Below are 144,179 nucleotides of genomic sequence, written 5' to 3' on the forward strand. Positions count from 1 at the left end.
TCTTCCTACAGACACCTATCTGATAGAGCCAGTTTACCAGTGATTTTAGAAGCTAATTGGAGGGTCAGAAACCTTTCATATGAATGATATGAAATGTGAAATGATAACACAGAGGGTATTTTGGAGTGATGCATATCGATGTTCCTTTTATCTCACAAGTGGCTGTCTTGTTTTTTTTCTATTTTTGTGTAACTCAGTTGCTCAGTGAATAAACAGCTCTTCCTTGGAGGTTTATTTTTTCCTTAATGGCATTCTGCTGCCTAGAGATTTTTAGCCACTCATTTTTGCTGTCCTAGAGAATGCATTTTTATCCTCATGTTTCATTCAGGTTTTAGTCACTTAAAACTTATAAGGATTTTGGGGTAGCCTAAATGTATTCATTTTAAATCTTGTTACCTCTCTCCAATTTTTACCATTCTGAACTCCAGCTGCAGAGTTTTTGTAGGATTGCTGTATTCTCACAGAGCTGATATTGTGAGATTCTGAGGAGCTCCAGAAAAGCTAAAGACATTGCTTTTAATAATACCCTTCTTTCTAATGAATAAAATTCTAAGCTGGCTTGATATATGTGACTCTATGTCCACTAATGAAATATGAATGTATGTACATATTAATTTTATGGGTTTTTCTTGAAAAGAGACCAGTCTTCTGCTGACTCATAGCAGATTTTCATTCAAGCATTACAAATAAGGTCAAAGACAATCTCTTCTTAATTAAAGGGAGCACATAATATTGATTTAATAAAAATTTAACATTACCTAATGACAGCTAGATATTATGTTTGGAGCAGAAAGACTGACATTTTATTGTAATCAATATGTATTTTATTAAAATCAATGCGCTACACACACTATTCTACAGAGCCTTAATAATATCTAGTCTGCCACTGCAGAAAAGAAGAGTTTGTCATCTGGAGGTAAGATTGCTTGACAGAGGAATTCCTACGTGTACAATACACAAGTTTCGATTTTTCTTGGAGGCCAGTGATCATTATCATTATAAGTGGTAGGTGTTTAACCCCAGCGAATTTCAGTAGCCAAGAGGAATGAGGAGCTGGAGAGAGCCAAAGTAATGCCATGGCCCAACAACTTTAAATTCAGCCCTGCCCAAATCTGTGTGTGACAGGAGAGAGTTTTCCATCCAGGACAGTCCTCAGCCCTTGTATAGGTCCACTCTGGCACACTGCCCCAAAACATGACAAAGAGCTGCATCCTTTGCAGGACTCATCTTCCACTGATCACATTCTAGACCATTCTAATATTGATGCTTTCCTTACTCGTCTCCTAAATTACCTCAGGGCTTTGGTAAAGAGAGATGCTATTCTCCTTCACTTCTTTATTGCTTTCTTCAACCTATCTCATAATTACTTTAAAGAGCATTTCTTATCCTAAAAGCTAATGGGAAAATGACCCAAATATGTTTTGTTGATTAATTTTATTTATTTTTGTTCAGTTATATTCAGAGAAGAAAAGGAGTGAAAGCTGGCAGTCTTGTTAACCAGTGCTAGAACCGTCTCCTTTCACCCTTCTCATTCAGTTCTCTTCTTCATCCTGTACACAGTATAAAGAGAGAAGCAAAATGCTCCAACTTTGAGACATCTCTTATTTCATACACATTGTGAATATTGGAACACCAATCTCTTCCATCCGGTTCTACAGAGTAAGACAAAGATTGCTTCAACTTCTTCCCTTGTATTTCAGCACAGTATTGACAGAATTGGTGACATGAGACAGTGGCCATCACCCACTCTTCGTTGCCTACCATATCTGCAGATAAGCTTTTAAGGAGAGGCAGATAGAGTTGAGATGTTGCAGGGGGAAATCACACAGCCACACAGGTTTGGGGATGGTTGTAAACAAGGCTTGAGTGAACAAAGAATAATTTCGACACGCATTGTCCAGAGTCACAAAATTCAATGTGTGAATGCCTGGCTGAGGATTTCATTCTGTTCCTTTCAAATGGGTTTTGTTTGATCATTTCGGTGTGCACAAAGGAGAGGGTGGATGAAACCTGCTCTCATCAGGAGAGTTCTGCAGAAAAGCTCTTTTTACAGCTCTGGTTGAATCTATGGACACAACACCCCTTGGTTTACAGGCTCTACTCACAGTTTTAGCAGTTTATTTTCATCAGCTCATGATTCACCTTGAAGGCTTACTTCTAATTACTCAACAGAAAAATAAACACCATTTGTGCCTGCCATGATCACAAAACTCAGTGAGAATTGATTTGAGTCTGCTTATCTCCACCGAAGAGAATTGAATAGTACAGAATATTCTGAACAGGGCTGCACAAAATGCTGAGGTGAAAGCATCAGTACAAATTAAGGAACAGCTGAAAGGTGTTTCCAATTTCAACTAATATTTATGACCCAAAAAAAGTCAAGATAAAATAACACCAGCAGTAAATTATAGCTAGAATTGCATCCCAGATCACCTATCCAAAAACTCCAAGATTACTCTGGGTCTGAAGCCTGCTCATCCATACACAGTTTATGCCTAGTTAACACATAAGCCTTCAAATTTTGAAAAGAGCAGGAAAAATCAGGATTGAACCTGGGACATAAGATTACATCCATTTAAGATTTCCACTTCTATACACTGTGATGTGTGGTTCCTCTGTGCTTAAAATATCCACTAGCATACATGTCTTGTAAAGAAGGTATTCAGTCTTTTAGAATAATCACTTTCTGATTCTGACCTTTTTACTGAAATGTTATTGTACATATCTAGATTTCTAAACAAGTATTTTTCATGCACTCTAAAGCAAAGGGAGGGGAAACAAGTTTAGGCACAACAAAAACAGATCACAGTAAAAAAATATAATCAGTACAAATTTGCTTTCTAGAAGAAATGTCAGAAGACATAGCCAGAAGTCTATTATGCAAGACTTTGAAAATGAGTAGCATGGGAAAGCCTTTAACCTAATTATGGTTTTCTTATTATTTTATTGGCACTATCAGATTTTCATGGCTGAGCCAGCACAACTGCTGTAGCCTTGCCTGCAGTCATTACTCAGTGTTATCTTTTATTTATACCGAATTATAAATGTGTTTGTGGCACTCTGCAAACAAAACAAGGGATGCAGCCTGTGCTTCTTGGCTAAATTTTATCAGTGCTATATTGTATACACAGATTAGATGGCACTTCCTTCAAGGTCTGCTGAGGTCTCCTCAGGCCCACAGAACCAGTCATAAATTTGTGCTCCTGAGACACAATAAATTGCTCTTCTTCTATTGCTGAACCTTATCTGGTAGCACATCTAATCACTGAGGAGCTGCTCAGCTTGTCAGCATTTCAGCTTTGTGAGAGAGTGAGGCAGCTCTTTGTGCTTTTCATACTGAGACTGAAGCTGCATCTGGCCTGCTGATCCACATTTTCCTAGGCTGGAGTAGCTGGTCAGCAGCTGGGAGCTCTCTCCAACCCAAGAACTCTCTCCAGCCCAAGAGCCTGATCACCCTCAGGCCAAAGCAGTTTCTCTCTTCCAGGCCAGTGGGTAGAGAATTCCTCCACATAAACTCAAACAGCTTCAACTGGAGTGATTAAAAGTACCTCCATGAGCCCTCTGATTTAAGGAACTTATTCTAGGAGAAGTCATGTCATCGATACCTGACCTCAGCTTGTGCATCCAGCCTCATCCAGGATTTCAGACTGGGCTAAAGCAGGGATGGTAAGGGATGGTAAAAGACATTGTATGTGATGGGATATGATTTATTGAACTCAGCATTTATGGTTGCTTTGCTTAGCAACACACCCCTGGAGGGCTCCATATATTACTTTTTATAAAAATACTAGGTTTACTGCACACCCAGAAACCAAGGATTTATTGCAGACTATGTGAAATGAGAGAAATAAAAAGTAAAGCATATTTTTAATGTGGTTTTGGGGAACAAAAGGGGGAAATTTAGTATAACATGAACATAACACATTGTACATCACGGGCAACATGTGTTTCTGAAAAAAAAAAAAAAAAAAAAAAGCAAATCAACTTGGGTTAAAGTTACTTAGTAAGTTTAGGTGACACACAGGTGTCCCACCTTTACTGGCCTTTTAACATTTCTCTGTAATCATTGAAGAAGGAAAGATTGCTCCATGCCTGTGTGATTTTTCTCTCTTTAGGGTGGAATTGCTTTCTAGATGTTGATGATAGAGAAGAACTGGACAATTGACTAAAACTGGATTTCTAATTTCCCATAGCTGGATCATATATAATGTGGTTTTTGGAGACTGAGGCTCTGCATAATAAATGATGCATAAAAGGAAAATGTCTCATAAAATTGAGACATGCCTTTAAAAAATTGGAAAAAAGTATGCATAGCAAGCATAAATGAATGGAATAAATATGGATAAGCCATCCATTAACTAATCAAAATCTCTGAAACTCCTCTTAATCATATTATAAAGTCCAGTCGTTTCAACAAAGAACTTTTGGAGTCCTATTTTTGAGGCTTTTAATTGAATATCATTCCAGTGGAAGACAGGTATCTAAGCAGTATTTTTCAGGTTTAACACCAAGTCCGCTGCGATCTTTAAGAAGGAAGAAATTATTGCTTTAAGATCCAGGACCTGACTAATGAAAGGAGTTAAGCATATCCTTACATTTCAGGTCAGTATGATCAGGCACATTGAACTGCTCCTTTAGAAAGGAATTTTTTTATGTGTAATTGTCCCAAAATTTGGCCCTGTTACTTTTTACTCCAGTTCTTCATATGAGAGAAAAAGAAATAAAAGAAACTAAAGCTTAACCTAAAATTTAGCATTTCTAGTATGGTATACAATTTATTTGGGAGAGGTAGGGGAGTTAATTTCAGCATATTTACTTGTGAGTAATCTTAATTTCAAATTATAGTTAGGTCAAATCACCACTTCCCTTGTTGCACATCTATAGCTTGGCAAGCCCAGATGAAAAGCTGAAGTGAGTGCTTTGACTGAGAAAATGTCTTGCATTAAAAAATATTTCATCTATTTTTTTACATGAATGCTGAATAAACAACTTCTGATAATATAAGGTAATGAATTGCAAACTTGCCAAACTGCAATTATTAATCTGATATTCAGATATTTATTTCAGTCCTTGTAAGAATCCTGCAGTATCAGCTAAGAATAATTGCACTTTCTGGGAGGCTTCCATGCTAGCCCCCATTTAAAAGCTCATTCTTTACTACAGTGTGCTGCTGCAATGCCATGAGGATACAAGCACATCTCATACACATTCAATAACTGTCAGATGAATGAAAGCAAAAAAGCATTGAGTTATATTTAATGAATGTGATACTAGCAAAGGCATCCTATTTTCAATATTCAGGTATGTTGTGCAGTCTATTTAGTTTAATAAAACAAGAAATTATTAGAATTAAAAAATAGAAATTTGGTACAATCATATTAAACTCCATTTCTCATAATTAGGAAGCAACTTTTGTTGTAGCAACACCGTGGCAATATGCTGTGGTTTCACAATTACTTTTATCTCCTAGAAATCAGCAGTGTTGCTCAGCATTGCTCATAATGTTTATAATGCACTTACTCCTTTCTCTGACAACTGTTTTCTCCACAACCTCACTCCCACATGGGTAACTTTGGTTCACAAAATACCACTGCAGCAATCATATAAAAATGGGGTTAAAATTATTAATTTTCCCATTTGTTGCCCTGTGTGTCATCATCAGTGAAAAGAAAAGGAGAAAGGTAAGATGCCCATCCTGTTTTTAGGATATGTTATCCCACATAGCTGGGGAAGCATGACACGTATTAAAGCACAAGGGAGAGCTTCTGTGGTGAAACCACTTGCTTAGAAAGCACTGTACTTCCCAAAGGCTGTAGACGTTTTTTAGTGTACGGCAACTGAATATTTCACTAACTTTCCCATATTTCTACTTTTAAAGTATTTGAAATCTGACATGTAAGGAAAGCTTTACCACCCAAATATTTAGCAGATGTTCAGATAGTACGAAATGATCATATTTGATTAATACATGGGACACAAAGCATGGGGAACAGCAAGGCAACATTTGCTCATTAAGATCAAACCCCATCTCCAACAGATATTTTGTCATATTTCTCTTTTTCACATTTTTCCTTGTTCTGTTCTGTGAATGAGCTAAAAATCTACACTGCTTTTCTCTCATGGCTCCACTGGTGAATGAAGGACTGCAAATGTGGTGCTCAGTGAGAAGACAGAGCCTTTTCCTCCTTCCTGAGTGTGGAGTGGGCTGAATGGCACGGGCTAATGTGGGGTAATGATAAGTGTGTCCTCTGTCACTGCCACCACACTTGAGAAAAGCTGGCACAGTGTTGGTGATGAGCCTGCTGTGACAGCGTGTCACGTCACTGCTGCACTCACTGTCTCTGCTCTCTTGCACCCTCTCTTCTGGAAATCCCACCTAGAATATAACAGAAAAACAGGGGATTTCTCTCCAGAGTTTATCAAAATCCAGGAATCTGAAAAACCAGGCATTTTAAGGGAAGGACTAGGACAAATATAAGCGAGAACAGTAGAATAAAATAGCAAGCTTTCCACTGCTTAAAATGCATGAGCCATTCACCTGTGTCACTGCAGGGGCTTTTGAGATGCAAACAGAAAGTTCTGATTTTCTCCTGCAGCAGACAATAGTCCACCTGCATAATAGATGCTACTTAAAGTCATTCCACAACCTGGGGTGTGCAGTAAATAAGTAATAAAAAAATCTTGCACTGCTTTTTGCCATATAACTGCCTGCAATATAATTTATCCCTCAAGCAAAATGAAACAATCACCTACAAATCTACTCAGCTACTATGAATAATTGAAATGACCACAAAGTCTGTAGTTCAGACCCATCCTAACATTTTCAGAGAGGAAAGTAAAAAGTTTTAAGTGCCTGCATCATATAAAATCAATGAAATTTGCTGCTCCACTTGTATACATAGGTAATTTAGGAACTAATTTCCAACTGGCTTGCATTATGGGAAGGAGTTTTTTTTTGACCAGGTGTTACTCCACAATCTCTATACTATTGTAAAGGCAGTCTCTAAAAGGCTGAGAACAGGAGCAGCAAAATTAGTAAATCCAGGTCAAAGAATAATCCTTGCTCTCCAGGTTCATACAATAGATATTACTTGATGACCTCGTCTTTGATTAGCAGGACTATTTATCAAAACATTTCTCCTCTTAGGAATCAAAAGAAACTCCTTCACAGAGCTGTTTGGGTGTACTTCAAACAAAATCACTCTTGAGAGATGCTTCCAACAAGTGGAGACTTATTCCATGCTACAAAAGGTAATTAACATAATTTTTATGCTGTATTTGTTTTGATTTGAAGGGAAATCCACTTCATGTTGTAAACTTTGTCATATTTTACAGTACCTATTTTCTTACATAATCTGTTCCTCTATTAGCTAGGTATTATGAGCATTATAACAAGCACATTATATTAATCATAGTTAATACAGTCTATCTCCTCCCTACTGTCATATCATCAATTTTTGCTCTGGTACAGCAAAGGGTGAAAATATGAGGGACATAAAAGCTGTGTCCCAGTTATCTAGGTGTGAATAACATGTAAATGTTGGCTGGCCAGCTCTGAGGTCTGTCCTTGGCTTAAAGAAGGCTGTTCTGCCCAGCTGTGGACAGGTGTGGTCACTGTGCCAATACCAGGGCCGGCCAGGTGATCTAACATCCAGATCTGGAAAGTGTGTCAACCAGCAGACCAGCTGTGACCAGCATTGCAGGCTCTGCTTGTAACAGAGGTGAATTCTCCAAAGCAAGGACCTGCTGAGTTCTAATGCTTCAGGACCTTTATCTTCCCTAGTTTCTCTGAGGTATGTGTTAGATGTCCAGACAATATACAAATGGGACTTGCAGAGTCAGAATGGTTGGTCAGCCCAGTTAGTCTACTATGCTTAGCACCTACTTTACTGTTTTTGTTTTGTGAGGATGGAGAAGATAGCCAGGGATATGAAGCTGGCACATTTTCAATGTCTGGAAGCAGTTTTCTGCTGGAAGAATTATTTTCTAACTATTTGAGACTAGCTTCTTATCTCTTCTGCTGTTTGAGTGGTGCAAAAGGCTGTATGCCAATCAGCAATGCAGCCATATGGTTTGCTTTACCATGGAAATGTCAGCCAGGAAGACTTTGAGGACACTCATGCCTACTGCCTAAGCACCCATTGTGTCTGTGGTGATAGGAAAGGACAAATGTCACTGTCTGCATGCTTGTCCCCAGGCATGACCAACTGGCCATTTGGAACTGCAGTATCCTGTCTGACTTTGAGCTGGAAGTATTCTTGACACACCCATAAAGCTGCTCTGAACTGCTTTTGGCTGATGCAAAGGATAAAAAATTATAAAAGCCTTAGTCAAGAAATAAGTAGACCTTCCTTATAGGCCTGAGATATCCTGAATTTTGGGATTCCATTGTGATAACAGGAAATGCAGAGCTTAGTTTCTGCACTCTTTGGTGAAGAGTGTGTCTTCTCATTGCATGAGCACCCAGGGCAACAGGAGCCTGTCCAGGATCATAACAAGAGCACACAATTTCCTTATTCTGCACCTTCCCAGGAGCATCCCACACCCAGAGTGTGAAGAAGCAGACTTCTTCACAGTCAAGTGAGTTTTCTATTATAATGAAAGTAAAAAACATTTCCAGCTCTTTCAACCACATGTCCTGACTCCTGACCCTTTTGTAATTCCACCAATTCCCATCTGATGTTCTCACTGTGGTTGGGATCCAGCAAGGCAGAGCCCATTCAAGAAGATAATGTGGGTGCCTAAGTGTAGTTACTTCAATGGCTAGAAACACTTTCTGCATACCAAAGAGACCCTAAAACAGGAAAGCTTTCATTGCCAGAAGTTAAAGTGCCTTTAATATTTATTATACTGTTAATATGCCTCTTCAGAAAATCCTTTGAGGGAAATAACAAAGATCAATAGAGGCCTGATGAATCCTAAATGGAGAAACTAAAAGAAGCATTTATATTTCTGTCTATGTATCTCCTAGAGATGACAGCAAATCTGCAGGCATATTATAGCAACGGCCAAGGGTATTCTGTGGAATTAAGGAAAGGGGAAGACACTTTCAAAGGCAAGAACAAAGACTGTGCCCTACTAAAATGTTAATTAACATGCAAAGCATCAAACCACACATCTGCCCTTCCAGAAACAATGTGCTCATGGAAATAAAGAATAAAATACTAGTTTATCAAGATACTGCACATAAAATTCACCAAGAATGTGACATCTGTAAGAAAATATCAACAATCTACTGCAGGAAAATGAATAACCCATCTCTCTTTCACTGTGTTAACACTAAGCTGAGTTCATTTCTTGGGAGTACATTTAATTATGAAAAAGAATGAGAAAACCCTTAGGAAATGATCAAATTGTTAATAAAATTTTTGGATGCGCTGTGTAATTACAACCCCTTGAAGAGTCAAAAGCTCAGCTTCTTTATTTACATTTAGAAAAAGGCCCAGTGCATGGCAGCCATTTGTCAAAGATTCCATTGAAATTACACTTGGTGCAAAATTCCAATTATATCAATATCATACAGTAAGGAAGAAGTGAAGAAAAATAAGATGATGTTTGGCAGAGAATCATAATTGTTGGTGTCCCAAATGGACCCTACAATGCTGATGCATCCAGCTCACTGATAGGAACTTTTTAGCAACCCTGGATAATGAAACTTGTCACCAGCATTATGCAAACTCCACTTAGCATTTAGAATTAGAATTCTCGAATGGGTTTTGTCTTCACAGGGGGTTTTGGTACAATATTATTAAGCTATCCTTGTGCCACTGTGAATGTGCAAGGCAAATAGAATACATCATCCATGTTAATGGAGGTTTTCCCTCATGGTTAGCTTTTTCCATGCAATGAAGCCCTTCAAAAACTGGCATTTAGTTTCTCAACAAATTTACCCAAAGATATTGATATAGCTGTAAGGCTCTTTCAGCTTCCCCTGGCTTACATCATTTCCAAAATAACCTTTCTAGACATTTTAAACACTATTTAGGCTTCAGAGGGATCAGATGTGGTTTGGTATCTTCAGCTGACAGCTTGAATCAGAATATGTATATGCCACCAGACTGCTTGCCCCCTCTCTGTGCTTGACTGGAAACAGAAGGGTCTGCAACTTGATAGAAAATCTTTTTTGCTAAGTTTATTATTGACTAGAGTGGTTCCACTCGGCTTCCATCTGGATCCTGAATGCTTCCCAACACCACCCACTTCCATCTTAAAATTTGAAGTTAAATGTTAGATGAAATAAGCTGGAGCCTGGTAGAGAAATACCATCTCATTCCTCGAGACTATTCAACAGAGTTTATGTCCCTAAATTTGAATAAATACAATATGAACAAAATTTCTCATCAACACTTCATGACTTTGGTGTCTAACAGACTGAGATATACTTAATTGGAAAATTGGATCACACATCTAAAAGTTTCAGGGAACTTTCTCCTGAACCCTATCATAACCGTAGGGGATAATATCAATATTTCAGCACAAGTGTTGGCCAAATTTTTTAATGTGCCCATTTCTGGAGAAGACAGATGCTGGTATATTTCTTATAATATAAATGCTTTGTTGTGACTATGTCTTGATAGAATAGTCAATTAACTGAAGGCAGTATCTCCAAAAGAGCTGTTAAATTGGCCAGCCACCAAAACAACAAGAAAGGCATATTTGTTTATTGTTACCTACATAAATGTCTAAAAAGATCAACAACTTGTTAAAATAATTTTAAAAATTCACTGCAGATATGAAATGAAACTGAAAGGATTTGTTTATAGAGGATATTTGGCACCAAAGTGAAAGTTAATTTTTCAGAACTCTGTACTTAAATGGCCTTTTGAAAACCTATCCTTCAGTCGCTGATTCAGATTTTCAATTTTTGCCATTTTGTAAAAACTTCATGGACTTTGCCACCTACCTTTCATATTCTACCTTTTATTTAGAGCACCCTGTTTAGATTAGGAAGAATCAACAGATGATTATCTGCCCATTAAATCAAATCTCGGTGTAGAGTAATTCTAGCTTTTGGCAGCAGGTTATTTATACAGAAAAAAAAGTTGGCAATAAAGAATAGGCAAACATTACAGTTTTAGCATTTGAAATACCTGTAATAACTCTCAAAAGATTGGATGTTAGCTTTATTTATTAAAATACCCCCTTGCTGAGGAAATAGTTTTAAAAATTACTGTTTAACAGAGTGCATTAATTAAATCTTACCCAAAACCCTGTATCCTAGATTTCATGATTTATTTATTTTGGTTGTATGATTTATGTAGCAAAAAACAGTTGGATGCCTTTCCTTCTCATTTCATCCCAACAGTGTTTTTACTGTATTCTTCTTTCACTGCGTAAGCCTATAAAGTAATCCCTGTTGATTTAAAGACAATGGCAAACCCATGGTTGTTCATCTAACAAAATTACTTCTTTAGCAAAAACAAAAATGATAAATGGCTTTGTTTAGAGTATTTGTTCTATGAATATAAAAATTTTTAAAGCAAAAGTAAAGTTAATAGCCTTCTACTAGGTTTCAAAACGCTTTGGAGACTCACAGAGGCAGTAGCAAACCAGAGATGATCATGTTGTGTTGGCTTGCCTTGCAGTCATCTCCTCTCATTAACAAGACACCTGGCTGCTGCTTAAGGCACAAAACAAATAGTAGGCATCTCAAATAACTAGAAGTGATGCAAACTGCTTTGTCATCAAGCAGCACTGTAATGAAAGGCAGAGAGAAGGAAGAAAGCTCTGGCTGTACAATATTTACAGCAGTATGGCAGTGAAACTGTACATCATTGCTAGTTCTCATCAACAAAAACATGTTTTAATTGAAGCATAAATTGAAGAACAGAAATAATTTACAGCATATAATATGTGATCTCATAGAATATTTTAGATGCATTTCAAGACATAAAAATTCCTATTTTTCATAGTGTGAAAAACCCAACATTTTTTATTATACCTATTTTTTCCATTTTACATTACTATATCTGGTGTTTAGCAACCTTTCTGAGAGACTCCACAGAATCATCAAGTATTGCTGATTATTAAACAGTTGCTTGTATATTGCTTATTATTGCATTATTAAAATTGTATTACAATTATAATTATAGTATTATTAAGATTATATTCTGCAATTTTGTATTGCTTATACAATACAAAATTGTATAAGATGGAATGTATGAGATAGAATTACATGGAGGTAAGTGTAAAGAATTTGTATCTAGTTCACTTTCTAATAAGGAAGAGAGACATTAGATCGTATTGATCCAATTAGTAGATTTTTTTCTCTAATCTTTTTTGATTGTTTATATATTGCAGTAATTGTCATTTGCTAAACTGCCTTCTATAGAAAGGCAGATTTCACTGTTTATTTGTCTGAAAGAGAAAAAAACATTTATACCATTGTTGTGTCCCTTTGAGCACTGATCACCTCTTTTTGATCAGAAAAGTGACAGAAACATTTTAGGGAATCCCTCTTTATCCTAATAGCTAGCAGAGGACTGAAGACTCAAACAACCCAAGAAAACTATCTTTGCTAGAGCAGAGCCAAACAAGAACTACTTTGAGAAAATGTCATTATAAATTTTCAAAGCTGACTTTAAAGTGCTCTAAAGTTTTGAATGCCAAACATTGAAATATTTTCAGGAACAATGCTTTTCTGATGACGTCTCATCAACATTTCGCAAAAGCAGGGACTACAGAAAATGTCCCTTAGACTCCTGTATAAAGTAGTACACCAAATCATTATGATCTTTGTGAAATTCTCTCACTTCTTCGAAAATATTTTGAATCGTAAAAGGTTGTAGAGCCAAGACACCTTGAGACCTTAGTTACTTAATGCACTGCCAGAGATTTCAATATAACATTGGAAATATTTACTCAGGAGAAATGGACATACAGATACTTTACAGTTAGTCACAAAGAGAAAGCAGATCCTCTGTAGTTAATTAATGGTAAACTGCAAGATGCTTAGGAGACAAAATTTCGACTAGTATGACTTGGTAGATTGTGATGGAAATGTAATAGATCTGGAATCGTTAAAAAAACATTATGTTGCCCATGTCACTTCACAATGAAGCATATGTACTTCTGTTAGCTGTGCTTTCACAATTTACCTCTATTTAAATTATAGTCGGGGTGTTAAACACCACCTAGAGGTCAGGATTTGCAGCAGACCTCAGGGTTAATGGCTGCAGTGACTCGGGATGTTTCTCCGCAGATTTAATTCAAAGGATGTAGAATAAAACCGGGAAAACTAAAGCCTTTCCAGCTGGTTCCTGCTGCACAGCGTATATTCAAGTACTTGTGATAAAGTAAAAAATTTAAACATAAACTGTAAGTAATTTTGAAAACTTTTCTATTCTGCTCTGTTGTGTTTGAAAGGCATACAGACAAAAAAACAGTTTTGTGGCAAAGGCAATGTTTAATAAAGTACATTATTGGAGACCTGAAAGTTAATCAAAGAATTGGAACAGCAGGAGCTGAGGGTTTCTCTTCAGTGATGATTCATCAGTTTAAATCTGTACCAAGGTATGCCACAGGCTCCTGAAATCAAAGTTCATTTTGGTACAGAGTTTTTCAGATTTTCTATTGTTAAAACGAATATTTTGTCTAACACGTATCTCTTTCTAAAAATTGCAAACACGTACAAAAATGCCACAAACAAACACCCAAAAAAAAAAATCAGAAGTACTAATTATAATGAGATTTGATGTAGGATACAGTCAAGTTCAGGCTTAAGAGGAAAACAGCTTTGAGATCTAAAACCTATTTTAATTTCAAGCTTCTTGAATTAACTATAATTCTAATCAAAAAATAAAGGGGAAAAAGCAACATAGGAAAGTAATAGGTGGGTTTTGCCCCTACATTCACAGGTGCTTGTTAACAGGGTTTGGAGGCTGAGATTGCAACTAATCTTAAGAAAGAACAGTGTCTATCCAGAACAAAATCCATTTATCTGAAGAGAAAGACATCAAGCAGGGTATAATTAGATGTTAAACTGACAGAGGTCATGTCAGGAGCAGCACAAATAGTTTGCTTAGACCTGCAGTGAGATTGGTGTCATGATGGGTATCAGGTTAATTGCATATATTACTGAGGAGGTAGAACACCAACATACTTCACGCCAAATATGAGCCTGTTGTCATGAGCTCAAGTGTATAACATAACTTGTATGGTTGCCATAAGAAACCATCAGTCTTTCAAAAATAGAAGATGACATATAATGAAATTATGGATTACTGGATACAAATAAGCAAAAATGTTCTTGAACAAAAAACTTTTTTTTTTTTTTTTTTTTTTTTTTATATCTAGTTGTCCAGATGAAAACGTGGATTTCAGTTGAGTCATTGGAGCATACAAGGTCAAAAATAAAAACAAAATAAGTCCAAATGAGAAAACTAGGAAGGGATAGACAGCAGAAATCAACACATGCGTTCTCTGCTGAGATGGGATAAAGACTCATCAGCTACATCAGTGATCAATTTGAGACACTGGAATGGAAAAACAACAGGGACATACCTAGAGATATTCAAGTGAGAGAAGTTTCTGAATATTTGGAAGGAAGAATTATTAAAAGGAAGGAAGCACTGTTAAAAGAAGCACTGTTAAAAGAATATTCTAACAGCATATAAAAGATATTCTAATCTAATTGCAAAGATGAATAAGGCTCTAAAATGACTCAAATGTCTTTTGTATAAAGAAGGATAATTAACAATCAAATTGAAAGCTACTATCTTGACAGATGATGTATATTAGGACAATGAAAATGCAGTCCATAATTTGAATGCTGAAGAAAATTTCAGATTGTTGTAAGTGTAGTATTCTTTTTCATGGAACTTCAACTCATTTTAAATTAAAATTCATTTGAGAAAGTTTTCATAAAGGTCTAGAACTTGCCTTAAATGTCTCTTTTTCTCTTCAGTTCAGCTCAGCTTTTATCTGAATTTAAAGAATGAATTTTCAGAAGTGACTCTGCCTAAGTTTGGCTTCCTGAAACCAAGACAGCCACAATCACACATGTACTTCCTTGCTTAAAGATAGAAAATATGAGCTTTCTGCAAGAGGGTGCAGAAAGCAGTTTTCAAATCCAGAAGTTATTGCTCTCACTGATATAACAGGAATCGGAAGTTGTCATGTCTACCATATATCAAAGAGTACAAGCAATTTAATGCTAGAGCAACATTTTCATAGAGAGAAATGGTATTCAAGCCCCTGCAGACAGGTGGTGCATTTTGGGGTGGAGTGTCAAACCAGGTTTTCCGTTGTGTCATGGAATGCATATTCTCACTGTGAGTATCTCACTCAAACAGCTCCAAAGCATCCTTGGTTTGGACTTCCTGTCTCCACTGGGTTTGGAGCCCATTTGGTGATGTCTGACAAAAAAAGTCTTGGTCTAGTTTTAAGGAGATCCAGGACTAGTTTCTTTTTAAGGGAATTGAGTTTACATTCGCCAAAACCATTCTGCAACCAGAAGCAGTAGTGACATTCAAGAAATTAACTTCCAAAAGATGCCATTGTTTCATTAAAAAATGTAAATATAGCAATATCTCTGCAGCAGACAAGAATTAGAACTATAGAATCATTGAATCTTTTAGTTTCAAAAAGACCTATAAGGCCATCAAGTCCAACCACTGACCTCACTCTATCAAGCCCACCACTAAACCCTGTCCCTGAGTGCCACATCTACACATCTGCAAAATATCTTTAATGCTGGTCACTCCACCACTTCCCTAGGCAGCCTGCTCCAATGCTTGGCAGCCCTTACAAAGAAATTTTCCCAACATCCAATCTAAACCTCCACGGGTACTACTTGAGGCCACTTTCTGTTGCCCTGTCACTTGTTACTTGGGAGATGAGACCGACCTCCATCTCACTGCAATCTGCTTTAGGGTTCCCCTGAACCTCCTTTACTCCAGGATAAACCACCCCAGCTCCCTCACTCATTCCTCATTTACTGGACAAGTGAGAAGGCTGAGACACCTAAAATTACCAATGGCAGTAACAGTCCAGGAGGATGTCAGCCTCGAATGTGCAGGTTCTGGCTGAGCATAACAAGAGTGTGCAGAGCTAAAGAACTGTACAATAAGGGAACTGCCTTCAAAATGAGGAAAAAATATAAATTACAACTAGGCAGCTATCACAGTACCCAAACTAAATTCCTCAAAATAAACTGCTTTAAAAGAGGCAACATTATGATCAGGATGTGATGTCCCTCAAACAGGCCAACAAGACAAATGTCCAGATAAAAGGATGATTGAGCTTCATAATATTTTTAATAAGTCTTGCTGATTTGTCTCTGACAGTAGGCAATGGAGAAAAAAGGTGGCAAAAGTTTCTCACTTATAATTAACCCTAAAAGTCCCATTCATTTGTCCTGCAAGCAAAGTATCACTATGGGTCAAAGGAAGAGAACAGTCCTGGATGGTGAAATGGCGCCAGAAAACACCAAGTTAAGCAATATAGGATGGACTCTTTCAGCTGAAAGCCAGTTGTGGAATTGACAGAGGACCCAAACCAGAGACATTAGATACACTGTATCGACTACATGAAAGCTTTTGACTTGGCAGGTCAGCTGAGATCATTCAACCCATGGAGCAATAAATAGTTCCTTCTAAAAGCTGGAAAAAAGCTGAAATCAATGCCTATTAAGGACTTTTAGGACAAAAAAAAAAGTATCTAGAAGAGGAAAATTTATTTTCTCTCACAGATCTTTATAATTATAAGGTACTGAAAGAGCAACACAGCTCCAGGGCTCAGTAGGAACTTTCAGGTAAGTACAGCCAACAAAACTCTCTGTTACCAGCAGCAAACTTTGGAGTGTTGCTGGATGAGTTGTTCACTGTTCTAGGGTAAAAATTACCTACTGAATGGTTGCAGGAAAAAACTAGCAAGCACACTACCCTGGAGACAGAATAAAATGTGCATGTATGCATTAGAAGCAGCATAAAAAGCAAGTTTTCTGGTGTTGCACAGACTATCTGTCATGGAAATCACTAGGGCTCTGGTGCAAAGCTGACAGCTGCAATGTAAGAAGCAAATGGAATAGAGCAGAGTAGATAATAATTTTTTTAGAGATGGCCTTGTTGGCCACAGACGTGTTCTGTATTGTTAGTTGTGTCACTTGTCTATATCCCATTTGCAACCATCCTGTTGCTGTGCTGCTACTGCACTTCCCTGTGGCTCACAGAGACTTCTAAGGCAGTGAAATCTCTGAGATTTCTCTGCCTGGCTTGAAGAGGCAGGCTAATCGGCTTAAGCACAGATCACTTAGGAGAGAAGAGCAGAGACACGTGCAAAGACTACAAGCAGAAGCTCCCATATTCCTGGACCTACAGATCCAAAGCACCTCCCAGTTTTTTGCTGTTTTGTGACACTGCTGCTGACAGTGACACTAGAAGGGATAAATGCAAACCCCTTCTGCGTTTTGATGCTGTGAGTTTAAAACCTAATCGCTAAACACTCTTTGCACAACATAATAACTCAGGAACTATTGTGTCCTCAAAAGCATCAATAAGTTCTGTGGTTCTGGTAGGTTTTCATTCTTCTGAGGACATGTTAAATAGAAATAGAGTTGGTTCCCATATTTTTTTAATGTCTATTTCTTATTAGATTTCTTTTCTTCATATCTGATTTTCTTTATTTGTTTTACTTATGTATGATCCAATATTGAAATTCTGCTTTGTCTCCTGCCCATGTACACCGGGAATAGCTCTGAAAATTAGATTGATACTGACCCATCAGAGAGGAAAATTTGACCATTTCTACATAATTTAACTGTGTTTAATTGATCCACAGCTGTAGCACAAACACACTAGGAATGAATTCTCAATACTGTTTTCCTATTTAAACATATGGGTGTAATTTACAGATTTCTTCTCAAGATGTAAACAGAATTTAAGCAACTAATTTTACTAGGTAGGGAACAACCTATTCCTTAGGCATTTGTAAACCATTGGAAGTTCTTTGCCAGGGTTTTGACCATCAAATACTGAAACTCTGCCACTCTCATCCTATATTCTTGCTATGTAAGCAGAAGAGAAGGATGTTGCAGGGCTCAGGCTGTGTGCTGGATTTTTTCCCATTCAACAAAAAGCACTCTGCACAGGGATGTGTTTCTGACTGGAACAGACAACAGACCTTAGCTCTTCCTTGCTAGAGAAGCAATGCACCCCCCGAGGAGTCTTTACAGCAATGCCATCTACTGTCCCTCACTGCTACAGATGGAGCTCCATTCTCCATAACCATGGGCATGCATGGGCAGGCCAGCAGCACCAGACAAAATCCTCAAGCCTGAAATTCTCCAGTAACCTTTGTGACATGAATTTTATTATCAGGAAGTGAAAGTGGACTTATGTTCCATCTATTGCGCTGGGTTTATGGCCTCTCACATAGCAGAGGGACTGCTGAGGCTGGGTGGTGGGGCTGCTGCTCATGGGGGGTGCATCACCACAGAGCAGGACCTCCTCACATCTTGCTTCTGCAGACAGGTCTCTATGTGACCTTCAAAGCCTTAAAATGCTGAGTGGTTATAGAAGGTTCTTAAACAGTCCTTCCTCTTGCCCACGTATTCACAAAGCTTTTATTTCATTGCTGTGATAGGATTACAGTTTTATCTGCCTTAGCTTTATTCAGAAGCAGAAGTGACTTTTAAAGAGTTATAACTAGGCTGTGTTTCCCCTGTAATCCTCTACCACAAAAGAAGGGATATAAATGAGGTACATTATTATTATATATTACCACAAGAACCAACGTTATAATTAGGTACTGTATCCACTTTGTAATCACTATGGCTTTAATTTCCAATCAAAAGCATCAAAGTCTGAAGACAGTGACCCTGCTATTGAACAATTCCTTTTCATTTTCTTTGACAATGAATTTTCAAAGGTAAAAGGGGAGCAAGGAGAAACAGTATTTTATTCTAGAGCTCCTACATAATTATAGCAATTATAGAAACCTTTCATGTGCTTGGTCAGCTTTTACTGCATACGTTTAGCTGTTGGTTAGAAGTGTCTCTGAAAGTTATAATGCGTTTGGGGCACCAGAGTCTGTCCCACCATTATAAATACTGGCTAGGCAGACTAATAATTGCAGAGCATAGTGGAAAAGGTTAGTCATAAATATGGAGGATGTTAGTGCAGGTAACATAAAAGGAATTTAGAAATCTACTTCAGCAAATTGCTGTGTGCTATTTTGCCTGTTTCTTTTTCTCTGTTGTTATGAGCTGTATTAAAACAGCCCCTAAATGCCACGGTAAAGACTCAGACTTTGTTGTGCTAGATTTCCAGCAAGTGCAAAAGGTATCCTTGCCCAAGATTTGCTGCCATACTGTACCCCAAAGGTCTGGAGCACAGAAACTATTCAAGTACAAAAGGCTCTTCTTTTGTAAACTACTCCTTTGAATAGATTGAATTATACCCAAACTTCGTTATTTTTTCACTAGTATAACTGTGTGTCCTCCCCTACAGGACTTTTCCCCATGCAGGTATAAAAGCTAAAAGGTCAGATATCCGAGTGGCAGAGACATGCCCAAATTTCCCTACAAATACATTGGGCAGCCAGTGTAGGCAGAGGACAGTGAGAAGCAGAGGAGCTCAGATCTGCTACGGACCACAGAGCAGAGGCTTCCCAGCCCTGAGACCAACAGAAATGCAAAGACTCGCTGAAATCCTTCAGAGGGATTTTTTTTCTCAAATGAAAACTCCAATATATTTTCTCAAGGATGGAAAGCAAAGCAGAAAGAGAAATTTCAGCCTGCTCTCCCCTTCAGAGATGAGAGGACCTGAATGGAAAATATTATGTGACTACAAAAACTGCAGCCAAAGAAACATCAGTTGGGGGCTGTGAATGAGTCCAAATTGTTCAATAAGTGGAGTTCACTGATCAGTTTAAATGGCTGAGTAAGTTCTGGAGCTACTTGATTGACTGAGCTCAGTGTTTTCAAATCACAGTTTTTCATTATCATTATCAACATCATTTTGTTCTGAAATTTGCCTACAAAATAATATAAAGTTAAATGTCAAAATGCTACATAGTGACATTATCAAAATATTTCCATCCTTTTGAGTTTGGTCCTTCAACCCATCTGTTTATTGATATTTTTAATATCCTGATGTTTCCATCGCTTTTGTGGGGAAATCTTTTTACTCTACATGTTCTCTCAAAAAAGAAAATTATTGTTGCTTTGTTCTACTCTAAGCTTTTCTTTGCTTAAAGACAACCTATTTCAGACAAAATTAAAAGACCATTATATCATATCTTATCTGGGAAATTTACTCATACTGAATATTGTTTAATTCCTACAAAAGTCTGGGATTAACATGAAATAAAGAAGTAAAGTTTTGAGACAAGAGATACAGTTGAGTGTTTGATATACTAGATTGTTCTGTCCTACAAATTTTACTTCTTAATATTCTTATTATTGCCTACTGATATTGTCAGCCATATATCTAGTCTTCAAGGTGGGAGCTGAGAGACGTGTGCCATGTGTGCCTACCTGTCATATGCACTCTGCCTTATTTATATTAAATCCATCCATCATAATCTTCACATCCACTTCTCTTTTTATCTCATTCATTTTCCTCCATCATATTATAACCTCCAACCGTCTTTTCCTTCATAAGTTTCATGGCACTCAGGCATGTTGGTCTGTTTCCTTGACCTTTCATAATATCTTCCCTCATACCAGTTTCCTTCACAATATTTTCTCTGTCACTGACACCCTCTCTTGGGCTTTGTTAATTTTCTTAGCCTTAAAAATGGTCCCAGAAGCCTCCGTGGGGGGGACAATGAAAAGGAGAAAAAAAAAAAAAAAAGAGAAAGTGTAAGGGAATGGCAAATAAAAGGAAAATGCATTGAAAAAGTAAAGAGGGAAAGGGGAAATAAGGAACAGAGATACCAGTTGCAAAACTCTCTTTATGTATATTCTCTGCTTTCTTTCTGAGTTCAAATCTCTCATTTATATAATTTAATTTCCACATGAATTTGTCATTGATAAGCCCCTCCCCTGGCTATTTACTTTTCTCCTTTTATTTTAAATAAATAGTCTTTTCAGAAGTGTCTCTCAAGTATAACAATCACTTCCACAACCTTGTTTTCCCAACATTTTTTTGTCCAGGCAGAAGTAATCTTCTGCACAAGGCAATGTATGCTGGTTTTGTGGGCCACTTGGTCTGTTTGGGGGTAGGGTTGCTTGTCTACAGGCAGGGCTGCTTTGGCCTTGTTTCTAAAACACATCATTCAACAGGGAGGGGTTTTATGGGTCTGTGAGTTCTGCACTGTCACTATAACCAGTGATATAATATTAGCGGTACACTGCTACGTGTACATATTTCCAAAGGCAGTATGTATATTGACTAACTTTGCTGTCCCATAGCACCTCAAATTGTGCTGAAATTGTGAAAAATTAGAGAGCAATTTAATGACGAAGGAAGCAAAATGTAAACAATAGCTAAAGATTGTTTCTCTCAAGAGGTTTTCCCAGAAAATGTTTGCAAACACTCCCTTACAATGAGGGGAAAGTCTACAGGCTTTCCCATTGTTGGGTGGCTCCCATACCATCCATACTTGTGAGCAGAGTGTGGGGCACTGGGGACATAGAGAGAGCAGTGGATTGTCCTGATACCACTCATACTCCCAGTCAGAATATGGTTTAGAAGAGACCCTTCTAAATCCATCCAGAGGGTCTCAGGATTTCCTTAACAAGTCTCAAAGGTAATAAATCGATTAAATCTTGGGTGAATTAACATTTTATTCTCCTTCCTTATTATACGAATATATGTGTTATTATCCATACTGTTTAAAGAGCTTTTTATCACTCTGTGACTTTTCTTCCCATAGGTAATGTTTTGGGCTTGATCCAGATGCCTCCACAGCTTGGCCTTTTTTCATGCAGAGAGAGATTTACTTCCCCAAACCCGGGTAATAAATCCTTAAATTATGATTTAAGTGGAAATTTACTATCATGTTAAATCGCTATTAGAAGCATCGTTCTCACTGAAAGTATCCAGGAAAGTACAACTTTAGAAATGAGCCATGCCATTGACTAGAATTATAGATCAGTTTTGTGCTGCTATTTATAGCTATGCAGGCTCTCCTGAAGTCAGGCAGTTCCTTTTCATTTAATGGCGCTTTCTAAGAATTTCAGAAGTACTCACCCCTCTGTGCAAACAGTTACCAGCACAAAAAATAAGATGCATGTGCAGGGGAAAGGGGGCTTTCCTGGGCTGTTTGATTACTGGATATCTTAGTGTTCATCACTTACTGGACATCTGCATCAGCACTACTGCTATGAAATCTAAGGCTTATAAAAGGGTGGATCATCAGGGCTGTTCTGCTGAACCTTTATAACGATGCTCTAGGGATTCACTGAGCCCATTATTTATCTTCTGATGTCTTAAAAGGTCGATTGGTAGCAGATTAGCAAGTGTAAATTACGTTGCAGAAGCAACAGAGGATTCATTCTACACTGAGACCCAGTGCAACACAGAGCATCAGGATCCTAAGGTACAGTGGTGACTCTGGCCTGGGTCTGAAAATCAAAATGCACTAACCCATAAATTTAATTTTCCCATATGGCACATATTTGTGGTGTGGGCACATACACCCATTACAGAAAATATTAAGCATATTTTGAGCCAAGACTCCCACACACACCCCCCAAATCATTAGCATTTCATTTACAATTCAAAGGCTGATTTCTTCAAACCTTCAAACTAGAAACAAACCACTCCTCCAAAGGAACAAAACTGTTAGTTAGATATTAGAACACAAAAATTTTTATATTCATCTGTTTTCTAAGTTTTAAACCTTTTTATTTGAAAGTTTCCAGCCACTTGCTCAGGGATTTATTTCTCCTTTTTTTTTTTTTTTTTTTTTTTTCAAAATTAATTCTTTCATACCCTATAAATGATCTGTTTAAAAACAAAACAAAAAAAAAGGTCCATCTGTCAGTATTCCTCACTTAATGTGAAAATGGTGTCACTCCAGCAAAAACATCTATAGTACTCCCAAGGAAAGGAAAGTAAATTTCATATTTACCTTTCACATAAGGTTTTTAGCTGCTGAACAGGAACTGGTAAGAAAAGAGCAATCATTTTATCCTCACACACATAGAAAAGACCACCTATTCTGATTGCAATTTAATAACCAAGACTGGGTTTTTTGCATAGACAAAAGGAGTTTACAGTGGAAAAATACTGTAATTTAATAATTGGCATATACTGTAGATCTTAAAATATTATAAACCTGTCTTGAGTACAGGGAAAAATCACTTATAACAGTACAAACTTGCCTGGTGCTGCTGATTCATGCTAGTTTGACAGCGAGACCAGTTGGGTCTTACCAACTTTTACCCAAGAAAGTACTTGAACTCAAATACCCTCCCTCAAAGGCAGCAGAAATCAGATCACAAAGTCCAAGACACTGAAAGAAAGCGCACAAAACCAAGCTGAGAGCCAAGTTGTGCAAGAACCAGTCATGGGGGTGGAGGCACATGGTGAAGCCTCCCAGCCTTTGCCCCAGGTGTCAGTCTGCTTCCATCTGGTTTTCCTCTCATAGATGAGGAAGATCAGGCTGAGGTTTATACCTGTCACGCAGCCCAATACCAGTGCCCCTGTCTCTTTTTTGTTGTTAATATGCAAGATCTACTCCTGTGTTTGTGAGTGATTTGCAGCAGAAATATGATGATGCAATTTGTCTTCTGTTTTAAAAGCTTCCCTTCCCCTCGCTTTTATTTGTGTTATAGCGCTTCTGTTTCTCCCGTGTTCAGCCAAACTTGTCTGGGATTAGACTTCTCTGGAATTACAAGGGCTGGTTGAGTAAGAGATTCAGTCCTGCAGTAAAGACAGACTGTACAGCTCCCTATCCAAAAAAAAAAAGTGTTTGCTAAGATCTAGACACATCCTCGTGGCCCAGATCTGTATGAACTACTGTGCCTGTGATTTGAGGGTGCGTTTTTGGTGAGGTATTCACTGCTGAATAGTGAAGGAAGTGTATTCTTTTCTGCTTTCCCCTTTGTACCTCCTTCTATCAAAGTATTTCATATTAATTCCCCAAATTTTCCCGTCAGGGTTGCAGAAATAGTGTATTTTCCATCTCAATCTCCAGTTCATTTTTATTATTCCTCTCATAATGAACAGAGGTAATGACCAATTTTTCCAGTATCCAGGTATGTCCCTTCCATTTTAAACATTGCAATTTAAGATTGGGGTTAGTGACATGGGCCACTGTAAATTCACAGTAAGGGAACGTCTATTTAGCTACGAACTCTTTCAGATGCAAATAAAGGAAGCATTTGCAGAAGGTCAACTGCAAAGGCAAGGTCACAATCAAAAAAAAAACAACAACAAAAAAAAAAATAGATTTAAAAACTCACTTCTGGGATCCCAAGATAAAATCATGATCAATTTTCAATAATTTAATGCTTTGTAAAAACCACTCTGAGGTAATTTTAGCAATCTCTTTGCACTGGTAGTCTTCAGAAGCCTGATTCTAATAAATCTCACAATTTTATTGCAAGTTATAAGTTTTTTATAAGTTCTTTTAGAAGCCCTTATCTTCTGAGAACAGTGATAATCTTTGACAATTTCAAGAGACATTTACAAAATAATAGTTTCTTGCTTCTGATGGAAATGAGATGTTCAAAAAGTTGGATTTTAAGGAACTCAGTGCTGAAATAGAAACAAGCATATATTTATTCCAAAAGTTCCCTTGCTCTAAGACAGGACAAGACAGAGCAGAATTCCTCTCTGCATGGTGTTACTGGGCCAAGAGTACCTCTGGGGAAGGTGTTAGCAGCATCCTTCATTCTCCACCCCTCTATAACTCTGTAACAGCGTCTTTTACTCTGTTATCTTTCTTTTCTTTCTCTCATATCTCCTGTTTGGAGTCCCATCTCTCTGTTCATTATTCACTATTCCTTTTGAAATGCTTTGAAACCCTGAATTTCCCAAACAAGACGTTGTTCCTTCTCCTGGCGTCTTGATCAGACGGCCAAAGGAAAGTAAAAGATAAACCGTGTTTTCAGACATGACCTGCTCTCCTTGACTTCAATAGGAGTTGTACATGCATTTGAAATGAAGCTGTCTTGTTTAAATAGCAAAAGTGTGCGCAGCTGTTTGTTTGCTAAGCAAAGAACCTGGAAGTGAGAAGCTGTCTGACTCCATGTCCTCTGCAAGTTTATTTTCAGAGCAGATTTAAAAACTCAGCACCAGGACCTGTCAAGTACCAGATATTTCACTCACTGAAGGAAAGTTATCCCCTTCACGCAAAAATGTTGTGTAGTTAAGAGAGTCCCAAAAAGCCATGTACCTTCGGCTGCAATCTTGAGCACTCCTCCTTCCTAAGATGAAGTAGCCTGTGCTTTACAGCAAGAGATAAATTACAGCCTCTCCCACTGCTTGTTATAATGAAAACCTACAAGTTTTTCAGAGTTTTCATCATCTACGTAGGCATGTTACATCATTGCACTTTCTGCGGAACATAGTACGGTTCAATGTCTTAAGAAGGAAGAAACAGGTATATGAGGCACATTTCAAATAAAATTTGAATTTGGATACACATACTTATTCAGAGCAACACAACCAACCTTCTTTAATTCATCCATGCAAATCTGATCCATTTTATCTTACAAAATTCTGCTCTGTCCACTTTACTAAAGTAATAACAAAAATAACTGGACTGTAATTGTTAACACCATCTCAGTGAGGACAGTGCTGCTTTTTAGTGCTGCTTTCAGTGTCTTCTAAATAATTCAATTCATCAAATGTAAATCTTACAGTAAGTAAATCTGCATTACAAAGGCATTGTTAACCACTCCTTATGAATGAAAGCTTGAGACTTTTACAAAGGCTCTAACTGCAGTTTCACAATGTTAATCCTAATTATCATTTTTCTCTTCATTTAATGCAAATAACTGGCACAATTGGTTTTACCGTTATACTATATGAGAAAAATATACACAGACATTGTAAAAAAAGGTTTTTTAATTATCCCCCTTTGAAAATGCCTCTTAATAATGAAATGATTCTGTGATTCCCTCCAGGTATCCAGTCCGTCAACAAATAAATACTATATAACTGCTCAAGGCCACTTCTCAGCTGCTACAATTAATAATTTTAAAAATCCATTATGTCTCTAACCAAACTCTTTTTTTGCAATAACATGTCTCAGATTCTGAAGAAAATGAAAGGCAGAATACTAATTTTTATTTTTTTTACCCAGGTTAAATACCTACAGCTCCCTCAATTGCTTGTCATAACATTTTTGCTCCAAACCCTTCACCAGCTTCATTGTCCTCCTCTGGTTTAGAGTAGTGAGCAGGCTGAAAGGCACACCAGGGCTCATCTCACCACCATACTTGGTGGAGTTGTTTTATCTTTTTAAAAATACTAATCAGTGGACCAGATAGCTCCTCAGATACTATCAATTCTGTAATTTTAATTTTTTAAGTTTTAAATTAATTTTAATTATTTTTTTAATTTTTTTAATAGTAAATCCAGATATTTCCAGTATTACTTGACAGCTCATTGGGATGTGCCTTAGACTACTATTTTTGGTTTAGACAACTCATCTACACCAGTATTACAACAGTTACTTAAGTGTTGTCCTTATATCTAGTTGCTATATTTGGGTGAATACACGTCTGATGAAGAAGTGAGTCAATGATGCCATTTCCACAGAAAATGCCCTACAACTCTGGTACCTTGATAGTCACTGATGAATAAAAGTCACCACCTGTAAGCCACTGTGAATGCCAATCGAACAGAATGAGAAGCATTTTGTACAGGAAAGATTTCTCAGTGTAAGTTTTCAGTGATCAATGTGGCATTTCCGTTTATTCTACCAACTTGTTCGAAAAAACAAGAAAAAGTTACATTGTCACATCCAATTTGACATCAGAACTAGAACTTTTTTAGTCAAGATTCTGAAAATGCTTGAAGCTAAAATAAATGTGCCCGTAAAGATTTAATAAGTGTTTCTATTAAATATATATTCATTCTCCAAGGGAAACTTTAAATGACAAAAGAAATAGTTAATTAAGGGCATAAATAAAAAAATGCCATATTTTCAAATAAAAAGTTTGGATGGAGCATTGTTTCTTTTCCATCAGGTTATTATACATTTATGAAATAACAGTAAAATGCAAGCCTCTTAATGTGAGATTTCAAAAGTTAAATACTATCAATTTAAACTACTCTTCCGCCTTTCTCTTTCTTGCTCCTCCTCTCCTAGACGGTGTAATTATGAATAGCCAAACCATGGACAAGAGCATGCTCTATAAATTCTCCACCTCAGCTAGCTATGTGTCAGACATGTGAGTAGATATCCCAATTAGACCATAAAATGTACAGCAAATTCAGCCATAATACTTCCAAGTGAATCTAGCAGTGAGGGTTAACTTCTGCATTTTTCCTCTCCCTTAAGACAGTTAGGACTAAGCTCAGGAAACTGAATCAGAGTCATTCTGTACCTACTCTCACTGAAAGTTGCTCTGGACATTGACACATTTTGAGCTGAGGTTAAAACCAAGCACAGATAGCAGTACTGCCTATGTACAGGTGGCAAAGCCCTTTTGACTTCTTTGGGCATTGAAACATCAGTATAGAGAAGGTGGCAAATCTTTTCTGGTCCAAAAGGACACTGCTCTATTGTGTATCTGTTCTGGTTTTGAATACCGATAAAATTAAATCATTTTGATTTTCCTTTTCCTCATTGCTACTGCTTCTAAATAACATGGATGTTTACTAAATATTCTATTATCTGACACCTCTTTGGTTTCTAATCTTTCTCCAAGGATAGACAGGCGTGCACTGAAATGTTGTCTGCTGTTTATTTATGTTTATACCATCATGTTACATTAACGTACTCTGTATTTTAAACACAGAATGGAAGATCAAAGACTGATACCTGCTAGAATACTAAAGGTTTTTCCTTATTCCCATTCTAGATCACCAACTCCCAAAAATGCATTCTCAAGGTGAGTGAGGCTCTCTTTTGGTAGCAGAAAATGGTGGAGTTTAGACTGAAATGAGCTTCTATTTCCCTCTTTTACCAGCATAGGGAAAAAATTCTCCAACTGATTTCTAAATATGCACAAACACATGTCCTCAAATCTCATCCATGGTAAGCTGCTGGAAATGTGAGCCCATCCTGTACACAATTCCACCTGACCAAAAACCTCAGGACCATCTCAATGCTAGAAAAGAAAATATCTTATGCAAAGAAGTGCAACCTATCAGCTCAGATTCAGAATGACATTGTCACAGTCTCTTACTTTTTGTCTGCCTGAGGTCTGGTCATGTCTGGTCTCTGGACTGGAGCACATGCTGCCTGGCTCCACAGTGAGCAGCCTCAGGAAGAGTGTCACACTTGGATAATAATTCTCAAGTTTATGAGCTTTTGATTACCTTCCCTACTCAAATTATTTTTCTGTTCCTTTATAGGTCTCCCGGTCTTGTGCAAAAGCCTGAAATTGTCAACCTGTTCAAAATAATAGAATCTTTATCGGCCCATTGTTTCCAACATGTGACTGGTAATGCAGGGCAATAACTATTAGGTAATAACGTCAGTTTCTGATTAGAAAAGCTAATATTGTACTAGCAATAAACTTTGCTCACACTGCAGAAAAGATACATCTGTCAAGAGCTTTGGAAAGGACTCTGCAGTACCCAAAATAAACAAGCCAAAGAAAACATTAGTATTAACACAAGTAGCATAAAAATAAAATGCAAACAAAACAGAAACCAAACAGAAAATATAATGTTTCCAAATTCTTCATAGCACATAATCAGCTTCTAGCACATTATCCTGTGCAGTGACCACCTTAGTGGGAATTAATGTAACTGTTTTGGGGAAAAGAGGATTTTAATCTGGAATAGGCATTCAAATTCAGTCTGTCTTAGACCTTCAGCATGAGTTCAGTGTTCCTTAATCTTGCTCTCCACTTCTGACTTCCTACATTGAAAATATTTTCAGGTGAAATGTGTCTGCAGAAGGAGCTTCAAGCCTGAAAGGTTTTCAAGATCCCTGAAATATCAAACTGTTGCCCCTGTCAAATGGGCTCCTGAGGAGTGAAGGCTTTTCATTTTTCATCCTAGATCTAGTAGGAATTATTCAATTTTATAACCAGGTTTCCTCTGGCTGCTACTGATGCTAGAAATAAAAGCAGTTTAAAATTCATGAGGGGCATCTGACTATTTTCCATTTCTAGCTGAGGACTGCATTTTGCTCTCCTCAGTCACGCTCACAACACCATTGTGCAAAGAAACACTGCTGAAATGAATCATTTACTCCAACTGTGGTCACAAATGAAAGCTAAACAACAGAAATTCATTGCACTGGCTCCACCAGCCTGGTGTCTCTGCAGGATCAGAGGACACAATGAGAAACACCAGGGAGCCATAACAGAGACAGGAGAACATTTGATGTTGGAAAGCTAAGAGTAACAAAATAAACTCACAGGCAAGATCCTTCTGCAGAGGACCAGGTGTCCTTGGAGGGGCCTCCTTGAACACAGCATGGTGTGGTGTTGAGAACATGAGGGTCCCCAGCCCTGCAAAGGCTGCCAAAGCTTTCTTTTGAAAGGGCTGCAGCTATTGTTCACATCCAATGGAAGTTTTCTTCACTAAAAGGTCTTCTGGATGGATTTATCCACTTGGCAGTGGTTTCTTTAGAATAAATGACTGCAGTTAAGCATTAATAAAAGTATTCTCAGAATGTAATCAGGCAAAACCCTTATCCTGCTAAATCAGATTATTAAAGCAAAGGTTTGTTCTGTCCAGCGGACCTGAGATTAACAACAGTGTTGCACAGTAGAGCTGAGCTACTCACATGTCCTACAGCATCCTCACATCTTTCCCTTTCCAGTATGTTTTTGAAAGCTCCCTCAACCTTTTCCCCTTCTGCTTCAGATTTTGAAGGGCTGTTTTTCCATCATGCATGTCTCTCATTTTTGTTGAGCACTTCCAAGTACCTTGCCCTAATTCTTGTGAGTGTCTAGTGTTAGTGAGGCTGACTTGAGATTGCTGGTTTCCATCTTATTTTGGGGTTACTAGCAGCTAAAAAGCACAGGAAGCTTCTGAAATCCTGTTTAGGAAGAAAAGTGGGTGAAGAGAGACTTTGGTCACCCTTAGGCTGCAGCTTTGAAAGTACTGATAGTACTCAAGCAAACACACGAAAAACACTCCAAAAAGTCAGACACTCAGATATTGCCGAGTACAATTTCTCAAACTTCAGAAGATATTTTAACTTAAAGAAATTTCTGGCAAGAAAAAGGCTGAGGAAAGAGCAAGAAACAAAACAAACAAACCAAAACCCTACAAAACAATAAACAAACAAAAATACAAAAGAAAAGAAAAAAAAAAAAAAAAGACCCAGCAGGAAACTAAATTAATTAAAGTAGATTCAGAAAAAATGGCTCTGTTGAATGCTTTTTCCCTGGAAAAAATGATAAAAATGCTCAAGCTCAAATATAGAATCTCTTGAAAATGCTCAGATAAGTGATTGATTTATAATATAATTTTAATGTGGAAAAGAGTTATAAAAAGAAAAACATATTTAAGGCCTGATCCCACACCTGCACCTTTCTGTAGAGTGAATGAGTCAGAGTAACTGTTTCAAATTCAAATGTTAGTTGAAAAGGTTTTGAAAGAGGTGGTAAAATAAATAGTAACAAATGTGTGGGACCAGATGCTACTCATGCAACAGCTCTAAGGGAAATAAAATGTAAAATATGTAGTATGTTGCCAATGTTTAAATCAGTCATACTACCAAAGGAGTAAAAGGCAGAAAATGGGACCTCAGTTTTAAAAGGAAGGATATGGGGATGCAAAGAGCTACATGTCAGTAAACTAGTCTGGAATACAGAGCAAATTACTTGACATCACATGAAGAACAGAGTTTATAGACATGTCAATAAATGTGGTAAAATGAGAATGAATCCAAATGACAGATGTAGTGCTTCAATAGCACTTACCAGTGTGCCAGTCCTGAACAAGGACATGGATCACTGTGGTCCAGAAGGTACAATGGAGTACAAGAATTTCCCAAATCTTTCAACATGCACAGCAAAGGCTCATCAGGAGAAGAAGCTACCATGGAATACAAGAACAGGTTCCACTGTGAATTAATAAATGTGCAAGAGGTTAGAAGCAAAGGGTGGGGATAAGTCCTCAATAGATTGCCAAGGGATTTGGGCTGTTTGAAATACACCTGGATAATCTGGAAAGGAAGTAAATAGCAAGGAGATAAAGTTTTCAAATGTAAAATGATTTCTTTGTCAGATGTTGCAGAAGGATCTCACAAGATTGTGTGACTGGCTACTAAAATAGGAGAAGAAATGTAAATATTAATATATGCAAATCAGTGCAGTCAAAAAAATAAACTTAAGAATACATAGAAATGGATAAAAGATAAATTAGCTCCAAAATGGACCTTGAATTCACAAAGAACTGTGCTATGAAAGTATATTATTATTTCTTAGGCCTTCACATCAAATCAGGTGAGTATTAGTGATCATGAGGAAATTATTAGAGAAATTAACAGACACATCATCATGATTATATTTCTGTTAAAGTTATAGGGTACCTAACTTGCAAGAACATTAAGAGGAATTCTGGTCATCCCATCTCAATAAAGATATAACAGAATTAAAAGCAATTTAGGGCAGAAAGATGGTGATTAGGAACATAGAGTAGTATCCATATGGAAGTTTCAAAACAAAATTAGGATCGACTGTCCTATATAAATGAGATTGTCAGAGAAATGCAATAAAGAGCTATAAAAGCATTAATGAAATAGAGTCTTGAGCAGGGAAATAGCTATTCTTTATTCCTCATAAACAGAAGTGAGAAGATATCTAGTGAAAAAATCAGACAGAATTAAAACAAATAATTAAAACAAATGAAATTTGGACATGAATTCAAAAAGCAAGTGCAATACAAAATTTAAAGAACATCTATTAAATATGATATATAGATGAAAGGTTTTGGTCAGAATGTCCCTAAATGTGCAAGATATTCAGAGATTTAGTCATACAAATGGAAGGATCTGTGTATGTACCTTCTGCATCCTTACAGTGGTTTTTTTAAGTCTGTCACTGAATACAAAAGAAAACTTCAGTTTGATACAGACATTATGTTCTTACCATGTCCTTCCAAGTGCTCTCATCTTCTTTCATCCATACACACATTACAGCTGAATCAGTGCACATCTGGGGGCTCTGGAGTGGGTAACAAGGTAACCTTTTCAAGGGACACACCGTCCTTAAACTATTCAGCTGTGCTGGGAAGTGAATTCCTCTGTAAACAACAATATTGGATTTACAGGGTTCACTCATTTGAAAGTAGGTTATACTCACATATTCACCATGTCCCTCACACACTGCTCCTGCCTGCTTTAACCTCACATGTGCCCATTCCCTTCTGCATTACTCTACAAGGATTTCTATGGCAACCTTTACTGGAACTCATCCACCTCAAAACAAAACAAAACAAAACAAAGAAAAAAAAAAAAAAAAACACCCACCTGTACTTTTTAAATAGTTTCTTTCCTAGTCTCCTCACTTCTTTGCCCTACAATGTCACAGTGGGAATTTGCAGGGAAGACAATGAGCAGTAGGGATTGAAGGGTGATGACTTATGTCAACACTGCTGCCAAATGTAATTGTCAACAGACAATCCTTGGTACATATCACAAAATTAGGGAGAGAATCTAGCCTAGAGCTTTTCACACTCATTCCACTGTGCACTCACAGTCTTTGGAAATGGACAAAACCTGTGCTTCTCTTGAGCGCTGTCCAAATCTCACAAGTGCTGCAGTGTCCCATAGCACAGCAACAGCTCCCATCAGACTGAGCTGACAAAGTTCCTGTGTTTTGTATCATCATCTGTTCCTTTATTAAAGACTCTGGTCTCCCTAAGCTTAGCTCAGCGGCTCTGCATTACACATGATTTCCTTAATCAGAGAACAAAAAAAAATAGGTTTAGGCAAATTCATAACTAAAGGGAGATTCACAGGCTACAGCCTTTGCTAACAAGACACAGCAGGTCACACCAGACATCTGAGACCATCCTGTACCAGACAGGCCCCTCTGAGGCAACAGCAAGAGTGCTCAGATCCTCACATCTGCTAAGCACCTTCAAGGAATGGAATATGGCCATGAATTTTATTACTTTCATTACCCAGCATCATTGACCTAACATAGTTTTAATTAATTTTATATGTGGTTTATACTACCTTGGTTTTATATTATTTAGGCCCTTTTCAGTAACAGCTAGATGAATCATTGAACACATAATATTAATATAGAAAATTGTATAAACCATGATAATATTCCTAATAAACCCAGCTGGCACACAAATACTCATGTAGCCTTTCCCTCTTGCAAATGCCTAAGGTACCACAAATGCCAGTGACAGGAACTCTTCAGGAGTGTCCTTGGTTATTGATGTTTTGCAGGACCCCTGAATCATAAATTCAAAGTGAGTTTCTGTGGTTAGTACTGAAATCTGGAACTGAATACTAGCACAAGTTTATCTCTTTTATTAAAACAAAAGAATAAATTCTATTGGTAGCAAACGTTTATTTCTATGAACACTTTTAAATTTTTAATGGAGAGTAAAAAATTAAATATAACTCTTCTTCCTAATGGAAGATACAGTTTGCTGCTTCACTCCCTGTGTTCTCCTTCACAGACTGTAAACTTCTACCAAACCATAGACCTCTCTGCCTGAGCAGTACTCTAGGAAATAGACAGGTTTTGTGAAAAATCTTCTCTAAGACCCAATTTTGTTTCCATCATGTTTAGGCATTGCAAGGAAACCCAAGAAAATGAAGTTTACTCATTCATGATCACTCCTGATGGACACAACTGGAAAGTTCACCTGCCATGATGTCTATACCTCCTCTGAGATTCTACAGATGTCACTTACTGACATGATAATAATAATTTACACATCTAAATGCACATTCTGGTTTTCCGTTCTTTATGATGACCAAATCCTGCAAACCTCTTGCTTTGTTATGATCCTTGTGGTCTGGATGTTCTCACCATGAGAGCCACAAAGGCTTTGAGTTTCTTCATGTCAGCAACATGTTTTAACCCTCAGTGACCTGAGAGCTGTTCATGTCAAAAAAAGGAACATTGGGGAAAAAGGCCTTAAACCCCCACACAGACTACACACTCCTCCTTGTAACCTAAATATCCTGTCTTTTGCAAACAGCTTCAGTAGGCTCATCTATATTTCCATGAAATGTGAGCATGCCGTATTTATTTTCAGTTATGTAGATATAATCATCGTCATGATTACCCTTTACAGACTTCAAATGTGTGCTGGAAGTTGGCTTATCCTGAGTCTTTTCATGAGCTTTTTTGCTTGGATTTAGCTGAGAATTCTGAAGGATTACATATTATGGTCCCACAAAGATTCTGTTGCTGATCTGTAGAAATAATATAGGCCTGCTGGCCAAAATTCAGAGAAGACTTATTTAGATAAGCAAAGCTGCTGCAAGTCCCAAAGACAAACTATTTTAAAGCATTGGGTTATGAGGAAGCATTAAAAGGCAGAATCAGCTTTAACAACTGAGAATCATTTTTATGATAGCCATAGCTTTCTGTGAAACCCATTCTACACACTCACTTAAATCAAGATGGTTTTTGTGGTAATTCTCAGTTATGCTAAGAATATCTATACAATGAAAAGATAAGAAATGGAAGTGATAAATAGACATACAGCAGACCTGCTTTAGACATTTTCTGTGAAAAAGATGTGAATAACTTACAATTTATATTCAAATTAAGATGTGTTGAGGAGATTTCTAAGATTAAGGTCAGCGAAAGGCAAATGACAGACATCTTCAGACAAGCATGATACTTTACAGCAGGATTTGTGCAGCAAGCACACCACCCCTTTGGCCATTACCCTTCTCAGATATGAAGAGGGAACTGGTTCATAAAGGGGCACAAAGGAAACCAAGAAATCTGGTTGCTCTTTCTAGGATTGACTAGGGACTGGTGAGAGGCATTTTAGGTGTGTGTAGTTATAAGTCTCAAACTCAGATGTTCAATATATCTGCTCATCTGCTACACAATCTCAGCAACAGCTGAAGGCTTAAATGTCTTTATGTGTGACACCACAACTCCCCCAGCACCCAGGGCTGTACTTATGGCATGGTCAAGAACATATACACTGCGAATACATAGCGCAACTTATGGATCCCTTATGTATTTGGGGCTCAAATTCTCTCTCTCTTGTCTCTCCAAACAGTTTTTGCAGATGAGCAGTTCCATCGAATTCAGAAATTATTCATCTGCTCATCCTTCCATCTGGACCGAGGCTTGCAGGTAGCTCTAATTTTATGAGTGTATTTATCTGATTTGATTTCATTCACAGAGAAATAATATTTGGTTGAAGGAGTGAAATGCCTGCTATTTTCTTTGCTGAAATGATGGCAGTGAAAACAAACAAAAAAAATTGGGGAGGAATAGGTTATTTTATAAAACCATTTTTAATAGAATGTTCAGTATAATGAAAATATTTTTAATTTATGATTTACACTGGAACAAAAATAAAGATTAAAATGAGCTTTCTGTTTTTCAATGAAAAAACAGGTGATCTGGCCCGCAAAGTTCAAACTGGAAGGCTACATATGATAAGTCTCATGATAGCAACCTTAACATGGCAAAATCATCCTTTCCTGTAAAAAGTTCAGTAGTGGCTGATATGATTTTTTCTGCTGACTAATACATAAGAACCTAGGAATCTGTGCAAGATTTGGTGGTATTTTATTTTCCTGAAAGAAAAATGCCTATGATCATGTGCTTTATTGTTAAGCATTTTCTCTCAAGGGCCAAAGCCAATTTTACGGTTTATCATTTTTTCCTCACAATACCACCTGCACAAACTTGTTGGTCAGATTGTTTCCATTTCTTTCACCTCCTCAGAGGTTTGTATTTCTCCACACTGGAGGTATAAGAACCTCCTATTTTCCACCTCCTGAAGCCCTGGTGCTCGCTGTAGTTTATCCTGTTTACGACTGATTTCACAGTGATAAATCCCACACGACCCAGGAGCTGCCAGGCGTGCTGCACTGTGGATGCCCGGTGAACCTCAGCTGCTCTGTCAGCCTCAAGAAGGCTGCAGACCAGAGAAGTCTTTTCCCAGACGAGTAAAAAAAAGAATAACAAAACCCAAACTTTCCCATTTCTCTTTTCTGAACTTGGTTAGATTCTTGGAGCTCTTTTTATTTTGCTCTCATATTAAAAAAAAAAAAATCACTCAAGAAGACCTTTCCAAGTGCAATTAATCCTGCTCACTTGGATTCAGAAGCTGACAAGACAAACATAGATTCAAACAGAACAGAGAAATTTAAGGTTATTATTGGAGGGATTAACAATTTCCCTCGTGGAAAAAGAGGCTCAAAACTTAACTCGGTTTTTGATCTTCCTGCTTTTTCTAGACAACTGGACCAGCTTATTTAATAATTTTATCCCTCAGTTCTCACTTGTGTTAGAGGGACAGCTGTACTCTCTTTTGCCCACTGCAAAGAAAATAAATGTCTCCTAGAGAAAATATATTATAAGAATTACAAGGGTTGCAGTGTTGTAAAACAGGATTTTATCTCTAGCTTTAACCAGGTTGTAAGAAAATATCAACCTTTTTTATAAGTATAACATTACAGAAGCAAGGAATTTTCCAAAAGTATCTCAATTTCACACAAAAAAAAATAAGCTTTCAAAATTAAAATTTAATATAGTATAAATTTTTATACAGGATTTTTTTATTAAATAGAGGTTTAAAGCCTCTTTATCATAAAAAAATACTTTAGTTTGAGAATTGTGTTTTCAGAAAGACAGTACCACACAGAAAAGTTCAGTCATCCAATAGAAATTATTAATCCTGTTAGTAAATTTGTAATTAGTAAGTTACAGAACGACTGAGAAGGGTGTTATTACTTAAATCTGAAAAATTAGTAGCAGAATAAACTCAGCCAATATTCAGTTGTTAATATGGAATGAAATTATGAAGACATAGAAAGTTAAGTACAAGCTTAACTGCTTTGCTAAACACTGATTTGAGTCCAACATCAAAATGACAGCAAATATTATTCTTCATACTTTGTGCATAGGATGAGAGAAACCTGAAGGTGTCTAGGAGGTAGATTAGTGTTTGAAATAACAGTCTATTAAAATGGAAATTAAATAAATGCTACTGCCTGGAAAATAAATTAGTTTTTAGTGACTGTCATCAGACCTGGATTCCACCTTCAGCCTCTCTGAGCCCTTGTCAGCTGGATTCCAGCCCAGATGAAGTGGGCAGGAGAGCACAGGAACCTAATGAGAATAATTAGGAATTAGTTTAGCACACTCATACAGCTGAATTATCCAAAGATCAGTCACTTGTTTGGAGTAGACGATGCAGGGATTTATTCAGCAGAGGAATGTGTAGGCAGAACTCCAGCATTTTAACCAAACAGGTATTTGCCATGGGTTTAATAGAAAATAATTTGAATTGCATTAGGATTCTCCTCAGAAAGTCTTCAAAGTCCAGCTTCTTCCTTGGAAATCTCTCAGATCCTAACCTATGTGAGAAAACAAGGGACCGGTCTCAATGTGTGAATCACAGCCTCTCTGTCCCTTTCATCTTTGCACTTGAATATCCTCTGCTCTTGCTCAGCAAAGCTTTGAGTGCAGCTCTGCAGAGACTGAAAAATGGCAATTCCTCAGTCCTGAAAGTTCAAAGTAAGGTGGGAGGTGTGTGCTGGGCACTGGGTTCTGGGCAGGTTTGGGAGGGGGGCTGCAGCTGGGTCTGGGGAAAGGAAGAGGCAGACAGAGGGCGGTCAAGTAATAGCACATTGGTCACACTGGAATTTAGAGGGCTCAGACCCCACTATATCAGCAGCACCAAGGAATCCCAGAAAGAATTGGCTCTCTGCTCTCTCCAGGAAGCTGCTGCACTGTCTGGACAGGCATTAGACAAAGTGACCTCTTACCAAGGACTGCAGGATGAGATGATGAGAAAACATCTGATATCTCTCAGTTCCCATCAGCCCAATCCATCCAAACATCACCCCAAATACAGTTGTATATGTGTGTTGTGTAATTCTTTAACCCCAGCCAGAAACTAAGTACCACACAGCTGCTCACTGCAACTCAATGAGACGGGAAAGAAAATTGGAAAAAAAGTTAAAAATCATGGTTTGAGATAAGAACACTTCAATAACAAATAAAATTAAATATAGCAATAATAATAGTAGTAGTAATGAAAAGCAGAGAGAGAGGGATAGTAATAAAACCCAGGACAGACAAGAGATACACAGTACAATCACCACATGTTGCTGACTGATGCCCAGCTCAACCCTGAGCAGCAAATTCACCCCTGTTTTTCCACACAGCATGACATTCTAAGGCATGGAATATTCTTTTGCCAGTTCAGGTCAGATGTCCTGGCAGTGCTCCCTCTCAGCTTCTTGTGCACCTGTTTACTGGCAGAGCAGGGGAAACTGAAAAGCCATGGACTTGGTGTAAACACTGCTGAGCAACAAGTATTGTCAAGAATAACAAGAATAACAATGTTATTCTCATCCAAAATCCAAAACACAGCACTGTATCAGCTACTAAGAAGAAAATTAACTGCATTAACATGCAGAAGAAAGCATGCTGAGCACACAGGTCACAGTCCTGGAAAACAAAGCACAGTGCACGTACCTGCTACTTCTTTATACAGATATTTTTGACTTGATGATTTATACATGCCCAAGATCTCATGCCATGAGCTCCTGTGTCTGATGAAAGAGTGGTTGATACAGTCCTTGGTTCAGGTGCAGTCCTTGCCTTAGATCAGTCCTTCACTGCCAAATGGGAGTGAAAATGAAGGGAACCATAGATTTCCCAAAGCCTTCAGGGGTATGTGTTTCCCTTAGACAAACGTGTCTCTAATAACTGTAAACAGTTTTGATAACTAACATAAACTGATTTTCTCTAGATAGTGTATCTTCCAGCATGATTAATATGTCTAAGTAGTAAAACAAAGGCTCTTCTAAGTTACTGAAATACAGCATAAGTACAGGACAAACCTCTTTGTATTACAAAATTGCAGTCCTTGGTGCTCATTAGGAAAAATAGTTTCCTGTTTGCTTTGAGCTCACCTAATGCAGTGGGGAAAGTGCATCAGAAAGCAGACCTCTGCCTGTGTAAAACTGGTGAGCTTTATCCTCAACAGTGTGGAAATGCCAGAAAGCTGAATAAGTATGAATTTTTTAAGAGAAAAAGCATTGAGTGCAATACACTATTATTCTTACTCTTCCTGAAAAACATCCCAGAAGATGAACTGTCCAGATGGTAAAGTGCAATCATGGGACTTGGGAGACAGGCATTATTTTTGCACAATACCACTAGCTTCTTGGGTGACCTTAGGAAAACCTTTCTATGAATAATGCTTTACAAATTATTTAAAAACTTGATAATTTCAACATTCTGCACTTCAGACAGCTAATTTCAGTATTTTAAAATTTCACTGTCAGCACCAGAGGTACCTGCCACTCTCCACTGATTTATACAAAAGTCTGGCTTTCAGCTTTTGAATGGCATCTGATGTGGATTGCTATGGTAACTCAAGATGCTGTAAAGATTCCCCTTAGGGGTAAATATTAATAAGAGGACTTGGGTTGCTAGGTCATCTGTTTCTAAAACTAAGTAATCATAATATACAGCCTACACAAAGGGGTGAAGATTCAGTAATGTAAGAAAATTACTTTGAAGATTTCATTTTAGAGAGGCATGGGTAGGAGACATTACATTTGCCACTGGTGCACAATTTCACAGGTAGGTTGTCCTCTACCTAAATTTTGGCTAGGTGATGGCAGTACATTCTTTTGAAGTCCTCCTCTGAAACTGAAATATTAAAATAATTAAAAAATATTACCTAGGATCAACACATGGTTAATCTAATTAAAATCAGACTGACATTAGTGAACTTTATCCAAAGTAGACCTAATCTTTAACAGAACATACAACTTTGGGTGAGTACCATGTAATAGAAATAGATCCCCAGTTCAGAAGAAGAATGAGGATGGGGCCAAAGGAAAGGAATAAGCCATTCTTTCACTCCTGTGTGTAAATGTGGTATTAATTTCTTAATCTTTTTCAAAGTGGTCACGTTGCTTATCATATAAATTGATCAGATAGCATCACAGGGTTGCCCCTAAGAGGTCCTTCCTGAAATTTATCCTGTGGTTGGGATAAAGGAAATCTTCAGCTAATACTGATGGTTCTTTTGTCTTTGCCTCATATCAGCTGTGGGGAGGAAAAAAAAAAAAAAAAAAAAAAAGAGAAAAATCTTTGATTCCAATATCTAATTATCTAATCACTGATAATCACTACCTTAATAGATATATTACTGTAATCATAGCCAGAAAACCAATGTTACTCATGAGGAGAATCATAGAAAGTTGAAGAAAGCTTTGCTATTTCATAACTACTGCCAATAATCATCTAATGAAAATAGTGGGTTTAAAGTGTCAGCTGTATTTTCTTTCACCTTGAATCCAATAAAAAGTTAAACCATTCTCTGTGGCACAGACTTCTCTTTGTTCTTTGCCTTTGGATACATTCACACAACAGAGCTATGAACCATGACTCAGATTTCTAAGCACAATACACAAAGAGCTGTTATCTGATTAGAAAGTAAAGACTAAGCTCGTGTCCTTAACATGGATCTGATTTTGTTCAGTTTTCACAATACATCCACAACGTGGAGGAAAGAGAAAAGCATACCTGGCAGAAAAGACATGATGACCCCTTTACCTTGAAAATATCATTTGAATTCTAAGAGCACAAAGGAAGTGGAATTAGGCCTGGTTTTTATCTTTACCTGAGCTTGATTAGGTCATAGAAAGTTCAGGTAATACTTATGCCTCACAGCTACAATCATCACAGCAGTAGAGAAGCTGACAGAACAGAAAGAAATGAATAGAAATTAAAACTTTTTAACCAATATTCCAGCTGCCTGATTGCAAAGAAAAGGTTCAAAATAAAAACTCTGTAGAAGTAAATTGACTCATTCTGTTCTGATTAGCATCCAAATTAGTAAATCAGCAGCACAAACAGTAAAAACTTTACCTGGGATCACTCCCCTCACTGAGATATTTTGAGAGGAAAGCTTTAATTTAAAAACCATGATGACCATGCGTTTAAGTATTTTGTTATCATCGTGCATGAAACTTCATAAACAGATCCAAAACTAAGCAGCACAAAAAATTTTTGCATTTCCCTTATACCTTCAAGTATGTACTCAGGTTTTCCAGATTTCCCAGTAGTCTGTTGAGCTGAAAGGCATATCATTAGAGCATTTCATGCCCTGTGCAGAAATTGTTAATCTACACAAGCCACTAGGACTATTACATTTTTGGGGAGGCCACAATTGCCCACTGCTTGTCTTAGATCAACCAGTTGAAAATTCAGCATAAACAAAGCACAAAAGAGAAAACTACTGCCAGTTCTAGTAAGCTGTCAGCTGCAGGAAAGAGGCAATGTACTCTTGGCTTAGAAAATCACAGAAAGAGGGACATCACTGGTTTAGATAGCAAGACAAGTTTTCCCAATAGCCCTCTAAAACAGCTTTACATTTACATCTGGTTTTGATGTCTCTGAATCTGATGTCTTTCCTGACTATAAATACACTTGCACTATAAATACACATCATTTCTTGTAAAATGTTTTGAAATCTTCTGATGAAAAGCACTAAATATGCAGCCTTCTATTTATGGAGAAGCTTAAGGTGAGATAATGTTCTCTGCACTGAGATTTCATGGTTCTGCAGAGAGGGTTGGTCTCTCATCAAAGAGCTATTTACACATTAGAAGAGATCTGTCAATCCCACCACTGCTGATCAAGGAAAACCAGTAAGTGAGCTAGTAGCAGTAGCATTTGGGAAAAGAAAATACAGCAACAAAACTGCAACAAAGCAATGACACTGATACCAAGCCGGAGCGTGAGTCCTTATCTCCTGAGAAATTCAACATGCCAAATTGTCTTCTCACTGTTCTTGATTTAACTAACCCAAATGTAGACAGAAGTGACACCAGATGAGTCAGGCACACCGTCTGGACTCAAACTCTGAATTTGGAAGTGACAAACTCACAAAAGTTTGCTTGGCTGTTTCATTTCAACAGTCAAAGCAAAAGCCAGATTTCCTTTTTAGCTTTCAGACAACTTGCAGTTGAACATATCCAAAGGTTAAAGGGTTTGCTAAAGAAGTGTGCTGCTGAGATTAAGTAAAAATTATCTAAGAACCCAAATTTTAACCCACATTAAGGCAGTGAAAAGGGTTGGCAGAATTATGTGGGAAGGTCTGTTGTAGAAATTGTGTGCAGTGGCTGCTTACTTCCATCCACTGAAATACATATGCTTAGTTTTGGCCAAGTAACTACATTCATTGCTAGCCACTGAAATCTTGCAGAGCTGTTACTCTCAAAATGTTGTTGCTCAGAAGGTGTCAACAAGCAAGACAGGCCTCATTTGTTGCAATTCTTTTACCCCATAAATACCTCTCTCTATGTTTATGAAAGAAAAGAATATCTATGTAAATGTAAACTACAAATCCTCAGTTCCATTAAGAGTTGCAGTCATGATTGCACACTAATTATTTATGAATAAGTGGGTGCAGAAGAGATTTATCTAATTGGAATGTACCATTGGTTGTTACCTGATCTTCACACTCTATATAATGTATTATTCCAATAACATAATTTTTCGCATCAAATCAGAAAATTCCTATCCAGGGAGTGGGTGGGAGGATGATAAATATGATCATGATCAAGGTAAAGTGAAGTGATTAATGATCTGAGACCTCAAAAATGAAACTGTAGCCAAAAGTAATGTGCTGTACCATACAATAAATAAAATATTGCTGTTTAAGTATCTGAATAATTACTGTGCTTGGAAGAATGCACAATGTTTGATAATCCTTTCTGAATACTTGCAGGGTTTCTTCCAGAATTTGTGCCTGGGAATTGACTAGTCTGAAGGTTGCTATGGAAAACACTCAGCTTACACAGCACATGGAGTACAGGGCAGATACTAACTAAAGTGGAGACTGGTGTTTATAAAACATGGAGTTTTTTAATATATATTAATTGTTGAAGCTATTAAGGCAAGAAGAGAAAAAGAGACAGCATAACTAAGCCATATCTGCCTACTGATTTCAGAAGAATTGCAAAATCAGAATTTGATATGAGGACATTTACATGAGGTTTTAATAATGATTAAGTTAATAAATATGCTTTTCTCCCACTTGGTGTGCCTGCCCTCTCCTTGGGTAACTGATATTCTGTCAAGATTTTCTTTTTTACTGACAGAGAAGCAATCAGAGAGATGTCAAAACAGTCCTTCTCTCATCTTTATTATTGTTTATCAGATATGACAGGTAGATCCTTAGACACAAGCTTTTCTGATGTTAGACATTATAGACAAATGCAACAAAAACCTTTAAGTTAGCAGAGGGGTGGAGACAAAGTTCAAGGAAATGTTGGGGTACTCTCAGCTCAGTTGGGCACAATGATGAGCAGGACACAGTTGTGTCTGTCACATAAGCTGCCTGTAAGAGCTTCAGACGTCACAAGATAACATTTACTAACATTTACGGAGGATTTCAAAGAAAGTAACAATATTCTGACCATGACCTGGAGAGAGCTGTCCTGACTGACACTGCAGTGAGTAACAAGCAAGCCTGCTATGATTCCTATAGACAAAGTCTCTTCACATAGCCTGGCTTGGATTTATGAATAAAGTTTTTCCAGTATTTGATTGCTTTTGTCAGGTAGTTTTTGACAATCTAGAAAGGAGTTGTGCATTTTCTGGACAAGCTCTTCTCTGTAATTTTTTAAGCTGCCACCATTGACTTTAATCATGTCTAGTGTGTGTTTGGTTCCCGCTGCAGAATCTTATAAAAATATGATAGCTTCACTGACACTGTGGACAGAACAGATCCACAGTACTCTCTACACTGATTCTACTTGTCTAATCTACCTGATTTAATACATTTTAAAAATGCCTTTTGTAGGCCTCCTCATGGAATGAACAATAGCTAAGGAAAGTGCCTAAAAATTATTCAAGTTTCCTGCAATTACAATAGTCATTTCCAGTGCCTTCTTGCTCAGACAAATGGATGCAACATCACAAATCATAGGAGGACAAAAAATAAAAGATATTAGAGATACCTCCTAAAAATGGCAGCAGAAGGTGATCTATAACACAACTTTTAATGAGATACTGGAAATGCAAGAAAAAATACTGTTTTAATGACATGTAAGTGCCCAAAGCAAGTCATAAAGATAAAAAACTGCAAAAGGAAAGGAACACTCCACGATCAGTGGAGCTGTCAGAAGGAGATTTCCCTGATGTCCTGTGTCACTGCCTACCCCAACCACCTGCTCCTGTTGAGTCCTCAGCACTTCCAAAGTCATCTCCTGAGCCACCTCACTCAGCTGTCTTCACAACTTCTCCTGAACACCTCTATTTCTGTGCACACTCACATACCCATTCAATAAGGTATTTATGTGGTGACCATATCTTTTGTGGGTGTGGAGCTCCACATGTTAAGACTACTTCAGAGTTATTGGTTCATACAGGTGAGTTTACAGGCAGACATGGCATGGTGAACTTGCTCGGTGACCATTCCCTCAGCTGGAGCAAGGATGCAAAGCTCTCTCTATCCACAATCAGTTTTCACCAGTTGCACAATGTTCAACATCTGCATAACAATACTATGATAACATGATGTAAGCTGTTAGTATATGTGCCTAAAACATATGCATCCATTCTTATGTTTTCACATCACCCTGTCTCCCACAAAAGGACAGAAGCTCAGAAAATTTGAATCCATACAGGGAACAAGAACCTCTTCTTTTCAGAGGTGTCAGTAGCATACATTGGAATTGAATCTCCACTGGCTTTCCACAGACTTAGGCATACGTCATGGTTTAACCAAGCCAGCAACACAGACCCAAACAGCCTTCACTCACTGCATGTTCTACCCTTCTTGCATCCTACCCTGGGGGTAAAAATGAGAAAATATGAGAAAATCCATGGGTTGAGATAAAGACAGTTTAATAAGTAAAGGACATGCCTCGTGCACAAGCAAAGACAAACAAGGAATTCATTTGCCACTTCCCATGGGCAGGCAGGGGTTCAGCCACTCCCAGGACACCCAGGCTCCATCATGCCTGTGGTGACTTGGGAAATCAAATGCCATCACTCCCAATGTCCTGCCCTTCCTTCTTCTTCCCCCAGCTCTGTGTGCTGAGCATGATGCCATATGGGATGGGATATCCCTGTGGTCAGCTGGGATCAGCCATCCTGTCTGTGTCCCCACCCAACTTCTTGTGCACCCCCAGCCTCCTCATTCATGGGGTGAGGTGAGGAGCAGAAAAGGCCTTGACTCTCTGCAAGTGCTGCTCAGCAATAAAGGAAACGTCCCTAAATTCTCAACACTGCTCAACAAGACAAATCTAAAATGCAGTTCTATAGTAGCTACTATAAAGAAAATTAGCTCTGGCCCAGCCAAAAGCAGCACAGCATGCCAGACAATTCTGTTATAGTCTATTAGTAATTTACAGAGAACACAGACTTTTTAGATACTTCACTGTGTTATCTGATCCTGTCTGCAAAGACTAGTAAGTAGACTCCTCTTTTTTTTCTTTTTCAAGAAAGTATAATTTTTAATTAATTTTATAAACAAAATCCTTTTTGAATATAAATATTTCACCTATCTATTTCCTCCTTACTCCTTGTCCCTAAGAAAGCTGTACTGCTGATTTTACATTAAAGGCCTGTCAAGATGAGAAGTCATCACAGAAACATTTCTGACAATTGGTTTATTCATTATCTAATTGTGCTGGCAGGCAAGAAACTCCAAAAGTCACTCAATGTGCCATGACAGTTTTACATGGATCTTGAAAATACTTGCCAAGCAACTTTCACAGCCTTGAAGTTTCTGTCAAGAGAATAGAGAAAGGAATGAGAAAAATGGGGACTTCAACCACATGAAATACAACTCAACGATTTTTCTTCCTCTGTGCTGAAATGCTGGCATAAAATTGTTGTGTGAAAAGCACACAGGGAGACACATTTGCTCTTCTAAGAATTTTGTCTTTTAAGAGCTTAACTTAAGGTCATCCTGGATTAAAGGTGTACAGTGAAGTGAAGATTTTTTAAATTATTATTCCCATCACAGGTAAAAAAAGAGATTTATCCTGCATTAGAGGAAAGGTCCACCAGTGTATTTTTCCCAGTAGCACCTACTAATGGAGGTATAAAGAAGAGGAGGAGGAGGAAGATACATGCAGAGCGAGGAGAGGTACAGAGGTTTAACATTTTCATCGGGAGACGTTTCAAAACACATTTCAGTCTCCACCACCTATATGTGTCTGAACAAGCAGAATTAACTTTTCTCTGGAAGTGAAGGGTTACCTCTCCACTCTCTCCACTCTCTCCACTCTCTCCACTCTCTCCACTCTCAGCTACACAGGGAGTGAACAGAAAGCCTAGGCTAAATGCTGGAATTGGGGGAAACGGCTCCATCAAGATGTCTTTTTCTATGCAAACCCTCTTTCTGCTACTGCAAATGGTAACTTCTCACAGTCTTACTAACAGATGCCCATGCCTTCCTTCCAGGAACACTTCCTTTGCTGGTATTTATGCTGCAAAAGGAAGCAGTGGAGTGGATCAGGAGAAGGCTTTGGAAGTGAAGAGGAGCAGGAGGATGTTATCGAATATGTCTCACAAATTACTTGTGGTTTAAATGATTTAAGGATACAGGGTTGTTATTTCATTGCATGGACAGATTTGGTCAAATGCCTTAACAGCACTCACAAACATTAATATCAGTTCCAAGTGGCTATTCAATTCCATGCTCATAGTCCTTGTTATTCAAGTTGCTGTGCGACTGTCAGAAGAAAACAGATTGCTGTTCATTTTAATCAGTCAGATCACAGTTTCATTGGACGTGCCTGTTTGATGTGATTGCATCTTGCACAACTGAGCGAAATGAGACAAAAAGAGCAATTTTACATTACGTAGATAATAACAGATGCGCCCCTCAGAATTCATTATAGAAATCTGTTTTGCAGCCGTATGTTCCTCTTCATCTGAAATCCTTTTGTTCTCATCAGCCTTTTCCTGTGTGAAACAACCACTCTGCATTTTGCAAGCATCCACTAATGGAATCTGATATTACCTTGTCCATATCCTTGTATCTTGTGCTAAATATTGAAAACTAAGAGGTCTAGTTTTCCATAACCTACTAAAATAGCCTCCATACAGTCACCTGATTGCAAGCACCAGGCATATTTACTCTCTTTATTACTATTTACCCTTCAAATATTGCTCTCTAATAACTGAAAATAGAGAGCTTTAGCAGTAAACAGTTTTAAAATTTGTTTCCTTGGTTTTTCCTTCTGCCTCAGTCTAAGCCTTCAGAGTAAGCACAGTTCTATGAAATCTCAGCACAGCCTTGGTGTCATTTTAGGTTAAATTATGTTCAAATCTGTAGCCATCCAAATTCCTTTAGGACTTATATGCATGTGTTTGAATCAAAATTGCAGGTATCACATGCTGCTTCTTTTCTTCACAACCTTTCTTAAACATCTACATGACTATGATGAGAAATCTGCATTTTATTGGCTTGATTCTTAACTGATGTATATTCAAGTGGCTCCACAGATTTTAGTGGACTTATGCCAAATTACATTACTGAAATGGTTTGGCTGAAATCCTATCACCTTTAACATTACTGGCAAAATTCCCACTGTCTTCAGCAGAGAAATTACTTCAATGTGTTGCTTGGCATATAGAGACCCTCCTCAGTGCAAAGTCATGCAGTGAGGCACAATGATGTCTCAGTTAGAGACATCACTTTCATCCTGTGAAGTCTGCTAGAGGTCAACATTAAAGCATTATTTTTATGACTAGACAACAGAAGGAATAAAAGAAAGGTTGGTGAAGCACGAATTAACTTTTGCAAAATCATTCAAAGATATTTCAATGTAAATACAACAGTGACTCAGAGCATCTCATTACCTTTCTTTGTATTTCCTATAAAGTCCCTGGCATCCTTAAATACCTCTCTTTCTCTAATTAGAAATTATCATTTTCTCTGGGTCAAGCCTTCAGGTACATACACATCATAAAATTAGTGGATCAAGCACTGGCACCCAGACATATCTCTGCACCCACTCCTCACAGCCCACACATAGGGTACCTTCTCATGCTTAAGGGTACTTGAAAGGTCACCCTTCCTTCCTTCATGTACTCTGGGACACTCCACCTGTTCTTCCAGGCCCTGTTTTTTTCCCCACATCCATATGTCTACAGCACCCACTGTATCAGAACCCCACTGTGTTATATTTCTTATCTCTCTGTCTCCCTCTATGACTCCTGAGTGAGGTTTCCATTGGTGAAGGCAACTAGATAATTAAATCTTCTTCAGTTCTTTTTTCAGCCCTACTAAATATCTAATGTATAACCTTGGACCTTCAAAGTCTGCCACATCTGTTTACACCTATTTGGACTAAATTTATTATGGTGATGTTGTAGCATAGGTTTAAATATCCTCTTGCACAATCAGATCCTAATCTGCAAATAATTTTAAAAGCAAAGAACCATTTTCATTCAATTAAGAAAAAAAAAGCTCTAGAGTTCTTTTTATTTTCTTGTTTCCCTTTGACTTGGCATTTTATTGTTGTTAGGGTTTTTTTACTGTTTCATAGAAACACTCAAATCATCTCTCCCTTTGTTTGAAATTTCCTTTCTTCAGTTTGAACAGCAAATCAAACAGCCAGTCAATCATACAAGACTAGCTAGCTCTTTTAAAATCAGTTGAAATACCAACAATAATAATAATTGATTTCCAGTCCTATTTCAGCAGACGACATCACACACTTAAGCTATTTCCTTGTTGGACTAGAGGTATGCTAAATGATAAAGGAACTGTCTCTCTCATGTCTGTTTGAAGAGAGCAAGGGGATTTCTATTTCTTGTCAACCTGGAGGAGCCTGATAACAAGATGTTTTTTTAATCTGAAAGCTAGGCTTTCATCAAGAGCAACTTTTGTGTCTTCAGAGACAGATGTTGAGGTTCTGAAGCATCAAAAATCCTTCCAGTGAAAAACAGGCGTAAATTATACTTCTGTTAACAGTAAAGGGACAGATGCAGAATCCATATCAAAATATTATGAATGATATTGAAGGCCTAATGTTGCTTTGTGTGTGAGATTAATGCCATTGAAAACACATTGACATAAAAGCCTAATATAAACATTACCAGCTAAGCCTGAAATAAAGGCAGGAAGGTTATCATTGACAGCATGGATATAAACATATCAGTCTTATAATAGTATTATAAATAAAAAGGTTGTTAATTTAACAATGGCCATATATATATGTTTAAGTAATGTCAGCACTCACACATTGCCAGCCTTTGTTTCAGCATTTTTGTGGGACCACATAAAGCAGCCAAACACTTTCTGTAAACTTTTAGAAAATGATAGCACAAACATGACCATAAACACGATTCTGCTGCATAAATCACATCTGTACATGTATAAATTGCATTGGTAATTTATGAATATAAATACAAACAGAAATAGCCAGGCCATATATCAAAAGCACCAACACAATGAAAAGCAGGCTCGGGAAATCACACACGGATTCTGCAGGTATGCAGTGTTAGCCAAGGAATTATTTGTAAATTATGCTTTTCATGCTCAGGCCTCAAAGTTCTCAGGGAGAGTTATATTAAGGGCAGAAATTTATACATTGTGACCTTTCCAGGTATCCCCTCACCCTGTTACTTCCTTATGAAAGCCTGGTACTACCAGAGCAAATTGGAATTGGAACTTTTGACAAGAGATTTGTTATTTCTGTGGTGCCAAGCAACCCTTCTACACACTTCTGTGAGTAAGTGGCTTTTAAACAAGGCCACTTACCAGGGATCTTAGGACTGTGGGAGCATCCAGCGTTTGAGGAATTGAGAGACTGAGTCCAAAGAGACTCAGATACATAATCATCATGGCATGTGCAAGAAAGTTCACAATTGCTTTCAAAACTATGCCAAAAGCTTACAACTCCCTTCAGCTGTCCTTCCAATGCTGTTTCACATAATGACCTTTTAAATGGGATGGAGAAACTTCATAGGGAGCAAAGAATGTTACTTTATTATTTGTACTTGAAAATAACTGTGCAGGGCATCAGAGCTCCTCACCACAAACAATCCCACTGGCAGACAATTTGACTCCCAGGCATTTTTCTGGAACCAAGAGAGAGATTTCTCTTCATTAGAACTACCAATCTGATTTTTCATACCAACAGCACAGAAGTCAAAAATGCTTGTAGCTCTGCCTGAATAGTATAGCTGACTCCAGTTTTGCAAAAAGCTTCACTTTCCCACCACATAACAGCATTTTACGGCTCTGTACAGAGAATTAAATAATTGAACAATTATGCCACTCCCATAAGCGCTGTATTAATGTTGCTTTAAGGAATGTAATGTTTCCTGCCAAGAAACCATCTGTTGAATGAGATATGTGAGACTAAAACGAGGCTAAAAGGAAGACTGCAGATATGATAGCTCCAGATTGGAAGCTTCTTGGTACCATGGGAATGCTAATCAGTGTTGATCCTGACAGCTGTAGGTGTTCAGCCCCCAACAAGTAACACACTTTCATACCTTTTTATTTTATTCTATCATTTCACTTTTTTCAAGGGTGAAGAGCAATCTAGAGCTACTTGCTCAGCATATTTTAAGAGTAAATTAAGGACGTATAACATTATCTCAGAGTATTTTAAATGAGACAATGATGGGTACTGGGAGAACTTGTAGCAGCTTTGACTGATCATCCATGAGAACAAGTTTTCAAAAAATGTTACAGACTTTTTATGCTGATTTGGTCCTTTAGTTCTACTATTACACTTCCTGGTTTTGTCAAGAGTAAGTATGAGACAGGTAAGGAAGAGATGTCCAAATGGACATCTGCAGAAGCTCCTAAAATCTTATTTCCACTTCAGTCTCCCATATTCCCTTCTTTGAAAAAAGATCTCTGGGTCTGTTACAACACGTTTGCAAAAGCACATGTGGACAATGAGGACCCACAACTTCAGGCACCAAAGTGTCTCACTAGAAGTCAGTCTCAACTGACTTCTGATTGATCCTACAGACAAAGCATTCCCAGAAACCTCAAACAGAAACAGAATTGTAGCCATTTTCCTTTCCCCTTCTTTTACCTTGGGCTAATGGCATTGCAGCAAGAATGCAAAATTTAGATTCCAAGATGGTCAACTGTTTTGAGCATCCCACCATAATTAAATCAAGATGATTTATTCTGGGTTTGTAAGATGACTTCTGGCTCTGCTCTTTATGATCTTTCTTCACTGTTGGGGAAGATGAATCAGGGAAACCTTATAAATATGATTGCTTAGCAAAAGATTCTGAAAATATGAAACCTATAATCGAAATAGGAATGAAACCTTACTTTGAGTTGTAGCATACTGAGTCTTAGTTACTATATAACCTGAAAACAGTAGCCTAGCTAGCTGAAGGAGAATCCTTTTTTAATTGAGCAATACCTTTCTGCTGGCTAAGGGATCCAAAGGTCAATGTATCAAAAGAGAAGCTTAAAGAGTAGTTTTTAGAGTTTAAAATATAACACAGTGTGGTAATATAGTAGTTCTTATAGGCTGTATGTAGATTCTATAGGATTTTGTGTCTTGTGTTAGTTGGTCACTGTAAATTAGAATATTCATCACAAAAGGAGATACAATGTATTGTAACAAAGACCTCTTGCTCTTACCTCTTAGCTCTTAACTCTTACTCTTACTTCTCCCCTTAACTCTTACCCTTCCTCTTCCCCCTACTCTCGCTCTCTCCTGCTCTCTTCCCCCTGCCCTTTGCTCTCTCGCTCCCTTCTCTCTCAGCTCTCACCCAGCTGTTCTTTCTCCCTCTCGCTTTGGGACTTCCCTTCAACCAAAGCTGGTGGCTGAAGGCAAGGCCTTTTTACCCACGACCCTTGCAATAAAGCCACGTGTTCTAGAATATACAGGTTGGCAGAATTCCTTGTCCCAGCCATCCGCAGATTCGCCTACACTTCACTTTTCTTTTAATATTACTAAAATACAGGTACCAATATTGAACTTCTGAGTTCTGAAATTCTTAGATGAAGTGTGCTACAAAAGAATGTTTTATTGCTGTTGAAACTCTAAGAAGACATTCAGCAACTTATGCTAGGCTGAATCCTCACATATGACTCCTCCATTTACTTGAGTCACCTAGTAATGGTTACAAATTAAAAACAGAAGTCCCTTTCAGATTCCTCTTCTAACAGAGGTGTGTCAGGTGGTGTAATAAAAAGTATAAAGACAAACTAATTTAAAAATCCTGTCTTGTATGGAAAGTTGAAACAGTGATTTTTTTGTCTCCAGTGACAAGAAGCAAGCTGCTTCTTTTGTATCAGCTCACCCCAGTGTCAGAACAATCAGATGGTGCTACTAAGATATGTTTTCACAGCTGTTTTGACTGACTGACTGTACATGTTGAAGCTTCTTAATGCAGAGTTCTTTCCACCAGCTTCAATACAGCTACCATCATAATATCTGCAATCCTGAGTGCTCATGAGCATGCAATTAATAGTTTTATATCTGGCAGCCAATCCCATGACTTATACCAAAGCTGGAGCATATGGACACTATACATATAAACTGTAGGTTCTGGCAATGTGTTTGAGATGAAGAGACTGCATAAAGATGCAGTGTCAACACATCTCTGTAAAGGATTGCTCTTGTTTTCCTCAGACATGAGATCTGTTTCCACAGGGAAATTCTCCTAGACAAAGAGAAAGGATCACTGGTTATGGTTATGTCCCTCTTCCAGAATACATTCAAAGCTGTTACATTTCAGATTTGGTCAACTGAGATCTGATCAGCCAAACCATAAAAGTACAGAAATTTACTCATCTTGTTTGTGTATGTGTTGAGAGATCATGGAGAAGATCTCATAGATCTTCAGTTTCTAGCAGTTCTATAAGCCTTCTGGTCAAACAGCTGGATATCTTCAGGGAACCTGTGGGAAGCCACCCAAAAACCTTTAGGTGCTTTAGGATTTTTTATATTAGTATAGGTTACCAGTTAAGCTGAAATCAGCATTTAAACACCTGCCTGTAGACTCTTAATTAAAGCAGGTGAATTCAAACAAGAGATCTGTGCTGCATGAAAGTTTAGTAAGGGTCAATTTTAGAGTCAAGACTAAACCTTCACTAAAGACCTATCTAATGAGTTCCTCTCCTCCAGGCCTAAATGAGTCCCATGAGAGACGTGCATGAATAATAGGCTCTGATGATCTCTGAGGCAGCTCCAGTCCATCCAGGGTGGAAGCTCAGTAAATGTGGCTTTTTCCTGCCTGAATTTCTTCCCTATCTTGGTCACATGTAAAGAAAAGGCAGAAAGATACTAACATTGTTAAGATACTGTGAAAAACCAGAGAAAAACCCAAAATAAGTAGTTCCTCGTGGAAGCAAAGCTATTAAGGAAGGCAGTGAGCAGCTCCAGAGAGTAAATAAAATACTAGGACTATAATACACAGCACAAGTTTTATAGTCTGACCATTTTTTCATCTAAATCAGTGAAAATCATCTAAAACAGTGTGGAATGTGGAAGATATGTGAGGGTGGAAGGTATTTAACACCTTTATATAACTGCACTATTAAACCACTGATAACCGAGAATCATACCTTTGTAATTTTTTTCCCATTTGCTCAGATGGAAACTAAGATGTCAGTGAATGAAACCTTTAAGTGTTTGGTCAAGTTAGGGTAGTATATGAAATTGATTGCAGGATGAAGGTAGAAGAGCAGAAAGGGAAGAGCACAGCTAAATTGCAGTTCCCAAGTCAGGATGGGTAATCAAGGCATGACTAGACTTAGCCCTGTGCGAACACATAGGCATGTACAAAGATTTCCCTTTCCCAATCCAGCACCCAGCACTATTTCACAGAACAGAAACAGAAGATACCTTCTTGATAAAGCAACCAAATCATCTATGCACAGCCCGAATGGACAGAGTAGCTGGTTCTTAAACCATTCCAGCACAATCAACCTGATAGTGAGAGACCCTTGAGATGGGAATGGAAGAAATTCCCAATTTACACCGGTGAAATGGAGAGGTTTTGAAATCTTACCCTGTCCCTCCCTCGGTAAGCAAAACAGTTTCAAGACAAGGCTAAGGTCAGTACTCATCTCAGCAGTTTACCTCATCCAAGTCTTCAGCCAGTATAAGTTTAGATGGGTATAAATCAGGAAAGCCCTGCCTGGTCACATCCCTGTTGTCAAATTCATATATATTATATTTCAATGCACCCATTCTCCTTAAATTAATAGAAAATTCACAACCTATATTACTTCTACTCAAATGCAATTCAGTAGGTGCAGGGGTGGTTGGGTTAGGCTTTTTCTTTGAACTGATAAATGACAGTGGTATGAAATATCTGGAAATGTATTTACTGTGAACATACTTGAGTGATCTCCTTGGCTTATACAACACAATGATTTGCAGTCATTTGGGGTCAGACATGAGAACAAATTATTGCATGTCAGGAGGCTCCATAGCTCCTCAACTGCACATTTTCAGCCTGTTCTTCACTTGTCTTGGCCCCTTTTATCTTAAAAAGTGTTGTATATTTGAATATTTGATCTGAATATTTACTTCTTTTCTGAAAGTCAGAATTTGGAGGGAAATGAAAAACACAGTCACATTGGCTCACCATAAGACTGTTTTGAATAATCACAAACCCAGCAAGTCTTTTGTTATGTGACTATTTACCTGTGTTTTGCGACTTTGTTAACTGAATACTGCAAAGAGCTTAGCAATCCCTAGATGGAAAGAGTTTATACCACACTAAGCTAAAACATAAATAAGAATAAAGGACAGATATATGCCGTATCTGGAGAATGGTCTTCAAAGCAGGGAAATAAGGGGACTGATTTTTATGTTTATAAAAGTCAGTGGGGAGTTCTACTCTAAAATCAGTGTCATGTGCAATGAGCTCATGCAGATGGATGGGGAAGTTAATGTGCAGATGGATGTGGATTTACAGTCCTCAAGGTATTCTGCAATAACCTGCCATGAGGGGTTTCTTAGCCTGCACTGAGAATGCCTTTGTGTGCAATAGTCTAACAAACTATTTTGCACTTGCTCCCTATTAGATAGGTTTTTTACACCAGCTGACACACCAATTTCTACACATTACCTTTTCTGGAACAATAAATCCTGTAACAATGTCTGAATAAGCCACACTTAAGACTCTTTATATTCACCAAATACGTAGTCAGGCTGGCGGTGCAAGTCTATGAAACCAATTCCCCTCTATAAGCCAGAATGCTTCTCTAAAAGCCAAGGCAAGTCCAGAGACTCAGACCTGCAGCAAATTTGGCCTGGTTTCCATGCTGTGGTCACCACAGCACTGCACAGTCTCTCAGCATCCTGCAGTTTTCTAGGCAAAATATCTACACAGTGTGCAAATTTAGGAACCCACAGCCGCAGCCTTTTTACATATTGAATGTAGGCACAACTGCAGCCAGGAGGAAAGGCAAAGCAGCCACAAGACATAATGCTTTGCCCTAAGGTAAATCTGCCCCAGGAAATTTCACACAGGTTCTCTTCCAGGAGGAGCTTTCCTGAGGGTAGAAGAGTTCGTGCTAAGTTATGCTAAGTCAGCTGCTGCCAGACATCTGCCTAGAGGGGTCTGCAGGGCAACCCCCATCATGCAAGTTTAATCAGCCCGAGTTCTCCAGTTCCAGGTGCAGTAATCCAACATATTGTGCCATCCTCTGGCAGGTCCATGTATAAAATATCACTCTGTCCGTTTCAAATCCAAGAGAAAAAGAGATCTCTCCAGTGCTCATTCTTGAAAATAATGTTTTGTTAGCAAAAACCAAAACAAAACAAAAACTAGTAGGAAGAAAAGAAAAATTTGGCAGCCAAAAGTGCCAGGCTAGTGGAGACACACTGTCTGCACAGCAGCTTCTCCTGGTAACAGATCTTAAAAGCTTCAACAGTGATCTGTTATTCTTACAAGACACAACAAAGCTCCCAACAGGCAGAGAACATCAGAATTAATGGATTGGAAAGTGAGAGTCTAATGTATGAGCTTTCAAAAGTCTCTCAAGACCAGCAGCCTCATTGTGCATATCCCGTAAGTTCCTGCTATTGGTTTTTGGGTGTACGTGATACTGTCAGTGGAAAAGAGGCACAAAGGTCAATATGGCTGCAAAATATCTCAAAGCATCTCAGTAATATTTCTATGGAAAACCTTTAACTACAAGAGAAACAAACATTATTTACACATCAAAGGGCTTAAAAAAATACCCAAGCAAGTAAAAGTCAGCTCAGTTCAACTACTTTACAGTTAAATCATTTTTTATTGAATTCAACTTTCATGGATCATTAGAGAGCCAGAAGCAAAATTCCAGGAGCTGCTTTGACCTAATGAGTCTTCAGCAAATTGTTTTCTTAAGTATCCCATGCCTTTTTATGGATTCTAAAAAGAAATGCATTTTCTTTTTATTTTGTGTTTAAAAAAAAAAAAAAAAGGAAGCTTTTTAATTGAATGTAATTTATATCCAGTGCTATAAGCTGTTGATATGGTTTATTTCCTTATTCTTTCTTTTGTACGAATATAAATGTCCCAATAGCATAGAAAAGGTACTGACATCTGTACATACTTTCTTATTATGAAGTTATGCACTTTTATTTTTGTATTTTGTATTTATTTTGTATTTATTTGTGAAAATCTACTGAAGCCAATAGCTTTAAGCTCCCTCATTCCACAGGCCTATGCTGCTCTGCATCCTCAAAAACTTACAGTTACAAATCAGTGCAACCATTACTCCTAATGTCCTAATTGATTTTGGAAAACAGGAGAGGGAATTTATCAAGAACCTTATAGCTGATACAAATGTGTCTTCAGAAGAAAATATTTGTTTAAATAAACCCATCACTCTAGAAGGCAAGAAAAGAGTAAGTTGAAAGTTAATACTTTCCATACCAGAGAGGAAACATTTAGTCAGGTTCATCAAAATCCCTTCTATCATGACAGCCAGGGCAGGCCAGTGACAGAAGTGACTGATAGGACTGGCAGCATATCCAGCCCCATGTGAGTGCCCAGCTCACACTGAGGGGAATGTGTGGTGTTCAGCCAGGGTTTGGGGGTTTGGGATTTGCTATGGGTTTTCAGTGAGATACCTTAACTGTAACCCCAGAAAACCCTGACCATGCATGAGGCAACCACCCTGAGAACAAAAGGGATGCCAGTCTAGACAGAGAGCTGTTCCTTCAAACGAAAACTGCCTCAGGAGGAAGTGACCATAGGCAGTTGTCTCGGACTTGTAATTGAAGGTCTTGCTTTCTAACCTACATACACAATTTTTTTTAAAACTGTCTTCTGCCTGATTGCAGCAAAATTTGTAGAATTGGCTTGCTAAAATTGAGAGATTGATGGCTAAAGTTGGCAAAAAAAGTTCTTGTAAACTAGTCCAACAATGAAGCTTTGGGAGAAGTAGAAATCATTTGTCTGCAATCATATTTGGTGATCACTTCCAGTCAGGGGAAGAGGAGAGAGGCATTTGTGAAATAAACCTCAATTTTATCTGCTCTGAAGAGCCAGTGGCACACCTGGACGAGCCAGTCTGGCACTTGGTGTGGTGTCCACCATGGAGACTCCTGTGAGGTGCCTATCACGAAGTCCTTTGGTGTCTCCTGCTTCCATGGCAGGTGAGGGAGGTTTGCCCCATCAGTCAGCTGTGCTCTACTCAGCTCTCAGTGTGTGGAACTCCCTCCGTGTGGCTCTGAGAGTGGCTCTGGCCATGTGGACAACACCTTTTGCAGTCCTTCCTTCTCCCAGCAGTTCACAACACTTTGATTTCTTTTTCTCTCACCTTCCTCCATCATAGCTGTCAGATTTGCCTTTGTCAGGGGCAAATTGCCAAAGATGGTAAGGATGAACAGAGAGAGTAAGCAAGCACTCACTGGTGTTTCTGGAGGGACGGCCATTGGAAAGTATCACAAAGACTCTCTCCACCTGTGAAGAGTAAAGAGAGAAGCTGGGTGATGTTTTAGGACTTTGGGACCTGGTGACATTAGGTAAGGTTTGAGAGCAGCTTGCAGGCTGCACCCATGTGAGAGCAGTGAGGAGTATGTGACAAGCAAGGGGCATGCTAAGTTCCCTCGGTGGTATATTATTGTCTGGGGCTTTCCTTGGCTGGAATTTCACCTGAGGAACAGAAGGCTGGGCCTCTCAAAGAGCCCCCAGCAAACCCCCACAGTGCCATAGTGCTGGCAGCCACACGGCCACGGGAGATGTGCAGAGGTGGGAAGCAGTGGACACCCATCCCTGGTATCAGTCCAGACAAGCACTGGGTTGCCCAGCCTGCCTTGTTTGACAGAAAAGCAAAGCTTTTGGATGCATCCAGGGTTCCTGAGCATCCCACCGAGGCCTGAGGGCAGCACAGCACTGAGCCCTCACACCAGAGAACATCTCAGACACTCCTCACTCCACTCCAGCCTCCCACCGAGCGGTGGGGAAGAGTTTGTCTGAGCAAAAACTCAGCTAAGGACCTTAAGATTTGTCATGTTAAATTCCAGCCCTTTGAAGTAGTTCAAAGCTGTCAGTGTCAACTGTATTATTTTGGATTTTAACTTTCTGAGGAATCGGACAAAACCCCTAAGAATTCTTTGTGAAAATGTTCAGCCCAAGGAGTTGTAATTCCTTTGCATTTTGCTGTATGGAAATCTTTTTGGAACTGCTTAACTACAGAAGGCTGATTGCTGCATATCTTGAATTTCAGACAAATCATGAGATGTTAAAATTGGGTCTCAGTGTGATAATGATGACTCTGCCCACTTGATTCACTACAGGCTTCAAGTACTGTAGTTATTCACTCAGCATTAAAAGAAAAGAAGCTTTCTCCCCTGCCACTTTCCAGAAAGCAGGGGAATGAAACCTAACCAGCTTGAAACCATTCAGAGTAAAATGCAAAATGACGGTTTTGGGAGCAAGTGGGTATGTACAGTAGATAAAGTGCAGGAAATTAAGAACAAAGTGCAGAAATATACATTAACTGAAGGCCACAGTAAAAATCTTGCAATGTAGCAAGTTTAGAAAAATTAAAAGCTGTTTTAAATGAAAGAAAAATTTCTCTTTTAATTATTAGTTCATACATATATATGTGTGTGTATGTGAAATGCCAGACTAATGAAAGGGGTAGACAAGTTACTTTTGTCAGAAGAATGAGGAAAAAATAAAAAAAGCATTTTAAATACAGTCAGAGTATATAATTAATCAGAACTACTCTGATTAATAATATTGCTGTTGTAGTTATTATTGATAAATGTTAGCAGTAGACTTCAATGGCTGAGTTCCTAAGAATTCAGATTAACTGAAATGCATCTAATTTGCCTGCATGTAGCTATAGCTATTTTTATTAACCAATATTTCTTCTCTAATACTGCTGGTTAACATTGCTCTCTTGCTCCACGTAATATGAATAGATTCTGTTCTACTTAAAAATACTGAAGAACCATTAATCTATTCTTGCCTCTCTCCTGAGATTTCTGTGGACTTCGGTGAAGTTAATTTTCTCTCCATCCCTATCTTTGAGACACAGGGTAACCAGACCTCCTGATTTCATAGGGGACAATCCTTATTGCTGGCTCTGGTAGAAGAAATGGGAATATATTGCAGGGAAACCCCTCAGAAAGCACCTCTGATGAATTGGATTAAAGGCACAGACAACACAATGAGATTGAAGTAGGGTAATGAGCTCAAGCATAGGAGGATGGGTAGTATGTAGGTATTTTTCTGGCATATTTCAGTCTTGCATAAGGATGTTCAGTGAATAAGTAAATAGCTTTCCAAAAGGAGGGAGGATAACTTTTGAGCAGGAGGTAGGAGATGTGTCCATTTCTGCCTGTTTACCAGATAGCACTACAACACAAAACCTGTCCTGGACAAAGGAAATTCATCTTTCTGAAGAAACACCTCATGTAGTTTTGAGAATGAAGTACAAACACGTCCTTCAGAAGTGACCCTCTTTAATTTGCAGTATACCTCCACCATGGGACAAAGGGCAGGGTTAAGGGGAAGGTTACATATTTTTATGGCCTTTGCCCATTTCCTTTCTGTATTCACTCCTGGCCCAGCTGTAGATTGGGCTCACAGCAAGTGCACGGTGGTGCCAGGATCACCCTCCCTGTAGCTGGGTAACTCAACCAGGCACAGTTCATGAAGCCAGCATGATCTACCCCAGGGTGAATGTGAGCAATCTCACTCGAGTGTGGCCCTCATGAAGAAAAGAGGTGACACCAGGGCCCAGTCCAAGCTGAGAACTGGGCTGTCTCAAGGCTTCTCCCAGGTTTTGCCTGTGCTTTAGCCATTGACACAAAGCTTTACACAAGTGTGGACTCCAGAGCAGTCTGAAACATTAAACACAGGAGTTATTCCCACTGCCAGCACTTTATTCAAGGAAAGGCTTCAGACTGTCAAAGGTTTAATTTAAGGGTGATTTTTTTTGTAAGTAAATAACAAAGGAAATCTACCTCCCCTGCTAACTGAGTAATCAATATTGTAAGATAAGTTGAAAAGGTATTTTCAGATGGCCAGTTATTCTCAGTGCTGTGATTCTGCATAGATTGTATATTATCTCGGCCAGAGACAACATTTTCCTTTATGCTATAGTTAAATCAACTCTGAGGTGTGAAATGAAACAAGACAAAATCTATCACATTTCTCTCAAACTTTAACAAATCTGTTTTCATTCTCAGAGAGGAAAACAATCCTTTTTTAAAAAAAGGAAACCATTCTGGGTCAGAACCACTGCTGTTTCTAATTACTTGTTTTGCCATGTTCCTAATCTGCAGATGAGGAAGTGAAGTGGTACCTAGTAACTAATATTTCTTCATTATCCACATACAAAACTACATTATTTTATAGCTGTCTTTGTATATTTTTGTGCATTTTGTTTACACTTTCATATAAGTGCAAATGGGTAAAGTCAAAATGAGAATATTTTTATTTTACATCTATGCCAACATCCAGCTGCAAGATGTAAAAGAATCCTGCATTTTGTCCACAGTGGGGTTTTTTTCCAGAATTTATTTCTTCTTGGTTTGGCTATAGGGAAGACAAACTTCCCATTAAACTGAAAATCAGTTGGTTTTGACCTGTTTGTGCTTAAAGGTCTTTTTGCATTGCTGTCCTAAGGAGTCTTCCTCCTACTTGACTCAAATATAAGTTTGCTCCCAATGTAGTTTTTTCAAATTGCCTGTTGCTAAAATGTATGATACCAAAAAGACAGCAAATCTCTTGTCAGTCTCTACTTGACACCAAAACAGATTTTTGTCTGCAATCAGTGAAGTCAAACAAGAAAAACACTTGCTTCCTGCAGACAGAGCCTACAGCTATTACAGACAATTCAATTTAGAATCTCCATTAATGTCTTATCTCACTAATTCTTGAATGTGTGTAGCAATGGTGTCTTGACCACATCCCTTGAAAGTGACTACAGCTACCCAATTCTTTCTTCTAAGAACATTATTCTCCTCCTCTGTTGCAAGTTCTGATCTGATTTCCTCCACTTGATCTAATTTCATTCTGCCTGCAGAATTGTCATTTACAGAAAATACATATTTTCAGATCTAAAGATGAGATGAAATACTATAACAATTGATCTTAATGGATGCGATTCTTTGTAACATATATTATTACTTATTTTGGTTTCCACTCTTTTACTAAAACAACTTACTGAATGATGAAGTGTAAGTTCAGGAACTAATGATATATTTTGAACTGTATTCTTCTGAATGAAGAATTGTTTTAAGTTGCAAAACAAGATTAAAAAATGGAAATTATGCTACAGCTATGAGATTCCATAATGACTTTAAATGTGTTGAAATTATGAATATTTCATTTTAAAGCATGTGAGATTTTGCTTGTTCCATTCCTAAATTTTGTAACCCTTCCTTTGGTTTCTACCATTAAGTGCTGTATGGCAGGAAGATAAATAGTTGCAAGAAAGAGCAAATCTGAAACACCACCCATTCTTCATACGCACCCAAAGTGTTCTTTTTCTTCACCAGTGGAAAGCTAACAGCCTATTTATCTTTGAAGACAATCCTATTATTTATACAGTATTTATCAAGTCTTCACTGTATTTTGAAATACAGGGATGTTCAGCTCTTCACAGTGCTTGAAGTACACAAGGGAATATGAATACAAAAGCAACTTCAATGCATAACTAATTCTTCCTAGAATAAAAAAATTCTATAGGCATCGATCATACAGTATGGTCCAGTTTTGGTTTAGTTTGATTGATTTAAATAAAAAGAGGAGGAGCAACTTGATAAGTTTTCAGGTTCTTCCTCCAAGAGAGAAAGCAATAGGATCTGGAACTTTTGCTCAAAGGTTTATGTCTATAAAACAGAATCGTCTGTTCCTATTTCTCACTGTCTAACTGTGCAATGGCTTACCATTTAGTGGAGGCCTAAGAGCTTCTGAAAAAAGAAGATAACATGATTAGTACATAACCATGGTTTTCCCTCTACTCTCCTCTGAACTGTACTCTAATAATGAATGTATAGGTAATGAATCAGTCATAATAGATAATGAATGGGTCAAGCCTTCACCTGAGGTGAAAGAAAAACCACAAGTGATACACTGGTAGAAGAGGGTAACAAAGGAGGGAAAGGAACTTCCATTCCAGTGCATAAAAGCAAACTTGTGGCTGGTGTACCATTTAAGTCAGTTTATGTCAGGTGCTTGAACAGAGACAAAATCTACATCAAAGATTTGCAATTACCAAAGCTAACCATATTGCTTCTTCTCATAAACTTGTAGTAATATCAGCTGACTTGAAGCTGTAAAGGCACATCGTGGTTCATCTTATTTTTTTAGAAACAAGATCAAAAAAGGGGGGGAAACATAAGAGTGATAATGATATTCAGTCTAGATTTTTGCAGACAAGTCTCTCATCCCACAGGAAAAGAATTTAGGAAAGTGTAAGACAGAAATAAGGCCCAAATCACCTTAGATATAATAACCTGTATATGTTAATCAGAGAAATAAAACAAGGGCAACCACAGCTGCTACAGCTGCCATCTAAACCTCATTACTGTGCTATAATATCACCTGGAGCAACTTGTTTATTTCAGCTCTACAGCCAGGGCTAACACTGGGGAACTAATCAAGGACTTCTAAGCCTAACTGCCTATCTCTGTGGCTACAGTAATATCTATAAATAGGATGGTACTCAACTAGTACCTCTGCGAATTGCAGGATATCATCTATTATACCCTGACCAATAATAGTTCACACAGGATTATGGGGAGTTATTGCCAGTGCACTGCTCTCTGGTCTACTTTACCTAGAATTACTATAACAAAGTAAGCAGAATTTAGGAGATCTGGATTCTCACTGTTTTGCATTCTTACTGCATTTTTTATTCAAGGAATTCAAAGTGTACTCTGCTTGACTAATTCAACCTTATAATGCCCCTGAGGTGCAGGCAAATAAGTTTAGGTAAATTTTACAGGCATAGAAACAAAATCTAATATTTTTACCAAAGAAGTTAGTTACCATCTTTTGCAAGTAAAATCTGGCTCAGAGGGGGATAGGAGATGGAACCTACAAATACATTTCAGCACTCATTGACTTTGGGAGAATCTGGACAATTTACACCAGCTGTGTATATAACCTTCCAAATCCCTGCCACTTATTGTCAAAAGCCATGTAACAACCTCTTCCTAACAAGCAAAAAAGTGGAAAGTCTAGCAAGCTATTTTCTGTGCTTGCAGTAGAGGAAAGTGTTGGCAGAATCAGCTTCTTCCTGTAGATTCGTTCTTTGGAGCAAAATGGTCAGAGAAGTAGTTAAGTTCTCACTTTTTTTCCCTTGCCAAAAGCAAATGCATCATAGAGCACCCGAGTTCCCAGAGAATGACTAAATTTTTCTTTTTTATCGTGCAGCTGAGATATGGTGTGACGTATTTTACTGCAGAAACAAGTGAGGTACCAGCATCTTTTCTTTATTCTCCTTCAAATAGCTGATGTATGGTACAAACATCCATGTCACAGGAATGAAAGGAACAGGTGTTATTGCTTTGCCCTTTGAATGTATTGTGCCTGCACAGGTTAAAGGAGCCAAACAAAAAAGACAAACAGGGAGCTGTTTTATGGAATGAAAGATCCAAATAAATATATTAGGCAAAAATATATTTTCAATGGATCCCATCTCATTCCCTAAGATAATATTGTAACCTGCAGTGCAGAGGGTTGGAAAAACAATATTAAATAGAGTGAAATAGTAAGACCTTTTTCTTTTAGTAATAAAAAGAAAAAGCAAGTTTCAACTTTTCTCAGCCTTTTGGGTATATCAGCATGTGTTCTTTGGGGGGATTCTTTGCAACATGTCATTGTATAGAACAGAAAATTGAGGGGCTGTCATTTTCATCACAAGCACATCATTTTACTGGGGAGAAATAGAGAACCTGGATGTAGCACTGTGGAGAAGCTTTCTTATGTATTAGCATCTAACCTCACAAACCCTTAGTGGCTCACAAAACTTTAGAGATGACAGTTCAGGAAAATGATTACTGCCTGGGACAGTATACTGAGAGAAAATCTGTCAGAACATTTGGGTTTACAAGCCAGGGATCTCTACTAAGGCTGTCTCTGAAAGTGAGCAGGTATCTTGATTTTTTTTTTAGTTTTATTCTCCTTTTTTTGGTAATCCCTGCCTTATTTCAACCTGAGCATGTAGGCCAGGAGAGGCAGTAGGAAGCTGAAAAGCAGTATAGTACTGCCAAGCTGTCATCAGATGACCTTTGATGTACATTCCTGTTTTTCAATAGACAGTGCTATACTGCAAAAAAATCCAAAAGAAAAACAACCTACTTTTGCCTTCTTTCTCCAGTGGGTTCCATCCTCTCTTTTAAGTGAGGAGCCTGGATAGATTGATTTATCCATCTCCACATTCCATTCCATTTTTTCCACACCTGGATAAAATTTGGACTTCAACGCAGCATAAGCAGCTAGTGGCTTGTGGAGGGTTAAATCCTCTCCAAACCTGTAGGTAATGTGTGACTAGACAAATACCTCATATTTGTTGAAATGAAACATTATTTTGCAGCTTCTCAAAGTCATGGGTGATTTTCTACACTGTCAATCTAAGCTGGGCTTTAATATGATAAAGAGCTCTGAAACTGCACTCCTATCACAGGTTGAACACACTATCAAAATCATTTTGATCCACTTCTCCTATCTCATAAACAGCTGGCATTTGGCATGGCTGAGTGGATGGAGACATTTCTGAACTGACTTTAATGACCTCGTAGTACATCTGCAATAGATGAATTTTAGCAGTTAATCATGATTGAAGCTGGCACCTGAAACAAAATTCTCACCCCAGCTTTGTGCTATGGTTGCAGCAATATCTTCTAGAGATACAATTTGGAAGCATTTCTGCTGTAATCTCAAAGGACTAGTAACACCATAAAATAATTGCTTTGGAATAAATGGATTTACAAATAGTCTGTGCTGTATTTGGGTAGTTCAGGTTCACAGTTCCTATTACTGTTTTCCTGAGAAGCTCAACTTTGAGCTCTACAGGTAGTCTTTCTCCTAGTAATTTTCTTGGATTTTAATTGTATCAGAGAGACCAAATTACACTAATTGAAGGTAAGTCTCAGCAGCTGAGCCATTTCATTAGGCTGGCATCACTACAAAGGGCCAGGGACACAAAGAGCTGATGGCACTTTGTGCCACTTATTTTGTCTTTTGACCTGAAAGATAGTGATTTTTCTGGGTAATTTTTGTTTCCCAAGTGCATTTATTTTTGTAAACAGATTTTGGAATGTTCCTTCAAATTACACAGTTTTGAACAATATCTGTGTCAAATTAAAGGCAAAGTCGTGACTATATATACATATATACACACACACACATATACACATGCACATAATTGTTTCATTTGATAGTAAACCCATCATACTGGCAGGTCTTTCTTAACATTTTCCATGTGCAGTTGTCCATCTTCAACTTAGGATGCAATAGTCTATCCATACTGCTATTATAACATCTACTAATATACACTCTCCATTGCCCAAATTGATGAACACTTCATAAATGTTCATTGCACATTCTGAATATTACAGACATGAAATCACTCCATCTTTGTTGGAGAAGTCTCTGTCAGTAACCATAATCATTTACCACTTTTCAAAACTTTGTTCAGAAATATCCTTAGCAATTTTAAGACTTGTGATTACCATTATCTCAACTTGTGAATTTGTTTTGGCTCCTTTACAGACGTTTTGAAATATCAGGATCATACTCTGCCAGGAAAGAAAACTTCTCACATAAACATATTTTCAATTTATTCACTATACTGGACTCATGTTGCATGGGGCGGGGGGAAAGTATGCTGTTTTCACTGCAATTTTAACCTCTTTTCCTATTTTTTTCTGAAAATGCAATATATCCTATAGTAGCTTGTGACATTTTGAAAAATAGCAAATATTTCATGATTAAAAAACATTCCTTTAAACGGGGTAAAAAAAAACCACAAGAACTTGAGGGATGGGAAATCCTTCACAGTAAAAGAAGAGTTTAAAATTTCAATCACGTTATTTGACAAAAGGAAAAACAGTAACCTGACAAATTATACTTTCATTGCCAGAAAATACTGGATACCTAAAAGGCTTTTTATGTTAATGGAGGAAAACATAACACTAACTAATAGCTGGAAGCAGAAATAGGAGAAATTCACATGGGAAAGAAGTGCATTTTTTAATAGTAAGACCAAAAATTTTCCATAAGGATCAAGGCATTTGCCTCCCAATATCTCCACATCAGACCTGTGTGCCTTGCTGGTTTATTTGTTTGGGGTTTTTTTTTTTATTATCTTACCTTTGGTACCTACTCACTATGCTTTAATCCCACATTATTGAGCTCAATACAGATGGCCCCAAATCAAAGCAAAGAGCCTGTCATAGAACCACCCAAATGTCCAGGTTTTCTCTTTATTTTTTTACAGAGGGAGGAAGGGGAGGGGAAGGAGGAGAAGGATGGAACATCACATTGTCAGTTCCATGCGCCTGCCTTGCCAGCTGCCTTCCATCACACTCCTATGCATCTGCCTTCTTTGCATCTGGCTTTTCTACAGGTGACCCCCTCCATGTGACTCACCATGTCACTCCCATGCCAGTAGGGGATGTCTGCTACTACCTGCGGCTCCTTTTCATCTGAGTGGAAATGGTCTGGCTCCACCTTTCTGGGTAGAGCCTCTCACAATTGGACGATGTAATCTCTCATGTCATTGGTCAGCTTTAATTGCCCCTCACCTTAATACCCCACCTGCTTCTTACAGCTGGTTTTTATTCCAAGGGCGGCCATCACATCCCTGCTGTGGTTCAACAGGTAAGGAAAAAACACCTCCTCAATTGTGAGTCTGGCTGTGTTCTGGTTTCTCTGCTCCATCTCTTTATGGTTCCTGTGATGGCCTGCTTCGGGATGAGCTGTATCTTCAGGGTCCTGGCTGCTGCCTCCAGTGCATTTTGTAAACCTGTTCAGAGTTGCTGAAAACAAACGCTCCATCTACAGCCCTCTGAACCTAAAGGCCTTATTTCTCTCTCCCTCTCTGCTGTCAGGGGACTGCCCCTTCTTCTTTATCTTTCCTTCTTTCTGGGGTTCTGTGTTGGTCTTTGCGTGACAGTCATACTAAGGTAAAAAGTACCCACTAGGAGAGCAGGACAGGAATGCATCTGTGCTCTTAAACATACATCCAGTCCTACTGCCAAAGCTAGATTTGCCATCCACTTACGCTGTCACATTTCAATTCTTAAACCTCTTTTTTCTCAACTCTTAGTCAGTTTTGCATAGTCAGGCATGACTGGTGCTTTCGTAAGAGCATCAGCTTTGTGTTGTGGACAGACAGCTGCCTCTAGCTGGCCGGCAATTTGACTAGAATGTTTTCCTTTTAGGGAATTTAGGCTACATGAAAGCATCATAAATACAGTCAAGTGCCTAAACCAGGAAAAAGCTACAGAAACAAAGTCTGGCACTAGTGGAGTCAGACCAATGGAGTAAGATAAGCAGGAAGGATGGTTTTGCCATCCAGAACTACAAACTGGGAAAGCTTTAAGTGGCATTGTTGAGATCAAAAAATTACTAAGTGTCTGGCAGCCTCTGGTTGTCATGGCAGATGATGGCAGAACCTGATGGGTGCTTTCCCCAAGAGCACTTGTTCTTAGAGCTGTACTGTCTTCCATCATAATTAGACCATATTTCTGTGAGTTTTTTTCTTTCTGTCATGCAAACATGTTCATTTATGAAGAGGAGGTAAAGTGGTGACAATAAATGAGCTTTCATGCCTTGTTCTGGGCATTCTGAAACAGCCCTGGGCACTCTCAATCTTTGAAGAATCATCAGTAACGTGGCAGACGGACAAAGAGGAACTGCCAGTATCCAAACTGTTGATTACACTAGAGGCAATTACTTTTGTTGATATAATGGTTTTTTGTTGATATAATGGTTTCCATTTTCCTCTCAGACACCCACAAAAACAATTACAATTAGGCTTAGAAGATGGATTTTTTCACTGTTAGATGGGAGTAGGTCTGGAGTCAAGTCATGCTTTCTGGGAATTCTTGCTTTCTCTATTCCCCTTGTGGATAACTTGTAAGTTTCTGGCATTCAGGTGCAGGGAAAAGCAAGAAAACAAGTAAAATTTTTGGTATCAGGCTCAGAAAAGCTAGTGGGGCAAAAGCTAGATCTTCCTACAAAGGACCAAATACTTCCAAGCAAAAGTAGAGAGGAAGATTATCTTGTGAAAGAGAAAAACAGATTTTCTGGCTGCAGAAATAGTAAAAAATGGACAACAACGTGCACAAGTTTTCTTTGAAAAAGCCACTTCCTAGCCAAAGCAGAAAAAAAAATCATAAAATATATTTGAAAGGAGACCTTCAACATCATCTCAGCTGCCAAAAGCTATCAACAGTTCATCTGCAAGGAAACAAAACAAAGGGACACTTCCCTCTCTACTGTTAGCTGATGGGAGAATTTACCAATCTGCTTTTATCAGTCACTCAGTTTGTGTAAGTGACAGCAGAGATCTATGTGGTGGATGGAAAGTTTCTTGATTGATGGCAGCTTGCTGTCATTATTTAGCTTGCTTTAAAAATACATGTGCATATATATACATATACTTACATGTGTGTGTGTGTGTATGCATATATATGTGTGTGTGTATGTGGGATGAGTAACAAGAGCCAGTGAAAGAACATTACCAGCTGACAAATCAGGCACTCATAAATAGCCTGTTTCAGTACAAAGTTTGCCTGTTCAGAAATATTCACACAGATTTGAAAGATGCAATTTCAAGTGTCCGACACAGTTTTCTTGTGAGAGCTTGGGAAAATTCCAAGAGAGGAATTTGGCTGCCTACCCAGGCCTCTAGTGCCATTTCATATGCAGGCAAGAATAGCTTTGGGTGCCTAAAATGAAGTTAGACCTCTATTTCTGTATCCCTCCTCATTTAACTCTGTGCTTCAGCAATACATTGCTCTGACTTCTATCAAGTTTTCTCACCAGCAATTCCCAAGGATCACTATAGTGTTTGATACCATTAAGCCATGATAGTGCAGTAGGCCACTTTAGGTACAATAACCTCTTTATGCATATGAATTTCTTTACTTTAAATCCTTTACTCTTTTTTTTTTCCTTTTTTTTTCTTTTTTTTTTTTTCTCTCTTCAGGATAACCTGTCAAACAAATTGCTGAGGTATACAGGAAAAACAGATTTTAATCTGTTGATCATGAATTGTTCATGAGCAAATGACGTAGTAGAGATCAGAGGTTTGCTCTGAATTTCCTGTTGCCAAATCACATGGGGTCAGATTTGTTTAAAAGAAAGAAAAATGTAGGGAAGGCAAGGGGGGGAAAACTTCATCATTTCAAAGAGAGAACTGATCTTTAGGGCCAGATCTTTTTTCATGTTCACATTATCCGGGTACCCACAAAAGTATAATGGGATGGAGTTCTACATTTAAATTCCTTTTAAAGCACATTCAGTTTCCATTTATTTATCATGCCATAGATAAAGTGTTACTCTTTTTCAGGTGCTATGTCTACAATGCCCCCACCTAATTGCAACAGTCTCACAGCAACCCTTCCTCATGAATCACCTTGGAAGAAGATAACATAATATCTGCTCTTCAGTTCCTGAAACACAGCTGGAGCCTTCCAAGAAACCACACCAGCAGTGCCAATAGACTGAAAACAGTCCAGCTAAAAATGTGATATTATTATTATTATTATTATTATTATTATGAAATAATAAACTAAATAGGGGCTGATCATTTACTTTTCTTATTGTAACAGCTTGGTGGGAGCACCCAGGAAAAAAAATAAAACAAGCAAAGAAGTGCTAAGTGGATAATTAAAGGACACGCTGAACAAAATGTATCAAGTTGCAAATGGTAAATTAGAGGAATCTTGTGGAAGACATCAGTGTTGAAAGCTTCCCTGAGGGCAGCAAACTCATCAGGACAGCAGGAGCACTTAGCCTTCACTGAATGTCTGGGCACTTCTCAAACCCAGACAGTTCATCCTGGCTGTAGATGTGATCCCCTGTCCCTCTGCTACATCTAAAGCCAGCTGGAGGTCACTCCAATTACTCTTGTGCATTGTGAAGTTTTGGTGAAACCAGTGAATTTACCAGTTATGGAAGCCATAACGTGAGGAGGAAGATTCACTAACAAGGAGCTTTGGAAGTCAAATGGTCAGAAACATAAATCAGGAGGAAGCCCAGTCAAACTCTTGTTTTCTGTCCAGAAGTAAATTGCAAAATGCCAGCTGGCACTGGAAGGCAGTGTTCTAGAAAATACAGCTTTGGTGATTATACAGTGGCACATGTCATCTATTTCAGAAGGACTGTATGTGAACAGGGGTGACCCAAGGAGCAGTTTGTCCTCTCTAATCTGTCAAAAACAGCGCCCTGGTCAAGAAAAATCTCTAATGAAGAAAAGGGGATGGAACTGTGACAGGTGGCAAACAATTGCACAGACAATGTGTTTGATTTATGCCAATTTAAAAGAGCAATGTTTGGACTCCAAGTTAAAATTGTGTATTATTACAACAAATATTTTTATTATAAAGCAGCACTGTCTTCACCATTTTCATACCAGTCATTCAGATTGTGTCTCTCTCTTTTGTTCTCAGAAGGCTATAATTTGCTGCTGCGTTCACACTGCTGAAATTCAGTCCTGCTGTATTCAGTGTGTGTCTTCCTGCCTCTTTTAACACTGGCTTTAGCACAGGTGTTTGCTGGAACTATTGGCTTGAATCTAGTTTTGCTAACTAATTGTGATTACATTGGTAATTCTCACTGGTTGCAAGGTATTTTCTTCAAGTATGACGAGACTTTTGTCCCCAGGAGGAGACTCCTGGGAGAACATTTGCATAGTCTGGAAAGAGGTCATCTGTTATTTAAAAAAAAGGAAATTATAATTTTTCTCTCCTAACAAGCAAAGAAAGCATTAGGTTTATGGCTAAAAATGTCCTAGAACTCAAAGCAAGCTGTTTCTGCCAGTATGCCCCTAGTCAAGATATATTAATACCTTTGGCCCTGGTTCAGCAAGGGACTGAAGCAAGTTACACATGCAGAGAAACTCAGTGTCTTCTCCAAGCTGGTGTTGAGTATATCCCAATGTTTGCTTTTCACACAGCTGAATGGGAGAAGACTCTCTCCAAAAATATAACTCTGCTTGTGCTGCTGCACATTTCTCAAAAGTCTGAGTATTGTGTAAAGGCTGCAAGGAAAGGAGCTTATGGATGCTATCCATTTGATTCATGGACGAAATAACAGAGGGATAATTTGCAGTCAGTGGGGATTGAATGGTGGTTTTTTTTTAGCCAGCTTCATAAGATAACTCTTGGGTCATCCCTGAAGTTTCTGGATTCCATTATAACTCTCTTCATCGAAATATATTTGTTATTCTCAGGCCTGGCCTAATGAATTATCCAAGTCTTTCTGAATATGTTTGCTCTGCTCCTTATTATTCATACTTTTTTTCCCATTTATTATCCTCTGCAGTGAAAATATAACTTTCAAATCCCTCCTCCAAATCACTGATATAAGCCCATCATCTTCAGAGCAAATCAAGTATGTATCAGAATTAATGGCCAAAATCATTTGCTGTATGCTGTGCTTCATTTTTCTGTTTGTTAACTTTTGAATTTACACATATAGCAGTAGTTTGATTTTCCAGCCTAAAGAACTGCAGATGTGCAGCAAACCTGAAGTTGACAGACAGTGAGATGTTGTCATACATTCTCAGGAATGGCCTGAGATCAAAACCTGACTCTGGAGGGTAAAAATCTGGATAGGATTTTGGTAGCAAGGGTTTCATGCAAGTCAGAGTTTAGAGGTCAGGTAACCAGTTCTGAAATATGCCTGTCATTTTAAATTATCTTCCACAGTTATTTCCTCAGTCTTGAAAATACATGAATGATTGACAATAAGAAAATATTTGAAAATCTTCAGCATTTTCTCTTCCAATTTGAAAGTAAATTTAAATTGCGATCTGATTGTAAAGCACTGGAATAGAAATATAGAGATGAAAATTTAATATCTTGCTCAGTTACACTTTTGGTGTGTGACTTTGAATAAGTCACTTAACCTATGCTTTGCCTCATTTCTCAGCACGGATAATAAACCTGGTCTAGCAGTAAAACAGGCAAAAAGCTCAAAAAGCTTAAAAGTTAATATTAAGTAATGACAGAGTTAGGTAGACACTCTGCATCTGCTTAATGTCTAAGAAGTCACTTCAGTGTGGTAAAGTCGCCAGCTGGCCAGACAGGTTTGCAGGAACACTCTCAGAGGGAGACTTACAACCAGCCAGGTAACACACCTAAGGAAGGAAACAGGGGAACCCCAGGCCTCTCTTTCCATGGACATAACTGCAGTAGATATTTTCTGACTCAGCCATCTGCCAGCATCTGCTTTTGCAACACTCAGATAAGGCTGGAAGAGAGGAGATCCAGAAGTCTTTCCTGAAAGGGCTCCTGGGATTCAACAAACACACCAAAGAACAACAGCCTGAACTCACTGTCCCTACCAAGGCGCATCTATTGTGCAAACCTGGTTCACATGAATACCCTAAGCTTAAAGCACCTCCAAGGACAAGGGTTTCCATATTTGTTAAGAATAATCAAGGAATTTGGAGAGTTTATGATATAAACCTTGCCACCAAATGGCCTCTAGCTTCACGTCTACCAAAGTGATGATCAGATCGGACATACAAAATATTTTCTGTGGCAATAAAAAACCCTCTGCTCCTCTTAAAATGCTATTCTCATGCCGTGTCAAATTGCTTCTTGCTTCAAGGACTATCCTGCTATTGTAGAGAAATTACACAAAAAGCATGCAGACTGAATTGCCAATTAAGACTAAGAGAAGGAGAAAGCAGTCCTTGGTGCCATTTCAAACCTTCATTCTGGTAAAATGCAGATGTCACTTGTAGTCACTGCCTTTCCCATAAGTTTGTGTTAAATATTAATGCTCAGGTACAGTCTACCTGATTTTTGTCTGAAATACAAGGGCTTGCAGCAAGACGACCTTAGAAAATAGTAGTAAATGAGCTATAAATAGAGGTCATAGAAAAATTCACAAGAAAAACATGTCAGGCATTCTCTAGCATAAAACAGAATGTTCTCTTTATTTCATCCTTTCATTTGAAGTTAGTTCTGCTTTGCACTGGGGAAGTGGGTGTTGGAACTAGCTGACCTACAAAAGTCCTTACCAAGCAAGTTGTTCTACAATTCCATGATTTGTGACTTTGCTATTAATTTTTCAAATTAAAACAGCCTGTGTGAGTGAACACAGCTACAAAGTTATTTCACTAACTCATGCTATAGCTGCCTAATACTATACTTTGTCAAACATAACAATATAGAAGTATAGCTCATGAAAGTTATTCCATGTTCCTGCTTGCACTATGTGTGATATAGAAGATAACATCACAGGAAATCTGTAATGAGATTTGTCTCCATTATTCTCCAGGGTAGTCACCAGATTTTTTTTGAGCTATTTCTCTCCCAGTAAATCTTTTTGTTCCTGCAATTTATTTCAATTTTATATCATTATTTTGTTTCTTCAATGTCTCATCAAAGAAGCTCTCTGTGTGTTCTCCTTTTGTCCATACAAAATGCCTGAATGATAGTTATCTATTTGTGCTCATTTTGCTCTTTACTCCTGCTCTAAATCTTCTCTACTATGTTTTATTGTATCCCACTTGTTTGCAAGAAGTTAATAACTTATATTAAACACCAAGGATTCTCCCTCTAGCAAAATTAAGTTACTTGATATGACATTTTCCAAAACAGAAAGAATGGCTAAGTGACAAAACATTGCTGAAAAATAAGGAGAGGTCAATATCTGCCTCTTACTTGTGCTTCTAAAAATCTGCCCTCAGAGATCTGAGAGCATTGCAAGGTCAGGTCTGATTGCATGTATAGACTGCACTGAGCATAAGGTTTCATAATTTTACATTTCACATGCTAAGCATACAAGTCCTGAACTAAAATTGGCAAGCTTTCTGCCTCCAACATGCAAAGGAGATATATCTATATTTTTACAAGTGTTGGCGCTGTCATTTACTAATGTAAGACTGTGTGTGACACTTTGTCAGTCATCATCTTTTACTTGAGGTTGTGGGAGAAAAACAGCTTGGTGATGAAAAAGTGGTGCCTAAACTCTCTGTGACCTGCAGGTTCATTATATTGGTGTTATAAAGTCTTTAAAGTGAACATGGAATCATTAGCTCCTCTTGAGAAATGTGGCCTTTGCACATTTGTAGTAAACCTAACAAAACGCTAAAGCTGCACCCATGCTGGAGCCTGCGAGGACTGCTGCAATCCGGCTGTCTAATAACAGTACTGCTGTGGAACACCGCTGCAGGGAGTACAGAAGAGGAGGCAAAACGTGCTTCTGGAGACAGCATAAAGGAGAAGAGCAGGATAGATTTTGAAAAAAGAACAACAAACCAACCAACCGAAACAAAACAAACAAACAAAAAAGGTGCAGAGTCAGCTTCCTAGATGGGGAAGCTGTGGCTTCACAAAGATCCATGCTCAGGTCGCAGCAATTGAGGCTGACATTCAGTGTAAGAGGAAGTTGGAAAGCAAATGCCACAGAGACAGTGATCACAGCCTTTCACCTGCACCTGCACTTTAATTTCCCTACCCGTGTCACCTTTGCAGGATATTGTGGTCCTGTAAATGCAGCTGGCCAAAGAGCAATTAACTTCAATTAGGCTCGACTCTAATTGAAATGCAAGGGCAAGGAGGGTAAAGGGAGCCTGGCAACCAAGATGCTACCACCATACTGTCTGATCCAAACCCCTATGATCATTAGCCTCCACTCTGCTCCCCAAATCATCACAGGCAGCACAGCACTCCAGGCTTCCAGGGCCCCCAGAAGCACGACTAACACCGTAAACATCAGTACACTGAGCCATCAGACTGGCAGCACCTTCCCAGCAGGAAAGGAAACCTAATGTATGTTGACACATGACGGGCACAGGAGCAGTGGCGCAGCCCTTCGAGGATTGCACATGCCATTCTCTCCCTTTCAGAACTGTTGAAAACATGGATTGCCCTTGCCCGAAATGGACAAGTCTAAGCCAAATGCTGTCAGTTCCTCTTATTATTGATAATGCTCGGGAGGACTGAGCTTGGTTTGATCTTTCTTTTAGTCTTCTTGTGCAAATGGAAATGGCACTTTTTTTCCTAGTTGTTTTTTCCCCTCCACACTGCAGAGAGATGGTCTGAATGTGCAAGAGGTTCCAGTCCCTGCATGAAATGCCAGGAACACAGACATGTAGGTAAGACTATATAAAATTTCTGAGTGGCTTTTTGTCTCTCTCCTTATGACAACCAGCAAGTCCAAGAGAAAAATAAAATTCTGTGTGGGCATACTCAGATCAGAACATGAAATATTCATGCTAATGTAGCAACCTGCTGCTGGGTTTTGGAGGGTTTATTTATTTATTTACTTACTTAGTTATTGGTTCTGCTTTTTAAAAATAGATTTAATTAGATCTACCAAAGACAAATGTTAACTTGTTTACCTTTAGAAGGGTTATCCTCCCTTCTGCAAGAATTTTCATGGTGTTTCTATTACTCTTCATTAGAATTCAAGCTGTTCTCCCGAGATGGTTAAAGCAAGTTAGCCTGACAGGCAGTAAAATGTTTGCAGATACTTTAGCAGTCATGTCCTGCAGTAGTTGTCACCAAAAACAATTTTAAAGGCAAGTGGACACCTAAAAGTAAATTTGTTTAATATATATAAATTTTTACAGGAGTTGAAATTATCACAGTTGGAAACTATATTATGCCTGAGCTACAGCTCAAGTCGAAAGTTGAGCCAAAGTTTAAGCTTGAGTGCCAAACTGGTATTAAATACTAGAATGATATGAGGAAACTTTATGAAATTTCTCATGGCAAATCCTGTATTTCCCATTATATCAGATTACTACTTTCCCTTTTCTTTGCTAAAAACACCAAGGTGAAAACTATCAGAGAAGAAGAACCAAGAATCACTTCTTTCCACTGAGCAAATTTGCTGTTGCTGTTATCATTTACAAGCAAAACAAAGAAAGCGCCAGACAAAGATTTGGGAAGAATGATTACTTTCTGTTGGTAGTTCTCTGCCTAGTCCTTAGGCAGCTTCGGCTTAGATTTTAAGGCAGTCAGTTGTGATTTCACATAAAGCACATGCATATCCATCCATCACCAGAGGAGCCTTTGAGGAATCAACCTGCTTAGTTTTTCTTAAAACCTAAACTGTTGGGATGAGTTGATAAAGCACTGAACTTTATCTTTAAATGGCAATTTCACCATATGGTTCCTCTATCAAATTAGAGTCAATTTTCACCCCTGGCATGTCTCATCTACGTGGATCACAAGTGTTTTAGAACAGGGACTGTCCTTCAGTGTGTGCTCGGAGTCCCAGACAGCAGATCCAGGTGTGAGTGGTGGGATACAATGAAAGTACCAATAGTATCAGAGCCATGATGACTGTTGCAATTTCTGCAGCTACAGGAGAAGGACAGATGAGGATGAAGGCCAGTCTTCTATGACTTACTCCTTCAGGACCAGAAAACTCCTTAGTAGAGCAACTCTTTGGGTAAAACTGTTTGGGCAGCTGTCGTAATAGAGGAAATTAAGGAGAGATAGATGAGGGGTTGGCAGCTGAGGTTATAAAAACCCAATAAAAATTAGAATTGTGCTTGCTGGTATTGTCCTATGGAACTTGACAGCCTGGGATCCCAGGTCAGGCCATGCTTCTCTCATGTCACCTTACACGAGCATTATTTCTGTCTGTCTCAGCTGTTTGGACACACAAGAAGCTTCAGGGCTAAGTGACTGGAGCTTTCCTTCCCAGACACCTCCTGGTGAAGAGCACAAAAATATACATGATGCACTTTTTGCTCTCCCACCTAGAACAAGAGCCAGTCCTGAGTCAGGTAGTGTTTATTACTACCAGTAAAAACTACATCAAATTGTTTGGTTTGTGGTTGTGGTTTTTGAATTGAGTAGAATCTGGGGAAAAGTGACTTTGGACTGAAGACATGGTGTCTGACAGCCAGTTCATAAAGCAGATCTCCAAGATGGGTATAAGTACCACCTGTGGAGGAGCTGACAACTGAAGCACCCTGGATGTGTCTTCAATAGGAACTTGTATAAAAATTAGCCTGTCCAGAAACAAAGTGTCGGCTCAGCAAAGTCCTTGTCTCTTTTAGCTCCCTTGAAAACAAATAGCAGAAAGGCAGCAACAAGTTGCAGCTACAAAAAACCTGCCAGAAGTTGGCAAAAGGACTTTATAAAAGGACTGGAGCCAAAATTCTTGGATATTAACACCCTGCTGGATTAATGTTCAGCCAATTGCTCTAATAAGCAGTGACCTTCAAGGTTGGTTTGTTTCTCTCCATAGACAAAGAGCGTAGTTCCCTGCCTCCCTTGCCTCTCTGTAAGGTGTTGCAACACCTTAGGTTGGAAAAAAAATTGGGATTGGGACTATCAGAATTATTTTGACCTTGCATAAGCCTGGTTCCTTCAGAAGTAGCTGAGTTCATAAAACTGCTCATAATCTGCAATGCTATCCTTACTTAAAACCTATCTGACCTCATTTATATTAGAAATGCTATTGCAAATTCAATGATTGTGTCCACTTTTTCTGTGTTACTGTGTCACTCCCTTATAGTCAGCCTAAGAACACAAGCCTGAAAGGTAGGATTTTTAAAAAAATCTCAAAATTATTTTTAAAAAATCTCCTCGATGGGGAGAACAGACACAACTTCTCTTTTGTCACATAACAGCTTACAATTTCTCACAAATTACTAAACTCAAATCCTTAAAAGTGCAAAGTGCCTTACTGTGCTATATACAAAATGCCTACATACTTTGGGGCAGCTGGGTTTAAGTCCCTCAAGCCGTTCCTCACCTACAATATGAGTTAATAACATCTTCCCACTTCAGCAGAGTGTGCCAGAAGCAGTTCATTACTGCCCTCAGGTGTGAAACCAGCTGCAGGCAGAAAGCCACTGCCATAAAAGAGTGCAGCTGGAGCAACAACAGTGTTAGAGAATGACAGCCTGAGGGGGCTGTTGGGTGGGCTGGAAGATTGGCAGTGTGGGAGGGCAGGAGCAGTTGAGGAGACTTGTGAGGTTTCCTTCGTTTTCTATGAATACCAGGTTTCTAGGTCAGGATTCAGAGCAGGGTCTATAAAAAGAGAAAAGGCACAAGAAGTATTAGGGATTGGAGTGGAGGGAGTGCTCATGCTAAGCATGCAGTTCTGGGGTTGAGTTTAAAAGGTAAATGGTTCTGCTGCCGCTCTACTCTTTCATTTGATTATTTTATGGTTTTTTGGCCACAGAACGCCAGGTTGCATTACACCTTAGCTACAAGCAACTGTCCTATATACAGGTGCAGCTCTCTGATTGATGGTTTGACTTGCAAAACTATTTTCCTTTTAGTTTATGCAAGGAAACTTTTTCCTGAGAAGTAATTCTTTTCAGAGAAGTAATTCTGCCTGCTGTGATTTTTCCTGTAGTCATCTCAGAAGGGCTTGTTTTCTCTTTTTATTTATAAAAAATAAGAAAGGTAGTTAAGTCTCTTTTAAAGAGCCTCTATGGGAATTTGAAGCACTCACAGACAGAATGGAAGATCTCTCAACTTTCAAGCTGCTATAAGTAACTTTACATTCCCCCTGTTCATACAATATGCTCCTGGACTGAACTAGTGGTCACTGTGTAACCTGGAGTATAATATGAAAGGAATATCATTAAGTTAGTGTTCAAAACTACAGCTGTTCAGCAACAAGAGGAATTCTTCCTGCCTCTGAAGAATAAAACACTTGGATATCCTGGGTACCAGAAATCCCTGAAACATGTGACATCCTTCCTTGGCCAAATATTGGGATTGCTCCTTTGTTTCACTTACAGATTAATGAAATGTTATCTGAAAGTTTCTGCTTTGCTCTTATCCTTCAGAAAGAAGTGAAATTATATGAGAGCAGCCAGAATGGTTTCACCTGAAGTTTACAACTTCAGCATGGTAGGAACTGAAGTACAGAATGCAACTCTTTTGAGGGAAAAAATTCTATTTTTTTTTAAAGAGTAAAATTACATGTTAATTAGTAAGTTCTTCTCTTTAAAAGTAAGCTTGGTGTTTTGCCAGCTAATCAGTGGTGTTCATTGGGAATGTTCTAGCAAATGCTTTTGCTGCAGCACAGCACCTGTTCAAAACCATCATTTTCATGGAAATTTAGCAATATAAAAAGCATTTCCATGTTGGGAATGTTTCTTTTGTTCAGTAGGAGAACTCTGAATGAAAATTTGGGTACTGAACCCAGAATAAGTAGGACACTGCAGTCTTTCACCTTCCTTCCACCAAGCTGAAGATGCTAGAGAGGTTTTCTAGTTCTCTAAGCTCAGGAACTGAAACCTGAGCCTCTCATGTCTAATGGGAGGGGGTTTTTTATTCATATGCTCTCTGGATTTTATTCAAACTTTTTCTTGCCTATCTCTCCTGTCAAAACAACTGTTAAGCACTTTCTTTAAAAGTTTTTCCTCTAACATGCAACAGAAGGAACACAAATTGATAAGCTTTCATGTGAAGTTTTTTTTTTTACAGCAAGTTCCTATAAAAAGCAATATATCTGCAACTGTGCCATTTCGTATGGCAATCTTGTCTGGAGGCAAATCTGTGACCTCCCATGCCCATTTCACTGTCTATGAGATTTGTCTCATGAAAATTGTGAAGGTGCCTCATACCTGCTGTAGCAAGGCTTTCGGAAAATTCCACTCTTGTATGCACATCAGTTCAGCTTGTTGACTTCTCTTCAAGCCTTACACTCACTTATTTCTTCCATGCCTCAAAGAAATAAGCATATTTTTGTGCTCTTCATTCTTGTTGAGCCATGGGACTTTCCGTCCTGTGGAAAAGGAAGAGTCACCACACCTACTTATTGTTAGTGCACCATAAAGTGAGCCTGCAGCTGCAGTTCCTATACATATCACTGTTGCCTGTTTGAATAACTCACCAAAATATGATTTGAACAGAGTCCTTCCCAGCAGCAAGAACCAAAAACCACTATCATCCATATTTAATTTTTCCTCCTCCGCACATCCAGTCTTTCCATTTGTGGAGAGATATTGGTGTCAATTCATTTTCTTCCAAGAAATGATGGTTATTTAGAGAGCTGAGATGGGTCCTTTAAGCTCCTTGATCAGGTAATCCACTAATAAGCAATAGATTTGCATTGTTGTTACTCATCAGTATCAGTGGGTCAGTTACTGTGTACCTGCATCAGCATTTCAGCCAAAGGAAATTCTGTTTGGTGGAGAGAAAGGCTTTGAAAAGATTTTTCTTCTTTCTTCGATGGCATCACATGGCCTGTGTGTGTCAGATGGAATAAAACCTGAGCCCCAGGCTGGGAGTCTGTTCAGCCCTGACAATGTGTCTGCTGACCTTTAGTGCAACAGGGAGTTAAGTTGCTCATAGTCCACAGCAGCAGCTGAAGATGGATCCCTGGCTGTTCTCCAGCCCAGGCTGTATGTGGGACAGCTGCTTCTTCCAGCTAAGTGAGGTGCAAACCTCAGGATGGAAGACGGAATAAATCCCTACCACAGACCCACCCCACAGCAGCACTTCATGACGTCTCTACAGTCCATCTGCACATATGTCTTGTGGATGAGAGAAACAGTTTCCCATGGGAAATAAAGTTTGTGGGTTTTTTGTTGGAGTGTTCTAGTGGCTGCACTGCAGGTAATTGAAACTTAAGGAGTCTCAAAAAAAAAAAAAAATTGTCATACTTCAGGGTCTCACATTCCAAAATGCTGAGAAATTAGCAGTCCAACATGGGATGCAGAAGTCTTCTGTGAGATTTTATAGCAGAAAAACCTGAGCCATTTCTCATCAATGTAAGATTTATATCACATGGAAGGTAAAGATCAATTGCTATTAATTCATTCAGGGGATAAAAATTATAAATACAGCTAATTTATTATATCCATAGATAGAATCTTAGACCCACTGACAGTGCAGAGAATTTTGTCATTGAGCTGAAGAGGAGTGCAATGCCAAGAATTTTAAATATACATCCAAACTCCTTTAGGCAAATAAAGCAATTATTTGTCATTCATATTCAGAGAATAAACTTGCCAGTTAGCTCTCTGAAATATTTGTTGCTATTACACTTTTGCATAATTTATTGCCAAATTTGTTTACATGTGCTGTGTTTGAAAATGAAGCAGCATGAGAGCAAAGAACATTATAGTTTGCCTGTTAAAGAAAAGAGCAGTGTGAGGAGGCTTTATTATTTCCACTGTATTAAAAGTGATAAGTTAAATACAGGGCCTGAATTGCCTTTCCAGACTTACATAATAAATATAATATTCATCAAACCTCCTAGCTAAATATTGATCATTAAACTCCCACATTAAAGACCAGTCTGTGCGCACTTACTCCATAGGAAGGAGTCTGGGGGTGGAAGGAGTAGTTTCTGAAAAGTTTGTGCTCTTTCTCTCCTGCAGCTGGTTTCTTGTGCTGGTAGACCAAAATACCAGACAGACAGAAATTCCCCTCAAATGCCTTCTACTTAAGAACTGTTAGGGTATAATACATTCCCAAGGAGGTGGAGTAATACATGGATATGTCCTTGCTGTGAAGGCTTCAGGTGTGTTTGGGTCCAGCACAGGGGATGGTTGGTGAACAGGACGCTGCAGGAGCCCCGGGCATTCCCAGTGCTTTCTTTCCCAGCCTAGCTCCATGCAGGGGTCCACCCCAGCACATCCCAGGACCTCACCTCTGATGACATCAGCACAGCTGTGGCAGCATCACCCAGTCAACAGCTTTGTGGAAGCAGAGATTCCCCTCCTGTGGGTTTGCAGCATGAATGGTCTGTCAGCTCAGCCAGGAGTCTCAGTGAGACACCCCAACAAGGAGACTGCACTTTTGGCTCCAGAGTTGCCCGACCCAAAAAAAAAAGGAAACTTTTCCATTAAAAATTGTTTTCTGCACCCAAATAACATAAAAAAATGTACTGAGTTGTTCAGCATTGCAGTAACAAAGAGGGAGAAATGCTCAGAGCAACAAGTTAGCTTTTGCTGTAAACTGAGCATAGAATAAGATCAGTGCCTGTGTTGTGGTGATCACACACAAAACCTGCACACCACAGGAGGCAGGGATGGGAGTATGGCCAGAGAATTCAGGGTAAACTTTGTCTTTCATTGAGGTCAACTAATGTTTCTTACATGCAATGGAAATCAACTTGCAAAGAAACAAGTCCCTTGAAACAAAATTTCCCCTTCAGCAACTACAGCCTAGCACACAGTGCCTTTTGCACAGATGGGCTTTGAGAAACAAGCACAGAGGCAGGAGATCCTGGCAGAAGCACTGGTGGCCAAAACACACAATTTTCCCCATCTGCTGTCCCATCACTGAATTGAGGGCCATACATGTCTCAGAAGGGTGTTGTACTGTTTAATTAGGTAATGTCAGGACAGTGCTTTGATCTTATAAACCCCATATAATTGCTAAGGACTTAATTTCTCACATCCTGCACTGCAATGGGAAGCAAAAGGGTATTCCTTTGATGTGCTATGCAGGCATCCAGACAAAACTGCTGTTCTGACATCCCTGGATGAGTATTTAGGCCTAGTTACTCAACCCTTGAAACACATCCCATTCCTCCAGCATGTCACTCCCCTGCCCATCTGTCTGCATGGCCCCATGCCCTCCTGAAAGCATCCTGTGTTCATGGTAGGAGCTCACAAGTGCCAAGAGGAGAGGGAGATGAGTGTGCACAGCCAGCAGTCCTTTTCCTTTGAGATCACTTTGTCAGGTGACACAGCACATCCATGATATGTTGTCTGTGGTGGGCAGTCTTTCTGCAATACCTGAGTGGCAGTTCGCAGCAGAAACAGAAATGGTCATGTCTGCTCTAAGAACTAGAAGCAGTAATGACTTTTAGGCAAAGCCTTATTTATATTAGTCACAAATTCTGCACCGTTGGGGCCCAGTTTGCCATTTAGCTGGTCTCATTTCTGTTTCAGCAAAGAGCCAGGACAGCCTTTTTAATTATGTTACTGTGATACTGCTGCCTAAGTAGGAGAGATTCAGATATCAGCTGAACCATCTCAGAGCTCTTTTGACTGAATGGACTTCAAGGATTGCCAGACAAAATTAAATACACCAAGTTTCAGATTTATTGTGTAATGTTGTTTCAGCACAAGAAAATAATCCACCCAGTCACCATGTAGATTTCCATCTTCCTTCATTGATGAGATGACATTGTGGTCTTGGAGGCTACTCCTGCCTGTTGAGCATTACTCCACTTGAGGCAATCTGTGCCCCAAGCAGCAAATACAGTCCCTGGATCAGTGTCCAGAGGTGAGACTGCCAGGGGCCATCGCCATAGTAATAGTAGAGTTAAAGAAAACTGTAGATTAAATAAACCTAGACATGGAACCAAATAATTGCTTTCTCTGCAGTCCTTAAGCCAGGGCTGACTCCAGTGAGCACAGACAGCAGTGTGCACCAGTTGGATGTTTCTGGCCTGGCTGTTGTATGTTTTCATGCTCCTTCTTCCTCTGGCTCCAGAAAGACAACCAGAAGCTGGGAAGGGAGATGGCCAGCCAGGTGTGATCCAAGCTGGATGAAGGAAGCACTGGGGATCAGCAAAATTAATACAGATGCTTTGCAGGGTTTATTTCCCTGATCAAAATGCTGGAGTGTTCAAACTGGGAAGATATAGATCGTTCAACTATTGCTAACAAGAATAACCAGAACTGGAAAACATAGCCATCAGCAACCAACCACTGCCAGCTCAGATAATTCCCTCTTGCCACCTCTGATCTTCAGCAATTATTTCATGAGTTTGGAGACCTGGTGATGACATGACTCATGCAAGTATAATTTTTTTTTTCATTCTAGTGTTTTTGCCAAGAAAAGCTGGACAATCTGAAGCAAAATATTTTAACAAGTAGTAGGAAACAAATGAGACAACTGTGATTTTAGGAACAGCTTCCAGCCATCCAAGAGATCTGTGTGGCTCCCACAGCCGGCGAGCTGGGCCTCACCAGCTGTGTCAATGCAGAAAGAGAACATCATGAAGATCCCGAGCATTGCTGAATCCTTGTGAACTGGCTCTGTTTTCCTGCAACTGGGGCTAAACAAGAGTGAAATGAGGCCTAATAATCTTTCTAGAACAATAAATCTGTGCTATTCTAATCTTCTACTGAGAATAGCAATGAAGCAGTAAAATGTAGCCCAGTGGTTTAAAATAGATAAACCACATCTCACTGGTGCAAAATCATTATACCGCCTGTCCATAAATTTTTGCACCAGTCTAAGCTATTTAATGAACTTCAGTACTTAAATTTAATATTGGCTCAGCTTAATCTCAGGTGATATTAATCACTAATTAATACTTTTTTGGGGGATTGTTCGTGCAGAAAGTATAACAGCTCTAATTACCACTTGTTTGATAATGTGCCTTTATCTCTATTTTAATGGGGCTACCCAGTTTATTTAGATGCAAACATCTAAGGTTTTTACATCCCCAAGAGCAATTGCTGCCTTAAATACTTTCAGTGATACAGTTACTTTAAAGCAATAAGCAGTGCAAGAGGAGCTAGCATGAAATTACATTATATCTCCAGAGCTTTGTAGTTATATAAGAACACTTGGCTTATTCTGTTAATTAGGGGAATATGTTTACTGCAGGTTTTTGAAGTTATTAATTCTTTTCATTAGCTTAAAATTCTTTAACTGTCTTTAACTGTCATCTCTGTATACTATTTGTATTAGTAATTCAATCCAGGTGTGTATGGCATGTTTTGCATTCTTATCTTAATCAAAGGATGAGCAAAATATAAAAGGAAGATTCAGTTAGTCAGATGTCATCCAAGTTCCAATACTGTAAGTATATATACATTTACATATTTATGTATGTGTATATATGTATGTATATTTATGTATGTATATATATGTATGTATATACTAGCTGCACTCAAGAAGCATGTGAATAAATTAAGAATTTATGCCAGAGATTTCCTACACTAAATCTAACAATTTTCTAGTAGGCTTATTTTTTAAATACTAATATTTCTAGGCCACATTAATTTATAAGTGTTCCTTCAATGTAGAGCAAAACACTAATTAGAAATTTTGAAATATCAAAGGGAAAAACACTCTTCTTACACTTTCTGAAGCTGGATTTAGGATAGTATAACATACAGTTAGGCAACATTTACTCTTGAATTTAAAGGACTAGGAGACAGGGTTTTTTCCCCATGATTTCAATTTCCATGATTTCTGACAAAAGCTTAAGTGTTGAAGCTTATAGGCTACATGCAAAATGAATTTTATATATATATATAAAATATATATATATATGAGATTAATGTGCAAGACCTTCAGTATTTAGTTGTTTACTTCTCCTTTCCTTAGTGTAAGCAGGTCAGATGCAAAAATACTTTGCTTCAGAAAAGTTGTCTGAAAATTAATTTATTAACATTCATTAGGCCCTTGTAATGAATTGTAGGAGTGAACTACAAAGAATCACTATTTTCTTTCTTTGCATTCATCAGACTAAATTGGATTAATCATATTGGAAAGGGTAATAAAATATTAGAGCTCGTTCTTATCTCTCTGCTTCCTCCCACTGGTTATAAATAAGTACTCTGGATGCTACCTGCTGCTGTGATGTAACATTTGAGGAACTCTGTGCTGCCTTCTCATTTTGAAGCAGAAAATGGTAACAGAAAGATCTTATTTTCTCACTGAGCTTCATTGCTGGCCAGCACAAGAGAGGGAACAGCTATAAACCAGAGGCATTTCCATTTATTCATTTTTTTTTGGTGTTTTTTGGGGGGGTTTTTTTGTCTGTTTGTTTGTTTGTTTGTTTGTTGGTTTGGTTTTTTGTTTTTTTTGGGGGGGGGGGGTGTTTTGTTTTGTTGTTTTGTTTTGTTTTGTTTTTCTGTGAAATCAATGGCTGTGGAATTTTGAAATTCCCTCATAACTGTCAAACCTTTTTTTCCCCCTCTGCCACACATCTGACAAGTGAAACCCTCATGCCCACTTGCCTTTGACCTTTGCAGAAGGGTAGTCAGCCCCCATTTCCCGTGCTGGGGCTTGGCTGGTGGCAGCACGGGCTGTCACTGCTGTGTCCTGCCGGCGTTTCTCTCTCCTCTCGGGGGTGGCATCACCCTGACTAACGTGCTGAGAAGATGTGGTTCGGTCCTGCTGCTCACCTCTGCCTTCAGGTGCAGAGGAAGATGACACTGCCTCCAGAAATGAGCTTGAACTTTCATGGTACTGGAAGAGAGCTGGTTGTCACATCAGATCTGAATTGGATTTTTTTTAATTTTACCCATGTCTGCTCAAAAGAGCCCATCCACAGCAGTGAGAGCTTTCTCTCTATGTTGGCATTTGTTCCTGTATGGCTTTCTACAAACCCTGTTTTTATCACCTGTCTAAAGTGAGTCCAATCAGCTTTTCAGTTATGTAAAGAGGATTTCCTGTAGGTCTTTTGTCATTCACATGTGGTGAAACACTTTAGATGGGGTTAAATCATAGTTCTTGTCATTTCTGTTGAAGATGAGCGCAGAAGGGCAGCATACTTTTCGGGCTGTTTTCAGCAAGGCCTTTATCTGATCAGAGGACAGAGACATGTGAAGTCACACAGAGCACACTCAAAGAGTTAAATGTACCTCCAGGATCCCAAAAGCTCAACAGAGACAGACAAGTGTCTTGCACACGGACCCACAGGACCACAGCCTATGTGCTACCAGAGACAGCCAACAGGCAGCATTCACCCATAGAACAAAAAAGATCTACAAAGCCAGCTATATCTTAGATCATGACACATTTAAAATTAGTATTTTTTCCTTCAAGTGCCATATAAAAATTTTTAATTTTAGTTTTTCCTCAAGGCCTACAGCTTCTACTTCTCTAACTGCTTTCTCTCTCCATTTTATATACATTGAAAGGAAAATCAGCTGAAACACTCTCCCTCTATGAATATTTCCTTGAGGTACTTTTTAATGTTGGTGTTCCTATCTCAAGTCAAATAACCCAGGAGACAACTGGCCATACTTCAGGGCTCTCCAGATCTGTGCTTCTGCCTCAATTTCTGCATCTCATGTTCTTTGTCTTTCTATCACATTCCTCTCGTGAAATGGAAACTCTGACAATACCAGGCCTACACATGGAGCTGACTAGTTCCTTCCTGAGCCCCACTGACTTCCAATGAACCCACGGCTCCTGCACTTTGAGCAGTCCATAACTTTTGTATTTTTAAAATGATTGGTCCTCCCCTTCCATTTTCTTTTAACATCTCACAGCAAGCATGAAACTCTGTGAGATGGTCAGCAGGAGTACTGAGCTCATGTAAGTAAAAAGAAAAAAGTAACTTCTCAAGTCTTCCCCTCTCTGGAACTGAATCCCTTGAAGATGCACAAAAGCAACATTCACTTTTAGAGGGGAAGGTGTTCTTATCTTCACATACTCTTCATTCTTCCTAGGGCTCTGTTTTGTTCTAAAAATCATTGAAGTCAGCTCTCTTTTTTTGGTCTGTGCCTAAACTGAGATCCAAAAGTCTTGAAGTAATTGTCCTGAGTAAGAGCTTCAGTTGTCCATGTTAAAGTGAGATGAACTGAGCAGACCTTGGTTTCAGAATAGATGAATATATTTCCTAATCAGAACAAGTTATTACTTTCATTCATTTCCACAACACCTCCCAAATTTCTGAAGTCAGAGGGGAAAAATTATGTTCCCACTATCTCCTGCCCCCCAAAGAAAATAAGCTAAAACCTAATTTTTATTTACCTTTTGGGAAGTCAGAATTTCATTCTTAAGAAAAAATTTCCTTACAACTTTGAAATACAAAATCTTCAAGGCTATTAGGAAAATATTTTATTTCAAAAATCTCTCAATTAAGAACTCATTTGAATTTCAAATAAAATACTCAAAATAAAGAATCTTGCTACTTAAATATGTTGCTCACCTGGGACAAATCAGGTCAGCTATAGAAGACACCAGAGGTAATAGCTTGACCAACACATTCCTAAGGCCAAAAGTCTGTCACCATCATTAAAATTCACAGTAAAAGCTGGAGAAATTCATGTCATGATTATTTTATATTAGGCCTATACATTCAGGATGACATAAGACAATGTTTTAAAACAAAATTCAACCATATTTGAAGTTCTTAAAAAGAACACAAGCTTTTTTAATCTAACAATTTACAGTAATAAAGAGTTTGAAAGGCAAATTATACTGCTGTCTCACTCCTGGTTGAAGAAACAAGTTTCTAGAAAATTCATCAAGCCTCATCTTTTAGTTGCTACCTCTTGCTGCTGAATTATAGTCAGCTCTCTGAAGTTTTCTTCTCCCCCAGAGGCTAGAGAGGTTGTGATCCAACAGGATCTTCCCCCACAGAACGCACATTCCCTCCGTGACAAGGTTTCTTGCAGGAAATCTAACATGCTAGAAGAGCAGAAACCCAAGGTGTTGCAGATGCCATAAATGGGAGGAATGTTGCTTTCCTACTTGGAGTCACATGCCAGTTCCAGCTAGTCAGCAGTGTCCTCAGTTTCCTGGGGACTGTAGCAACCAGAGCTCAAAATGTCCTCTTCCATGTCCCTTGAGCGAATAATTGTGATGTGACCATCTCAAGTGTTTTGAAACACCGTCTACTCCTCTTGCTGATGTAAAAAAAAGTCTGCTACCAAGTTCAAGGCAGCTTTCCTTCAGCGAGTGAGATCTTCAGGAAAAAATATCAGCATGAATGTAAAACTAGAACAAAATTAATATTAATCCTTCCCAGTCTCCTATGCTTTCATGTATCTCCTCATTTCTGTGTGTGGGCTCTTTTGTATTGTTTTTTGAAACAGCATTTTCTAATTGTAAAGAAAACAGACTTGGGGCTAAGTGTTGGTTCATTGTCTCCCATGAACTTTTTCATTTGTACCTTGTGCCCTCTAGAAATTGAGCCTTGAAAGTCTCAGACATTGATCTTTTTTTTCTTTTTTCTTGTCTGTGTAATGCATGTTGCATCTTATTATAGAAACAAAGGACACACATTTGCTTTTATCTGCATTTTAGAGTCAAAACACCGCTGTTCATTGTGAGGAGCGTCGTCAGCAGTGGTCTCCTGCCAATTCTCCTCCTCCAGATTCATATTCATTTGTTAGGTCTAATTAAAGACCCGTGGTACAAAGAAGCTTAGGGCTGCTTTACATTCAAGCTCCTCTGCTTTTGACTGATAGTACACCTTTTGTGTGCAACATTTTGGGTTCATGTAGAAATGTCTTACAGTGACAGATTGCTTTTGTACTTGCTGGCTACTGTCCATTTAATTTTCATTATATGTTTCATTGTATACTTCAGAAAGAGTTTGCTAAAGGTTTGCAACTTACCAAATTTGCAGTGGGATTTGGATGCTTCCATGGTTGGGAAAAGCCTGGTATCTTCCATCAAATTATTCTACAGTAGCTTTAAAGAAGCTGTGGAGCCTGAGCAGATAAAACTAATGTAAAACATAATGCAATTCTTTCCTTCCTTGTATTTCTCTTCTTCTTTTCCTCTCTGCTATTGCACAAGAGGATATACATTACGTAAGGACTTGGAAATATACACTCAAACCTGGGTTCTTTCCAGGCCAAAAATGTTCTGCAAGTTCAGTTAAAACCCTTGTTTGGACACTTCCATCTTGATCACCTTGAAAACCTGATCATGGTCAAGGCAGCCTAGGAATTGGCTGTTATCTTCTTTGCACTGTCTGCAGGCACCAGAAATAGCCCTGGCCATAGTACTGGGGTGTTACAGGTTCAACTCCTGTTCCACAAAGAGGTTTGTTTCTCTTGGAACTACGTCTTAAAAAAATCAGTGCAATGGGGAAGGGAATCCAAATCTATCGCTTAAGATTTACCTTTTTTATTTAATCATTTACTAGGTGACCCACCCCTGCCACGACCAGGCAGAATCTAACTCTGAGGAAATGGAGGTTGTTTTAAGTCTTTCAAAGAAAAATAACATCTCTTAGTAAAATTAGGGTGCAGTTTTTAAGCACTGCATTCAACTCCATTTCCCCAATATCAGGAAGCCAGTAGGAAATTGTGGGAATTGGAAAGGACTGATGAAATGCTTGGCAGGGCTGAGAGCAGGAAGAAACTGTGTTTTCAGGAAGAGAGCATGTGTTTGCATTTCAGCTGCTCCAGTTTTCATCCTGGCATCTCAGTTTAACCTGCTGATGAATGTGTGAGTTTGTGTTAAGACAGTAGACTGCAAACTGAACAGCTGAAGCACAGGTGTAAATTCCCTTCTGCTGCATCTGTCACAAGAGTAGCAAACTCCACCATGGGCAATAATATCTTACACCCTGATTCCAAGAGCCTAAAGAATATTTGTTTAAGGTTATACCTCTTGCAGAATATCCTCAAAGCCCCAGAGTAGGTCCATAGGCTTTTGTCTGAATGTGTTTGCAGACCTGGAGAAAATGAAGAAAAAAACATTATTTAACTGCTTTGCACTGTTGTGGTAATCCAATCAATAAGGACAGAACTATATTTGCCTATAAGGCAAATCAGAGATGAGGTCTGATCACACAGCCACTGCCATTACCCCCTTTTATAGGGATGGCCATTTACCATAGCTGGGACTAACAGGGTCCCATCTTCCCACTAAAACACTGATGCAGTGATGCCAACAGTATTTGTCCAAGTGTTCTATCAAGAGTGCACCATACCAAATTTGTGTAGCCTTTGTGTTGGGAGACTAAATAAAGAGCATTTCCTGGCATTGGAAAGCAGAGCAGACACATGCACTTCCGGGAAATGCGTTTTGCCACTGCTTACTAAACCACATGAGTGAGTGCAGTTACTCCACATCCCACCTGGGGAACACAGTCGTGCTTTATCTTTTTTTCCCAGCTGATTAAAATATTAAAAGGATATATATCAGTTTAGGAAAAGATAGATTTATTCCCACAGCAGATTTTGCACCACACTAAGCCCAGTTTGGATTTTCCAGTTGGGATCAGCCCTGAAGTTTCTCATTCTGAGAAGAGTGTTTCACCCAGGCAGTCTTGCCCATATGAGCCCAGACATAAACATGAAGGATTTCAAGGTTTTAAACCTTAAAATATATTAGTTTGAAAGGTTTCAGATCCTCCTCTTATTTCAAATAGGAGGACATTAGGTATTATTTTATGGGGATTCTTCTCTGAAAGAACTGCCACCAGCGCCACTTGGTCCCTCAGAGGCCACCAGTATCTGCTCATTAATTTTGTTGATAAGTGTTAAATACATGGTTGACTTTGAAGCTAGAATCTTAAATTAACTGAGACAATCCATTTTTGCTCATGATAATGTCAACTTGAATATAAAACCACTTGATTTATAAAGATTTCTGTTGTGTAGCTGAATTTAAAAAATAGCACACTCAATGCTTGCTGTCTATACTGTAAATAAAGCAGAGTATAATCATTCTGATAAGAAAGCACTTTTCCTGCTCAAATGCCATATTTTTAACTAATTTATTTTTTGGTACCCCTTGTGACTTATCTCACCAATAACAAGTTACAAGCCAGAGAAGATACTGCAGAAGATTTAGAAAAATTTCATTAAGTGTTTTTGGATGTCTCCACAGAGACTCCAAATTTTTGGCAGGAACTCACAGTTACAAGCCTGTCTCCAAGCTGACTGTAAGATAAGTGCACTCAACTCTGTTAAGGTTACTAGTTTGTGCCCTCAGAAACCCAGCTCCTGATCCTGCTATAGGTTTCCCAGTAGAGCCAGATTTGAAACTAAAGTCACTGCTTTCCAGGAGAGTGTTCAGCACTGGAATATTCATTCTTTTTCTTTCCTTTTTTGAGCTAAGAGTTATTTAAGTATTTCATATCAAGTGGAACTATTTCTAATGGTTTAATATTCACTAAGGGAATGAGACACTATAGTCTAATAGCTGCCTTGCTCTGCTGGGACGATGAAAGACTTCAGCACAAAATCTCTACTACGTAAACCTTTAATTATTTAAGATAAAGTGGAAGAACTTTTGACTAGGTGAGACTAGACACATATCCAAGGTAATTCTCTCACCTAAGTATTATGCTTGGAAGTGTGTGTCTTGCTCCTTCAGCCTCAGGAATTGGAAAAGATAACTTGTTGCCAGCTCATAAATGCAGTATTTGCCCGGAAGAAAATTGTTCAGTCAAGAATGGCAGAAGTGTTGTTTTGATGGATCCAAAGCCTTGTTCTAATCTATTTTGCAAATCTCTATATCTAAACACTGTAAATGGATATATGGAGATAAAAAAGAGAGTTGGGATATGGCACCATAGCCTTTGATCTTGCTGTGTGGGAAGTCAGCTTCAGAAAAGTTAAGGCAGCGGCAGAAATGTCCAGAATACATCCCTCCCCTTCAGCAGGCCAGTAATCTTCTTGAAGGTTTCCAGTGTTCTATAATCTAATGTATTCCCAGCCTCTTTTTAATATTAAATCAGGACAAGTTACAAAAGCAGAGACTGCTGTTGAAAGCAGGAAAATGCAACCACTGATATTCAACGTAATTTAATGCTGCTTTTGCCAATGACGTGGCAAAATCCTCTGGACTCTTTCAGCTCATGATAATGCTGATAGCAGTATCTCCTCTACAACAGTGGAGACATATGGGTGTAAAATGATGTTGGAGAGGAGAATCAGTCCCTAAAATTATGCATTGGAGCTGCATATAAAAAAGTATGAGGAGAAGAACCCTACAAATAAAAGTTGTCTATCCTCAAAAGACACATTTCTAAAGCAATTGGCCAATTGTTTTAAGTCCCCTTGAGAAGGAATGAATTTTGTCTGCTCAGATTTCAGGAAATAAATACAATACAAACCACATTTACTTTGACAAGTTCAAAATTACAAGCATCAAGGGTCCTGCCTCTGAGCTGTGTTTTTGCAAAACCTGACATTTTTTAACTTTCAAGCAAGCATTGATGGAGAACTAGAGTGGAAGCCGTGAAATCTCAGGTGAATGTGAATGGAAAACTAGCTGGGTTTCACTCTGCTCTATCAACCATCTCTTCAGTTCCTGGCAAACAAGGAGTCTGAGAAAATAGGCATTACCCTAGCAGTATTTTTATTTTCATCATGATAACCCAGCTTCCTCAGTCTCGTCAGTGGTAAGAAAGTCCTAGGAATGTAAAGCTGTCCACAAATTGGTTTTTTCCTGTCATTTTCACTTTCATCAAAATGAAAACAAGTCATTATTTGGAGCTTGAAATATATACACTTAAAATAAAAGAATTTCACTTAGAAATGTCATGTTGATGTGTTGTAGTGTAAAGCTTTTTGTTGTCTCTAAAGTCCCTTTCCATACTGCATGATGCCTGAGCTGTTTCAAAGGTGCATCAATTTGGGGGAAAATAAATGTCAATGGAAAGGAGATGTTTCAACATAATAATCTTCCTCAGATGCTGTAACTTTAAACATTAGAAAAAATATCAAATCGCAAAATATTTTCTATAGGAAACTCTAGATCTGTCTCCATGATCCTAGAAGACAAAACTCAGAGTTCATACTCTTGTTAACTTTATCAACAAGATTCTCCATCTTCTTCCAAGAATTTGAAATTAAAGCCTTTCTATTTATGTTGGAAAAAATTCCTTTTTACAGTATTCTTTCTGCCTCAGCACCTAATAAAAACTTTGAAGTATTTTTTCCATATGGAACAAAAGTAGAATTTATCCAGGAAAAGTCTCAGATAACAGTATCTATGTGATTATGGTTCCTTGCAGTTTAACAATGCAAGTCTGTAAGTGTACTGAATGACAGATAAATAATGTTGCCCAGCCTGGACTGGATCCTGTCTTCACAAAGTTACCAGACAAGATCAGTGTAAAAAATTTGTTGCTTGTTTTCCTTCAGTTTTCCCTTTACTGCAGCACAGAGTAATCTGCAACCCACATCTTGAAAAGTGATGTCAAAGGGATTAGGAATATAAATAATTTTCTCAACCTGCTTTTCAGCATCAGCCTGTATGACCTTCAGTATTTGGCATGTGCTTGCTCCCCTTATTGTCCTGTGATTTCAGCTGGTAGCAGAGAACACAGAGTGAAGAGTTTTCCCCTTCTCCCTTCTGCCTATTCACTTGCTTTCTGTAAGTGAGAAGGAATCAAATCACAGGTGTGATAATTTCTAAAGTCAAGTTTTCTGCATAAACCATGTGAGAGCAGAAAGCCGAAGGGCAGACTGCATCTCATTCCTACAGTTTAGCTGCTTTCGCATTCCTCGTGTGATTCTTGTTTTCATGAATCATTCACCCTTTCCTTAGAGTAGAAGAGAGGAGTTTAAAGCAGGAAAGATTATTTTAATCTGCTGGCAGTAAACCCCTTCAGTCAAGTTCATTATAACAGTTGTACCAACCTGTGGAGCAAGTCAAACAAACATGAAAGAGAGGAACATGCAGCCGAGATAAAAAAGGAACCAGAAGATGCACTCATCTTCAGTTTGCCACTCGTGTGCTTTGATTTGCCATTCTTCTCAGATACTTTAAGTTTTCAGACAGGTTGTGCTCACATATTATGACAGCCCTGCTAATTTTACCAACTCAGTGATGTCTGTTTGAAACTTTGGACACTAAGGCAGGCAGACCTGAGCACCTCAAGCTTCTTTAAAAAAAAATATCCCAAGTTTTTAGCTTAACAGATATGTATATGCCATAGTGTTTATTTATTATTGTAGCCCATACACATAAACATGTACACATGCACACGTACACTCACACACACAAATATGTATATTTAATTTCTTCAAAGAAAATTAATCTACAAATGCAAGGATGGTCCTTGCCCAGAGTACAGAGGAAAAGATACAGTTTATTGTGGGGAGGAAAAAAAGTATTCCCATGACATTAAATAGAAAATTCAGTCATTTGTTTTCAAGAGTTCGTACCATCTGCTATTTTCAAAACACAAAATGTACCAGAACAAACCAAAGTCTTGTTACTTGTGTGACAGTAGTGCCAGCTACACAAAATAGACATTTGTATCCCAGTAGCTACCTTGGTGCCACAGCTGATTTCAGACAACAGCCCAACTGGTATGTTTTCATGTACTGAAACAAAGAAATCCTACAGGTAGGTAAGAAAAGCATAGTTTTTATACTAATAAGCTAATTTGACTTTCTCAGCACTGAAATTTTCAACAGTGAAACTGTCAACATAAAAACACCAAGCCCCAGACATGGTTGGTGAAAGCAAGCACAGGAACCAGGTACTGCCTTTTCTTCTGGTGTGTTATCATTGTTGCTTAAAAAATTCTGGCGCAATGGCTCAGGGCTGTTGTCTTAGACATTACACCTGTTTCCTTACTGTTGAGTACATTTTAAGTCCCTAAATTATATATTATTCTGCCTCCATAAAACCAGAGCAACACTATAGTGAATCACATCTCATATGGGAGCAAATCCACCTTTTGCCATCACACATGGGTGAGAAAGGATGACAGTGATGGCAGAAGCATCCAGGCAGGTACAAAGTAGGAGGACTGGAGACCTACAACATGATCTAAACTCAGAGGGCTGTCTGACAGCTTTATCTGTCCACCAAGTAGATGACAGTTTCTGAAACAAGCATGCTAGGTTAACTGTGTAGCCAAGGAAAATTTAGTCAACGTAATTAATGGAATTTAGAGCTAATTTATCCATAGATAAACCACCTACTCCATGCTTTGGCAGGCCGTACCTATTCGGATTCACAATTCACAAGCATCTGCTCTGCTCCTACCTGAAAAGTTTAAACTGTAATGAAGGTTAAATTTTTCACCCTTTCAGCAGTGATGGCTTGAACCCTCTGATGCTAAAGTGAGAAGAGAGGGAGACCTCTCTACTCTTCAATCTTCTCTACTCTAAACTGTATTATATCTCTCATTATTTTCACAAATGCTTGCCCAGCTTGTTTTGTGAGTACAATATTTATTTACTCATAGAGCTGCAAGGAATAGGTTAGATATTCTCCTGGATAAATGCTTCTAGATGAAAAAGAATTTAAATATATCTGACAAGAAGGAAAAAAAAGATTATTTGTGGTTTTGCTGGCCAGGATGCAGCGATCTCTTCTGCTGCTGCTGAGAAAGAAAAAATAAAGATGGCTTGTCCTGTAAATTTTGTTTCATACTTGTACTAAATTCAAACTCTTCCTGCAAAAAATGTGCAGTGAAGTAATGGAATGAGAGGTTTAATAAATGCAGTGGTCTAATGGAAATAGTATAGCAATGTTTAATTAATATCTGTAACGCTTCAGAGTCAACACAATTCCTTTTCCTTGCCTTTGCTGTGAGAAGATAGGACTTTTTTGCCATAACTTACTCCAGACTCCTATATCAGGAAGCAGCAGCAGAGAAATGTATCTGCTGAAAGAAAGCTCAGCATTATGCAAAGAGTGATAAACTTCTCAGAAGGTGTTTACAAATGCATTCAGTGAAACAGAATTTTAATGAATTGTGCCACATAATCTTGCAGTTAATGAGCTGTAAAAGCTTTTGCCAATTATAGTGACTCAAAACTAACTCTTTTGGATTCCAGATCAATAATGGGACTACTTCTGCACATTTTTGGTTTTTTTTAAAGAAAATTAGGATCCCAGGAAAACAAAAGGTATGTTTGTCATATTAAACATCTCAGAAATGTCCCTCAGTATTATAACAGAGCTGCCTATATTCTTGTTATTTGTAATATCAACCCTCAGCTGCATTAAAAGAAGCAAACCTTCTGAGATCAAACGGCACCAGTATTGTAAAATGCCAGTGGCAAAGCCAGGAAAGACTAATGATTTCAGTAATAAGTAGGGACTTTTTCCACTGGTTATATTAAATTCAACCGCTGTGCATAACATCTTAGAAAACAAAAATCCTTCTCTGCCTTTGCAATCCATCCTAAATGCTCTGATGTTAGAAGGTGGACACCTTAAAACTCTCTGAAGACTCTTTCATCTGTTTATGTTTTATTTTAAGCAAAGGATCTGCAGACACTGTTTTTGTTCACGTGAGGTCACTATTCCTTCCTAGGAACATGACATTTTAACCTATCAGAACTGTCAGAGTTCCCAGGGACAATTTAATATTGTGCCCAAATAAACCCTGTGACTCTTTATCAAGCTAGTAAAACACTCCTTTAAAAAACAAAGATTCGGCTTAATATTTTAATGTCTTCAAAATCTAAAGGAGATGAGACCAGCATTTATCAACTGAAAATATGGCAGATAGTTTTATTGCCTCTGATCTCCAATTTATTGCCTGATTTTTTTCCCAGTATGACTCTACTTTTTTCTTCTCTAAAGATTTTTTTTTCTCCTACTCATGCCTCAGTGTGAGGGATCCATTAACAGAGGAACCACATAAAAAGTAATTCCAAGGAAAAGCCTTATAAAATGTGAAAAATTAAAGCTGTGCTCTGATCCCATTAAGAAAAGAAATTGCCTTGAGGCATCCACTAAATAGGTGAAATCCATTTCTGCTGAAGGGCTTCAGAGTATATTCCTCCCTTACAAATGCAATTTCACAGCCCAAGTTGAACGTTTAAACAAAGAGAAGCAGGATCTTTTCCCAGTTAGCGCCTCTTTTCCTTCATTGCTGCCAGGTCACTAAGTGCAAATTTACATCAGAATCTGAGATTAAATAAATTTCCACCAACAGGCTTTAAGGGCATTTCTGCTTGTGAAAACCGTAAACCAGGAAATATTCTCAGTATGGAGGGTTTACTGTTGTTATTATCAGTATTTATTTTGCTCAGCTTTACGTAGAAAGCTGGAGAAGGCTGAAGGGCTTAACATCTCCTTTTCTTAAGTGGTTAGTTTAAGCTCCCTTGTGGCTCAGCTCTCTCTGACCTTCTTTTTCTGGTGCTGGAACCTCACATATTTCTTCAGCTCCAAAACTGCATACACAAGACTAAGGGAGCAGAAAAAAAACAAAGAGTGAGCAGCCACAAAGGAGGATGTCTTGTCCCTGCAGAAATCCCCCACCATCACATTCTTATATCCCCCTGTCCCATGGAAAGGTGTATCTTCCACAAGCGTGTAGGGAGCTTATCGCAGTTCAGAGGGAGCAGTCCTGCAGCCTTGCTGCTGAAGAGCAGCTCTGCAAAGTCTCCTTGATTGAAACATCCTCAGAAGCCTTTTCTCCAAAAGCTGAGGAACCCCATGCTGGTGCTGCCGTCCTTGCCAACACAAGCCACTGAACCAGAGACTCAAAACAATAGGGTAATGACCCTGCTGACTTCAGAACATTACTCCATAAAACTCAGTGACCCTTGGACTAGAGGAGCAGGTGGCAAAACACAGATTGCCTCTCTTCCACACCTGAGATCCTGCTGTTGGTTGGGGAAATGTACTTTGCTCTCCTCTCAGTTGCAGTTTACTATCCAGCAGCTGAGGCTTACTACCCCCTTGCCCAAAGCAGTGTTGTCAGCCCACCCACCCCTGCTCCCCTGAGACTACAGACCAGGCTGGCAGAGGTGTTGTCATCATTCTGCTCCATCCTACAGAGTGAAAGATACCTTCAGTGCTGCAAAAGACTTCAGTGGTGAGAACTAACAAGCTGTCTGAAAGTGATCCAAAAATCCTAAGTGGGAATTTTGACTGTTAAAAAAAAAAACCAACATACTCCAAAAAAAAAAAAAAAAAAAAAAAAAAACAACCAACAGAGAGGAAGAAGTGGGTTTTCCCTGTGCAGTTTTCTTGCTTAGTCATAATTTCAAGATTACATCCGGAGAGGAGAAATAGCATCTCTGAAGGGTATTGGGGAAACTCTTCTAAAGTATGTAACAAGCAAAATAACTGCAAGCCGGATGAAAATTTAGGTTTCCAACCCAGCTAGAATATATGAAAGAGCCTCCTGCCCTCTGGCATATTTACTATTGGCTGCTGTTTCTCCGGTGGAAATATATTGCACCGTTTGAGCCCACTGGCACAAAGCCTGTCCTTCAAGAGCTCTTTGCCAGCCCCTCTGAATTCATAGTAATGTAAATTGAGAAATTGTTCCAGGGCCTAGCTAATGGGTGTTGCCTCTTCCTATCCTGCTTCCAGTGCAAAGCTCAAAAAAAACCCACTTCCTTTCACACTTCAAAAAAATTGGGGCAGGGGGAGGGGAAGCTTTTCTAACTGTAATAGTGATGATTTTATAAAATGAATGGGTCAGTTCTGGAAATAAGATTGAAACTGCTAATGCAGTTACAACAAATCAAAGCACTGAGTGTCAACACATCATCAGAATTATCAGTTCTCCTTTTAACTCCTTTGCAATATGTTACTTGGCTAATATTGTCCCCTCTCACAGCTTCTGAATAGTTAATTATAATGGGGTTCTTTCTATAAAATTTTTCAATTTTCTTCTTGCTGAAACTACTGGACCCTGTCTGACAGTCCTCTAGCTTCCAAATTCCACATGTGTTTCTTCAGCCTGAATATTTTATAATGTACTTGAAAATGAACAAATACCTACATTCTTAAACTACATTCTTAAACTGCCTGCTGAACATTTACTTTTCTATCAAGCTGTTTCTCAGTCCCTTCACTGTTCTATTTTACAGAAAATGTGAGTAATTTTTATGCATATTTTCTAATATAAGAAAAAACCCTACATATTTATATCACCATTACTGACTGTTTGATCCAATTTTTTTACAAGATGAGTAAATACACACATTTATGATTCTGTATAAAATTACTTCTATGTTGATAGTGGAGGAACATTTTAATTAAGCCAAAGTAAAATATATCTGAGAGAGACCCATATTTTGACATCAGTTACAGATGAGCAATCCTATCAAAGGATATTGAATTCCACTGATGCTACAGAGCAAAGATTCTTCCCCTGTAATTACACTTTAGAAATTATGTTTGTTGAAAAATCTAAATTGAGAGCAGGCACAACACCTGAAACTTTAGTTCAGCTTCAGTAGGAGACTTGAATGCTCTAGTGTACAAGGGAGTAACCTAGGACTTGAGGTTTCCAGCCCAAAGTCTTTATTTCCTCATGGGTTTCTGCTGTGTGATCTTCAATGAATCATTTAATACCAGTCTCTTTGAGGTGTTGCAGAATTTAACTCCTGCTGTTTTCAGGGGAAGTTAAGATCTGAAAGACCTAGGACATTGTCTCTCCATGCCTCAGTTGCCCTGCTGTGAAATAGAAGAGTTGCAAGGGTAAGAGCCTTATCTGCTTGGGTATTATAGTCATGAAAGCTGATACACATTGCATTTAAATTCTGCTCTCATTTTCCTGAAGTGCATGTAAGTATGAAGCATTTAATACTTGGTAAAGCTTTTTAGGACTTTGATAGTCTCTGAAATACTGGGGTTTTTCTAATGAAGTATTAACCAGGATAGAAAATACCTTACTTTTTGACCAAATAGATTAATTTCTCTCTTCTGCTGTGAAGACTAAAATGGTTTAGGTGGACTATTACTTGTAGCCCTTTACCTGGAAAAATTTCCTGAAAGTGTAGGGAAGTAATGATCACTCTTCTTCATGGCTTTAAGTATTCTTTTTCTAAAATCCTTCTCTCTTCACTCACCACCCTTTTATCTCTTATGCTTTTAATATCCATAGCATTGTGTCTTTTTTTTTTTTTACATCTTTGCCTCCCCTTCTCCCACCACCCAACTCTCCTTGGGTGTTAGATATGGTAACACAGAATTTGGACTAGAATAGACGGTACAACTGCTGCAAACAAATGAAGCTGGCTAAGGCTTTTGCTGGTAGCCTGAAGAAAATCCCACATATGGAATTTTCCATAATTTTTAACACGGAATAGAATAAAAAAGCACTGGAGCAGTCTCTTTTGCATAATCAGATCAGCCTCCTCTCTTTCATAACTGCTCTTGCTGTGCTGTCATCCCCACCCTCACCCCCACTCCATGCCCTTCACCTCCTTGTTGATTTTCTCTCACTTTCCACCACAAATCCTCTCCTTTATGTGAGCATCACTCTCTCATGGCCTTTCCCAGGCAACATTATGCACAGTGGACTCCTCCTGTCATCCCTTCCTACTCAGTAAAATCACACCACTCTCCTCTTGGCAGCCTTCACTGTCAGGTTTAGTTGCCTTGCCAATAAAGCAAGACATCTCCAAAGTGAATCCTTCCTGGCAGTACTCCCTTTAAGGATAATAATTAGAAGCCTGCACTTCAGAGGCAAAATCAGTGAAATTAAAGGAGCAAAGCTTTGGCCAGTCTGCTGTACAAGGGAATGCTGCTGTGTTTCCATCTCATGGAAGGTAAACTGAGAATAGCTCCTCTTTTGCACAGCTCCTGTTTTCACAGTAGCGAGGTCTTAAATTAATAATAATAATTAACAATAACAAGTTAATAATAACAATATAGTCATAGAAATAAAGCAGCTAGGTATATAGATAGAATCAATGACATAAAGCCACTATTGTAACAATGGACTGGGTGGGTTTCCCTGGTCCACAACACTGACAGAAGGCAGGAACAATGCCGAGTTGTGCCTACCCTCAGTTCAATACTCCTTCTTCACTTCCTCCCTGACCTCAGGACAGTTAGCATTTAGTCCTGATGAGAAAGTCCCTTGGACATTCTTTAATTTTATTTTTTAAGAAAATCCCCCAAATATGTTTTTCAGATGTCACCATAACAAACATTTCTCAGCACAGGGTCAGCAATATTAGTGGCACCCACTAGAAAATTTGTTTAGTTTCATTTATGCAAGATAAGGAACTTGTTAAACTGGAAGCAAACTTGCACACACACACACACACACACAAAAAAATAAAAAAAAAAAAAAAAGCCACAACTAACATGAGTAACATATTTATATTATTTGCAGAGTCATCTTCTGGAGGGAATTTGAGCATTTAAAAGAAAAAAAAGAAAAAAGTTCACAGTTCACAACGGTAATCCTTCAGAACTGGTGCAGCACCAAAGGAAGAACATTTTATCCCTCTGTGCTAGGAAGCCACATATCCAAGGGGACCTATTTCAGCTAAGCATTAATTGGTGAAAGTCTGGGAGAAGCATTTGCAATTGCAGGAACTGTTTGCTGAGAAGATGGCTGATTTGCATAGGCACATTGATGAAGCACTTCGTAAACTACATTAATTAGTTATTTTACTATTTAAATTACCTTTAATTATTCTTGCATTCGACAGCTTTGCACAGGGTGCATCATCCTATTTGTTTGTACCAGAAAACATCCATCAGTTGAATAGGCACAAAGATAAAGAAAGAAAAGCAGGACATTTCTCTTCTGCTTTCATCTTGCCTTTTCTAGCCTGATAGCTTAAGAAACTCTTTTCCACATTTTCTTTCAGAACTCTAAATGTTATTTGTCTCAGTATTACCAGGTTGATTATGATTATTACTCTTCATGAGATAGAAATTGTTCCAGCCTCAGTGATCTTTCTGATGTCTTTAAATACACCCCCTAAATTTCACAGTTTTACTGTTTTACAGATCTCTCTGCAGTTGTCAAATTTCAGTTGGGTTACACTGCACCCACAAATACCAAGGCACTACAGAACATATCAGTAAAACTGGAAAAAGGGAGAGATAGAATGAACACTCTTCTCCAGTTTAGAGGGGAAAAAAAATAAAAGACAACACCACACAGTAATTTCACTGCAACACTCACTAAAAAAGTAATGCCAGGTCTCTGAAATGCCAAGGCTTAATAATTATACTATGCCTATCACACTGAGGCTGGATTCACTAAGTGTATCTAGAGGATACTGTGTTCCAGTAACAATAGATTTCCAAACACAAAAGTCAGTAAGATTTTTCTTGCACTACAATAGCAAATATTTAAATGTATCCAGAAACTAGAGGCAAAGAATAACTCTAAAGCTATGTTGCTGCCATATTAAGGTCAGTGCAAGCTCCCTAAAATTAATTATTTTTTTATCATCATTATTCTTTATTTAAAACTCATCTTTGACACTGAGTCACTTTGAAACTCACGGTCATGCATACAACTTAATCAACCATATTCCAGTCCTTCTTTTGCTTGCCTAAGTACAGCTTTACAAGTTCTCTATCTTCTGGTTCTTCCTTCCTTGGAAGGCAATTATGATCTCCTCACCACCTTTCTGTAAATACCATGCTTCACTGTCTTCTTGCTCTGCACCATATTTTGGCATGACCATATCTTCTAAAACAAACTACCATCCAGTGTCATATTTATCAAACAGTATACAGCAATCTAGATGTCATTCAGACAGTTTTTGTTGTAGGTCTTTATCCAATGCCTCCATCCACATGTGACCTGAATGAAAGCAGGTCTCAGGAATACTTTTTTCACTGGGATTTTAAGACTAATCAAAGCCTCTTAATTGAAAAGAATGAAGACAACATGTTCATTCATCCATATTTTATCAGAAAAAATTAACTACACATGGAATTAATTTATGGCACTTTGTTTACACTTAACTATAAATGAATATGAAAAGTGAGTGACATGTTGGAGAAACATGGAGATTAAAAAACCTGTACAGGAAAATATAATTGCCTGCCAAGTATCTATTTGTGAAATTTCAGCATCAGATAATAATCTGATTATTATTAGAATACAGGAAGAGTTCTGAACACATTTCATCTTGTGTTGTTAATGAAATCATAAATATTTTTGTGCACGTGAATATGTTCTTTAACATCTTTGTGATTTTCACGAAGTTTAAAAGTGTCCTAATTTGGAAGTGTTTTCCGATGACTGTGGTTGGATTCAATTTCACTACCCCCATGTGGTTGGAGGTGAAGATGTTGGGAGTTTTTAACTTCATGGAATATGCCAAAGAACTGACTATTAAGTGGTAAGAAAGGCAATGGCTGTTCCTTCAGACCCCCACTTAACAGCTGCAGACAGGAGAAACAGAAAGAGGTTGAAAGATTCAAAATCAGAAGGGAATTGGTGGAAAAGCCTAGTCTGTCTAGACTCTCTAAATCCCAATCCATTGCCTCCTAATCCTTGTTCTTTAGTACAAGGTTGAAAAGACGAGTTTTCATGCTAGAAATGCCTCCAGGCACCATCATGAACTGAAGCAGTTCCCACTCTCTGCCCTGCCCAGTGTTTTGCTGCTGGTAACTACTGGAAACATTTTGCCCATTGTTCCAAGGCAGCAGTTCATGTTTCCTCATTTAGACTAATTCTGCTTTTCCTCAAGTTTCCTCAAGGTAGATTTCTATAAGATTCTGGTGGGTATTAGCTGGAATTAGTAATAGTGATGGCTAGGGGGCGTGGGGGAAAGAAAAAGAAAGCAAGCAAGAAAGAAACCTTGCATGAGCACAGCACAGTTGAATTGATTTCAGAGTAAAATCTCCTGTTGCCATAATCTCTTGCTAAATCACTTAATAATACAGAATCTCTTCCAGTTACAGAAGTGTGAATTTTGTGCTTTGTTGAAAAGTTGATTCTAAAAAATAAGTTGGAGTCCTGCTCTTCATCACTGTCCCTGGAATTATTCACACTTTGAGGGTGTTGGGATGTGCTTGGCAGAGTCAGCTACCTGCCAGTGTTCTCAGCAGATTTTAACAGAAAATACTGAACAAGAAACAGCAAGTTTGATCCTTTGACTGTGAAAAAGGGATGAACAAATTAAATCTTTTGGAGAATAATTTTGGTTTGTTTTGGTCAGGAAAAGAGTTTGAAGCTGAGTTGAGTTTTATCAGCTTTGCAAAAATAAAGTCTCTGGTACTTGAATGTATTTCCTACCATCTAATTTATGATGGGTTATTCTAAGAGTTACACATCTGCATTGTGGTATTCTCAGAAGAATGAAGCCTAGAGACTGAAGCAGAGGGTGATGAACTAATTTTGAAAATCAGAAAATGGATGCAAGTTTGGTGTTCTTCATAAATAGATGTAAGTGTGGAAAGCCAAAGGTGTCAAAAGGCCAAACAATGCAAAGTGACTTCATTAAAATCCTAATCCCAAATACCACAAGAAAAATGTTTCATGGCACCTGGTGTATTTGGCAGTAGCCATAAGTGCTGGAAATCTCCATCTGTATGAGAAGAAGACAATTTTTTGTAATCCCAGAGCTTCCTACCCTGACACCAGTGAGGACTCAGCTGTTTCTTCATCACCCTGCAGCTCCCCTGACAAAGAAGAGGGACTGACTTTCTGCCAGGGATGTGCTCACTGGTGCTGAACTGAGATGTCTTCCTTTCAGCTTTACTGCTTAGATGGCTGCTGATTTTAAAACTGTTCATGTTTTGTCTCCTGCCTCAGTTTCTTTGACTCTGATAAGAAGGTAGTAAGGTTAATTTCCTTAATTGCTAATTTCATGCTTATTTGCCTTGAAATTTTCAGGCAACAAGCACTGTTAGAGTTCAGTGCTATTACTTCTGCAGTGAATTCATGAAGGTAGCTATGCTATGCATCATCTTATCCACTGCTTCACCACCTATAGCAGGTATAGAGCCAAACAACACAACTTGTATGTTTCCTGTATAAAAAAACCAGAATTGACTACTAATAACCACAGTATTATTAGATGCTGTTAACAACCAACAAATAAATTTGGGATAGATGAAAAATTACACTTTCTTGCAATTAATTTCAAACATATCTGAAACATTCATTGCTTGAGTAGAATTTCACTTCATTTTTAGTTTATTTTGGTTCACTTCTGAAAGATAAGCAGTGTCTAATCTGAATTATGTGTTTAAGCGCTTTGTGCAGCAAAAAGCTAAGCATGTTTTTAAATGTTTTCCTGAAATGCAGCCTCTATTTTTTCCTCTAGATCTACATGTAAACTCATTCTTTCTACAAGACTGAGATTTTTTTTCAATTTAATGTATCTGAAACTTCATTTTAAACTGTGTTCCTCTTAACAGATAATATGAATACCTTTTCCTCTTCCTTGAAGTCAGTTTGCTGCAGCATCTGCCATAAAGCAAATGACAAGCCTGAGTCTAAACTACAGAGTAGCTAATTCCTTTTAATATTAATAATTAGTCAGAGGTGTCTTGGACCATATGACCAAATAAAAGCTGCACTCAAAGAAATCCCTGTCCTTCTAATTTCAAGACTTTGATAGAGCCTTTGCTCTTGAAGGCTCAAATAAATAAATAAATAAGCAAGGCCAAGGAATTATTTTGAAATATTAATTAAAATGTAAATTAAATCCAGATTGCATGGGCTTTAAAAACTGTTCTCTGAAGTTTCCATGAATATAAAGCATGTGACAAGCTACTGTTTTAAATGAGATCTACATAAACATACATTGTTGAAAAACCGCTTGGCTTGAAAATAACCTTACCAACACCATGAACCACAAATAATGAGAGAAAAATCTTCAGCAGCGACAGCTCTCATTACTGCCAAGGCCGTTTGTGAGGTTTTGCAGCACGGCTGGAGGGAGGGTGATGTGATGTGCCCTGGCCACCACCGCTCCTGCCCATCTGTGCTGGTGGCCGGCTGCCCACTGCCCAGGCGGGTGGCCAGCTCCGGCGGGAACAGCTCTGGGAGCGCTGGTGCTGCCCACCACTGCCAGCCAGGAACGCAGGACAGCCACCCCCTGGCACCACCACCCTGGCACCACCACCCAGCCACGCTCAGGCATCACACACTCTTTCCCATTTGGAGTAAATGAGAGCAGAAAATACCCAGTTCTTCCCTCCATCGGTGCAAAGACGTTCCATACGAGGTGCTGCCCTCCTGAGCTGGCCAGCCTCGCTCACAGCACATCCTGGCTCTAACAAGTGCCTTTTCCTGTGAGGTCTCTCCTTCACTGAGTGCTGCAGATGAATTGCTGCAAGACAAAGACAGATAAAAAAAGGGCACCATCCTAAGCAGAGACCAACCCAGGCATCTCTCCCAACATGGTCTTAATATAAAACAATGCTGTTGTCAGATTACAATTTCTGTTTGATTTGCTTTCAAGTTCATCCCACTCCCAAAGTGAAGCCTTGTGTCTATTGGGAAAGGATTTGTTTCACTTCTCACCAACAGAGTTTTGATAGTTTGCCTGGCCATTACTTCTGTCCCTCTTCCAAGCAATATAACCTGGTTAACCAGTGCCAGGAGCGGGATGTGAGATGGCCCACATCCTGAAATGGGCTACAGCCAAATCACACCACCCAGCTCTTTATGAGGAAGATAAATGATGCTCAGGATACAATGTAAACAAGAAATCCAAGTCCCTCCCGCAGCCTTGGGAACACCAGACTCTCTGGAAGAAGCTTGTACAGCATGAACATTATGAAAGAGGCCATAAGGAAGAGGATGAGTCTACCTCAAGAGCTGCAGTGAAGCCATAGTAAATAATGCATAGGGCCACATGCTGAATGACAAAGCTAAGAAGAAACTTGAAACACCTGAGTGTCCTCTGAGGCTCATCCATCCTGCTTGCCAAACAGGCAGGTGCTCAGAGAAATAAAAGTATGTGACCATGGACAAGAAGAGCCTATCAAATTGCAAAAGCTCCAGGAGCTGAGTTCAGGCTGGTTTGTAGGTATTTCCTAGTTTGCAGATGCAAGACTTGGTTGTGAAAAAATATTATTGTGAGTTTGAGGTGTGGCAGATAATATATGAAATTAATACTGCCCCACTAGAGAGAGCTTCTAGGAACACAAGCATAACACAATTTAGTTTCCATACCAGGAAGAATTGATCTCCCAGCATTTTGTCACTGAAACCATTGGTGTCTTTGGCCATTTATCCCGAACTGTAAGTTCTACCAAGACTAATTAATGCTGCTGAAAGATCTGCCACAGTGGGAAACACTGTCTAGATGTGATGCCCTTGTCTTTAATTTCTGAACAGACTTGGTTAAAAGAAAGCCAGGTATCTTGGCACAGAAGCTCCCTTTGTTTTCAGAGCTATCAGACTTTAAAGTATTTTTTTTCACTTAATTGAAAATAAAATTTCCCCAGAGTGCTGAAGTCTACTCTTAATGCATGCGTACAGCTCTAATTAATGTTAATTATTTGCATTCACTAAGGGGAGAAGCATATTACTTCAGGTGCCTACTTGGAATTTGTTACTTTAGCCCTTCACGCGACTCCAAGTGACGTGCTCAAAGAAAGATGCAGCTTCCTCGAGAACCAAGTGTCTGGTGCCTGAGGACAATCCAAACTGAGTGTAGGACAGAATGTGCTACACCACAAATAGCACAGCCAGGCTTCCTGCACCACACAGTCTGACTCACAGAGCTTGCACACACAGCAGCACAGAGATCACTGTAAGTTCATTTTCCCTCTGCACATTTGGGCAGGGGACCCTTTTTCATGAGATGCTTACATGGTGCCCAGCCAAAGGGCCATGAGCCTCGGTGCCACATTGCCTCAGCACAACCAGTAAACAAGCACCGCTCAGGCTGGGACCACACAAGAGGTCAGGAACAAAGCCCAGATCTCTGGAGATCTAAGCTCAAGCTTTATCTACTCAGCTACACTTCATTTTGTGGCAGGGCTGAAGTCCCTAAGGGATGTTTCTTTCAGAGTACCACTGAAATAACAAAGCAGAACAGATTTATTCTAGTTCAGGAATCTAGTCCATACATTTTTGTTGTAAATAAACTGCAAACCTGGACCTCTTCCATGCTCTTCCCCACACATGCAAGTTCATCCAAACTCATCAACCTTGCCAGCATCTTTCTAGATGGTTACCCTTTAACTAGGGCTTTATTGGATAACTGTAACCCAATTTGCTGCAGCTGCATGACCCTGGCTCATGTTTTGGAACAGAGCAAGCAGAAGGGAGAAGTGCCAAGTGGGAGCCCACCTGCCAGGCAGCCAATGTAGCTAGCAAGGACCAGTCTGAATGTGCACAATCTGGCAGGTGGCAGAGATATGCTGTTTATTTTTCCTAATGACAAAATTAGCACATTGATAATAATCAAACAGAGCTGTGTGCAACGAGGGGTTATTTAGTTAACAAACATCCTTTTTCAGGTATGAGCAGGACACAGGCACTGTGCTCAACCATGCAAGCTGTCACTCATGTCCCTGGAAAGCTCATATGGAAACTGCCTTCAGCTTCCTTTGTCTGGGCTTGCTCTGGAGAGGAGGTGGATCCTACTTGCGTTTTTCATTCATATATTCTCTGTCTGCACAATGTTATATTTTTGCTCACAATCAAGAACATGGATCATATCTAATAGAATAGATTGCTTTGAAAAGCCCAATGGAAAAGGCTTTGTTCCAATGTGCCCACAAAGTAATGTTGGGAATGCTGCCTCCTGCTACTTTTAACTACAGTACATTCTCAGTATCTCACAACTGCCTGATCAGAATTGGGTTTTTTCTATTTAAGTTAGCTATGGCTTTAATATTTAATAGATAGAAACATCTTAGCCCTTAACAACCGTTATGTAATGCAGCAGCTTCACAGGCATGGTCATGATCTTTGTTGCATCCAGCTCTAGGGACCCATCCAGCAGCAGAAGTTGATAGTGGTGATACAAACCTTCTTCTCTGGGTTTGTTATACATTGAAGGACTTGGTGCAGCTGCTCAGAGCTGCATCCATGTAAGAGGGAAGCTGGTCAGTAGACCAGGAGAGATTTTTCTGCTGTACACTCTTCTTCAGAAAGAAGGCAGGTGAGGAAGAACAGCAGTAGACATTTTATAAAAAAGTCAGTTCAAAGAGTTGCAGATGTTTTCAATTTACCTCTGCTCAAGGGACATCATCACACTGAACTTTCTTACAATAGACTTGTAAATTCCTAACTCCAACAGCTTCCATTTCCAAAAAACTAGAACATTCAAGGTATAAAACTCTGGCTTACTTTAGTAATTTGTGATTTGCTCTAGAGAAATCCTAACCTGAAACTTGCCAGCTTGCTGACAACTTCTCCAACAGTCAAGGTTATTCAAACATTAAGTTTTTACTAATTATTTTATGAAGATAAAGCCCCAGTGTGGATTGAAAACTTGTATTTCTTCAAACGTTATGGCTGGTTGGATGTAAAGTTTTAGATTTCCTTTGCTTCAACTTTGACTTTTACTCATTCTGTTTTGTTCTGGTTTTTTTTATTATTTTTATCAGCACTAAAATCTATTCTAGGCAAGTCCAGATAGCAATAACCAGCTCACAAGCATTTGCAGGATAGTTAGTACCATGAAACCACTGACAAGGTAGCATTTTAATGGGGCAGTTAATTTAGTGAGGGCACTCATGTAACTTGAATTTCTCTAGCTAGCTTGGCTAATTTCAGGTTGATTTCTGTTGAAAGACAAAAGCAGATTTAAGAGAAGAAATTATATGGATATAGCCATATATCAGGTCAGGAAGAGAATGCTCCCCTCAGGAGCTCTAGGAGTGTTTAAAGAGCCATGTGGGATTGTAGGAAGCCTAGCATGGCAGTCGTGGTTGAGTTGGGAGCACCTCATCAGATCAATACAGTCACAAATCTGTGAATCGGTGGTGCAGAGTCACTGAGCACCTTCGTGGTGCTGGGACAGAGACAGTCAATGAGATGAGATGAGTCAGAAGTGTGACAGGAAGGTGGAGGAGGATGTGAATAGATTAACATCCCAACCAAGAATTGCATATTCATCACTGTACCTATTCATTAAAGGGATCAAAGACCTGCAGGTAAAAGCCAGAAAAGAAAAGATTAAAGTTACCCAGGTGCATTTGACAAGACCGCAATGGAAAACTGCAGAGTGGGATTTTGGGAAATGTGGATAGGAGCTAAAAAGGTAGAATCAAAGCTGAAAACTATTGCCATGTAGAGCCAAAGAAACTTGGAAGACAGAGTTTGTGATAACAAAAAGGAGAAGAGAGCTGAAGTCCAAAAATAAATTGAATTTAGCCAGAAGGAGACAAGTCACAGTGCAGACATGGGATTAAATGGATAGCAGGAGTCAGAAGCAGGTTGTGTGGCTGAAGAAAACAGAAGCATGAGGTGAAATAGTTCTCAAAATGATCAGAGAATTGATTTTTTAAAATGGGCTAAATACAAAGAAGAGGGATGGTAAGGATGGAGTCAGTAATAGTGAACACAAGGCATATATGGAGGTAAAAACTTCTAAAATGTGACGTTAGCTTAGTAAGCCTCAAAGTTAAAAAACTACTTTCTGCTGCATTTGGAAATGGAGAAAATGTTGCTGATGCTGGAGAGGGTTTTCTGCCTTTCTCTCACGCTTTTTCTTTCATATGTGTTTTCCTAAAATACATGGAATGGTTAATAAGTCCATTATCAAAAATCAAGCTTGGGGCAAAGGAATAGGGAAAAAGAAGGAATAAGAGAGATCCAGAACTGTGTGTTTAGCCAATTTTGTTGTTCCATTTGTTGCGGAAGAAACTCTGTAAGAAAATTTGGAATAAACACATGCACGTATGCACATATAGAGCTTTCAATTCAAAGCACTGAAAATAGTAAATGCTCCTAGAGATGGATATCATGGGCTTTGTTTAAGGCATAATCTCTATTTCTTTTGAGTTTATGGAGCAAGAAGAGCTGTTGAAATTGAGTGAAAGCTGCAGACAAAGTCTTTAATCAATCTCCAAAGCTGTTTATTGCAAGTATAGTATAAAGCAATAGAGATTAATGTCAGTTTCTATAAATCACAGCAAAAAAGCATCTTCTCTTTCACTGCCAGAGGTGTAAATATCTTCCCTTTTTTCTCAGATTTAACTGTAGCATGCTGACTGCAGAGGTTCTTCGGGGGAAAAGAACACAAGCACAGTGTCATGCACTTCTAAAACAAGCAAATTTAAGAACAACTTGTATGTTTATTTACAGAACTGGAAACTGCTGGAAGTTTTAGGCACCTAATTCCTACTGAGAAGCTTTGAAAATGTCAGCCCATCTACAGAAGAGTACTGCCAATTAACGGCAGCTACCACTGGGACAGGAACCTGACACACAAGCAGCAAATTGTCTTTCCAGGGCACATCCCACAGATTCCAGGCAGTGAATCCAAAGATATATCACCTTTTCCTTTGTGAAAGTACTGGTTGGGCATTTCTTATTACTACCTTCTATTTTTAAAATTTCTTTTTTATTCTTTTAGTTTTCTTGTTTGTTTGTTTTTAAGGGTTTTGGGGAAAAGGGGAAAAAATAAAGTGAGTGACAAAAGAAATTCTAAAAGTTTTCAGGAGTATATTCAAAAAGTGTCTCTATCCATGTGGCTTCAAGCATATTTCATGTTCAATTATGGCCTTATACTGTAAGAAATGGATTTAGACCAGAGAGAACTGAAAGCCCTGGGACAGATCATGTTGCAAAAATAAAATTCAAAATAGAAAGTTATTGCTATATAAGAGAGTCAACAGAAGAGCTGTGCTTTCCTACCACTCCTGCCAGAACCACTGTCCCATCATTAGCTGTTGCTTGGACACTTTTAACAATACCTCACAAGAAAACTTCAATAGCTGCCCTTTTATTCCTGTCCTGATCTGTATGAGCTGCAATGCATCTTATGCAGCTCCACAAACCACCTGCCCAGAGAGAGACCCTGCCTTTTTAATAAGGTGGCCAAACCTTGTGGCAATAACTGTGAAGAGAGATGCTCCCTCCTTAGGAGGAAAGTCACAGTATTTAAGGTTACTCCTCTGGAAAACATCCTGAGGAAATATTTGCATATAGAGTGATTGTAACAGGAAGTTGACAGAAATTAGCCTCTTAGGGTAGGTGCTTAAATTTTCTGGGGAACTTCAGCATACATATTGTGACTGCAGAGCAGTGGGCAAAGAGTTGAATCTTAAGGAAGGTGAAAGTAGATAAGTTCATTCAACTACAAAGTAGGGACCAGTGTCAGTCAAAATACTGCACTGTAGCAGACAGAAGTGAGCCTTCAGAGATGTTGTGTCTCACCTGAGGTCCCTGCATACCAGCTGGAGCTTTGCAGAAGGCCATGGTAGGTTGAACCAGCACACAAAATGCTGAACCCTTGGAAAAATGTTCAGAAAGTGCATTATCACACTGAAACCTGACTCAAAAGATGATTTTTAAAAAGTTTACAAGTTTCCCTTTTGCTGAAAATAAAGTTGTGCATAGGCTGAGTGAGAAAAATGTTTTTGTATGTTCATCTCATTTTTTGAGCTCAAAGGCAGAACAGTGACATAAGATTCAGTCATTTCATTTGGAGGAGGTCTCTACAAATTCCTCACTGATATGCCTGAATCATTTTTTCTATCATCATTCTTGTTAAAGAGAGATGCTTGAAGGGAATTTTCCTTTGGGATTCAGCACCAAATGTTGAAAATGTTACATGGATAAGGAACAACTTAAAGCTATGGTATAATATTCTACTGAGTCCCACACCTGACTGCAAAGTAATGTTAAAGTTACTAGAATATCCAAACTGAACTCAGAGACTTTTGCTTCTGACTTTTGATAAAATCTTTCAAGGAAAGAATATTTTTGTTTCAGAAGCATTTAATAATGCCAAGATACTTGCTCTGTTTTAGTTAATTAAACTTAAGGAACATGGAAGTGGATAAAAGTTCATTAAATAGATACAGGGCTGATGGTGAATTGGAATACTAATTGAGATTTTATATGCAACAAAAGAGATACAAATGGAAATGCACTGTTATTCTAGTGAATGCCTCACATAAAAGGCCCCAATGGAGCAGAGAATGCATGAAGAAAATTGGATTGTAAAATCTCTGAGATAAAGATCAGTTCTATGAAACACTATGCCCCATTGCTTGCTTTTCTTTTTTGAGAAGATTCTTTTAATAATGCCAACAAATGATGCAATGACAGCTGTAGGTGTGTTTGAAAGGTTCACAGTCAGATTCAGAAATGAAGGCAGTTAGATTCAGGGCTTAAAGTACAGAAGGGGATGTGATAGGACCTTCATTTATTTAATGGAATGTTTGAGTATCCCTGCTTAAAGAGCATGAAAACCTTAGATTAGAGTGAGTCACATATTCTGACATTGTTCTTTAAAGTCTAGAAGTGTGGTGGCTATTTGGCTTGGAAAACCTTTCCCAATTGAATTTCTGACATAACTCTTAAATGCATGTGAACTGTTCAAGCTCAGAGCAGAAGAAATGGGGGTGGGCTGAAATGAATATTCAAAAAGTTTTCTTCTGAAGCCTGGAGAACACAGCTGAACCATGAGCTTCTCCCTGGATTTCCCCCTCTAGTAGCCAGAACTGGCCATGTATTGGAGGAGATGCCTTCCATCTCCAAGTCAGCTTCTGAGATGCTCCTTGGAACAGCATCTGACTTGTCACTATTAGTGGCAGTGGTATTAACAGACTTTCTTGAAACACTAAGAAGAAACTGCGGATATAGCATTTCCCACACATTTTGGAACCCAGCTTATCTAAAGCACTGACAGCCAGTAGAGAAAATTATGGAATGGCAATAGGAAGTGCTAAGAGAAGGGCTGAATTTCAGGGCATTTTTCTCTGCCTATAATTAATGTTCATTGTAGGGCAAATAATCACTTTAAAATGTACTTTATTTTAATTATATGTTGAGCCAGAGCTGTTCATATATTAACCTCCATATAGAATTCTCCAAATATTGTTATATGGTCACATCAGATGCAATTTGAGCTGCTCCCAGAGTTCAAAACAAGATATTGAATCTGGACTTATGTCCTCTGTGTCCAGACAGCACCGTCTCTATGCATGTAAATTACCATTAAAAAGCCCATTGATCTATTTGAGTTTTTCAGCTGTTTTGTAAGATAATTCTGACTGTACAGAGACATCTCTAGACAGTCTAATTCCATCTACATCCCTGGGTCTTCAGTGGTGTCTAGCCAAGAGGAATCATTAGACACAGGGTCTCCAGTGGGATTTCAAATATTAGAGAAATGTTTATAAAAGTGGGCAATGCATTGCCCTGAAGTGGATTCCCCAGGGTAGGGCAGGAAGTGCTCATTATTGAAGGTGTAAGAGGTATCTGGTAGGAACACTCTCATTATACATCCTGACATTGGGAGAAGGAGGAACTACGTGCTCCTTGATCTGCCTTCCAGCCATTTGTGATGATCATTGTACAGCCATGGTGGTTTCTGTCAAAGTAGCTTCAGGGTACCCCACAATATAGAAAAAATTAAATTTAGACATAAACATGAATTCCATGAAGCCAGTTTAAAGCACATGTAAATTTGGCATTCCTGTTATAAAAATACAACAGACCTAAAAACAGTATGTCTGATTATTTAGGGGGCTTTACAAATTATTCTTAGACTGTCATCTCATATAGGAAGAGCCATTAAGAATTCAACTGGTGCTGAGCCAAGCATTCAAAAATAAAAAACATTCATTTTGTGGATCATGTTTCGACCATGCACCAACACAATAGGAATGTAGGGAGACTGCCATGATCTCAGATAAGGCAAGACACATGAGACCACCACATGTGAACGGGGAAACCTGATCCAGGATGTGCACTGAACCAGGAGTTTCTCACTGAAACCAAGATTGCTCCCAGCCTTCAGCCTGTGCTAGTCACAGATGATAGGCTCAAGAGCAAACAAAACAAAATGCAGACATTTTCAGGTCTCAGTAATTTGTTTATCTACAAATAATAAACTCATGTTTGGCTTTTGCCTTGTTCTCTCCAGTAATTCTGGTTTAACACAGCGCCTTGATCTTTCCATCTCCTCCAGGTAGTGATACTCACTTGAGTGAAATTCATTTACCTGTAATGGCAATCTGCACAGAGGAGAAAGGGGAGAAAGAAATTATGTATGAAAACACTCTGGCACTGTTAATTTCTACTACTTGGTAAAAGCCAAATACTACAGACAGAGCCTCAATTGAGCTGTGAAGGTTATTTGATTTCTTCATGTTCTACTGATGATTTACCATCTGTTGTTCTGAGAACAACATTAAAGGGAGTATTCACACTACCAATATGCCCCCTGGTAGGACGTGTGTTTCTCCAGTACTGCTCTTTCCCTCTATATCCTCTTCCTTGCACCATCTCTTAATTAACGTTCTTCCATCTACTTTGATAATCTGATGTCTTTTTAATCATATTTATTTTCACCTCACTGGCATTTGTATCTTCACCTCTGGCATGATCTTATCAGCTCCTTGGGAAAAGTACCCCTGAAACTGCCTGTGGAGGAGATCTCCCCTCTCTCCTCTGAAGAAAGCTGTCACTGTTAGATACAGAACACAGGATTAGGTGGACCACTGCTTTGGTCCAGCAGGCAAATCCCTCTTGAAGAAATTGAAGCTGGCTTTGGGCAGTGATTAAATGAGGCACTGCTAGAAGAAGAAACCCAAAGTGTTGCAAGAAGCCTTATTTGATACAGAATGGCTTTCCTTCTGAATCAGCAAGGCCCAAGCAAATTCACATTATTTTCCTGCTTCAAAAGCTATGCAGCTATAAGAAGAACAGAAAGGCTTTCATATCCTTGCCAATACAGACATGCTACTTCACTGTAGTGCTGTGTCCAAGATAAGACTTTCACAGTGTTTGAGGTTTAATGCCCTAAATGTGGTGTGCTGCTGCAAAGCATGATGCTCTCTCTGCCATAATCATCCTTTTTCCTGGTTATTTGCTATTTTCTACAGCTGCTTTTAAATGGAAAGTTTTCATTATCACTCCAAAAGGTGATCATCTGGGGGCTGAACAAGACTCACCTATGGCACTGGAGTAGAAATTGTCTCTCCATTCCTAATCCTCTCACGTAGCAGAGATTGTAGAGCCAATACTCCTTTGCATTAGCAGAGGGGTTTGTACAGCTCCATCCTGTCCCTTGCCTGCTGTTACTGCCTCTCCAGGCACTCAGGCTTAGCTCAGCTTCATGCAGATCTCTCTGCTCAGCTAGTCTGAAGGAGTTTAGGTGAGGTCCCTCAAAGTGTGGCGTTTTTGTAATGCAAGGCCATGCAAAAACAGCAGTGCCCAAGAAAATGACAGAATAAATGATTAAAAGCTACAGCTATCAGTTGAAGAGTTTTGACTTATAAATAAAGTCTTTTAATGGCTTCAGTTGAGGCAGGATCAAGCTCTTAAAGTGCATAAATGGATAAACACTCCAAGCAAGTATAACAATCCTTTATTTTTGTTGAAGTGGAAATAAGGCAAAAGGAAGGGAAAAAAAGCACCAGGGTTTCAGCAGTCATTTTTATAAAAACAATAGAGGATGAGAGGGTTGATATGAGTAATTGACTCACATTTCATCCAGATTAGCAAAACAATGGATTGTTTCTCTTCATTTACACATTCTTTGCTCTGAGTTTTTGGGGAAGCTTTGCAAATATCCTCCTGTAGTTCCATCCCGAGACAGGCTCTGCACAGGGAGCTGTCCACATCACAGTTTTTAGGAAGTGTGGGGGTTTCCTGAACTGCTGCAGACAGCAGTGCAGCAAAATTCAGTTTGAAAAGGCTCAAGAGGTTTGCAGTTAATTTCTGGGTTTCAGGACTTTCAGAGGAATGCAGCTGCTGAAGTGATCTACGCCAATCTCCCCCCCCTCACACTTCTGCCCTTCTTTTGACCATGTGGTAACACTGTCTCTGCTCAGGATTTTGGAAAGAAGTCAAGTAACTAATGAATGCACCAGGCTGCTCCTTTAGAGGACTTTGCATCTGATATGGGAGTTATAGTTATTAACTTCTCTGGCAGCCCATCATTTAATTTACCTGCTACTGACCCCTTTTGTGCATCCAGAGGATAATCCAGTCCACAAGAGCTCTGCTGTAGCTGGTGAGCAGGAGATCATTGTCCTATTCCCAATTTATCTAATGTAATCACTTCACTGCCTTCCTATAAGAGCTTTATCCCATCAAGAAGCTTTGGAATAATGTAAAGACATTAGAGATTAGAATTTATTGATCCTGAAGTTCATAAATTTAATGAAAATCATGACTCTCCAAAGGAACTTAATCTTCATTTGTTCTTTCAGTGGAGGTGTCAAGATTTAGTTTATGATTCATTAACCCATTGCCCACTGCTACTTTTTCCATATTCAGCTTTTCAGAAAAAGGAAAGATACCTTGTGTGCGCTTACATGCAGTGCTTTCTCTCAGCTGCTTTTGTCTGAGACACCAACAGACAGCCTCTGGTTTTAAAGTGAGGATAGAATGTGATTTCTCATACTGACTTCAGTGGAATTTGGCCCAGGATCTTTCATGAGAACATCCATGCCACTCAACATAGACACATTTCCATTCAAAAATGGTAGTAAAGGAAAACACACATCTGAAGATTATTTGTTGAGTGTTACTTGTAGGCAATAGCTTTTACATACATATGTAGGCAAAGGCAAGACACCTAGAAATAATTTCTCCATCTCTACACTATTACTGTCTATTGTTTCATTTTTACTGCAGAGCACCCTAACAGCTTCTTTTACTATAACTGGGGAAGTCTGACTTACAACCTCAAACCAAGAGGGTCAGACCATGGCTGGACTCTGATCTGTCATAACATCACTCTCTGCAGGGGCTTCCTTGTTGATATATCAGATTTCTTTTTAAAAATTTAGTTTCATTTCACTTTAAAATTTCATTTAATTCATATAATTTCTTTTCATTTTCAAATAATTTATGTTGGAAGAGACTTTTAGGATCAGCTGTTAACCCAGTACTGACCAGTGATCACCACACCACTACACCAGTTCCCTGCTCCATCTACACTTCTTTAAAATACCTCCAGGAATGGTGACTCCACCACTTTTTTAGAATGCCTGTTCAAATGCTTGATAACCCTTTACATGGAGAATTTTTTCCTTATATGCAATCTAAATTCCCCTGGCACAACTTGGGTCCATTTCCTCTTTCCTCCTTTGGACTTGCTCCAGCACCTCAGAGGCTTTCTTGTAGGGAGAGCCCAGAACTTGATAAAAGCTCTTGTCTAAAAGAGCTTCTCTTGTCTAAAAGCAAAGAATTTGCCTTATTGCTGTTACTTTCTGCTACACCGTGTGTAGAAAGGGAATTTGACTGAGTTTATCAACAAAAGTTCAGCACCTCTAGCTGCTGTACTCACCCCTAACCCTGGTAGGAAACCTTTCAGCTAAGAGAGGGTTTTCAGCTAAGCAGCTGAACTGAGAAGGGTTAAGTGATACTGCTCAGATACTCTACAGTTAAACTATGGAGAACTTACAGGGAAATAAAAATACCCATGTTCAAGTCTTCTGTACTCCTAATAATATGTTCCCAAAATAACTCTGTGTATTTCTGTTCTACGACACACTTAATTAGAAGACTGCATTTCACAAACCTTTCCTGGTTTAGATGCCTGTTATTTTTTCCACTTGATAAAACCTTGTGATGAAGTCCAGAGTCTTTTTGGCACATTGAGAAAAATCCATAATCAAGGGGAGAAAATTAAAAAACAAAACACCAACACAAGAAATGTGGGGAAGAATTGTAATATCTTTGGCATTTCTTACAGAAGAGATATATTTGACACTGGGATTTTTAGAAGGAAAAGATAACCCACATAGGCAAAGTGGCTATGTGGCAGCTGTTCACATCTGCTCTGGAGCTCAAAGCAGTCAGTGGAATCCTACCCATTGATTTCAAAAAACTTTAATTCCCACTTTTGATCTCCACTTACCCTTTCTCAGCTCACGAGGCTTTTTCCCAGCATTGATGTAAATAATGCAATGCAAAGCTTGTCTTTGACCTTCTTTTGTCTTGCACTTATTTTGCCGCCCAAGAATACTCCTCCATCTGTTGTCACGAAAAGCAACAACATTCAGATTCTGCTATCAGGACAATGTACAGTTTGGGTGACTAGTTTTCCTCATGAGCACAGCTGAAATATCATGGAATAAGGGCAGCCTCTCTGCTCCCTAGGTAAACTCACAAAGGGAAGCCACAACCAAGCACCAAGAGATGCAACAAACGGCTTTTTTCATTATCTCACCGCTATTCTCAATTAAGCATCCTCTCACAAGACTGGTCTCAAAATCACAAGCAGAAAATAAGAACACATAAAGATGAAAGCAGCAGAAAATCTTGCAGAGAAAAAAGGTATCTTGAGTTACCAGTCATGTTACCACAGACACTCCTTCCAGTGTAGATTTTGACAGAATTAGCAAAGGTAAATGCCTCTGGAAGGGCCACTCACTGTACTGGGTCACTAAAAACTAACAAGAGTACTTTAAGAGTATAGCTTTTATTTCAGAAATTGACCCCAAAATTTCTCCTGTAGAGGATGGGTACATGGTTGACTGCACTTTTTCTCATTTTCTAGCTTTCTCTCTCCCTACATACCCATATGGCCAACAGGCCTTAGCAATTTTTCCTCTAAAATTCTGCCTATAGCAAAGTTAACATTCAGGCACAAAGCCCCAGGCTCTTTACACTCTTAAATGTTTCAGCTTCAGTATTCTTTTCCTAAATTGCAATATCCTAGAAGCAAGGAGTGAAAATAGCCATTTCAGCCACTTCATATGCAGACTGACCACAAGATGTAATCTCTGCTCAATAAGTGGTTAAAGTGAACTGTACAATCCATGAGCCCTCAGTACCTCAGTACCAGGTTCACTAACAATACTGATCATGCACTTGTTTTTCAGGCTCATGCAGGGACACAAGCATAAAAAGGCTGGAAAGGTCTTTCCAGAGAGCCCAATGGCAAGAGATAGTGGTGGCCAAGGCACTTCTTGATCCTTTTGGCATTGGGAAAGTCCAAAACTTGGGCACTTAGAGCACATTTAATGCTGCTGTCAGTGCTGGGGAAGGGATATTATATTTAAGGGTGATAAAGCCATGAATAAACATCCAACAAAAGACTGATCCATGACCATAATCTTAGAAGAACTACACAGAAGTGTCAGAGGTGTGCTCGTTAATGCTGCACCACGCTATGCAACTGGATATGTGTTAATAGATAAAGTCACAGCAAGAGTGCTCAAGAAGTCAGAGCATTTCAGGGTTTTGACTTGTTTTTTTAAGAGAAGCTTTATTTGTTTCTTGTCATAAGGGGCTTCATGTAGCAGCTTGATGCACCAATTTTTAGTATATTTGGAACCACTTTGTTATACTATAATGCCTCTTTTACAGGGCTCTGTCAGTGGAAAGCCACTTAATGTTGCAGAGGTAATGGGTAGGGAGTAAAAAAATTGTCTTGTTGCAAAGAGAGGTTGGCCTTTGCCTATAGAGTGGAGGAAGGCTTGCAGAGCTATGTCTTGCTTTATGTGTTTTGCTACCAATGAGTTAGAGTGAGAGCATCAAATACATCCAACATCTGAACAACAGCTGCACTAATTTCTGTGACCATGGCTTTGTGCAAAAAATGTAGATCCAAGGAGCAAGAAGAGAAGGGCTTTTGACTCCAGAATCTGAGCAACACTCAAGTAACAAACTCAGCATGATCTCAAAATTCATTTTAGCTGAGTGTACTTACCTCAGATTGGGAATGTACATGGCAGTCTACGTCAAATCTTTGACACATTTCTTAAAATCAAACACATTAATTTCAGTATTTCTGTAACATAATTGTTTCCCTTAGGAGATTTCCAAACACCAGGGAGTCTCTGGAGATAGTCCCAGTTCTACAAGTTGACTAAGTGTACAAGTTGGTCCAAGCCTTGCTAAAAGACCAGATCCTGGAAGGCTGGGAACTGATGCTATCAGCACCTCAGTTCACATCTTACAGTGTCCTCCAAGAGTGTCACAGATCCTGCACTGAATCTTGCATTTCTCACATGTCAAATATCACAAGGGCTGAGCAGCAACTTAAAGGGAAAATGACAATATAACAGAGTTGATCTTAAACAAAGATATGCAATGGAGCAGAGATAACTTATGCTGAGAGAAAAACCAAGCCTTAAAATATACTCAGGATGCCTAGGACCACTATTTTCCACACCAGCAATAACTGAAAGACTTGGTGGCAGCATTGTGGGTCCATCTTTTCCAGTAGTGCAGCCAAATGATGCTCATCTATGAGAAACAATTTAGGAATAATGTAATCATCCTGCCAGTGTGATTTACTACAGATTCCATTGACCCAAAGGTCATTGTAATTCCTCAAGCACAGATAACCTGGTATTTTTCCATGGCCAAAAAATCATTTATATATATATATATCTTTATATGTGTGTATATATATATAAAAGCCCTTTATTTACTGTAACAATAAACTATAGTGATCTGATCAGGCATCACTGCCTCAGCAGAGGCAGCCTGACTTCATAAAAATACATTAAATCATTGTTGCTAGGATTATGAATAACAACTTATGGGAGTCCTCAAGAAAGTCCTATAACCATTTGAAATGAAGCAAGAACTGTGTGTATGCTATTCTCCTTCCTCCAAGAAAAACTTTTAATTTATAAAAGCAGTGCATTGTTCAATATCCATTGTGTTTTCTTCATTAACTCCAAGGTTTGCTTCATTTCATTTTTCCACCAAAGGGGAAGAATATATTGAGCTGTCAGTGATGTTATCTGTGAAGAGAGGCTGCAGGTTTCATATATTGAATCTAAGCTTTACAAATAGTCAAGTAATAGGAAAGGCTTTGTAATAAAACACAGGTAAAAATAAGCTTGCAAAAGTCAAAGGAAAAAGAAAAGTCTAAATTGTTTATATAATCAGTTATACTCCCCTGAGTTGTTGATCTGTCTCTTCCTTTTGAAAATTTTTTCTTGTATATTCCAGAGCTGGTAAACCAGTATTTGGAAACAGCTGCAGAAAAGAGTATCTCAATTGCTTCACAGGTATTGTGACCCAGATCCATGTGGGAGGAAGCTCAGATGTGCACATATGTGCACATACTCTCTGATCTGATTTGGTCGTGGGAAACTGAAGTAAGATCTGAGCAATATTGACTGGGTAAGATCACAGAGAATGAAAGGAGGTTTCCTTTCACAAAAGCTGGGCCTTGTTCGTTTCATTTGATCCTGAACCATCTGACAGGGAAAAAACCTGCAATGCAAAAGAAAGTAGATATTTTTGCAGACAGGCTAGGAGTGAGAAGAAATTGGAATCTTTTCCATGAAAATGGCAATTGAACATGTTTGAGTGAGTGGGAGAACTCATGCTGAGGTGTGGGGGATCACCCTGGGAGGTTGGAGGAACCTCAAAAGTCTTGGAAATATATCATTTTGGAAGGACTAGCAAAAACAATTAAGAAGATAGAGAGGATTTAGATGACCAGAAGGACTGAAATTAGGTCAAAAAGACATTTATGACTTTGGAAATAGCCACTTCAACAATAAAAAAAAAAAAAAAAAGAAAGATGGAATTTATAAAAATAAACCACTTACATGGAAATAACTGAGGCAGAAATCAGGCAGCAACAGGAGCTCGAGGCAGTGTGGGGGTGAGATTGACAAGAGGCTTTGTGGAGAATGGCCATTGAGTAAAATATTTTGAGATTATAAAGAGCCATAAAAAGGACTGAGCAACATGAATGAAGGTATTGAATACCAGAACACCATGGGAATGGGAAAAATAACAGACTAGTGCAATGACCAATCCACAGGTGACTTTGGAGCCTGTGGCACTTCTGAAAACGTCAGATTATATAATAAAATACCTTGATACATTAAATTTTAACACAAGACACTCAGGAACACACTTCCTGAGTGTCTTCCTCGCTTAAGTAAATGCAATGTGTTCCAGAGCAAATGCTTTCCAAATTCCACCCCAACTGTCTTCAACTCTTGGAATATGAGTTGAGGCAATCACAAAAATAGTGCAGACTGAGATAGGAATATTGCAGGTCTGCCAAACCTTTGCCTGCCAAACTGACTAGAGAATCAATATAAAAATAGATGAAATTGCATTTACTTATATGCCCCATATATTTGTTTCACACACAGTCCCCCAGCAGTTTTGTCTTCTCTCTAATTCTCTCTTTCCTTTCTCTTAAATCTAATTTTCTTTGCAGCAGTTCAGCTCTAGATGCTACAGATTTTTGTTTGTTTCCTTGTTTGTTTAGTGAATAATCATCCAAAACCTCTAGAGCATATCCTTTTCTAATCTAATGTGAAATGTTAAAAGCTGCTTACCAGCAAATTAGCTCTTTCCAAATTATGTGCACACCAGATCCTACAAGTCAAATAAAATTAAACTGAAGTTTGGTTTCCACTTTGGTAGAGATAACTTAGAAACTGGCCCTGGGGCACATAGTCAACTAACTGGCTGTCTGGCTTAATAGCACAAAGCACATACTGTAATTATGCCCATCATTTCCTCTTAACCACTCATTGCTGCAAAATGAGTACTTCAGAGATGTTTACCTGCTTTTTCAGGGATAAGATACACCATGAAATTCTACTGGTCAAACAGAACTGCAAGTCACAGCTTATAGCACACTGCTTTTCAGGAATATGCTTGAGGTGTTTGAGAGCTAAATATCATTCAGCATGAATGACAATAGACCAGAATTCTTCTGCCTCCCCACGCTGCATTTTTCAGCCTGCTCTGAACTTCATTTGGAGTATCCTGTTTATTTGCACAACGGTGTGTTAGAATAAGACCTTGTAAAGAATTTGATGATTCAGACATTGCCTGAGAAAGATTTACCTGCTGCTTTGATTGCAAATGACTTTTTTATTCCAAAGTCTGAGTTTCTCTATCTCACAATCACAGCCTTTGTGCTGGAAATGCATCAGGAGAAAAAACTGTCCCATCATTAAAGGGTAAAACCCCACCTCTGCTGAAATCAAGGGCTGTTTGATCCCTTGCAGCCTGTACAAATTAAATGCAGGGAGAAAAGTAATGCGGCAGGTTAGAAAAGGGAGTTTCCTCACTTTGAGAAGCAGCCTGCCTGTTTATCATCATTCACTCCAGACCAGAAACCTTCCATAATGCAGCAAGAAACTATCTCAGAACAAAAACATGTAAGAGAAAGATGAAGAGCAGGACAGTGCAGCGTTTTGTTCTTAGTGGTGCCAAGCAGACCATAAACTCACCTTTCACAATACCACTACATGAGTTCAAGCAATTATCCTGATCTGAATCTCCCTGAGCTTCTGGTTCTCACAGGCTTTGAGTCAAGTCCATAGTATGTGTTACCACCAGCATGTGTAGTTGTAACACACGTATTTCTTTAGTTTACACCGGTTTTGTAGAACAAGTGAGTGTCACTAATCAGCCAAGGTGATTTCACAAGAACAGAGCAAATCCACATGATGTGCCTTTTCAAAGGACCAGCATGTTATTTATAAAAAATTCTTAAATTATTTCTAATAGTTGAGTTCCTTCAAACTAGATTGTCAAAACACACCTAAAATGCACCTGTGAGGCTGAAGATATTCATAAATCATAATAAATATTTTCAGCTGAAAAAAAGTTTTGAAGTGTGACATTTATAAAATTATAGAGGAGAGTTTCAGAATAGAAGCAGCTCCATTTAAGTTACACTTGAAGGGATTTTTTAAAAAAATAATTAATTTATGAGAGAAAAAACAGTTCAGATTAACTAAATTTTAACATGGGAGATTTTTCTGTTTGGTGAGGTTTTTTTGGTTTTGTTTGGGGTTTTTTGCTTGTTTCCTTCTTTCTTTTCTTTTCTTCTTAGCATGTCCAGGAGCCCATTAGCTTTACTGCTTGGATCCTAGGAGAAATGCCATTTTTATAAACAATGTGTTACCAGAATACATGCCTAATAAAGCAATGCAGTTTCATGATATACTTTTAAGACTGCTAGCCTTGTCAGTGATTAATTCAGCCTCTCTGAAGTGGAATGCAAAGCAGAATATCAAGGAAGATGGATAGTAATCAATCAGTATTGTAAATCACTACTAAGATCCACAGACAGTGCAAATGTGGAGTAACAGAAACACCTTTATATGGAATTCATGTCAAAGCAGCACTGCTCTGGCACCCTGGGGTTCAATTATATCTACAGAGCCTCTATATAGGATTAGTCTCTCGTCTCTGGGAGGGTGGAGTGAATGGGAGAGGAGAAGGAGAATGTCATCCAGAATTGCCAAACCTTGGATGAAAAATGTAGGTGTGAGCATTCTTTCTGGAACTTTAAAGTGAGTTTAATTCAAACAAAACAATCCAATAAATAATACCTTGCAGCTGACTTTGAAATGTTCGCACTGGCGCTACTGAATTCTACAGCTGCAAACTTTCATTCCCATCATAAATGACATGCCATAATTATATTTTTTTCAGAGTTCTCTATATATGTTGATTTATTTTTTTAATTTCTTTTTCATTAATAGCTTTTTTCTTCCTTGGCAAGATAAGGTGATCTGAAAAATGCCCACTGGCTTATTCAGTGACCCTGTTTTTATGGTGTGACAATACCAATAATAAAAACTAATTTCCTCTTCTGATTTCCTCATACATACAAAGCGAAGATTACTTCTGCCTGTACTTGAAAGCTATTGAGAATGCAAAGGCCATCAAATAACTGGTCTAAAACACATGCATATTTTTTCATCTTCTCTTTAAAAGCTCACTTTTTAATCCATTAACAATCACAAACAGCAAACTGAGTCATGAGTGGTTTAGGTTCCCCTGTTGCGGTATGTCACCAGTGTAATTGATTGCCAGTTAACTTGTGTTAGCCAGCCAGTTCAGTAAGCCACAAACATTCATCTCTGGGAATAAATGTTTGCAGATTGACTATACTAGCATTTACAAATGCATTATCTAACCAGAGTTAATTCCAGCCATCCTTTAACAAAATTAAATCTAGTATAGAGAAGAGCTCTGTTATCACTTCTCCTTGTACCTCTGCTTCTTGGAATGTTTAGATGTGTTATTTGCTACTGACAGTATTGCATTACAGACTCTCACACTGGGGCTTCCCTGGAGATGGCCTTGTCTGTCTTTCCTCCTTGAGTTTTTTGGCTTCCATGACTGCTTTTTTCTCTGTGATACTTCCTGAGAGCCCTTCCTGAGCCCATGTGTGGGTTTGCTGTCTGGCACTAGTCTCTGTTTAGCAATAGGGGTGGTCTGCTCCTCTTCGTGGTACATGTACACACCTTGATGTACACCAGCATCAGACAGAGGGCTGTGGAATTATTTGATGGATTGTTTCTATATCCCTAAATGTACCTCTCCAAAGTGAGGGTTAAGAAAGGGCACACAGACACAAGAAATGGTTCTTTCTCCAAAAAAAATTATTAAATGTCCAGCTGACATGGGAGGAAGGTCAGGGGGGAAAGACACAAGACATATCCTGTGGTCCTCATTTTTTGCTGTTGAAGGAAGATAGGGAAATAGGAGAGATAAGGTAAGTAACAAGGAAATGGCAGGAAACCATCATGAAAAACTGAAGGAAGAGCAGGTTAAGTCAGGATGGAAGCCAAGTGCATTTTCCAATGGATGTTAGAAGCGGTGCTCATGCTTTTGCTGCCATCTTCCAAGGCTGTTAAGCACTGAGGGAGGTAGTAACACGTAGTAGCAATATGTGGTAGTAAAAAGGTCATAATAAGTAGTCTTAAGTGGGCTAAAAAAAGGTTTCACCCCCAAGTTCACTGTGAGTATCCCAAAGAAGCTGTGGAGATCTGTGCTTTAAAGACAAGACACGTTTACCACTGAGCCTTTGTGTGAAAAGAGAAGTTATGAAAAGCAGCACTACACAAGAAAACATCTTTAGGAATGAGCAAAGAGGATTCAGTGATTAGGGGAGAGGTGGTAAGCCAGGCTTGTACCTGTATAAACACATAGTTTGAACGTGTTTACAACCCCTTCAAGCAGCATTTGGCTTCTCTTCGCTAAAATGCCTCTAGACGGCCCCAGGGCTGCTTAGGTAGGGACATAAACGGTTTGTGATTCTGAGGGTCCCACTGACAAATTGCCAGGAGGCTGAGTCACACTTAATTTGCATATAAATTGCAACCATTTTTATCAAATATAAATGCACGCAATCATAATAGAGCATTTGCTTATTCTTCCTTCTCCTTTGAGAGATGAATACAAATTGTTTGCCTTTAAGTTTAATATTAAATAGCTGCACCATCTCAACATTGCAGGAAATGGAGGAGGAGGAGAAAATGTTTTTCAGCAGAACCTAACCCAGGATCCTGGCAAACCAGATCTGAGCAAGCAAAGGTTTAGTGAATATTTACATGAACCAATTGGTACCTTCAGACAAACCAAAGGTGAACAAATTCAAGCCAAGGGACTGCCAGATTAGCTGAACAACTACCAGAAGGTTCAGACCAGATGCAAAACTTAATAGTACCTGAGATTTATACTGAACTCAAACCTGATTACTATGGCAATTAGGGCTCCTGCAGTCCTGGGTTGAAAGGTTTAAACTATTTTATCCAAGGAAAATTCTGGTTTGGCTCTGTTAATATCACTAGACTTGTAGTCACAGTTTTAGATAATGGGATAAACACATTGCTTAAGAAACTAAATTACGCTGTCCCAAATTCCTAAAAAAACAATGCCCTGAACTCCTGTCCTTCCTGTGCTTGCTGACCAAGGTATGCAAAGTGTGAAAGCATTGATGCCTAACACTTTTACCACGGTTCAGAACTGATTTCATTCACACTGCAAACACTGTCTACTCTCAGCTAGACAGTATAGTCTGTGGGGTTTAGTCCTCTTTATGTTTGACAGTGACACAGGTTAAAAATATTGCTATTAGCTTCTAATCATGCATAGTGATAATAATCTCTTCTTATAAAGTGCCAAGACTGTGAAGAAACAGAAGGAAACCCAACTGGCATGAGGCCAGCAGCAAGAAATCACCATTATAAGGCCAGAGGGAAAGATGCTGATGAGTACCACTTGAAGCCTGTGCAAAGAGAACAAGGCAGAAGGCACTACAGCTAGGCAGTAAGGAGAAAAATGTTGTATTCATGAGCCTAAGCCAGAGAAAGTTTTCATTTGTGCATAGGAAACATGGAATTAGCTGAATGCACATTGGCAGCTACAAAGATTCTCTCTGTGTAGTGGATGAATTTGTATGGCTTCATCTTTGCCTCCTCCCATTGTCATGGAGCAGCCAACAGACAAGTTTGCCTTTTTGATACTGAGGGTTTTTTCACAGTTTGGAGGAATCTCTTTGTCTCTTTCCTTTTAGCTTACTGCTAACATTTCCTTCTCCCTTGTGAGGAAACCACTATGCATGTGGTTTCTTTTTCTTCACAGCCAGTGCTGTGAAGATATAAGGGCTAAATTCGGCTCTGAGCAGCGTGTCCTAGCAGACTCTTCCAAACTGCACTAACAGCTTCCCAAGGTTCATGGAAAGCCTTTTTTTCCCCCACTAGCAATAATGGAAGAAACTACAGACAAATGGCTACCAGTACTGTATGCAGAGGATGAATCCATGTATGCAGAGCTCTGGAGAGCTCACCCTCTATTGAAGTGCCTTTCCCCACCCTCCTTCAATAAAACAAGGACCAAAAGGACAAGAAGAAATTTAGGTTCCACAGTTAAGCACAACCTCCCCCACTGTCATCTCCAACCCTGGCAATGTGGTGAAATCAAATGTTCATACAGGCATACAGCCTGAGGTGTAGATGTTGCCAAATTAGAGTCCCGCATGCAAATTTCTTTGCCAACTTCTAAATACCTAAGGATATCCATGCCATGACATAGAACCTGTCTTCCCTCTTTCCCAGATTACCATATCAGTTGTCACAGCTGGGGATTTGGTATAAGGGACATGTGTTTTCTGGATAAAATTTAATATGTCTCTCGGTGGACATGCTTTGAACCTGCTTTGTAGCCTTTAGCTGATTTCTTGCTTATTGTGCGGCAATTTATATCAAAACTAGTAGTCAAAGATGGGTTGCTGTGATTTACATGCTGCTGGCAGTACAACAGGGCTTCAATATATAAATGAGAATAAAGTCAGGTATTTCAAGCACCTGTCAGAGAATCAGCATTGCAAGAGAGTGTTTCTAGCTGTGGCTTATTCTCACCAGAGAGAAATAAATGCCATAGGCAAAATAACATGAGGAAGAAACGCCAGGAAGGGATAAAGTTTGCTGCTCTCCTCTTTCCAAAATTGTGAGATTTAATATCCTCTGAACACCACAATCTTTTGCTTGTTACACATTCACACATTGAATTGTCTTGATCTTTGGTATCACTATAAATAGCATGATTAAATGGTACTCTGCAGCTCGAGTAATAGTGATCAATACATACAGCAATGGCCAGCAGTGTGACTTTTCATCATTCCAGAGCTGCTCTCTAAAACATCTAGACATTTATAATTGCAACTTGTTGCTACATAAATAGTAAATTAGCACTAAGGCTAGGAAAGAAAATGTTATTTACAGCAGAAAGGTCATTCCTTCAAAAGGGGTCTTCTGTCACACAGCTGTCCTAAGAAAATTTGTTACATTCAATTTGTACATTGCTAAATTATGTCAACAGTTGTGGGGTCTGTTATAAAAAATTTTAAACCCAACAGCAAAAACATTAATTATACAAAATGTCTAAATGGAGAATTGAACTGGGAGTATTATCAAGAGAAAAAAAATAATCTCTAACTACAAATAAGTTGAACTATGTGTATCAAGAAGTCAAATGTACCCAACAGGCAAAAGAAAATCCCAGAGAAGGACTCTTTCAGGCCTGGCTTTATTTTTTTGCCTGGTCTCAATGCCAAGGCTGACAGCCCACCCTGAGTCACTCGCTGACACAGGTAAGGAGGAGAATCTTACATGAACCCCAACCATCACCAGCTACAATGATGCTTGCATCCTCAGGCATAGCTGCTTAGGTTGATGATGCCTTTTTCCCACTGCTGTAAGGCCTCCAGGCACCAACAAGCCCTAAGCCTCATCAGCAGTGTGGTGTGACAGGAGCCAGCAGAAAAGACACCTTTGGCAAACCTGCACTCTACCCTCAGGGTGACCTCACTGCCATGCCTTCTCCTCATCAGACCCTGAGGGACCTCATGTCTCAAGGTGTTTGTACAGGGAGGTTGTAAGGGTCCTGTGTCTCCTGTGGCTGACACCTTTCTTGGGTGGCTTTTCTCCGTGTAGGGACCCTTTCATCTTCAGGTGGATGGAGCTGCATTCCCCCTTTTAATGCTGATAAAACCCCAAGGACCCTTCCATTTCACCTCTCCACCCTTTGGTACACCAATACAAAATGAGACCTCACTGACTTTCTTACCCCAGGGTTAAGGTATTGAGTCCAGTGAAATCAATAAATACCAGCTGCTGTGGGCAGCACACATGCTCTTTCCCTTCCTGGGAAATAAGAAATGCTACTCTATTGTACAAATGCTATATTGTTCAAACTAAACAATATCCCAGGCACTAATCTCATTTCTTAATGACACCACTACAACCTCATATTACTTTATCACTTGGGAATTTGACACTGTAACATTTTATATTATTCTTAGCTAAGTCTAGAAAAAATTAAGCCTTTCTTATTGTCCATTTGTAAAAAATGTCCTAATCCTAAAAAGAATATGAGAACCTCTTTTTCTCCATAGTAGATAATTCATAAATATTTTAAGTAAGTAGACTGGATCATAGCTGTAAACTTTCAGTAAAAAATAACTCAGCCAAATAAAAAATATGGCATAGGGGCATTAACAATAAATAATTTACTTTTATTTTTTTCAAGTAATTTTAGTTACCCATAAGTTACCTAAAGTTAACAATACAAAATAATAATGAATAATAAATCAATACAAATTTGCTGTCCCTATAATTCTTGTTTTCTTTAATAAAAGAAATTTTGGTTGCTATCCTAAAGTATATAGAATCTGATTTTTTCAAGCAAATATTGTCCAAGGGATACAATATTTCAGAAAGAGGTTTTTGATAGCCTTGGGTTTTGACTATTTAAACACATCACTAGCAAATAATTAAACATGAAAAATTGAACTTAGTAAATGCTCTAGTGAGAAGATGGCACATATTCCCTCAAAGGCATGTAGTAAGAAACACTGTTTGACCAGTTAAACAAGCAGAAATAAAATCTTCACAGCCTATTGCAAAACTTGCTGCAGTCAATAGAAACAGACCTATTAACATCAAAGGGGTTTAGGTTATCTCTTTACTGAATAAGTGTTTGTATTATTAGAATGGCCAGGGACAAAGGGAATTAGTTGTTACTGATAGGACAGCAATTCAGCCATCTCCTTTATTTTTCCTGCAGGATGCATTGCCGTTGGCTGTATGGGAGTTGAGAGGCAAAACAGCTTCTCCAAGACTCAGGACAGGTAAGTTTTGACTCCTTTTCCTTTTCCTTCCCGTGAAAATGGAGGATATTCTTCTGTGATATAACCTGGACATTTGTTTTATTGCCTGCTATCTAGAAAAAGCACTAAATGGGACTTCAGCTCCAGAAATTTAAATGTACAAAGTTTCTGTGGATGGAAGAAAAGGTGTTCCTCCACCATGTACAAATTCTATGAGAGAGCAGGCAACAGTCACACCACCTACATTTCCTGTCCAAGTGACAGTTCACAGCTCCTCCTGTTGCTCCTGGAGAAAGTTGACTTGGCTATGCTGAGCTGCACAGTGCCAGGCTCCACGAGGGACGCAGCAAACACACCTCTAGTCAGGGGCCCCTTACTTACACATCCATCCATCCATCCATCCACATCACTGTCACTTTGATTCAGCACCCCACAGAAAGGTCCTCAAAAGCCCTGCACAGTATGAAAGCGCTCACTTTTGAGAATAAAACCCAAACATCTTTTAGCTTTGGTGCATTTCTTAGATAAAATTCCCTCAATCATCTTTTTTTTTGTGGCTACTTTTTCATGGTTTCCTAGTCTGAAATGTCTGATCTTGACTGTGAGCTGTTTATCAGTTCACAGATCTGTGCTCCTTTTCAGCCACAGGTATATGCAGCAGTAGTTTTATCTTTGCCCTGCTTCTGTTACCACCAAAATCGACAAATTTGCTTTGACCTATTGTAGTAAGAGCCTATTGACTTCCCAAGAAAGGTACTCTCCACCTTGCGCTTGACTCCGTGCATTAAGCTATAAAACTGAAAAAAAAAATGAACTGTTTCCCTTGAAAAAGAAAATTGAAAGACCTTTTTCGAAAAAGCAGAGGAAAGGTCCCTTAATGGACTTAGACTGCATTAAAGCTGATGTAAAATACCATACAGCTTATTATATTACTCCTACCATTTTTATTGAGTAAGCAAAAAAAAAAATCCTAAACAAATAGCCTCTAAAATCTCTTAAAATCTATTTAATACCACCTGAGTAAACATTCAAGCCATTTTTTAAATTTTGTATCTGTTTTTCTTCCTTTGTTTTAAATTTATTTTTGTATTACTATGTGACAGGTTAGGAGCAACAGTTTCCATACAAGGTGATGGCCACACAGTTTATCAATTTCTCAGTTAGTTGTGCCATGACATACCCAAATATAACAAATCAGTTGGGTGCTATTGATATTAGTAGCAGCAAAGACTTCAAATGCATGAGTCAGTATTACACCAGCTGAAAGATCACACCTTGGATATATCAGGTGTCACAGCAGGAAAACAAGCCAGTAAGTAAGCAGGTGACAAGTTTGGGGGTCTTTTTAAGAGTGACCTGGCAGGAGCTGGTGACCAGCTGAACATGTATGTCTGGGAGAGGTCACCATCACTGTGGAGACAACACACACACAGACACACACACCCTCATGCTGAGCACAAAATAGAGCGTCAAGATTCCCTTTTCCCCCAAGCCAGGTTGATTCAATAGGTAGGTGTGGAGGGATGATTGCTTGGATTATCTCTCAATGCCCCATTCAAGTTTTAATAGAAGGTATAAAAATTTTATCTGATTTTCTACTTTACTCTTTTGAAATATTAACCATTGATAAATTATTAAAAGAAATATAAAGTGGTACAAATGTACATAGATTTCATAAAGAAGTCTGCTCAGGCAGGCTATGTAATGGGACTGCTTCTGTCACTCAAACAGGTCAGAAACCAGCTTCTCTTCTCTTCTCTTCTCTTCTCTTCTCTTCTCTTCTCTTCTCTTCTCTTCTCTTCTCTTCTCTTCTCTTCTCTTCTCTTCTCTTCTCTTCTCTTCTCTTCTCTTCTCTTCTCTTCTCTTCTCTTCTCTTCTCTTCTCTTCTCTTCTCTTCTCTTCTCTTTTTCCACATTGGCCCAGGTACTTCCAAGGTAGTTGCAAGTTAAACTGTCCTTTTTTCTGAAAAGGTTAATATTAAGGAGCACCAAGAAGCCTATTCATGCACCCTAAAACAGTTTCAGTATATTTTCACTTTGAACCAGCCAATATCCAACTAAGCTGTTCTTAAGAGGCCTGAGCAGTAGAGGCTATGAGACTTCCCCTACTTTTTAGTTATATAATAAATTTTTGTCCCTTGAGGTCTGAAATACATCTCTGATGGCCTTGTCAGACTGATATTTTTTGCTTTATGCTCATATAGAAAAAAAAAATCTAAATTAAATACCATAGCTATTCTTTGTGCCTTCATCTTCACTCTCTTTACCTTCTGACTACACAAGTCAGGTTATGCCCCCACCTTAAGCTCATACCCTTAAAAGCTTTGGTCATTCTCTGTCCACTTTCCTGGGATTCCTTTGAATGGTATTTGTGGAGGGAGATGAAACCATGTTATCACAGTAATGTATCCCTCATGGTGAACTGCCTCCCACAGTGGGTACAGTCACCATGGAAAATGAAATCCCACTTGGGACCCTGGCCACAACACACAAGAAGGAACACGATGGTTGTGAATTGCAACTCCTAAGCACCATCATGCAAAGCAAAATGTTGATGTTTCATGATTTGGCAGGCATTGCTTCACTGGTCCCTGAAATTCCAAGAATTCTACCATAAAGAGGAGGAAAAATCCTATTTTATAGTTATTACAACAGTAAAAAATCAGGAAAATACAGAAAAAGTGGATATTATGCCAGCTTTTAGTGAGAGTTTTGTGCACCAGGGAGCAAAACTTGCAGCTCACTCAGACACTGTATTATGGATTTCAAAGAGACACTGTGTAAGTCATTTGAGAAAGAGCCTAAATGCCACAGTGGGTATTGATTGTCCTTACATAATTCCAGTAGGTTTAGCACTATAAAGAAATATGTTAAATCTGCCCCTAATTTGTATTTGTATTTGGAACCTGGTGAATTACGCTGGATATTAGCTGCATTAAGTTACCATGAAAGTACAAGCCTTAACAAAAGTAATTAGCACTCGTACCTTGTTTTACATTGGCAATGTACTTTGTGGATAAGAGAATAACAGTGGTGCTAAAGTCATGCACATTATGCTTTATCAGACAAGTGTATTATAGCCCTTCATGTTAAAGGGTTCAGAAAAATGAAAGAAAATCCAGGTGCAATTTCCTGCTGCTGTTGTGCTGTAATATCAAATCCTTGCAGTGTTAACTCTTTACTTGCTAGATTCCCTACAAGTTTGCAGTTTCAAGTTGCCACGAGATCATTTGCAGTACTTATGCAGCTTTTTGCTTGTTTCAAGAATTATGGGAAGTGTTAAGCACAAAAAAAGTGAGAATACAGATCAAGAAACTGGTAGCAGAAATCCATCTAGATTACTTTTCCCATTTTTAAAATTAGGGTTTTTTTCTTTGAAGACAATAAGCAGAAGGATCACTGCATATTCATGGGGATGTGCTTGCACCTCTATCTTTTCCATAGATTTTTATTTCTGCCTTTTCCTACAAGTAAAAGTAAGATGCAGAGCTGCTGTCCTTGCCCACAACTTGCCATAAATCACCCCCTTTTGTGTGGCAGGGCATTTATTGGAAACATGGTTATAGTGACAAAAATGCTCATATGTAACTGATTTTGGGGCTAATTAAAGCAAGATACAACTGGGCTGTGAAGCAGCTGATGAGAATCCCAAGCCGAATCAGAGTTACCTGACTACAGCCTTTGGAAATATTACTTACCTTTTCTGCTGTACAACACTGCAAAATTACTTCTTGAGTCAGTACTCATCTTTACTGCTTCAGCTCAGCAGAACTCCCTAAGAGAAAAACAAAAATCCAAGGTTGCTCAGAGCTCAAGACTTTCCTGAGGAGGATATCAGATAATAAAGACATCAGCAAAAATAATCTAGGACCTTTTACCATCAAAAAAAAATAATTTCATTGATCACTATATAACATATCACATTTTCTGACACATGTAAAATTAAATGAAAGCAAGTTATCTTTAATGTTCTCCCAACTTAAAAATAAACATTTCATGAGTGCTCTATATATATACCATATATATATTCATGGGTTTTTTCTCAGGAAGCATGACAGTTTAACTATCTACATGAAGGAAGGAATTTACTTATTCACACACGAGTATCCTGGGAGGTTTTTTTCCAGAAGTTAATAATGTCAATGTATTAGGATAGAATGGACAGTCAATGGGTAAGAAAATCATCAGTCTCCAGAAAATCCTCTGAGAAGTATTTTACTAAACACAGAATTCTTGAAAAAGATATAAGCCCACAAACCCACATGCCTCAGGCTTTAACACAGCCTCTAACTACCAGAGGTTAAAGCAGATTTTGTGGCCAGTCTTCTCCATAATTAAATACTATGGGGTTTCTTGCACTGTGTTTTTTGCAGGTTGTATCAGCCACTGCTAGAGGCAGAATTTATCAACAGACTGGGGTTACAGTCTGCTCAGGCAGTACTAATTTTTACATTAGAAATCTACACCTTTCATAAAAGTAGATGTATGCTTTAATTGAGGTCTCAAAATTAAAATGCTAAATTATAGTTGAGGTCTAATATGCTAAAAATTATCACGATGGTTTGATAACTCTTAATATTTTGTGCTAGGTTTGTTTGCTAACTTGCAATACCTGAGGTAGTTCAGCTGACTTCTGTAACAGGACAGAAGGTAGACTCAGTTCTGTCTCAATATTAGCATTCAAAATACACCAGTTCTCATATTTATAGGAGTATGGAGAGTGCACCATAGAGGGGTGTACATTTGGTAGGAAGTCTCATGTATTTATTTTTTTCTCACTGCATTGCATCCCTGGGCTGACATCCCTGGATATGCTCTTTTCCATCACCATGACATGCTATTTTAAAGTAATGCATTGTAAGTGAAGCAAGTGTTGCCATAAGAAATCTTTCATAAAATCATGTCAATGGAAAGTAACACATTCCATTCAGACCAATCTCCCTGATGGAAAAGGGTGCTTTGAATAAGCAGAGATTGTCTAGCTCCATGGATAATTTATCAGTGCCACCAGCTGATCTCTAGAAAAGGCTTAAAAATAACAAAAGACAACTAATCCATTTTTAAAAAAAAAAGAAAAAAAAAGATTGAAGATGTGTTTCAAAAGCTCATTGGTGCTTCTCGCATTATAAAGCTTACCCTGGTGCATTCCATCGATGGCTTTAGACTATTCATCATATCATTTGCATGAAGAGGCTTACAGCTCTCCCCAGACAGAGAGCGGATTACAGATGTTCCTAAGTCAATAGCCTTCGCATTTTAAAGTATTTGCTGATTAAAGGCTACTTTTAAAAGTTCAGAATCAAAACCTTGCTATTCCTGTTTGACAAGAAAACCTTGGCAGCTCCCTAAATCTCAGTATAAAAATGATGCTTTACATTTCTTCAACAGTTTCTCTCCTAGGAACTCCAGGTGCTTCAGATAATTAACATAACTCCAATATATATATCCCTAGAAACATCCCTCTGCAGTACAGAACTCTTTACACCACTGTCTCTCAAGAAGAGGTCACAAAGCTGGCATGCAAAGGCAATCAATTCAGAGCTTGGAATCCTACTCATGTGAAGTGTTTTTTGATAGATTACTGATGGATTTGATAGATTGTTTGGTATGGTTAGGGCTGAAGGACCTTCCATGAGCACACTGGTGACCTTCACAACAGTGAAGGATTGTGTCCAGTGAATCTCTAAGCTCTTAATCCCATGGATATGGCCCCAAGATTCAGCCTTTCTGCTTTCATTTGTATGCAGATGTTGTTCTGTCTTTGCTCAGATCTCAGAGGAGGAAAAGGCAATGTGACCACACTCCATAGTGTGTCCTTGCAACCCACAACTCTCAATCTATGAAGAATTCTAAGCAATTTTGGCATAGCAAAAGAGACCTCACAGATGGTCCAATAATTTTATGGGGGAAAAAAAATTACAGGTCTCAGCACTCAATCTATTACTGCAGTGGAGCTCTAGGGATATAAGACACAAATCCACAACAGACTCTCTTCATTAGCCAGGATGCTCATGGACCAGGTTATTACACTGGGACAGATAAAGCAATTCGAACTGCAACAGAGATGGGGAGAAATATGTAGGAATACTAATACAGTAACATTGAAGTGACTGTACTTTTATCTTAATTCTCACTAAAGGCTGCAGCACAAGGATTATTCTGTATTTAGAAAAATAACAGTATTTAACAAATATAATAAAAATTCAAGGTGCAAATAGACTGTTGCGGAGGCAACATTTAGTTTTAGTGACTCGCCAGCTGTAGCTGTAGCCAGAATTTCACCCTTTTTCTAATAGAGACGAGACAAGCTGGTTTGGAAAGTAGGAAAAAAAAATACTGAAAAAAACGATTGGGCTCAGGACAAACAGCAAACATTAGACCAAAAGAACCAGACAACCTGGTGTGGTAGAGGAGAAGTTGCATTTATTTTACAAGTGATGATTTTTTTCTTTATTGACTCTGGCCTAACTGAAACATGCTGGTTTTGTGGGGTTACTAAACTGAATAATAATAGAAAGAGAAAATAATGACATTCTAGTAAGAAGCCTTTGTGCATGACATTTACAGTTGTTTTGGATCATATAGATGGCTTAAAAGAACATAGCATTAGTTTTACCAGTCCCTATTTTTTCCCAAATGAACTCACAGGTGGGTTGATTTTTCTACTGATTCTTTCCTAAACATTAAAACAGAGAGGAAAACAAAAAAAAAAAAGAAAAAAAAAAAAAAAAAAAGGTGCCAAATTATGCCTTTCCTATATCTGTGGAAGAGCTATATGTAGTTTCAAGCTCTCCTACAGACCACTACCCAGAATATTTTTACCAGTACATTGTTTCACTTGCAGGGAACATGCCTTTCTACTGCACGAGTAAATCGATACCATTTTATAAATTGTATCAGTGTAAAGTTCTTTGTAGCTGGGTAGTATATTGCTCTTTCTGGACAGATATAAGATCTATTACTACAGGTACCTTAATGCAGATATACATGACTCTACTCTTATGGTGCTATGCCATATTTATACCAGAATTTTGAAAGCAACTTCATATTTTGTGCTATAAAAAGATTACCTAATATTATTTAATACTTATGCTTCAGATCTCTCCCTCTTTTCTCCCACTCAGAGGAAAGAAGAGTTTAATATTCTTCCACCCACTGCATGTCTCACTTGTCTAAATACAAAATTTCTTTAGGTCAGAGTCTTTTACTTAAAGTGAGCGTGTACGTATCTACATATTCTTTGTGCTGAGCAACCTGGGCACAGTGATAACTGCTTGGGAAAAGCTGGTGAAGGGATGGACTGGCCTCCACCCCATTTAAATTCTTTAGAGCTATTGAAGTAAACTCAAAAGATGCATCCTGGATGAACCAGTAGTCCTGGGTTCAAAGTAAAATTTACAGCATGAAAACTGAGTATCTGATAAACACCCAAAGAAAGTAAATCATTCTAATGGAAACTAGTGTATTATTGGGATCTTATTTAATCAAGGCTGCTTGGCAATATTATAAGAGAAAACTTAATACAAGGAAAAACCTTAACCGTAGACTAGCTGTATGTGGGCAGATATAGTGCAAAGAGATATGGATATAGAAGTAGTTTAGATGTAAGCGGTGGATATATAGATAGAATGGGGGACACTTTTCTAAGTATTGGAAGCCCAAATTCTGGGATAAAGTTCTGAGTTTCAGAATCTCCATGTGTGGCACAGGAAACCATCACAATGAAGTCCAGCAGGTGGACCACTCCAGATGCTAATCAAGTCAATTCCAGCTGCTTCAAGAAATATCAGCTAAAACACATTGGCTGCTTCTACCTTAACTTCCTAATTCTGGTATAAGTGACTTACAGCACTTGCAAGCTGAGGATATGAAAGGGTGAATGAGACTCTTGACTGGCTCAGTGACAGAGTTTGTCTGCTTTGGGGGATTGTTAATTATTATCCTCTTAACTGAATCACCCTCATGTGGAGCTTATCAGTCCAGGTAAGTAGACAGGCTGTTGAGAGAAAAAACTCTGCGGCTCACTTTGACCTTCATTTAGCAGTTTCTTCTTTAAAATGTAGTCCTAATGTGTATGTATTTATCCTATTCAATAGCTGATTGCACACCACCTAATCTCTTGATGTTGGTCTAATCCATCCATGCCATGGATTTTTGTTACTGTTGCCAGTACCAGACTGTCTTTATTCATCACAGTCACTCTCACTACATCTTCTCAGAAAGCCATATCAATCAAGCAACCTTTCTGATTTGCTGCATCCCAGGGTAACAAGAAGTGCTTTGTTCTGACTGTATATTTTTAAGCTATTTTGAACCCTCCCACAAATTAAAGTCAGAGGAGCACTAACTGAGAAGGCCCTCTGTGTCATGGCGCAGCAGCATGAGCTGTTCACAGCATTAGGATAGGCTTCCAGTGGTGACAGGCAACTTCTACCTACCCTGAATGTTTCTCTCAGGACTTCTCTCAGCCACCCAGTCTCTGTTCCCTACAGGGATGGAGAGGAGGTTGGCCAGAAGCCACGGTGCAGGATTCACCCTAATGCCCCAATGGGCACGAAGAAACCACCTTCCCAGAGGCAATAGCACACAGGGGAGTCTCCACAGAGAGGGGCTGTGTTGTCCTCAGGTGCTCTCAGACAGTTCACAGATGATCCTCAGTTCACTTTTATGTTTCCAAATTTGTCCTAAAATTTTCCCTGCAATGCAGAAAGGCACCATGGAACAGAGTGGTGAATCACTAGAGTGCCTGTGCTAATTTACCCACCCTGGTCCTGCCATCCAAACCATGGGTCAGTGTTGAGGGACTAGAAAGGGCAGGAAGGGTGGGAGGAGGGCAGAGGAGAGGATGCTTGGGTGAGTTTTCTTATCTTGGCCAGGATTCTTCTGTCCCTGACAGGGCATCAAGTTTGAGATTTAGGCCTGATCTGGGAGCTCTTCTACAAAGTCTCTGTTCATTAATAAAAGAAACAAATGTGTAAACTCTACTGGAAAAATTTCACTCATCAAAACATTCATAAAGCCATGCATATTTGCACACAAATCTAAAGACTTATAAAATTACAGCCTAAACCATTTTCCAAAGAAGTTCTCTTTAATTGGCACAAGGTGTTGAATTATGCAGAACAGATCTCAACAGAGATTTTTTTTAATATAAAGTTAATTACTTTATCTTGGTGTGTATAAGGAAGCACAATACTTTCTGCAGTGACTCTTTGTATCACAGACAGCTAGTATCCATGTTAGTCTGTTCATGTAATAAAAATCAAATTGCGTCAATTCCTTAACAAAGCACAGCAGAGGCTTCTCTTAATAGAATCCTTATTAGAGAATCAGATACAGCTATCTCCAAAGAAAGGATTTTTAAAAGGTACTGAGGTTTCTCTGTAGTTTATTAGAAAAAGCAACAGTGGAATTAGCTGCTGGGAGATGTCAGGCTGGAATAAAAACTGCTGAGTGCAAGCAGAGGCAATTAGGATACCCTCTGCTGTTGACATCATTCAATGGAATTTTTTTTGTTGTTTTTATGAGCCAAGCTGGAGAGGTGAGAGGGGCAGAAGAGCTGCCAGTCAACATTTTGACTCTTTCATTTCTATCTGCAGAGAGCTCCTCCCTCATATACATTTCACTCCCAGGCAAGACCAGGGTTGCAAACCAAAATCCTTTCTGCAATCTCTGCAATCATTCCTGAAGCCCCAGCACAGGAAACACAGGGAAACTGGGAACTCTGGGAGTTCTGCTGTGATGGGACTTGGCTTAACCTCCTTCCTGTGCCCCAAAACCCAAACAATTTAACGAGCCAAATCTGGGCTTGAGAATTTGTAAGCAAGCAAGTGAATTTTGCATGCCTTTGTTTTTGTGGAGAGCAGTTCTCACAGGCTCATCCTTAGCCTGAAACTCTATTCAGTTTGAGACCTGAAGAAGCATGAGGATTGATAGCCCTTGTTGTCTGCTCCCAGCCAGTATAAGCGCCTTATCTAGGGAGGGCACACTCCATTGCCGTGGGACTCCTCTGGAGAACAATTAGCAGCAATAATGACAGCAGGGCACTGGCAGCAGGGCCACGCTCAGGCTGTGGAGGAACAGACCCCGTGTACTTTTCAGAGCTGCTCTCCACAGCTCCCCAAGCCATGGCTGAGGCTGCTGCTGGCAGCAGGTTGGCAGGGTGTTTAGAGGCAGCTGTCAGGGCTGCCCAACCAACAGCTACTGCAAACCCTTCCTGGCGACTTCAGTACTTCAGAGACTAAGGTTTTGGAAATTCCAATTTGTGACATTTTGTGTGCCAGACCCCTCAGTCACCACTGCTTATGGTATTCTTGGCCACTGCCTTTAATTTTTTATTCCATAATGGCCATGTAGAGTTCAGTATACACTCCAAACTTGTGTTCCACCTGATGCTGATAGTAAAATGCCAGGCAGCACCATGGCACCCAGGATTATCCTGCTTCCTGCAGCATCCTGTTGCTCCAGCATTCCACAGTTGCTGAAGTGGGGGAAGCAAAATTACTTCCAAAACATCCTGCCTCTTCAGAGTGATATTTTCTCTCCTGGCATGCTGCTATATAGAAGGTTCTACAGACCAGGATTTCAAAATGAAACTAGTTTTCCCCTTTCCTCTCTGGCTGTGGTGTTTTAGAAGTGCATGGACAATACCTGAAATACAGAGGAGGTTAAAGATTCAACAAGAAAACTCTGTGAGTGTTGCAGGATTAGGAGAGGGAAGAGACAACCAAAGGAGAGGAGTAGGAGCAAAGGCACTGCTTGCCAAAGCTGAGGGTGTTTTGAAACTGCTGTGGGGCTGCATCAGAAGGAGAAATAGCAGAAAGTTATGCATTCCCATTTTCCCCTTCTCTTTCTTTTCATTCTCCAGATAGACAAAAAGACTGTCTCTCTGCTTGGGGATCTAGCAAAACTGAGGCAGGAGCAGCTACTGGTACCTGACTGTCACAGCGGCGGAGACGTACTGAGGTTGATGCTGAACCCTCAGCAACTGCCAAACTCCAAGAAAAGCAGGCAAGATGCAGTTCAGCAGTACTTTCTGTATTCATTCCCCCTGACACGAGGTGTCTAACTGAGCTGTCACTCTCGTGCCCTGCTACAATCAGCAGCACAGATGGGACTTTCCACAGAGACATGGTGTCTTGTGGAGGCTGAGTCACACTCCAAAGGATCCTAATTTCTGAAACTGTTCGAGATAACAACTGTCTGGGAGTGTAGCAGAAACCTCAAGCAACTCTGTCCCTGTCTCTGACCCTGAACAAAAAAAATCTGTAGCAGTAGGTGCAAAGATACAGGTTTAACCACCTAACTTAATCATAAATCAACTGCTTGAATATGTGCCCTGATGAGCTGCACATACTGTTTTTTAAGCAAAAAGCTACCTGTCATAATTTTAACAAGAACTAGCTGTTAAATATGAGCACTACTAGGCATGCTTTAAAATTCCCAGGAGACAGCAGCAACATGACTTTTGGACAGTTCCAGCTTCAACCCCTTCTCAGTTTGCACTGCTGGGACAAGGGCATCTGGTCCAGCCCTGTGAATTTTTGTTTCCCACGTCTCTTAGGCAAGTGCCGGGAAATGGTGTAAAGTGCTTGTCTCCAGCTTGCAGAGAGGCATTTGAAGACAAGAG

Source organism: Sylvia atricapilla, chromosome 7, assembly GCF_009819655.1.
Source record: "Sylvia atricapilla isolate bSylAtr1 chromosome 7, bSylAtr1.pri, whole genome shotgun sequence".
Classification (NCBI taxonomy): domain Eukaryota; kingdom Metazoa; phylum Chordata; class Aves; order Passeriformes; family Sylviidae; genus Sylvia; species Sylvia atricapilla.